This window comes from Salvelinus fontinalis, chromosome 9 (assembly GCF_029448725.1).
Source record: "Salvelinus fontinalis isolate EN_2023a chromosome 9, ASM2944872v1, whole genome shotgun sequence".
Lineage (NCBI taxonomy): Eukaryota > Metazoa > Chordata > Actinopteri > Salmoniformes > Salmonidae > Salvelinus > Salvelinus fontinalis.
Window position 1 is genome coordinate 43,795,678 of NC_074673.1, and position 144,179 is coordinate 43,939,856.

At 42.8% G+C, this 144,179-nt stretch overlaps 4 protein-coding genes across 11 annotated transcripts in view; 1 reads left to right on the forward strand and 3 right to left on the reverse strand.

The window, feature by feature from the left end:
* The first annotated feature begins 31,251 nt into the window (after positions 1-31,251).
* shisal1b (shisa like 1b) lies at positions 31,252-92,783 on the forward strand. Its single transcript, XM_055934525.1, has 5 exons — positions 31,252-31,853; positions 68,377-68,574; positions 76,345-76,558; positions 86,113-86,420; positions 91,620-92,783. Exons 2-5 carry the CDS (start codon positions 68,508-68,510, stop codon positions 91,622-91,624), a joined length of 594 nt encoding a protein of 197 aa, XP_055790500.1. The 5' UTR covers positions 31,252-31,853; positions 68,377-68,507; the 3' UTR covers positions 91,625-92,783.
* Positions 92,784-107,242: 14,459 nt separating this feature from the next.
* Positions 107,243-119,036, reverse strand: parvg (parvin, gamma). Of its 4 annotated transcripts, none has more exons than XM_055934526.1 (13): positions 118,570-119,036; positions 117,974-118,039; positions 117,795-117,859; positions 116,692-116,794; positions 116,470-116,613; positions 116,009-116,124; positions 115,862-115,917; positions 115,710-115,744; positions 115,551-115,612; positions 112,405-112,473; positions 112,139-112,240; positions 111,380-111,452; positions 107,243-108,082 (listed from the first exon to the last, which is right to left on the reverse strand). In XM_055934526.1, the coding sequence occupies exons 2-13, from the start codon at positions 118,032-118,034 to the stop codon at positions 108,009-108,011; spliced, it is 960 nt and encodes a 319-aa protein (XP_055790501.1). In that variant the 5' UTR covers positions 118,035-118,039; positions 118,570-119,036; the 3' UTR covers positions 107,243-108,008. The 4 variants fall into 4 exon arrangements, with proteins under 4 accessions (XP_055790501.1, XP_055790503.1, XP_055790505.1 ...); XM_055934528.1 differs by having other exon boundaries at positions 117,974-118,067; XM_055934530.1 differs by having other exon boundaries at positions 117,974-118,070.
* A 433-nt stretch (positions 119,037-119,469) lies between these two features.
* parvb (parvin, beta) lies at positions 119,470-135,489 on the reverse strand. 3 transcript variants are annotated; one of them, XM_055934534.1, is made up of 13 exons: positions 134,666-135,489; positions 124,056-124,145; positions 123,194-123,264; positions 122,987-123,089; positions 122,674-122,814; positions 121,866-121,981; positions 121,726-121,784; positions 121,606-121,625; positions 121,455-121,516; positions 121,298-121,366; positions 121,065-121,166; positions 120,873-120,945; positions 119,470-120,432 (listed from the first exon to the last, which is right to left on the reverse strand). In XM_055934534.1, the coding sequence occupies exons 1-13, from the start codon at positions 134,778-134,780 to the stop codon at positions 120,356-120,358; spliced, it is 1,098 nt and encodes a 365-aa protein (XP_055790509.1). In that variant the 5' UTR covers positions 134,781-135,489; the 3' UTR covers positions 119,470-120,355. The 3 variants fall into 3 exon arrangements, with proteins under 3 accessions (XP_055790509.1, XP_055790510.1, XP_055790511.1); XM_055934535.1 differs by lacking the exon at positions 134,666-135,489 and adding an exon at positions 132,908-133,026; XM_055934536.1 differs by lacking the exon at positions 134,666-135,489 and adding an exon at positions 126,258-126,378.
* A 107-nt stretch (positions 135,490-135,596) lies between these two features.
* The window catches only part of hdac10 (histone deacetylase 10), a 10,183-nt gene continuing 1,600 nt past the window's right edge, over positions 135,597-144,179 (reverse strand). For all 3 annotated transcript variants that reach the window (XM_055934531.1, XM_055934533.1, XM_055934532.1), the window contains 19 exons: positions 140,659-140,793; positions 140,466-140,562; positions 140,192-140,289; positions 139,934-140,038; positions 139,752-139,820; positions 139,527-139,653; positions 139,331-139,396; positions 139,157-139,216; positions 138,962-139,051; positions 138,725-138,831; positions 138,549-138,616; positions 138,154-138,418; positions 137,438-137,528; positions 136,967-137,052; positions 136,797-136,853; positions 136,622-136,703; positions 136,215-136,403; positions 135,900-136,059; positions 135,597-135,751 (listed from right to left, as the gene is read on the reverse strand). In XM_055934531.1, the coding sequence (XP_055790506.1) occupies positions 135,705-135,751; positions 135,900-136,059; positions 136,215-136,403; positions 136,622-136,703; positions 136,797-136,853; positions 136,967-137,052; positions 137,438-137,528; positions 138,154-138,418; positions 138,549-138,616; positions 138,725-138,831; positions 138,962-139,051; positions 139,157-139,216; positions 139,331-139,396; positions 139,527-139,653; positions 139,752-139,820; positions 139,934-140,038; positions 140,192-140,289; positions 140,466-140,562; positions 140,659-140,793 (1,999 nt within the window). In that variant the 3' untranslated portion in view covers positions 135,597-135,704. The remainder of the gene's footprint in view (positions 135,752-135,899; positions 136,060-136,214; positions 136,404-136,621; positions 136,704-136,796; positions 136,854-136,966; positions 137,053-137,437; positions 137,529-138,153; positions 138,419-138,548; positions 138,617-138,724; positions 138,832-138,961; positions 139,052-139,156; positions 139,217-139,330; positions 139,397-139,526; positions 139,654-139,751; positions 139,821-139,933; positions 140,039-140,191; positions 140,290-140,465; positions 140,563-140,658; positions 140,794-144,179) is intronic.

The window sequence follows — 144,179 nt, forward strand, 5'->3', positions numbered from 1 at the left end:
AGCCTCGTCAGTTTTCTCCGGGTGACCAGGTTCTTGCTCTGCTGCCAATTGTTGGTTCTCCTTTTCGGACTAAGTTTCAAGGTCCATATACAGTGGTGCGTCAGTACACTGAGCAAAATTACCTAGTTGCCACTCCAGAACGGAGAAAAGCACACCAGCTGTGCTATGTAACTTTGTTAAAACCCTATCATGCACGTTCCTCTGAGATTGAACAGTGGGAGTCTACGGAGGACGGTAAAACCTGTTCTTTTGGCTGATACCGTAGTTTCCTTGGGTTCTTATCATGCTAGATTTGTGCATGAGGAGGAAGATGTGCCTGGTCCTGACGATGGTATATTGCAGGGTAGATTGAAATGAGTAGTCTGTTACGTTGGGAAGTGGCTATGAATCGTTGGGAATTGTTAAAAAATTAAGGACCTTGTTCTTTCCGTTGGAGTTTGTAGCTGATGTGGTCTCGTGCGCCCTGTTCTTGAATGGTTGTATTGTCTGGTTCTGTCTTTACTGTCTGTTCCCTCCTGGTCTTGTATTCTTCTTTCCTCTTAAAAGTTGCTCCCTAGGCACTAAGGTTGCTGAGGTCTTGGGAGTCTTTCCTCTTAAATAGTGCTTCCCATGCGCAAAGGTTGCTGAGGTCTGAGGAGGTTGGCTGGGGTAAATTGGAAGTGTGCACGTAATCCCTCATCAATTTGGGACGCAGAGGCTGGTATGTTGTTCCGGGGTCCTTGTTGGTCCCCGGTTTTATGGGGGGGAATGTGACGACCCTCCCACTCTGTCTGCCGTATTCTCTCTTTGCTCTTGTTTCCTTGTTAGGATGTCGGTGGGCGGAGTTGGGAGGGTCATCAGATACATGGGAAACACCTGGGCCCGGTGTCTTCCAGGATAAATGCACCACTTCCCCGTTCATGGAGGAGACTCTCTCCATGCAGACACCTTTATATATTTTGTTGTGTTTTTTTGTGACTTTTTGGTTGTTTGCTTTAACACCTTTCAACACACCGCATTATCACATTCATGCATGCCAAAACCCTCACTTACACTACTGATTACTGATTACACACACCATTGTTACTTGCATTTAGGTTACTTTATTTAATAAATATATTTTGTTACTCCTTATCTCCACGTTGTCTCCCTTTTGTTACGGGCTCTGAGCCGGTTCGTGACACATGTCACCATGCCATTGGATTTAAGTGAAAATATGGGTGAAAAAAAATATGAAAATCCCTTACGTTGATGACTTTTTGCAAATTTAACCAGTTTTCCACGTTGATTCAATGTCATCACATGACATTTTTGTGTTGGAATGATGTGGAAAGAACATTGATTCAACCAGTTTTTGCCCAGTGGGTTGTTTGTTTTTGAGAAAGTATCATTTCAATATTAGATGGCTGAGCAGTTAATGATTCAATCTTGTAATTGCTTATGTTTAGAGACACCCCATTGCTTTCAAGATGAGGTTTACGGCTTTGTAAGAAGCAACAATGTCTTCCAGGCAATTAACAAGATGCACTTCCCGGAGCGGGGAGAGAAGTTCTGAAACCAACCCATCAGGGGAGCGGCTGATGGAGGTGATGACGATGTTGTAAACGACTTTCCCAAAACGGGGCCAGCACCTGTGCCTAGCTAAATGACTACCAAGGGATTTTTGTGGAGGGCCCCTTTATGGAGGGCCACCCACAAACTGTACTTACTCAGGACTCAACCTATTGACCTGCACAGATCAGAGATCGGCTTAAGGTTCAACAAAGGAGGAAGGAAGTAAACTGTTGTCAGTTGTTTAACCCCAGCTCAGTAGAGCTTGTTCTGTCATGTCTGTATAGATACAGTAAGTCTTCACACATCTCTTCATGCTCCCCTCTGACCTCCACCTTATCCCCCTTACCAATGCCCCTGAAAGGTGCTTGACAAGAAAATTCACTCTCATCCATGTCACTGGATGACTTTGGGCCATCGGGGGTAGGTTGGTCAGTGATTCATGGTCAGGCCATTGCCTCCAGAGGGATGATGATTCTTTTGAAAAACCCACCCTGGAACCTATATGGCCAGAATTGAAGGCACAACACAACTCATATGTGTTATGATCGCTGTTTCTCCGAAAGTAAATACCATAAAACACTGAGTTTCAAATAGCCGCCTGTCCCTTTTAATAACTGGGCAACAGCACACAAAAACAGCTGTTTAAAATAAATGCTGGGTCTAAATTAATTGTTTACAACGTTTCCTTTAATTATCAGGAATTATTTACAAGGTTTAATGTTTGATTTGTTACATTAAATAATTCAGTAATGAAATTATGGTAATCATCCATTTTTTCAGCAGAAAGAAGCTGCTAGCTATTGGCTGCTAACAGTTGAGAACTGCTAGCTAACTGACAAGCACAAAAACAGTCAATAACCTTGGGAGTACAGAACCCTAGAAATCGTCCGAAAGTAAGAACCGCTGAAAATGCACTGTCTAAGAAGATCCTTTATTTTGTCAATTACATTTTTTTTTAAACAAAGGAAACATGATAACGTGTGTAATGATAACACATTAGTGCAGGAAGTAAGAAAATTTAAATAATTCTGCAAGTGAATGCTGGAATTAAACAATTAACTATGCAAATTACTACTTCCGCATTCAACAACCCGGTCGCATTCCGCTTCGCTCCACAGGTAGTATCACATTTCACTTCATTTCATTACAGTACAACGGTTTGATTTGTTTGATCTTAGCTAGCTACATAGCCGTCTTTGTATCAAAGATAATTGTGTAGTTTAGAGCGATTTTCTAGGTTAGCTAGCCAGCTATTTTCGTCCTTTTAACATAACGTAACGTAATCAACACTGCTAGCTAGCCAGCTAGCCACCGAATAGCAGCACTGTAGAATCTATTACATTCAACGGAACAACGGAACGACTTGATTAGTGTAGTGTTAACTAGCTACACAGTTGTCTTTGCTATCCTTGCATCTAAGATAACTGTGGAGTCTAGAGTAATTTCCGGTTAGCTAGCCAGCTATTTTCGTCCGCCGCGCTGCTGTTCTCCTACCTAGTCAATACTGCTAGTCAACACTGCTAACACTGCTAACACTGCTAGCTAGCCAACTTCTACCGAATAGCAGCACTGTAGAAACTATTACATTACAACGGAACGATTTGATTAGTGTAGTGTTAGCTAGCTAGTGTTAGCTAGCTACATAGTTGTCTTTGCTGTCCTTGTATCTAAGACAATTGTGTAGTTAGACTACTTATCTGGCCAGTTACTGAGGTTACCTAGCCAGCTATCGAGGTTACCTAGCCAGCTACACTTTCAAACAAAGTCAACAACGCAGCCACTGCTAGCCAGCCTACTTCAGCCGTACTGTATCATTTTAATCATTTTAGTCAATAAGATTTTTGCAACGTAAGCTTAACTTTCTGAACATTCGAGACGTGTAGTCCATTTGTCATTCCAATCTCCTTTGCATTAGCGTAGCCTCTTCTGTAGCCTGTCAACTATGTGTCTGTCTATCCCTGTTCTCTCCTCTCTGCACAGACCATACAAACGCTTCACACCGCGTGGCCGCGGCCACCCTAACCTGGTGGTCCCAGCCCGCACGACCCACGTGGAGTTCCAGGTCTCCGGTAGCCTCTGGAACTGCCGATCTGCGGCCAACAAAGCAGAGTTCATCTCAGCCTATGCTTCCCTCCAGTCCCTCAACTTCTTGGCACTGACGGAAACATGGATCACCACAGATAACACTGCTACTCCTACTGCTCTCTCTTCGTCTGCCCACGTGTTCTCGCACACCCCGAGAGCTTCTGGTCAGCGGGGTGGTGGCACCGGGATCCTCATCTCTCCCAAGTGGTCATTCTCTCTTTCTCCCCTTACCCATCTGTCTATCGCCTCCTTTGAATTCCATGCTGTCACAGTTACCAGCCCTTTCAAGCGTAACATCCTTATCGGTTATCGCCCTCCAGGTTCCCTCGGAGAGTTCATCAATGAGCTTGATGCCTTGATAAGCTCCTTTCCTGAGGACGGCTCACCTCTCACAGTTCTGGGTGACTTTAACCTCCCCACGTCTACCTTTGACTCATTCCTCTCTGCCTCCTTCTTTCCACTCCTCTCCTCTTTTGACCTCACCCTCTCACCTTCCCCCCCTACTCACAAGGCAGGCAATACGCTTGACCTCATCTTTACTAGATGCTGTTCTTCCACTAACCTCATTGCAACTCCCCTCCAAGTCTCCGACCACTACCTTGTATCCTTTTCCCTCTCGCTCTCATCCAACACTTCCCACACTGCCCCTACTCGGATGGTATCGCGCCGTCCCAACCTTCGCTCTCTCTCCCCCGCTACTCTCTCCTCTTCCATCCTATCATCTCTTCCCTCTGCTCAAACCTTCTCCAACCTATCTCCTGATTCTGCCTCCTCAACCCTCCTCTCCTCCTCCCTTTCTGCATCCTTTGACTCTCTATGTCCCCTATCCTCCAGGCCGGCTCGGTCCTCCCCTCCCGCTCCGTGGCTCGACGACTCATTGCGAGCTCACAGAACAGGGCTCCGGGCAGCCGAGCGGAAATGGAGGAAAACTCGCCTCCCTGCGGACCTGGCATCCTTTCACTCCCTCCTCTCTACATTTTCCTCTTCAGGCTCTGCTGCTAAAGCCACTTTCTACCACTCTAAATTCCAAGCATCTGCCTCTAACACTAGGAAGCTCTTTGCCACCTTCTCCTCCCTCCTGAATCCTCCCCCCCCCCTCCTCCCTCTCTGCAGATGACTTCGTCAACCATTTTGAAAAGAAGGTCGACGACATCCGATCCTCGTTTGCTAAGTCAAACGACACCGCTGGTTCTGCTCACACTGCCCTACCCTGTGCTCTGACCTCTTTCTCCCCTCACTCTCCAGATGAAATCTCGCGTCTTGTGACGGCCGGCCGCCCAACAACCTGCTCGCTTGACCCTATCCCCTCCTCTCTTCTCCAGACCATTTCCGGAGACCTTCTCCCTTACCTCACCTCGCTCATCAACTCATCCTTGACCGCTGGCTACGTCCCTTCCGTCTTCAAGAGAGCGAGAGTTGCACCCCTTCTGAAAAAACCTACACTCGATCCCTCCGATGTCAACAACTACAGACCAGTATCCCTTCTTTCTTTTCTCTCCAAAACTCTTGAACGTGCCGTCCTTGGCCAGCTCTCCTGCTATCTCTCTCAGAATGACCTTCTTGATCCAAATCAGTCAGGTTTCAAGACTAGTCATTCAACTGAGACTGCTCTTCTCTGTATCACGGAGACGCTCCGCACTGCTAAAGCTAACTCTCTCTCCTCTGCTCTCATCCTTCTAAACCTAACGGCTGCCTTCGATACTGTGAACCATCAGATCCTCCTCTCCACCCTCTCCGAGTTGGGCATCTCCGGCGCGGCCCACGCTTGGATTGCGTCCTACCTGACAGGTACTCCTACCAGGTGGCGTGGCGAGAATCTGTCTCCTCACCACGCGCTCTCACCACTGGTGTCCCCCAGGGCTCTGTTCTAGGCCCTCTCCTATTCTCGCTATACACCAAGTCACTTGGCTCTGTCATAACCTCACATGGTCTCTCCTATCATTGCTATGCAGACGACACACAATTAATCTTCTCCTTTCCCCCTTCTGATGACCAGGTGGCGAATCGCATCTCTGCATGTCTGGCAGACATATCAGTGTGGATGACGGATCACCACCTCAAGCTGAACCTCGGCAAGACGGAGCTGCTCTTCCTCCCGGGGAAGGACTGCCCGTTCCATGATCTCGCCATCACGGTTGACAACTCCATTGTGTCCTCCTCCCAGAGCGCTAAGAACCTTGGCGTGATCCTGGACAACACCCTGTCGTTCTCAACTAACATCAAGGCGGTGGCCCGTTCCTGTAGGTTCATGCTCTACAACATCCGCAGAGTACGACCCTGCCTCACACAGGAAGCGGCGCAGGTCCTAATCCAGGCACTTGTCATCTCCCGTCTGGATTACTGCAACTCGCTGTTGGCTGGGCTCCCTGCCTGTGCCATTAAACCCCTACAACTCATCCAGAACGCCGCAGCCCGTCTGGTGTTCAACCTTCCCAAGTTCTCTCACGTCACCCCGCTCCTCCGCTCTCTCCACTGGCTTCCAGTTGAAGCTCGCATCCGCTACAAGACCATGGTGCTTGCCTACGGAGCTGTGAGGGGAACGGCACCTCAGTACCTTCAGGCTCTGATCAGGCCCTACACCCAAACAAGGGCACTGCGTTCATCCACCTCTGGCCTGCTCGCCTCCCTACCACTGAGGAAGTACAGGTCCCGCTCAGCCCAGTCAAAACTGTTTGCTGCTCTGGCACCCCAATGGTGGAACAAACTCCCTCACGACGCCAGGTCAGCGGAGTCAATCACCACCTTCCGGAGACACCTGAAACCCCACCTCTTTAAGGAATACCTAGGATAGGATAAAGCAATCCTTCTGACCCCCCCCCCCCTTACAAGATTTAGATGCACTATTGTAAAGTGGCTGTTCCACTGGATGTCATAAGGTGAATGCACCAATTTGTAAGTCGCTCTGGATAAGAGCGTCTGCTAAATGACTAAAATGTAAATGTAATGTAAATGCAAATTAGCAAATTAGCAAAAGCTGTGTGCATTAAGGAAACACACACAATCTTCTTAAAAATAAATTTCCTTTCCACACTGACCATATAATGTGGAGAGCTGAAATCTCTTCATTTTTATTGGAAGTCACATCTGTATCAAATACCCTCCTGGTTTAATGGCTGGCTGTGTAAGCTGATCCTCTACATTTACGGTCTCTCCTAAAAGGATTCAAAGAAATTTCCTTGATCCAGGCTAAAGCAGGGAAGGTCACACTGCAGAAAATACACCACATAAGCTGGACCTCTCCTCTCGCAGAGGGATGGAGGGATTTACAGACTAAGGCAAGGAAAATTGACAAAATGTACCTTTTCAGTACAACGTTGCTCCTGAACCGTCATTATAAATGATTGATGGAAATTGTTGTACAAACACACAGCATTGAATTAGGAAAAAATTCAGCAGCATGTCCGACCAAAAAAGGACAGGGCATTACATATTCCACCCACACACTGTGCCAGTGGGAAACTCACTACGCTGGGCATCTCCCCTGTTAAGAAGATACACTATGATGAAACTCTCTCTCGCCAGTGTCGAACATTAGTAATCAAAGAGCCACTAACCAACTGCTTCAGCACTATCTATGGATATCAGTGTGAGAAGCTTGTCAAGGGTCTATTTCAGCTTGTAAGTGTAGGGAATAATCCAGAAGCGTCTATGTTTTCACTCATGACCTGATTTTCCCACCACATTTCAAAACAGTCAATATTTCATGAAGTTGTAAGAGAGGATGCAGAGAGCAATATTTACAATATGGTAGTAACTACCCACATAAAACATACTACACTGTACAATATAATTATATAGAATTCTGTAGTAAACTGTAGTAAACTGTAGTATACTGTAGAATCCTATACTACTCACTGTAGTATCCCTCAATCATGTAGTGCTTACTATAGAATTTTGTAGTATACTGGAGAATTCTATACTACACACTGTAGTATCCCTCGATCGTGTAGTGCATACTATAGAATGTTGTAGTATACAGTGTAGAATACCATACTACGCACTGTAGTATCCCTCGATCACATGGTGTTTACTGTAGAATTTTTAAATTGATTGGATTGCTAGCAAACTTCACTGCTAACTACTAGCTTTGCCGATGCTGTTTTGATATGAGCGTGCTGTCTTTGGGGATCTCATGCCAGGGATTTCCTCTGAGGTTCCCCATTGATTGTATAGTGCTTACTATAGAACTTTGTAGTATACTGTAAAATACTATACTCCACATTGATTGATTGACCACTGCTACTTTAACTCCCTTCGGCAAATCTGACCATGACTCCATCTTGTTGCTCCCATCCATAGGCAGAAACTAAAACAGGTTACGCCCGTGCTTAGGTCGATCCAACGCTGGTCTGACCAATCGGATTCCACGCTTCAAGATTGCTTCAGTCACGTGGACTTGGATATGTTCCGGGTAACCTCAGACAATAACATCGACTTATACGCTGACTCGGTGAGTGAGTTTATTAGGAAGTGCATTGGAGATGTTGTACCCACTGTGACTATTAAAACCTTCCCTAACCGGAAACCGTGGATTGATGGCAGCATTCGCGCAAAACTGAAAGCGGGAACCACCACATTTAATCATGTCAAGGCGACTGGAAACATGACCAAATACAAACAGTGTAGCTATTCTCTCTGCAAGGCAATCAAACAAGCAAGGAGTCAGTATAGAGACAAAGTAGAGTTGCAATTCAACAGCTCAAACACGACACATATGTGGCAGGGACTACAGACAATCACAGATTACAAAATGAAAACCAGCTCCATCGTGGACATCGACGTCTCGCTCCCAGACAAATTAAACAACTTCTTTACGCGCTTTGAGAACAATACAGCGCCACCGACACAACCTGCTACCAAAGACTGTGGGCTCCTTCAACGTGGCTGACGTGAGTAAAAGATTTAAACCTGTTAACCCTCGCAAGGCTGTCCCAGATGGCATCCCTAGCCGAGTCCTCAGAGCATGCGCAGACCAGTTTGCTGGTGTGTTTAAGGACTTATTCAATCAATCCCTTTCCCAGTCTGCTGTCCCCACAAGCTTCAAGTTGGCCACCATTGTTCCTGTTCCCAAGAAAGATAAGGTAACTGAACTAAATGGCTATCGCACCGTAGCACTCACTTCTGTCATCATGAAGTGCTTTGAGAGACTAGCCAAGGATCATATCACCTCCACCCTACCTGATAGCCTAGACCTACTCCAATTTTCTTAACGCCCCAATAGGTCCACAGACGATGCAAACGCCATCACACTGCACACTGCCCTATCCCATCTGGACAAGAGGAATACCTATGTGAATGCTGTTCATTGACTACAGCTCAGCATTCAACACCATAGTACCCTATAACTCATCATTAAGCTTGAGACCCTGGGTCTCGACCCCGCCCTGTGCAGCTGGGTCCTGGACTTTCTGACAGGCCGCCCCCAGGTGGTGTAGGTAGGAAACAACATCTCCACCCAGCTGATCCTCAACACTGGGGCCCCTCCTGTACTCCCTGTTCACCCATGACTGCGTGGCCTCCAACTCAATCATCAAGTTTCCAGACGACACAACAGTGGTAGGCTTGATTACCAACAACAACGAGACAGCCAACAGGGAGGAGGTGAGGGCCCTCGGAGTGTGGTGTCAGGAAAATAACCTCTCACTCAACATCAACAAAACAAATGAGATGATCATGAACTTCAGGAAACAGCAGAGGGAGCACCCCCCTATCCACATTGACGGGACAGAAGTGGAGGAAGGTGGATATTTTTAAGTTCCTCGGCGTACACATCACAGACAGACTGAAACGGTCCACCCACACAGACAGCATGGTGAAGAATGGCGCAACAGCGCCTCTTCAACCTCAGGTGGCTGAAGAAATTTGGCTTGTCACCTAAAACCCTCACAAACGTCTACAGATGCACAATCGAGAGCATCCTGTCGAGCTGTATCACCGCCTGGTAAGGCAACGGCACCGCCCTCAACCACAAGGCTCTCCAGAGGGTAGTGCGGTCTGCACAACGCATCACAGAGCACAAACTACCTGCCCTTCAGGACACCTACAGCACCCGATGTCACAGGAAGGCCAAAAAGATCATCAAGGACAACAACCACCCGAGCCAATGCCTGTTCACCCCGCTAGCATCCAGAAGGCGAGGTCAGTAAAGGTTCATCAAAGCAGGGACCGAGAGACTGAAAAACAGCTTCTATCTCAAGGCCATCAGACTGTTAAACAGCCATCACTAACATAGAGAGGCTGCTGCCAACATACAGACTCAAATCACTGGCCACTTTAATAAATGGATGTAATAATGGTATCACTAGTCACTTTAAATAATGCCACTAATTATGTTTACATATCCTACATTACTCATCTCATATGCATATACTGTATTTCATACCATCTATTGCATCTTGCCTATGCCGCACGGCCATTGCACATCCATATATTTATATGTACATATTCTTATTCCATCCCCTTACATTGTGTGTATAAGGTAGTCGTTGTGAATTTGTTATATTACTTGTTAGATATTACTGCATTGTCGTACTAGAAGCACAAGTATTTCACTACACTCGCATTAACATCTGTTAACCATGTGTATGTGACTAATACAATTTGATTTGATTTGACTATATAAAAACAACCACATCCACAAATGTGGATACAATGTGTTTAGAATTTTGTTGAGAATAACACCAAAAAAGTTGAAAATCTGTTTGCGTTGTGGTATTGGTTCAAACGTGTAACACATTTACAGTTAACCCACATGAAAAAATACTATAGTATACTATGGTCGACATACTGTAGTATTATTATATATATAAACTATAGTATTCACTGAAGTTTTTTTTCTTCAGATTTCACGGTAGTATTCACTGTAGTGTTTTCACAGACCTGACTGCAGTATACTTTAGAATCTACTATAGTGTTTTTGCGGGCGTGGCTGTAGTATACTATAGTATTCATTGTAGTGTTTTTACAGGCTTTACTCGAGTTTCTACTGTAGTGTTTTTGCAGACACGACTGTAGTATATTGTAGTATTTACTGTAGTGTTTTTGTGGACTTGACTGTAGTATATTGTAGTAACACCTATAGACTAGGGTTAGCTAAAATGGCACAACCAACAGACTACGCCAGTTATTGTTAGATGAGAGGATCACCTCAAACAGAACATAAGACACACAGGCTTGTGACAGGTCACTTATTGAGTTGGGTCAACAGTTCTGAGCAATGCAACGGACCAGACAAAACCTTAGTAAAAATATAACAATGTCATTACAATTGTAACATCTAACAGTAGACAGCTTTGTTTCTAGGCCCATTAAAGGGAAACATTACAGAGGAAGATATAAAGAACAAGCTAAATTTATTAAAGCTTAGAAGATTAGGTTTGCTGGTTTGACACAGATAATAGGGTATACTGTGTGGGAATGAATGAGAAAGTTGATGGATGGATGGGAATAAGTGTGTCTGAGAGGGAGGGAGGGTGGGAAAAGATGGGAGGTTGGGACAAGCTTCTGTTGGGTGTGGAAACGGGGGGATAAACTGGCAGGTGGAGGTGGAGAGACATAAGTTTGGCTTGGGAGAGAGAGAATGAAGGATTGTAGAGTGGTTGTAGAGGGTGCAGCAGGTCAGCACTTCAGGAGTAAGAGGGCGAGACGGCAAGTGTGGTAGAGCGAGTGAGAGAGGGGGGGGGGGGAGAGTCAAAAACAGCAGGTCCTGAACAAGGTAGCACGGCAGAACAGTTGAGACTGGAGCAGCTGCACGACCAGGTGGACGGGGGACAGCCAGGAGTCATCGGGCCAGTCAGTTCTGAGTCATGGTCCTAGCTCTGGGAGGGGAGGGAGAGAGAGAGAATTAGAGGGAGAATACTTAAGTTCACACAGGACACCAGGTAAGACAGGAGAATTACACCAGATATAACAGACTGACCCCAGGCCCCCAGCACATAGACTATTGCAGCATATATACTGGAGACTGAGAAGTGGGGGTCGGGGGACACAGTGACGATATCCCCGGACAGGGAAAAAGAACTGGCAAGACGTACTCACCCCTCCTAGGGACTGCATGGAAGAGCACTAGTAAGCCAGTAAGCTAGAAAACCAGTGACTCAGCCCCTGAGGTAACTACAACGTTGTTGATCCATTCTCAGTTTTTCTCCTATCACAGCCATTCAACTCTGTAACTATTTTAAAGTCACCATTGACCTCATGGTGAAATCCCTAAGCAGTTTCCTTCCTCTCCGGCAACTAAGTTAGGAAGGCCGTCTGTATCTTTGTAGTGACTGGGTGTATTGATACACCATCAAAAGTGTAATTAATAACTTCACCATGCTCAAAGGGATATTCAATAGCTGCTTTTTGTTTTACCTATCTACCAATAGGTGCCCTTCATTGCGAGGCATGAGAAAATCTCCCTGGTCTTTGTGGTTGAATCTGTTTGAAATTCATTGCTCAACTGAAGGAACTTATAGATAACTGTATGTGTGGGGTACAGAGATGAGGTAGTCATTCAAAAATCATGTTAAACAAAATTATTGCGGCACTTCCCGAGTGGCTCAGTGGTCTAGCTGTGCCACTAGAGATCCTGCTTTGAATCCAGGCTCTTTCGCAGCCAACTGCGACCGGGAAACCCATGCGGTGGCGCACAATTGGCCCAGTGTCGTCCGGGTTAGGGGAGGGTTTTGCCGGCAGGGATGTCTTTGTCCCATTGCACTCTAGTGACTCCTGTGGCGTGCCGGGCGCATGCACACTGGCTTCTGGGTTAAGCGGGCATTGTGTCAAGAAGCAGTGCGGCTTGGTTGGGTTGTGTTTCGGAGGACGCACGCCTCTTGACTTTCACCTCTCCCGAGTCCGTACTGGAGTTGTGGCGATGAGACAAGACTGTAACTATCAATTGGATACCATGAAATTGGGGAGAAAAAGGGGTATGTATTCATACTATGACTTTCCCATTCCATGGAATGTCCACCGCCCTCATATGACATGTCTGCTAAACTGTTTTATCTGGTTCTTCAATGATTGACAAAACAAACAAAGTTAACCTTGATTCTCTACAAGTAAAGACCAATAAAATTCTACTTATTACATGGAATGTGCATGGGTTCCATGATGGCAAAAAAAAACATAAAGCTATTGATCACTTTAAGAGATTGTCATCAGATGTGGTTGTCCTCTAAGAGCTACTTTAAAAAAAGGCCACATTAATATTTAAAGAGGAGCTGGGTTGGAGAGGTGTAGTTATCCTAATAAATAAGAATAAAATGTTTTCCCTTATATCCCAGCACACGGATCAAGAAGGCCATTTTCTAATGTTGAATTGTACCGACATTTTTATTTCCAAAATACACTCAACAATTTACTGGGTAATTTACTGGTAAATCCATGCCATAGTGTTATTGGATCATTGACCTGTATCATGCTTTGTTACCTCAACAGAAAAAACACTTAGCGATAGAATATGGAGAATGAACATAGCACATCTTCAAGACCAGAAATGTATTAAATAAGTAATTGAAAAAATAAAACCTTTACCATTACAAATGTAGACAAATGTAGACAAAAAATAAAGAACTATTTTTTAAAAATCCCATAAAAAAATATTTACAAGGAAAATAAGAAATTAAATTAATTTAAGAAGCAGAAATATGATGTTTTACTTTAGAAGAGAGCCAACAACTACAAGTTAAACTCAAATAAAGCATACTGTACTACTTAATGGCAAACAAACCAAATAACCACCTCACATCCCTCACAAAACAAATACACGCCAAACCAGTTATAATTTGAAAGGATAAAGATACAAGAACGTGATTAACAATAATTTTAAAAACATATATGAAAATCGGAATAAATCTGAATTAAACAACTGTTGGACTGATCCTACAGCCTTCTTAGACTCAACAACCCTAAAGCAACTACCAGCAGACACAAAATAATCACTTAAAACAGAGATCACCCAAAAATAAATTTTAGACATTGGCATGGGGAAAAGCACCAGGTATGGACAGCTTTCCTATAAAATTCTATTTAACATTTTTGGACATAGTGCCCCTATTTACACAAATGACAACACACATGCCACTCAATTCAGTACTTCCTAGTTCCATGTATCAAACAGTTATTTCAGTTATATCAAAATCAGGAAAATCTGGAGAGTCCCCTGCTGATTACAGATCCATGAGCTGAATAAATTCCGACAACACAATGATAACAAAGCTCATATAATAGAAAAAGTCTTACCAGACATGGTACTTACAACGAATTCAGAAAGAATTTAGACCCCTTCACTTTTTCTACATTTATTTAAAAATGTATTAAATAAATGTTTTCGCTCATCAATCTACACACAATGCCCCGTAATGACAAAGCGAAAACAGGTTTTTAGCAAATGTATAAAAAAATCTAAAAAAGCAATACCTTATTTGCATATTTATTCAGACCCTTTGCTATGAGACTTGGAATTTCCATTGATCATCATTGAGCTGTTTCTACAACTTGATTGGTCCACCTGTGGTAAATTCATTTGATTGGATATGATTTGGAAAGGCACACACCTGTCTATATAAGGTCCCACAGTTGACAGTGGATGTCAGAGCAAAAACCAAGCCATGAGGATGAAGGAATTGTCCGTAGAGCTCAGAGAAAGGATTGTGTCTTCCATCAGTGGCCTCCATCAGTCTTAAATGGAAGAAGTTTGGAACCACCAAGACTCCTAGAGCAATCGGGGGAGAAGGGCCTTGGTCAGGAAGGTGACCAAGAACCCAATGGTCACTCTGACAGAGCTCCAAGTTCCTCTGTGGAGATGTGAGAACCTTCCAGAAGGATTACCATCTGCAGCACTCCACCAATCAGGCCTTTATGGTAGAGGGGCAAGACGGAAGCCACTCCTCAGTAAAAGGCACATGACACCCACTTGGAGTTTGCTAAAAGGCACCTAAAGGACTCTCAGACCATGAGCAACAAGATTCACGTCTGGAGGAAACCAGGCACCGATCAAACATCTCTGGAGAGACCTGAATATAGCTGTGCAGTTACGCTCCCCATCCAACCTGACAGAGCTTGAGAGGATCTGCAGATGTGCCAAGTTTGTAGTGTCATACCCAAGAAGACTCGAGGCTGTGATCGCTGCCAAAGGTGCTTCAACAAAGTACTTATGTAAATGTGATGTTTTATTTATTTATTTTTAATAAATTTGCAAACATTTCTAAAAACCTGCTTTTGCTTTGTCATTATGGGGTATTGTGCGTATGTAGCGTGGTTCGTTCTGCGTTGTGTAATTCTTAATGAAGACGCTGCCACAACTGATGGTCTGCTCGTTGAAATCTTTTTATTTGCCCTGCACACGAAGAGACAACACACACGTTACCCTTGGTGCAGTCTCAGCTATCCGGCACCTTGCTAGCCGAGGGTCAGGCAAAAGAGCGCCAAAAGGAATTAACAGGTGCTGCGTGCACACACTCGCTGCACAACAGCATATACAAGTAAAACTATACAGAACATAATTCTGACAAAATAAAAGACATACCTGCACACGAAGAGACAACACACACGTTACCCTTGGTGCAGTCTCAGCTCTCCGGCACCTGTGCGAGCACATGTACACTCACTCAACCACTGTCACAAGTACTTAGAAGTTACAACAGATACCCCAGTCAGTGAGCTCTGTGAAACTTGTTAACATAAATTCCTACACTGTCCACACTATAACAAACGTATGGTTGCAAAACAGTACATTGTATAACCTTATGACGGTTTTATATTAAACAGTTTCGGAGCCAAGGACAACATACCTTGCTAGCCGAGGGTCAAGCAAAAGAGAACGATAAAGTGGTATGGGGATACAGATAACCCGCGATGGGCCAAACCAAAATATACAAAACTTTTACAATCACTTGTATGTACAATATTGGTATGAAAAAGTGTTTGTACACCAAATAAAAACATTAGCTATGCAGCTGTAATTAAATAAAAAAATACACTGAATTATTATTATTATTATCAGATTATTAACATCCCCTCTTGACCTGGCCTATTTGAATTGGTCCTTGTGTGCAATTTGGTGCGTAATCTAGGGGAACAACATCACACTGCTACATTCACCCCCACTGTTTTACACTAGATTATAGGCCCAAAACAAAACACATTACCTCAAAGGTAACAAAGCAAAGAAAGAAAAAAAATTCACACCCACAGGGCGACAGAGTAACCCAGTGTAGTCCCTTAATTCTAGACCCACAAATGGTCGATCAGCTGAAAAGCTATCCCGCGAAGGATTAGGAAAAATAAGGGGTAGCTAATCCCTTATTCAACCGTATACGAAAAATGCCATATACATTTTATGCCGATGGACTACACACAAAGTTACATGAATTGTCAAATATATTAGACAAACCCACAAATCATTCTAAGACATGCTTAGATTTCCTACATTCCTACAAAAGAAAAGGTAGGCAATATCCTACCGTCACTGAGAAACCAAGAACTGTTTCATTTCCTGTGTAGACATAGTTTGGATTAACCTATCCACTGGCTTAATAAGTCTACCCAGTCTAGTCCGAACACCCTCACCCACAAACCTAGCAGGAATGTCACAGACAGCACTAACCCTGCTCAGAGGTCTAACCTCAGGATGGGGAGTACTACAGATCCGCATCTCCGGAGCCAGCACACTTTCAGTTACCGACTCAACACTAGTAGTGTCAGACGACTGATCAGAATCCTGGTAGATTGTCACAGACCACACTGACGAAGCATCTTCAACCAAGGTAACATCATCCACACTGAATGGAGTTTCGCAATCAGAACTCTTGTAGGCTTCGGGGATATCTCTCTGGTCCACTTCTGCTGAGCACACCTCACTTAAGGGGACTTCATACGGTTGTTCCACCTCACTTCCATCAGCCGGGACTTCACCATCCTCTTGGAGTATCCTCCCAGAAGACTCAGGAAGGCCTGCTACCCAGTGGACAGTCCTGGCGTCACTCCCATCCATTTGGCTGGACATTGCAGACATCTCAGAGATCACGTCACCACTCGATAGAGATCCGTGACCCTCAGGTTCCTCCCACGAAGGTAAAGGCAGAAAGTTGACTGGCATAATCAGGTTCCTATGCACAGTTTTGATGCGTCCAGTGGTAGGGTGTTGGATACGATATGTGTTCAGTGAGCTGTTCTTTGCAACCACTATGTACACCACACTCTCCCAGCGATCAGCCAGTTTCTTCTTGCCCCTCTCCCCCTTGTTAGCAAGTAGAACTCTATCTCCCTTCTGCACCGAGTGACCCTTAGACCGTCTGTTGTAGACCTCGGCTTGTCTCTTTTGTTGCTTACTGGCATGCTGCTGGGTCAATGTCATGGCCTCTCTCAGATCCTCACCCAGAGACTGGACATACTTATCCACATCTACTGTGTCCCCATCCAACAGCACACTTTCAAACATAACATCTACCGGCAACCTAGGGGTGCGTCCGAACATCAAGAAGAAGGGTGGAAACCCAGTAGTCTCATGAACAGTGCAGTTATAGGAGAATGTCAATGTGTTCAACATCTGAGGCCATTTAGCCTTAGACCTAGCTGGCAGAGCTCTAATCATCCCACCCAGTGTGCGATTCAGACGTTCTGCTTGACTGTTACCCATGGGATGATAAGGTGTGGTGTGGGACTTTTCAACACCAGATAACTGAAGTAATTCTGCAATAAGTAAACTCTCGAAGTTTGCACCCCTGTCAGAATGGATGCAATCAGCGAACCCATAAATGCAGAAGAAATTATTCCAGAGAACACGAGCAACAGTCTTAGCAGACTGGTTTGGACATGGATACGCACAGGCCAGCTTAGTAAAGTGATCAGTCACTACTAACACATCAATAGACTTGTTGTTTGAATCTTCGGCAGTCCAGAAATCAATACACACAAGTTCTAAAGGTGCCGTTGTCACAATGGAGACAAGTGGAGCTCTTGCTTCAGGCTCAGGTGCTTTACTCAACACACATCTCTTACAGTGGGCCACAATTCCTTGACATCCTTCTCCATAGATTCCCAGTAAAACCGCTGTCTCGTGAGCCACAATGTGCGCTGCTGACCCTGATGACCAGCATCATCATGAACTCCCTTCAACACAAGGCCTCTCAAAGACACAGGTACGACATACTGGAATATTTTCTTCTTACTCACTGGGTGTTTTGAGACACGATACAGAATCCCTAACCGCGTGGTGAGTTTCCCCCACTGTCTTAGAGTATAAACTGTTTCTTTAGCTTCAAAGACTCGCTCTCTCCTAGATGGGCGCCGGCCTCTATCTACAAAGAACATTACTCTGCTGATGATAGGATCCAGTGACTGGTTATCATACAGCTCCTTGTGTGTAAGGACAGGTAAAGGGCTCTGACCCATGGACATCAACTTCTCAAGGTGCTGCACATGTGAAACGGACCTCACTGTGGCACCATCATCCCATCGGCGATGGGCTTGGAGGACAGCAGACACCTCTTCACAGGAAACCAACCCACTGACATCGTCTCCAGCTCTACTCAACTCACTCCCAGGAGCCATAGACGTTCCACAGCCAGCCTCGGGCTGCTCACAGGAGAGACGGAACATGTCTTGTACATCATCCAGTCGAAGACCTCTGGCTTCCTCCAGCAGGACATCATATGGAATTCTTGTCAGTCGGTGCAGAACTTTGGGGCGGACAAATGGCTCTCTGCTCAAAGCATCAGCAACGACATTCTTGGGCCCTGGTATGTACTGGATATCAAAATCAAAAGGTGCCAGCTTTGCAACCCATCTCTGCTCACATGCATCAAGTCTCGGCTTTGTAAGAATATATTTGAGTGGATTGTTGTCGGTCCACACCGTAAACTTATGCCCTCGCAGCCAATGGCTGAACTTATCATGAATGGCCCATTTCATGGCTAGAAATTCCAGCCGGTGAGCAGGATACTTGGATTGTGCATGATTAAGAGATTTACTAGCAAAAGCTATTGGCCTGGCTATGGCCTTCCCCTCTTGCACTTGGGATAGTACAGCTCCCAAACCACTAGTAGATGCATCAACAGAAAGCAAAAATGGCTGAGAAAAATCTGGATGAGCCAGCAGTGCCTGGTCAACTAGTGCTGCTTTCAAAGCTTCAAAAGCGAGTTGACACTCGGCAGTCCAGTCTGCAGCAGTGAGCCTGCGAGAGGGACCAGGCCTCTTTCTGCCCTTGCCTCTCCTAGGCTTCTTCTGACCTGTAGTCAGCTGAAACAATGGCCTAGCAACCATGGAACAATTCTCAATGTAGTGTTGATAGTATACTACCATACCAAGGAAAGAACGGATTTTGCTAGGAGACGGAGTGACACCATCAGCTTCCATCATCTCACTCTCAGTCACATTCAAAATGGTTTGAATCTTAGCAGGATCAGTGGCTACGCCCTCCTGAGAAATGATGTGGCCCAAAAACTTAACAGACCTCCTCAAAAACTTGCACTTAGACGGAGACAGTTTAAGATTGTGCTCCTGCAACCGCTGGAAAACCATCTCAAGTCTCTGCAGACTCTCTTCCTCCGTCTTAGCAAAAACCATCAGATCATCCAAATAGCAAAGGAGACTTAGAAAGTTTTGGTCCCCAAAGATGGTCAGCATCATTCTCATAAACGTAGCCGGGCTGTTGCAAAGGCCCTGAGGCAAACGATTGTACTCGTGCAGACCTAAAGGAGAGGAAAAGGCAGTGTATTTCTTATCCTCTTCATGCAGTGGCACATTGTAGTACCCTGATGTCAAGTCCATTGTGCTGAAGAAGGCATTACCTCCCAGCGCCGCCAGTACATCAGCCTGATGAGGCAGTGGATGAGCATCCTTCACTGTGCGGGCGTTTAACCACCTAAAGTCAGTACATAGACGCAAGTCCCCATTCTTTTTCCATACCAGCACCAATGGTGAGGCATACTCGCTGCTGGATTTTCTGACGATTTCCTTTTCCTCCATATCATCCAGTGTTTCCCTGAGTTTTTGGTAATCAGCTGGAGAAAGCCTACGATAAGGTAATCGAAATGGGCGGTCATCAGTCAGCCGTATGCGATGGCAGAACTCTTTTGCCTCTCCACAATCCAGGCTATGTCTAGAGAACACCGTGTCATACTTCTCAATTAAACCGACAAGTTTGTCTTTCCAGAACTGTGAGACTGGACACTCCTCAACAGACAGGCCTTGAAGTCCAAGATTGCTCAGTGTACTGTTTCCATTAACTACACTGCCATCAACTGAACTCTTGGCTGTAAGACTGCCATGTGAGCTGTCACATTGTGCTTTTGCCACGTTCTGGTAAGCAGCTTTCTGCTTGACATCATCAAAATCCTCCAATGCAATACAAGGGTACACATCTGCCACTTTAGCATTTCGTCTCAGGGTAACTGGCGAAGTTGTTGGATTCACAATCTTCACAGGGAGCCATCCATCCCCCCACAGAGGCGTAACTACTCTCCCTACTAGTATGTGTCGATTCACACAACGAGACGTGCTGGGTTCGACAACAACAGTACTGCCCACAGAGAGTTTTGTCTTTGGGGGTAAGCGGCCCCACACAAGATGCTCACTCATGGGTTGGAGCGTTACTGCCCTCTTCAACTTAATGGTGCCCACTTTATCTGGGATGGAGTCTCCTCTCCATCTCTCCAGATTTGATAGGAGACGCAGGAACTGGCTGTCCTCACACTGTCCAGAGGGACCTGGCATACCCACCACCTGCCAGTAGCTGTCATTTGATTTGAACTGTCTAATCAGAGACTTCAACACGTTAGTGCCAACAATGAGTTCATCAACCTGCCCATCTACAATCAGCACTGGGACTACATAACTGAAGCCATAAAGCTGTAGTTTCAAGTCACACATGCCCACTGGGCTAGTTTGCGTCCCACCACAACCCACCAGTATGATGTCTGAAGGAGCTAGAAAGTTCCCCTCTACCACTCCTGCCTCCCTCAACCGAGGTACAATATCTGCGCGCAGAGTAGTAGCCATGGACCCACTATCTAACATCCCCTTCAGCTCAACTTTATCCTGTACTAACACGGTGGTGTAAAACAAACTGTCATTCTGAGAAATTCTCATTGTGTTCTGAAAAATTACTGTGTTGTTCTTGGGTACTGACTCACAAAAATAAGAATAAACAGATTGGATATCATCATCAGTGGAGGAAAAATTAGACTGCCTCACATTGCCCTCCTCAGAATGGAGACTTTCTAGTTTTCCTGAGACCTGCCAGTCTGCCCACATACAGGGCTCTTTCGCTTCCCAGTCTCACTACAGTCAAAGCTCATGTGGCCAGGAGAGAAGCACTTGAAACACAGCTGGTGCATCTGACAGTGAGCTTTGGTCCAGTGATTAGTGCTTCCACAGACAGCGCACTCACGCTCACGTTTGGGGAACTGTTTACGGGGCCCTCTGTTCACAGACTGAGTATTGCTGACAAGAGCCTTTCTCTAGCATACTCAAAACCTTCTCTAATGTCCCACCCTCAGATACAGATTGGGCCTGTTCTGGTTCACGGCCACATCGAGAAAAAGATGACACATTAGGTTTGCTCTCAGGATCCACTTCCTCCTGGGGGGAGTCGAAGACAGCAGCCACCTGCTGTGAAAGTTGTGTTCTACATGCTTTACGCTCCCTTAACAGTTCATCCAAACGATCCTGTACCTCACTGGCTGTCCAGTCACGAAGGGGTTTGCATTTGAACACTTGGGCCAACTCTTTATCAGGACAGTTACGTACAAACATGACTGCCAACTCTGAGCACTGATTGGGCAAGGTTCTACCCTCACTTACAAGGTACTGTTCAGCTGCCTCTGCAGCTTTGTTAAGCCTAATCCAGAAATCTAGTGGACCCTCATTAGCATATGGTCTCATTGAATAGAAGTCAGCTAATGGCATACCTGAGTAGACAGTATCCCCAAAGTGTTGCTTGAGAACACTGAACACTGCCTTAACATCTGTGACAACAGGGTTGTTACGCATCCAGACTTTGGTCACATCCCGTGCCCTCCCCATGAGCCTAGACATCACCTCCCCAACATTCTCAGACCCAGTGTAACCCCTCTTCTCTAGGTAGACTCCCATTAGCTCCTCCCACTCCAGGACAGAGTACTTATCTGAGCCATCACCCCTGAAGAAAGGTGGAGCACTAACCTCTGACTTCACAACCAGATTCAGCTTGGACGCATCAATTAAAGTTGACCCACATTGTTCAGGCAGGGGAAACTGCTGGGATTGGTCAGGGGAATGGGCAGGAGAAAGACTTGAAGCCCCAGGCTGCAGTAAACTCGCTCTGATAGATTCTCCTATCTCTGAACCAATCTGCTTAATAAGGTCACTAAGCTGACTCGGTGTCCCATTATTACTGAGGACTGGGGACAATGGTACATCAAGAGACAGAGGTGGGATACCCTGGTCAGGTGGAGTAAACAGCCTACCCCTCCCAGTGCTTGTAAACTCAGGACTAGCAGCCACTCTACTCCCAGGAGCTGACTGTACCAATGGTGTAAATGCATGGACACCCCTCCCTCTACCCACACTAACCACACCAAAATCCCCAGCATAACTCATCTTATGGACTTGAGAGTCTTCCATGGCTCAATAGAGAACTAAACTACAATGTAATTTACTGCATACAAATACAAAAAAAAAATGCAATAAACAAATTCCCTCAAAACATGCAAATAAACGCTAATACAATTATCTAGTGAATATGCTACATTCACCTTCACTATTTACAGTATACATTCACTTATAGCAAACCATCAACAAGTGCGCATGCGCGGGTCGCGCATCTCCTCCACATGCACAGCTCCGGTGGTCAGCTTGAGCTAACTAGTCGGCAGGTCGCGGCACCAGTTTGTAGCGTGGTTCGTTCTGCGTTGTGTAATTCTTAATGAAGACGCTGCCACAACTGATGGTCTGCTCGTTGAAATCTTTTTATTTGCCCTGCACACGAAGAGACAACACACACGTTACCCTTGGTGCAGTCTCAGCTCTCCGGCACCTTGCTAGCCGAGGGTCAGGCAAAAGAGCGCCAAAAGGAATTAACAGGTGCTGCGTGCACACACTCGCTGCACAACAGCATATACAAGTAAAACTATACAGAACATAATTCTGACAAAATAAAAGACATACCTGCACACGAAGAGACAACACACACGTTACCCTTGGTGCAGTCTCAGCTCTCCGGCACCTGCGCGAGCACATGTACACTCACTCAACCACTGTCACAAGTACTTAGAAGTTACAACAGATACCCCAGTCAGTGAGCTCTGTGAAACTTGTTAACATAAATTCCTACACTGTCCACACTATAACAAACGTATGGTTGCAAAACAGTACATTGTATAACCTTATGACGGTTTTATATTAAACAGTTTCGGAGCCAAGGAGAACATACCTTGCTAGCCGAGGGTCAAGCAAAAGAGAACGATAAAGTGGTATGGGGATACAGATAACCCGCGATGGGCCAAACCAAAATATACAAAACTTTTACAATCACTTGTATGTACAATATTGGTATGAAAAAGTGTTTGTACACCAAATAAAAACATTAGCTATGCAGCTGTAATTAAATAAAAAAATACACTGAATTATTATTATTATCAGATTATTAACATCCCCTCTTGACCTGGCCTATTTGAATTGGTCCTTGTGTGCAATTTGGTGCGTAATCTAGGGGAACAACATCACACTGCTACACGTACAGTAGATTGATGAGGAATAAAAACTATTTAATAAATTTTAGAGTAAGGCTGTAACATAAAAAAAGTGAAAAAGGTGAAGGGGTCTGAATAGTTTCCAAATGCACTGTATCAATCAAACAGGGTTTATTAAAAACAGAAACAAACACATACAATAACATGTTTCAGTATAATAACATAACGCAATAAAAACAAGATATAGATTTATCAATATTGGGTGTTGATGCCAAAAAGGCTTTCAACCATCTTGAATGGCATTTTCCAGACAATACTTTGGAAGCCTTCAACTTTCCAGCTGAAATAATAAATGTAATCCAAATAATATATAAATATTCTAAAGCAAAAATATACACAAATAGTACATTATCTCATGAAACTGCTTTAGAAAGGGGCACAAGACAGGAATGTCTTCTCTACCCTCTCCTGTTTGCACTGGCAATTGAACCGTTTGCAGAAAGAATTAGGCAGGACCCACTGGGCAGGTGTGATGTTGATGTTTGTGTTTGTCTGTATGTTTTCTTTTGTATGTTTTGTATTATTTAAAAATAAATACAAATAGAACTTGCAAGAAAAAGAAACCATGATCTGTCTATAGCCTTTTTCTTGCTCACAAATATCTTAATTTGTTTTCCAGAATATGTTACATTTTCATCCCATAACTATTGAAGGTACAGCTAACTATTGAATGTTACAGCTATCTTTAGACAAATAGTGTGTACCCACCACTGAGGTATATAATTATAACCTACCCAAACTAGGCCTATCTGAAATTTGAGAACGATCAATGATATCACCAGGTAGCCTAATAGTATTGTTCTGGCAAAGATGTGTCCGTAATAGATTGCTAAACTTAATATGGATAATATGAACGTAGGTAGGCTACTGTTTTTGCAACGCAAAACCTGAGAAAATTAAACCAGCGCTTTCTGGTCACTGGATATGTACACCTGCGCCAATGCTGATGACTGGTCATTGGTCAACAGTCAAGACACGCAACTTTTTTGTTCTGAAGCATAGATTACACCTAAATGTTTTTTAAATAAGAACTTGGTGCAATGCCGTAGGCCTGTGTAAGTTACCAGATCGAATAAGCAAAGCTATACAGTACATATAAAATCCAAAGTTGAGTTGCATTTTGTGTTTGCGGTTTTGTGTTAACCTGTTGGGGATGGGGGCGCTGTTTAGACTATTTATGCTAATTTGGCTAATTTTTTAAACGGCTTCCCACAAAATCCTTGATCGTACAATATGCATATTATTATTATTATTGGATAGAAAACAGTCTATAGTTTCTATAGGAGTTGAAATTTTGTCTCTAAGTGGAACAGAGCCCATTCTACAGCAATTTCCCTGACATGGAGTCAGATTTGAGAAATGTTGGCCACTCTTCTGAAGTCAGTTAAAAGGGCACTGTCGTTGCTATGACTATACGGACACTTCTTACGTCTTCCCCTGGATGCCTTTACGTGATGACGATTCCAACGGGGTCGATTGCGCGTTCACAGGCCCTACAAATGAAAAAACCCTGAAGCTAGTCATTCTTTGGGAGCTGCGTCATGAGCCTAGAGGACACCGGCGCGCACCTGTTCCAAGCGTTAGTTTAGCCTGTTATATTTCTCCGGTCATCTTTTCACTCGTTATAGGAGTTAAAAACATCATAAGGTAGTTAATTTAAAGCGTTTTATAGCAATTTATATCCGTTTAGTGCGATTTTGGGACATTTATTTTTGCAACGATGTGAAAAGTTGGGCACGCTTTTCAGTTCATCCCGAACGCAGTTGACATTTCCACATGGCAAGAGGACAGCTTTCCACCAAAAGACGATTTCTCCCAAGAAAGGATCCTTTGCCCAAGATACTGATGGAAGAACAGCTCAAGGTAGGACATTTTTATTATGATAAATCGTGTTTCTGTCTAAACATTTTAGTGGCTTAGGACGCCATGTTTTTTGACGTAGCTTCGCTTGGCGCAAACTGTATTGAAAAGTAAGGATAAATTAAAAAATGTAATAACGCAATTGTATTAAGAATTAAATTGTCTATCAATCCCTGTCCACCCTATATTTTTTAGTCACGTTTATGAGTATTTATGTATAAGAGTAGATCACTGTCTAAGTGGCGCAAGGACTTTTTCTTTACCAGCTTGTCTACATTTCACATTGTCTAACCATGATTTTGGTGGCTAAATATAAACATTTTCGATCAAACTGTATATGCATGTTGTAATGTGATGTTACAGGAGTGTCATCGGAAGAATTCTGAGAAGGTTAGTGAAAAAATTAATATCTTTTGGCGATGTTGACTTTTATCGCTCACTTTGGCTAGAATCAATGCTGGGCTGCTAATTGCTATGTGCTATGCTAATATAACGATTTATTGTGTTTTCGCTGTAAGACACTTAGAAAATCTGAAATATTGTCTGTATTCACAGGATCTGTGTCTTTCGATTCGTGTATGCTGTGTATTTTTACGAAATGTTTGATGATTAGTAGTTAGGTAAACACGTTGCTCATTGTAATTATTCTAGTCCATTTGTGATGGTGGGTGCAATTGTAAACTATGCCATCTACCTGAAATATGCACTTTTTTCTAACAAAACCTATCCCATACCATAAATATGTTATCAGACTGTCATCTAATGAGTTTTTTTGTTGGTTAGGGGCTATAAATATCTTAGTTTAGCCGAATTGGTGATGGCTACTGGTGTTGGTGGACAAATAAAAGATGGTGGATTATGCTAATGTGTTTTTAGGTAATAGATGTACATCTTTACATATTGTGTCTTCCCTGTAAAACATTTTAAAAATCGGAAATGTTGACTGGATTCACAAGATCTGTGTCTTTCATTAGCTGTATTGGACTTTAATGTGTGAAAGTTAAATATTTTAAAAAAATATTTTTTTTGAATTTCGCGGCACTGGTTTTTCAGTGGGGGGGGGGGGGGGGGGGGTGTGCCGCTAGCGCCACGCTGATCCTAGACAGGTTAAGAGTTTTGGGAAAACGGGCCAAGGATTCAGCAAACGTGTGGAAAACTGTAACAGCTGATTAATTATGTATATTCATTGCTTTTATTGTCCGTTATTATTTGTACCTTTCTATCTCCTTTTAGAATAACTATAGTCCACACAAAGCAAATCAAGTCTCAATTCAAGACAAATGTCATGTCAATAACTGTCTCTCATTCCCTGCCCTGTATCATTTCCATTACCTGAATCTAAAGACTCTTAAATTGAACTGCACCTCTGCCTACGCCTGCTATTGCCCATCCCACAGTAGATGGGCATCACCATAACCCTCACCTAAACCTCAATCAGTTTCAATCTTGTAACTCAATAATATTGCGTGACAGGTTATGAACCAAGCCTGGAAGGTCCTTTGGTTGTGTGTATAGACTGTACAGGCTGTACGGCATCATTTCTGTTTGTTTATTTCAGTGAGCAACCATTTTGTGACCATGCTGCCTTTGAAGAAATGTTTGGGGTGTGGTCGATTGTTCTCAATGCTATGTGTTGAGTTTGACCATCATTGACTTTATTCATGTGTGACAATATATAAGATGTTCATTATTTAAAGCCACTGCATAAATGTCCTTCTGTTGTCACTTGGTTTGTTTTGTTTGTTAGGAGAAGCTTTGCTGGTTGGAATTCCAGGCAGTTATTGGCAGCGCGCTCCAAGAAGGTGACTGTCTTTAAGTCTTTTAAATAAATAAATGTGTATTTTTTTATGTAAATGCAGTGGTAACCGTTTATTTTTTACCATCAGAAGAACAGCATTGTTTGTCACTGTTTTGGTCATCTTGTGAACTTGGACTGAATCTGAGAAAGCACTGTTGGATTTCAGAAAGCTATCAAGTGGAAGTAACAGATCCAAGAAGTCATTTTGATGTACTCTTGTTAATGTGTGTTATTTATCTATCAAACAAGCTTTGACAAACAATCTTTGACAAACAAGAACATAGCTTGTTCTTTATATATCTGCCTCTGTGCTGTTTCCCTTTAATGGGCCTAGAACCTGTCTAATTTTTAGAATATGCAGTGTTTGGTTTTCGCCAGACATAATGGGACCCATCTAGTTCAAAAAGTAGACTCAAGTTTGCCAAAAAGCACCTGGAGGTACCTGGTAGATCATCAAGATTCTTGGAATAATGTTCTATGTACAGATGAGTCAAAAGTATAACATTCTGGACAACATAGAACCCATTATGCCTGGTGAAAATTAAACACTGCATTCCACAGAAAGAATCTTATAACAACGGTCAAGAATGGTTGTGGTGGTGTGATGGTTTGGGGATGCATGGCTGCCTCAGGACATGGAAGACTTGCCTTAATAGAAGGAACCATGAATATTGCTCTGTATCAGATAATTCTACAGGAGAATGTCAGGCCATCCATCCGCTAGCTGAAGCTGGAGCGCAGCTCGGTCATGCACCAAGAGGATCCAAAACACACATTCAAGTCTACATGAAAATGTCTAGAAAACAAAAAATCTGAAGTTTTGGAATGGCCTAGTCAAAGTCCAGACGTAATCTCAATTGAGATGTTGTGGCAGGACTTGAAACGAGCAGTTCATGCTTGAAAACCTACAAAGGTTGCTGAGTTAAAGCAGTTCTGCATGGAAGAGTGGGTCAAAATTCCACCACAGCAACGTGAGAGACTGATCAACAACTACAGGAAGCGTTTGGTTGGAGTCATTGCATCTAAAAGTGGCACAACCAATTATTGAGTGTAAGGGGGCAAATACTTTTTCACACAGGGGCAGTTTGTGAAATAAATAAATAAGTATGTCATTGTTGTGTTATTTGTTCACTCAGGTTCTCTTTATCTAATATTAGGTTTTGATTTAAGATAGGGCTGTGGTGGTCATGAAATTTTATCAATCAATGATTGTCAAGCAAATAACTGCCGGTCTCATGGTAATTAACATAAACACGTTTAGCATCTCCTGGCTTCCACGCACAGCCTACAAGCCACTGATGCAGACCTTTGGAACATCTACATTTTAAAAAGTCTAATAAATCCATGTAATAGAGCCTACACCATCACAATAAATCATTATAGATTTTAGACAGGTCTAATGACACATGATAGGAAGAAAATGTAGTCTATATTCCCATATGTTGTCCTTATGTTAGGCCCTGATCTTGCTATGCCATATGGCTGTGAGCTACACTAGTTCATTTAGCAGACAAGATTTGCTTAGAATTCCATGGCATTATTTTATATTATCCCTTCTCCCGGCTGCATGCCAAAGCGCCTCTCAATCACATGGCTCTCAGTCACATGATTGGGTCTTTCTCACAGGCTACAAGTGAAGACCACCACATCCGGGACGCAACTGCACGTGTCCTTATCCAATTCCGAGGCGCATATTGAAGATATTGGAAGAACTGTCCACATTTACTTTTCATCAGCCAACAATATGAGTAGGCGTAACAAACAGCAAAAGCACTATATCTACTATCCCACATAGTACAAAAACGTACCTATTCTATTCTGTGCGAGAAATAACATTCTAAACATAGCCTGGGACAGTTGTGGGATGCGATAGATCCCAAATAAATACAACCACTAGCATAAAATATTTATATTTTTTAAGCAATGAGCTTGACGCAACAGATGAAAACGTTTAGCTTAAAATGTTGAGAAAGTATAAGGCTATTTCTTCACATTGTAAGCACAGCAATGCGCACATGGCAGTAGGCTATAAGGTGTGCAACTATGATTTGAAAAAGTCACCCAAAAAAAAGCATGCCTGTTTGCCTTAAGCTGGGCTTGTTGTGATCCAAAGCTTATCAAAACACATAGGCCTATTGGTCAGGCTGCATGAGGTGTGCAACTACTAAAAGTAGCAAAAAAATGCATTGTTTCTTGCCTTACGCTGAGCATCATTCACAAGTGATAATATATCATTCACAAGTGATGGGCTAATATTGTCACCTATCACACTATTCTTGATTTAATCTTGTCTTTACATATACTAAATAATAGATGTGTGAAATTTGTTTTGAATTAGAATGGACCATTATCATGCACCTGTCTCGAAACAGGGGCAGAAAAAAATAATCATACATGTCATCTATGCACTTAAATAGCGAAGGGACGACGCTTTTCCGTGGTTCATTTTCATGCCAGAGAGGTAGGCTATATTCCTATTTTAAAGAGAAGTGCTTAATATTAGGAAAGATGAGAAATAAATGTAGTAGGCCTCACCTATAGAAAGCTGATGGGAACCTCCTCTTTTTAATAGAAGCCATCACTCTGTTTTCTCACGCAATTGCATAGCCTATAGAAATGTTGTGCAACATGAGCTCATGGGCTCTCATGAAGTGTTTGATAAGATTTTCAATTACATTTGCATTGATGTCAGAGTGATTAGAGGGACAATACAGTGTGGGGTACAATACAGTACAGTCCTTATTAAAAATATGCAAAAGTAGAGAATATTAAAAAGGAGGCAAATACTTTTTCACAGAAATGTATCACGTAGCACCAGACTGTGTTACTACACTCTTTGTTGCTGGAGGGTTCAGACTGTGTAGTTGTGTCTCACTCTTAGGCGGCACAAATACTTCCCAGCAATGAAAAAAGACCGGTTATGACCGATGAGAAATACTTTCTCTCTCATGGCTGAGCAACAATACACCAGCAACAATATACTATAACTTTTGCTCAAAACATCCCCAGTGTTTCCCCTCCAGTATTTCCTGTTGGCTGGACAGCATACTGCACAATACAGTAGCATCCACTCCCTGAGTCAGCTACAGGGCTCCCTATAGGCAGTTCTGGTCTGGTCTTGCCTCTCACCTGTCTCTGACTGACACTTATTACTTATTTGTAAACCTCTGATGCACATTTTCAGGTCTGCTGGAGCGTCAACAGCAGCCAAGACAGGACAATATCCATGATCCTCGCTGGCTCCATGGGAGCGTTTCATCTCTCAGTCAGCGTGCCGATGCCGCCCACACACCAAACCGTTATGCACACATCAAGTCGACAGCAACGCCATATGTTCCCATCTTTCCTTTTTTCCATTTGAAAAGGTCCCCTTTCACTTCATCTTCAGGTGCTGTGTGTGTGGCAAAAGGGGAATTATGACAGTTAATCAACATACTGTATATTTACAAGCATGACTGTTGGGTGCCATCTAAAGCACCTTCCACTAATATGATTGGCAGGGGGCTTTCTGTGCATTCTGTAACATGGTGCTGAGCTTTACAGTATTGTATTTTATTTTGTATTTTATTTAACTTTAACTAGGCAAGTCAGTTAAGAACAAATTCTAATATACAATGACGGCCTACCCCAGCCAAACCCGGACGACGCTGGGCCAAACGGGCGGATGTGATACAGCCTGGACAGTAGTAACTCTACTGGGGAGAGAAGCACTTAACGCCCCTATACTGTTACAGGGCACATGCGTCACATCATGAATCACAGACCTGTAGGAGAAATGACAGAGTGCTATTTACACTGACCCTGTCCTTTGCCTAGTTACTCACACAGCAAGGTCCTTTCAAGTTGAGGACTGCAGAGATCCATCACTTTCTTTTGTGTTTTATGTGTGCTTGTGTACACGTGTGTGCATGCGTGTGTGTGTGTGTGTGCGCATGTACATACACGCGTGTGATAGCACGTTTGCATGATTCAATTCTCAGATCCTAATAAATACATTTCAATACGACATTTCCATCTTCATGATCATGCATTGACCCCTGGACAGACAGTGAGGGTGGTGATAGGGGCGGAGATTAGATTATAACTCTCTGGGATGCAAATTAACTGAGGGAGGATGGAGGAGAAGGAGGAGTAAAGAGAGAGAGAGAGAGAGAGAGAGATGTTAAGGAGAAAGAGAAGGAGAAGGTCATATTCACACAAAGAGATCTTCAGCAAAGTTACTGAGCAGAAGTCTTTCCCCCGAAGAGCAGAGAATCCCTTGTTCGTGTAACAGCAGCTGATCCTGTGGCTTCTGCTTCAGACAACATATGAGGAATGCACCCATAGCACACACTGAAACACACAGAAACACACACTGAAACACACACTCTAGTGCACACTAGTGTGTACACACTAGCTACCCTCCTCTCCCTCTCACTCCCTCACTCGCTTCAACTCTCTGGCTCTCTCCTTCTCTCTCTCTCTCACTCCCTCACTCGCTTCAACTGTCTGGCTCTCTCCTTCTCTCTCTCTCTCACTCCCTCACTCGCTTCAACTCTCTGGCTCTCTCATTCTGTCTCTCTCTCACTCCCTCACTCGCTTCAACTCTCTAGCTCTCTCCTTCACTCTCTCACTCACACTCTCGCTGAGCTCGAACTGCTTGGATACAGTGCAGAGGACTTGGGGAGAGTGCTCTTTTCTTCTTCTGCGTTTCCTTCCCTCCTCTCTCCCTCGTGAGCTGTTGATTTAGATCAATTCATTGGGATGAGGATGCGTTTGTGTTAAGCTGCAACAAAGGAAGAGTGCACAAGAAGCAACAGGGGAGTAATTGACTGCACGGAGAAACAGGAGACCTCCCCTCCTTTACAGGCTCAACAAGGGTGAGTAGAGATCGCTGGTCTTAATCACTAGGAGTTCCCTCTTTCTTTCTCTCTTTTTGCTCTGTATGGACTTGTTTTTGTGGACCTTAGCAAGGCGTTTCAAAGTTTGTATTTACATCCTTACATTGTCCTTTTCATAGTCCTGCAGGAGGACACAGACAGAGGCGTAACTTGTATGGCTTTGTTCGATACAGTTATGAAGCCAAACAATACACTGGTTTCATGTCATTGAGGGATGCCTGCCTCTTTTGTTGGGAGGAGTGAAGTTTCACTCTGGGTTGGGTACATGGTGTGCTCTCTGTTTCTCTCTCATTCTCTGATATCCAAGTGGAGTGTTTTCTCTTCCATGGTAGCAGAGTAAGCTCAGTGTAAGAGACGCGAAGGCGGCTAGCTAGCTCTGTGTCTCTCAGCTCTCCCTTTAAATGTGAGGCAATTAAGGCCGATTGGCAGTGGCTGTTGGTGGGTAACTTGGAAACAGGCGCGTGGGGGAGCTTGGAGGCACATGAGAGGATTTAGAGAGGAGAGGGAGAATCCATTTGTACATCACATAAAGCCGTCTTCTCACTGACTAATGATTCGAATTCACACTCGTGTGTGGCGAAATGACTTAAAAAGCTTATGGGCTTCCATTGCCAGTTTTTGTTGGAGTTATTAAACGTGGCCAGAGGCATCTTGTGTGAGTCTGCGTGTGTATGCATGTGTGCCGGCGTCTGCGTATGTGGGTGACACTGTGTCCCTTTGGAGTGTTTTAAGGTAATGAGTCCATTAGAGCTAATGCACATCAACACACAGTGTTGAGCCTTCACTTCGAAAGACTGCAAAGTAGGAAAGGATTCAGGCAGGGCACTGAGAGCATGTAGCATATTCTCTCTTCCAACAATGCATTTGAGGAATGCATTTTACGCATGCTTGCAGAGTGGCTTTACACTGCAGCTCGCCTGTGGGTCCTTCTCTGACAACATTGTTCTCTGACTTAGGGAAAGTGAGTCAATTAACAGGTCTGCGTTATTATGAATGTACTCATTTCATTCAAACAAGGGACAGGATATACAGGATCACACACACTCAAGTTGGAACACGGGACAGTATTTATTAGTGGGTGGAGGTGCAACAGCACAGTCATTCTAGACTCCTAGTGTACATAGTTTATTCTCTCTTATTGTCAACACACCTTTCCCACCATGTGTGCGTACATACAGACGTTTTGGACTGCTAATGGCAGTCATCTCCAAGTGATTAAACCAATTCTGACCATTAGCCATTATCTCCGCAACTAAAGTACCATATGTGACCTTGTCACTCTGTCAGACACACACTGTTCTGTTCTGCAGGGCCCTGTAAGAGGACAGCCCTGAGGACTTTATCTGAGGGGGTATTCAGCCCAGAGGAGGCTGGTGGGACGAGCTATAGGAGAACGGGCTCGTTGTAATGGCTGGAATGGAATTAATGGAATGCATAATGCATACCTAACGGCAGTCAAGACATTTCTGGCAGTCATTCATACGTCATCGGAGTGCGCAGCTGAACGTTGTACGCAGGAAAACACTTGGTGTGTTATTTTTTTTATTAAAAGAAAACCGCTAATCATTAAATACAAATACCGAATACTGAATTCCGTGGCGCGGTTAGCTTTTAACAGCTAGGACCGCTATTTCTTGCCCTATTTCTTTTAACAGCTAGTCCCGCTTAACAGACAGGTTGAAGCCTGCTTGACTGAGACACTAAGCTGCTAGCCATCAAGCTAACAAAGTTGGTGCCAGATGAGTTTTGCAATGGAGCCCTCTTTGTCTGGAGAAACGGTTCCAGCGCTGTAGGAGCTGTATTTACTACGCTTTGTTCAGGGACAAACCGGATCACTCGGAGTTCCAATGCGGCAATTGTTTACTTGCAGAGGATTATAGGCTTGAGGTGGCTTACTTCATCACGCAGGTCGCCAGCCTACTTAAGAAACTGGGTAAAACGCAGAGTGGAATGTTTTACATTTTATACTCTGGTGGCTGGACTGCGTTCGTTCTTGTTGGATGCATCTCCGCCTTGTCATTTGTCTTATCCGACTGGCCGGTGTTGCCCGGAGCTCCCCCATCTGATAGCGTAATCGAAGGAGCACAGCAAGAGAATTAACAATGGTTGCATGTCACGAGCCGTGGAAGCCAAAGACAGCGGCCTCCCATAAAGCAATCTACACTCCCAACAAGTAGCCCGGAGTGGATACAAACAACAAATAGTTTCGCCGTCCTGGAGCCTGATCTGTCTGCACCTTCGTCGCTGAGGGTGCCTGTGTCTGCGGCCGCAGTGCCTACTACTACGATTTCTAAGTCAACATCGGCAACCTTCCGTCCCTGCTCTGGCTCGAGAGGAGCTTTTCCATCTGTCAGAGGCCTTCACCGGGCGTCGGGAGCAATGGGCTCAAGTTATTCTGCCTCTCACTCATCCATAAAGGGTTCTCCGAATCCTGTGAAGCATGAGCGTGGGCGGATTTCCTTGTCATTCTCACCAGCCGTGATTTTGGGCAGCTCCATGGTAAGAAATGTGACCGTTCCTGGAGCAAAAACAATGTCCTATCCTGGAGCTTGAGTAAATGATATTACAAAACTGCTCCCAAATGTACTATGTCAGGACATGGAAATTGATTCTATCGTAGTCCATGTGGGTTTTAATGATGTTATGAAGGGCAGCTCTGAACAGTTGAAATTGGATTTTAAAGAGCCGCTAACAAAAGACCCATCATATCTGGCCCTGTGCCCTCTCTGAATCGTGGCATTGAACGCTTTAGCAGGATTCTTTCTCTTCACAACTGGCTACGTGATTGTTGCAGCTCAATGGGTGTAACTTTTGTTGACAATTTCGATACTTTTTGGAAACAAAACACACTTTATAAGGAGGGTGGGATCCACTGAAATCATTTGGGTTTTGAGTGGATCCTGCGTTGAGTGCTGCGTTGAATGCTGCGTTGAGAAACTGGCTTATCAATGACTCAAGCGCAGCTCAGCTAATCCCTTCCATTGTGACGCAGTGTTGACAAATGTACATTACACCAGAGGCAATGGTAGACAAAATGTAAGTAACCTAATTTATGTCCCTCTAACTGTCCTGAATGACTCTGCTGATCCTACAACTATTGTATGCATAAATCATGTGCCTATGAACCAGATTTATACTGTTCACTGTGTGCAGCTCACCCTGCACTAACATAAATAACATGAGCATATCTACTTCTGCTAAGCTTCCCAGTAAAGCAATAAAAATAAGTAAGCATCTCTGTAGAAAAGTGCTCAAAATATCCCACGTTAATATATGAAACAACGGTCAGGAAATCAATAATTTGCTAGTAACAGATGACATTCATATTCTGACTATCTCTGAAACTCACTTAGATAATACATTTGATAGGTAGCAATTGGTATTGGTAGCAATACAAGGTTATAACATTTACAGAAAATATAGAAATGCCAATGATGGAGGTGTTGCTGTTTATATTCAGAACCACATTCCTGTAAAGATTAGAGAGGATCTCATGTTAAATACTGTTGAAGTCATATGGCTACAGGTTCATTTCCCTTACCTAAAGCCCATTCTGGTGGGAAGCTGCTATAGACCACCAAAAGCTAACAGTCAGTATCTAGATAACATGTGAAATGCAACAGAGATGTATATTTTCTGGGTGATTTAAATATTGACTGGCTTGCATCAAGCTGCCCACTCAAGAAAAAGCTTCAAACTGTAAGCAGTGCCTGCATCCTGGTTCAGGTTATCAGTCAACCTACCAGGGTAGTTAAAACAGCACAGGAATAAAATCATCACCTTGTACTGATCACACCTTCACTATTGCTGCAGAAATTTGCTGGAAAGCAGTATCCAGATCCATCAGATATAGTGATCACAATATAGTAGCCATATCTAGGAAAACTTAACTTCTAAATCTGGTTCTAATATTATGTAGAAGAGGTCCTATAATAAGTTTTATAGTGATTCCTATGTTGTTTATGTACAGTTGAAGTCGGAAGTTTACATACACCTTAGCCAAATACATTTAAACTCAGTTTTTCACAATTCCTGACATTTAATCCTAGTAAAAATTCCCTGATTTAGATCAGTTAGGATCACCACTTTATTTTAAGAATGTGAAATGTCAGAATAATAGTAGAGAGAAGGATTCATTTCAGCTTTTATTTCTTTCATCACATTCCCAGTGGGTCAGAAGTTTACATATACTCAATTAGTATTTGGTAGCATTGCCTTTAAATTGTTTAACTTGGGTCAAATGTTTTGGGTAGCCTTCCACAAGCTTCCCACAATAAGTTGGGTGAATTTTGGCCCATTCCTCCTGACAGAGCTGGTGTAACTGAGTCAGTTTTGTAGGCCTCCTTGCTCGCACACGCTTTTTCAGTTCTACCCACAAATTGTCTATAGGATTGAGGTCAGGGCTTTGTTATGGCCACTCCAATACCTTGACTTTGTTGTCCTTAAGCCATTTTGCCACAACTTTGGAAGTATGCTTGGGGTCATTGTCCATTTTGGAAGACCCATTTGCGACCAAGCTTTAACTTCCTGACTGATGACTTGAGATGTTGCTTCAATATATCCACATTTCCCTACCTCAAGATAAAAATAGCCACTAACCAAGAAACAACCTCATCAGATGACAATCTGATAACATATTTATTGTATAGCATATGTTTTTTTTTTTAAATTTGCATATTTCAGGTATAATTCATAGTTTACATTTCAGCTACAATCAGAAATTGCACCGAAAGCAGCCATAATATTTACAGACACCAACGTCAAATACCTAATTACTCATCATAAAACATTTCTGAAAAATACATAGTGTACAGCAATTGAAAGACAGGCATCTTGTGATTCTAGACAATATTTCCGATTTATTAAATGTTTTACAGCGCAAACAAAATGTAGCGTGATATTAGCATAGCAGCAATAGCAAGAAAAACTTGGGCGCCCACGACCAGTCAACATGCACGACAGATATATGAAATAACATCATAAATTGGCTCTTACTTTTGCTGATCTTTCATCAGAATGTTGAACAAGGTGTCCTCTGTCCAGATGAGTCGTTGTTTGGATTCAGAATGGCAAATTTCCCTCTTCACTTAGCATTGGCACTAGCCGAGTGGCACAAATCTCTCCGACGTAAACACAGTCAGAGGACGGAACACGGCAAAACTCCCGAAAAAAATTCAATAATCTGATTAAACTATATTGAAAAAACATACATTACGATGATATGTTCACATGTATCAAAACAATTCCGAGCCGGGGATAGTTGTCTTCTATTACGGCAGCAAAACAGAAGGCAATGGCACTTCCTTGTCGCGCGTTTCAGAGTACCGGAAGTGGACGGTCACGTCAAAGAAATAGCTTTTATTCCACCCCTGACCAAGATGAACACAACATTTCTTCTCTCACATCCTCTTGAGACCAAGAGGAAGGCGTATGGAGTGTAAGTAGACTCCTAAGTGTCATGACCATATATAGGCATCAAGTTGAACAGAACACATATTTCTGACATTTCACTTCCTGGTCAGGGAAAGTGCTGCCAAATGAATTCTGTTTCACTCAGAGAAACAATTCCAACGGTCTTAGAAACTAGAGAGTGTTTTCTATCCAATATCAATAATAATATCCATATTGTACAAGCAAGAATTGAGTAGGAGGCCGTTTGAAATGGGCACGATTTCACTGGCTACTCAACACTTTCCCTTAACTGCCTTGTTCAGGGGCAGAACGACAGATTTTTACTTGTCAGCTCTGGGATTCGATCTAGCAACCTTTCGGCTACTGGCCCAACGCTTTAACCTTTCCCCAAATTTAGGAGTTAGTACCCAGAATCCATCACTTCTAAGAGTGCATGTTGTTGGTTTTAAGTCATTCCCTGTCTTTTCTTAGCTAATTATCTCAATGGTTTCTTTATAGACTTCGTGCTATCTGTGTTTATGTAGTGGTAGACTTGTGGTGTTGATAACCTGTCTGTGTTGATATAACCCTATTAAATTGTAGAGGTGGCCTGTCATATCGGAGGCATGGCTTTTCAGAGAGTTCGTTTTTGGTCACCCTTTAGCGTAAATGTCATTCCTGTTCATTTTAAGTTTGTACACTGCAATATTTAATATTTACTTTGCTGATTATATACCTTAATAAAGTGGTAACTATTTAAACTTTGGGATTTGCATTGGCTCTTGAGGGGTTTATACACCTTTGTTAGCCTCATTGAAGGTACAAAACTGTCAGTGATCAACCAAAATATGTGATGACAATAAAACAGAACAGATGAACAGGAATAACATTTAATCTAACGGGTGGCCAAAAAATATCTATCTTAAAGCCACGCCCCTACTAAGCCACACATCCACTCCAGGTTTCCTCCAGGAACCTGTTGCCACATTAAAACCTGTTGGGGATGGGGGCGCTGTTTAGACTACTTATGCTAATTTGGCTAATTTTTTAAACGGCTTCCCACAAAATCCTTGATCGTACAATATGCATATTATTATTATTATTGGATAGAAAACAGTCTATAGTTTCTATAGGAGTTGAAATTTTGTCTCTAAGTGGAACAGAGCCCATTCTACAGCAATTTCCCTGACATGGAGTCAGATTTGAGAAATGTTGGCCACTCTTCTGAAGTCATTTAAAAGGGCACTGTCGTTGCTATGACTATACGGACACTTCTTACGTCTTCCCCTGGATGCCTTTACGTGATGACGATTCCAACGGGGTCGATTGCGCGTTCACAGGCCCTACAAATGAAAAAACCCTGAAGCTAGTCATTCTTTGGGAGCTGCGTCATGAGCCTAGAGGACACCGGCGCGCACCTGTTCCAAGCGTTAGTTTAGCCTGTTATATTTCTCCGGTCATCTTTTCACTCGTTTTAGGAGTTAAAAACATCATAAGGTAGTTAATTTAAGGCGTTTTATAGCAATTTATATCCGTTTAGTGCGATTTTGGGACATTTATTTTTGCAACGATGTGAAAAGTTGGGCACGCTTTTTAGTTCATCCCGAACGCAGTTGACATTTCCACATGGCAAGAGGACAGCTTTCCACCAAAAGACGATTTCTCCCAAGAAAGGATCCTTTGCCCAAGATACTGATGGAAGAACAGCTCAAGGTAGGACATTTTTATTATGATAAATCGTGTTTCTGTCGAAACATTTTAGTGGCTTAGGACGCCATGTTTTTTGACGTAGCTTCGCTTGGCGCAAACTGTATTGAAAAGTAAGGATAAATTAAAAAATGTAATAACGCAATTGTATTAAGAATTAAATTGTCTATCAATCCCTGTCCACCCTATATTTTTTAGTCACGTTTATGAGTATTTATGTATAAGAGTAGATCACTGTCTAAGTGGCGCAAGGACATTTTCTGACCAGCTGAGCTACATTTCACATTGTCTAACCATGATTTTGGTGGCTAAATATAAACATTTTCGATCAAACTCTATATGGATTGTGTAATATGATGTTACAGGAGTGTCATCTGAAGAATTCTGAGAAGGTTAGTGAAAAAATTAATATATTTTTGGCGATGTTGACGTTATCGCCCACTTTGGCTAGAATCAATGCTGGGCTGCTATGTGCTATGTGCTATGCTAATATAACGATTTATTGTGTTTTCGCTGTAAGACACTTAGAAAATCTGAAATATTGTCTGTATTCACAGGATCTGTGTCTTTCGATTCGTGTATGCTGTGTATTTTTACGAAATGTTTGATGATTAGTAGTTAGGTAAACACGTTGCTCATTGTAATTATTCTAGTCCATTTGTGATGGTGGGTGCAATTGTAAACTATGCCATCTACCTGAAATATGCACTTTTTTCTAACAAAACCTATCCCATACCATAAATATGTTATCAGACTGTCATCTAATGAGTTTTTTTGTTGGTTAGGGGCTATAAATATCTTAGTTTAGCCGAATTGGTGATGGCTAATGGTGTTGGTGGACAAATAAAAGATGGTGGATTATGCTAATGTGTTTTTAGGTAATAGATGTACATCTTTACATATTGTGTCTTCCCTGTAAAACATTTTAAAAATCGGAAATGTTGACTGGATTCACAAGATCTGTGTCTTTCATTAGCTGTATTGGACTTTAATGTGTGAAAGTTAAATATTTAAAAAAAATATTTTTTTTGAATTTCGCGGCACTGGTTTTTCAGTGGGGGGGGGGGGGGGGTGCCGCTAGCGCCACGCTGATCCTAGACAGGTTAAACCATTAAAGGTTCCCCCAAGAACCCCTCAACTAACCAAAGGTGCAAATTTGAACCATTGACTAGGAACTCCAGGGTTCTATGAGTCACCACTAATTCTAGGAATGCACAGCGGCTTTAAAGGGTTTGTACATGCAGATGTCTGTTTCTAAACTCATTGAACTCATCGTGGTTTTTAATATACTGAATATTCATCAGCCTTATCTAGTTATAAAGTTATCTATTTCTGCATTGAGTTCATATGGAGTTCCCCATCTCTAGGCTGAGTCTCTCTCTCTCTTTCACTCTGACTGACAGAGGCAGGCAGACAGCCTCAGTCTCATACAGTCAGCAGCCGGTTGGTTCCTTGATAAGGCTCTGGCTTTGCTTTTGATGCTCTCCCTTATCCAATTCCACTCAACAGATTAATATCTCTAGCAGGAGCCTAACAGGAGTTCATGTGGAACATACTCTCATCTCAGCTGATCGCTCATCAGCTGTATTGTGTGTATCTGCTGGGGTTGTGGCCCCACAGGGCCCCATATTCAAAAGCTGTAATCATTAGACGCCAGAGGCACTATGCCAGCTGTTACACTGTCTAGTGTAATGTCTGATAGGACTACATGAAGCTTTATGCCCCCTGTTTACTGCACACCTGTGTCTGCTCAATGGATAAAACAAAGCACATTGGAAGCTGTTCTCTGTTGTTGTTCACTCCCAATAAAAGAACACTTCGTTCATTATACCGAAGTGTCAGAAGTGCTGTTTTGTTTGTACTCACCCTTTACAACAATGTCATTCCAGCAGTATTCACATTAACATTATTAGTGAATGGTGTTTTTTGGGATAAGTCAACCGACAGAAGGGCATTCTCTCTCTAGTGTTGTGTATCTAAACCTGAATTTAAAAGCAGGAATAATAAAATAAAGAACATGATGTTGAAATTCAGAGACATTTTTACCCACTGGCTGTTTTGAATACTAATGTGCTGTGTGCTTGTGTGCTGTCGCTCTGTGTATAGAAGTGCATCTTTGGGTCAGTATAAATGTGGGGAAACATCACATCGATTTGAAATGCAATATATACTACCTGGCTATGGAAGTATTGACCTATTGATAAACAATATTTCCATTGCAATAATGGCTGTACTTTGCTAGATGGCACATAATATTAGTACTATTGAAGCCTCTGCATAATAACACTACCAGACCGAGAGAGCAATTAGTCTGTGATTGGCATTGAATCAGCATGCCACTGATCATGCTCCTACCATTGGCAAAATGTCTTGATCCAAACTACACATAGTTATATGGCTCTACAGGAGCAGGAGAACATGAGCTACATTTTCTGAAAAGCCTGATGTCTGAATCTTACTGTAATTAATGTCTCAGCTCCCCATCAATACTCATTACTTGCTCTCTCTGCCTGTGACCAAATGCTGGACTAGTGGATTTGACCTTTGACCTATCTGTTTTACCTTTGATAGACCAGTGTCACAGTGCACCAGTGTTCAATTCGTCAGCAATTACTCTGACGATAAATATTCATCAACAAACTTTTTTCCCGATGAAAACTAATGACGATAACGAGAAGAGATGCCATGAAAAAAAACAATAACTGTAACAAGAATGAATTTTCATTTTGGTTGACTAAAATGTGACGAGAATTCAGCGTGAGACTAAAGGACATTCAATTTGACAATTAATCTGTTTTGTCCAATCATAAGCATGAATGCCTTTGAAGAAAATGTAATCCAATCCTCTCATTGGCAGAATGAATGTCTTTCAGTTGCGTGGTCTGATTGAGCTGATCTGCCCTGCTCTCCCACACAGCTCCAGGGCGGTCACTTTAGTCACTCGTCAATCTTTTGAAACGATGTCCAGCGAGCGTGGACACCTCAACTACTGTAGAAACAATAATCTTTCCTCTCTGTCACACCTTGATCTGTTTCACCTGTCTTTGTGATTGTCTCCACCCCCCTCCAGGTGTCGCCCATCTTCCCCATTATCCCCTGTGTATTTATACCGGTGTTCTCTGTTTGACTGTTGCCAGTTCGTCTTGTTTGTCAAGTCAACCAGCGGTTTTTGTATCAGCTCCTGCTTTTCCCCAGTCTCTCTTTTCTCATCCTCCTGGTTTTGACCCTTGCATGTCCTGACCCTGAGCCCGCCCGCCCGCCTGACCACTCTGCCTGCCCCTGAGCCTGCCTGCTGTCCTGTACCTTTGCCCCATCTCTGGATTATCGACCTCTGCCTGACCTGAGCCTGCCTGCCATCCTGTACCATTGCCCTTGTTGCTGTAATAAACATTGTTACTTCGACACGGTCTGCATCTGAGTCTTACCTTTATCCTGATACTCTCTCTTACTTTCTTGTAGCAATTTTTAGCGTTGATCACATCAGTTTAGAAGCTCTATTTTCCCATGTGCGCTGTTATCATCTGTGTTGCCAATCTCGGGGTCGGCAAATGCGAGTGCAGTTGTTTTTTTCCGATTGCAGGTGGACTTGGTAACATTATGGTATGAACCCTCCCCTCCCCGAAATGTCTGTTCAAACAGCTAACACACAGATCAGACACCCATACTGTAACAATGTTTCTTCCGAGGAAGAAGGAGAGGACCAATGTGCAGCGTGGTACATGTTCATGATTTTTAATAACACTGAACACTAGAACAAAAAAATAAAATAACAAAGCGGAACAAACGAAACAGTCCTGTCTGGTACAGACACAGAGACAGAAAACAACTACCCACAAACACAGGTGGGAAAAGGCTACCTAAGTATGGTTCTCAATCAGAGACAACGATAGACAGCTGCCTCTGATTGAGAACCACACCCGGCCAAACACACAGAAATAGAAACCTAGAACACAAAAACATAGAATGCCCACCCCAACTCACGCCCTGACCAAACCAAAATAGAGACAAAAAAGAATCTCTAAGGTCAGGGCGTGACACATACATACCCCACAAGACATGCCACCAGGGGTCTTTTCAAAGTCCCCAAGTCCAGAACAGACTCTGGGAAATACACAGTACTACATAGAGCCAAGATTAAATGAAACTCTTCCACGTCAAGTAGCTCAGGCGAGCAGTAATATTGGATAACCCCCCCGCCAGATAAAACACCTCATAGCACAACGTAGACTGTGAAGAGCCAAACACATTGACACACACACATTGTAATATTGTTGTATTGTAGATTTTAAATTGTACATTCCTAGTGTATCACCAAACATTTCTGTAAAAAAATCCAATGATAAAGCCTTGCGTTCCTATTTTTTGTATTTGGTTTGCTCTGTTGACAGTAGGTGCACTTCATTCAGCAGCCCTAGTGCCAGGAAGGCAAAGTGTTCCAATTTTGAACCATTTCATGTGTCTGAAGGTAGAACTCCTGGTCTCACTCAAGGTGTCATAAAAAAATGCACCCCCGTCCCCTTGTACTGTCAAATAAATGGAGCACCCTCCCCCTCATAGAATTATCTCAAAATAATGTTTACGACCACATATAACAATAACAACTGTAGCGACCCTGTGTTTATAAACATGGACATTGACTTTGCCACTTTTGTGGCACAGTCGATGCCACGCAGGGCTATGAGCCAGAAGGTTGAGGGTTCACCAACCACCACAGATGAGCTCAGTCTTCCTGCCTGTTTCATTACACTACAATCAGAGCTGGCTGCAGACAATGATCAGCTAGGGGGAAATCAAATTTTCAACATTATGATGCCATATTTATAATTATATAAAATATATGCAACAAATGTTCCACCAACAGGTTTCTGTGTCTATGTACCGCACAACCAATACACAAAGCATACCGACATCGAGCACTTCAATATCATGGTTTGGGTTTTCAACACCACAATAAATAGTCTATGTCAATCTCAACAAAAAGAAAATACACCCCTCCCTACCTTATAGGCTTACCCAGTATCAAAGGCTTGGCTTGACAATCTCCGGATGTTATTCAACTTTTTTGTGTTTTGTAACAGATGTCTCTTTCCAGTTGTCACGCCCTGACCTTAGAGATCCCTGTTTATTCTCTATATGTTGGTTAGGTCAGGGTGTGAATAGGGTGGGTACTCTAGTTTTTGTATATCTATGTTTTTCCCCCTTTGTTGACCTAGTATGGTTCCCAATCAGAGGCAGCTGTCTATTGTTGTCTCTGATTGGGGATCATACTTAGGCAGCACTTTTTCCCACCTTCAGTTGTGGGATCTTGTCTTTGTTTGGTTACATGTTTTGCATGACAAAGCTTTTCATTCGTTGTATTGTTTATTGTTTTTTTTGCTGGTTCACATTGTAATAAAATATGATGAACCCAAATCACGCTGCGCCTTGGTCTACCCTTAACGACGAACGTTACACCAGTCATCAATTGGCCGCTGCACAGTTTGGATTGATTAATTGATTTTATTTTTCAGTAAAAAAAATATATATACAGTATATACACCCCAAAAAATTAAGTGACCGGGATTGAGCAATAAAGTTGGGTACTTGTTTCCATTGTGGTCCCTATTTTTTTTTAACATAAATAAATACAATTACATAGATACAGACACATCACAGATACAGAGATATAAAAAATGCTCAACCTCCAGATGAGTATGAGGGGAGTGTTAAAGTACAATTCTTACAAGCTGTTTGGCTAATAACTTCTTCTTTAGATGTTTGGGGCTGCTGGTGAACCATGATGTGCAGGCATCATCAAAGTGATACTGGACTAGCACACTTGCCAGAGTCTTTAAGGTGTCTGTAGTTACGTTTCCATTCAATTGGAGAAAGATTTTCATGTGAATATTCTAAAATCTTCATTAAAACATCATTCCATTTCAAAGTTTCCTTTGGGCACTGGACATGACAGGGAATATTTTAATTTACCGCACATTTGAGAAATTGAATGGACATCCATATGCATTCAGATCCTACCTGCTGCAGCCAGCGCCATCAATAAACGTGGGATGTTGGCCAAGTGAGCCACTGTAACGGCGGTCCTCCTCCTCTTCGCCCGAAAAGGAGGAGTATTGATCGAACCAAGGCGCAGTGGAGTTTGAACACATATTTATTTAACGAAAACACGAACTTGACTAAACTAACAAAAACAACAAACGGTGTAGACAGACCTATACGACGAACTTACATAAAACAAGAAGAACGCACGAATAGGACAATTAGACTACACAAACCGAACAAACCGTAAACAGTCCCGTATGGTGCAAACAATTACACAGACACGGAAGACAATCACCCACAACGAACACTGTGACAACGCCTACCTAAATATGACTCTTAGAGGAACGCCAAACACCTGCCTCTAATTAAGAGCCATACCAGGCAACCCAAAACCAACACAGAAACAGAAAACATAGAATGCCCACCCAAACTCACGTCCTGACCAACTAACACATATAACAAATGAACAGAAATAGGTCAGGAACGTGACATAACCCCCCCCCATAAGGTGCGAACTCTGGGCGCACCAGCACAAAGTCTAGGGGAGGGTCTGGGTGGGCATCTGACCACGGTGGTGGCTCAGGCTCCGGGCGAGGTCCCCACCCCACCATAATCAATCCTAACCTCCCTCTCCCCCTAAAAATGTCCACCCTCAATTTACCCCCACAAAATCCTTTTAGTAACATCAATGACATGGACAGCACCGGGACAGAGAGATAAATCAACACAGAGGGATAGCACCAGACAGAGGGATAGATCAGAAAATAGAGGTAGATCAAGATAGAGAGGGAGATCACGATAGAGGGGCAGTTCTGGGTATATAGCCGTTTCAGGCTGAAGGGCAGCTCATGGCTGACTGACAATCTGGACGCTCATGGCAGGCTGACGGCTCTCGACGCTCATGGCTGGCTAACGGCTCTCGACGCTCATGGCTGGCTGACGGCTCTCGACGCTCATGGCTGGCTGACGGCTCTCGACGCTCATGGCTGGCTGACGGCTCTCGACGCTCATGGCTGGCTGACGGCTCTCGACGCTCATGGCTGGCTGACGGCTCTCGACGCTCATGGCTGGCTGACGGCTCTCGACGCTCATGGCTGGCTGACGGCTCTCGACGCTCATGGCTGGCTGACGGCTCTCGACGCTCATGGCTGGCTGACGGCTCTGGCAGATCCTGTCTGGTTGGCGGCTCTGGCAGATCCTGTCTGGTTGGCGGCTCTGGCAGATCCTGTCTGGTTGGCGGCTCTGGCAGATCCTGTCTGGTTGGCGGCTCTGGCAGATCCTGTCTGACGGGCGGCTCTAGCGGCTCCTGTCTGGCGGGCGGCTCTAGCGGCTCCTGTCTGGCGGACGGCTCTGTAGGCTCATGGCAGACGGGCGGCTTTGCAGGCTCATGGCAGACGGGCGGCTTTGCAGGCTCATTGCAGACGGATGGCTCAGACGGCGCTGGGGAGACGGATGGCTCAGATGGCGCTGGGGAGACGGATGGCTCAGATGGCGCTGGGGAGACGGATGGCTCAGATGGCGTTGGTGAGACGGATGGCTCAGATGGCGCTGGTGAGACGGATGGCTCTGGCCGGATAAGGCGCACTGTAGACCTGGTGCGTGGTGCCGGAACTGGAGGCACCGGGCTAAGGGCACGCACCTTCATACTAGTGCGGGGAGCAGGGACAGGACACACTGTACTCTCAAAGCCCACTCTATACCTGGTGCGTGGTACCGGCACTGGTGACACCGGGCTGAGGACAAGCACATCAGGATTAGTAGGGGGAGAAGAAACAGTGTGTACAGGGCTCTGGAGACGCACAGGAGGCTTAGTGCGTGGTGCCGGAACTGGAGGCACCGAACTGGATACACGCACTACAGGGAGAGTGCGTGGAGGAGGAACTGGGCTCAGGAGACGCACTGGTAGCCTAGTGCGTAGTGTAGGCACTGTAGGTACTAGGCTGGGGCGGGGAGGTGGCGCCGGAAATACCGGACCGTGGAGGCGTACTGGCACTCTTGAGCATTGAGCCTGCCCAACCTTACCTGGTTGAATGCTCCCGGTCGCCCGACCAGTGCGGGGAGGTGGAATAACCCGCACCGGCCTATGTAGGCGAACCGGGGAAACCATGCGTAAGGCAGGTGCCATGTATGCCGGCCCGAGGAGACGCACTGGAGACCAGACGCGTTGAGCCGGCCTCATGACACCTGGCTCAATACCCAATCTAGCCCTACCAGTGCGGGGAGGTGGAATAACCCGCACTGGGCTATGCACTCGTACAGGAGACACCGTGTGCTCTACTGCGTAACACGGCGCCTGCCCGTACTCCCGCTCTCCACGGTAAGCCTGGGAAGTGGGCGCAGGTCTCCTACCTGCCCTTGGCCCACTACCTCTTAGCCCCCCCCAAGAAATTTTTGGGTGTTACTCACGGGCTTTTTGGGCTTCCGTGCAAGACGCGTTCCCTCATAACTCCGGTTCCTCTCTCCGGTAGCCTCTGCTCTCCTCAGTGCCTCCAGCTGTTCCCATGGGAGGCGATCCCTACCAGCCAGGATCTCCTCCCATGTGTAGCAACCTTTCCCGTCCAATATATCGTCCCAAGTCCATTCCTCCTTCTTTTCCTGTCCCTTACTCCGTTTACTCCGCTGCTTGGTTCTGGAGATTTGGTGGGTGATTCTGTAACGGCAGTCCTCCTCCTCTTCATCTGACGAGGAGGAGTATTGAGGGAACCAAGGCGCAGCGTAGTGAAAAGACATATTTATTTAACAAAACACGAACTTGACTAAACTAACAAAAACAACAAACGGTGTAGACAGACCTAGACGACGAACTTACACAAAACAAGAAGAACGCACGAATAGGACAATTAGACTACACAAACCGAACAAACCGTAAACAGTCCCGTATGGTGCAAACAATTACACAGACACGGAAGACAATCACCCACAACGAACACTGTGACAACGCCTACCTAAATATGACTCTTAATTAGAGGAACGCCAAACACCTGCCTCTAATTAAGAGCCATACCAGGCAACCCAAAACCAACACAGAAACAGAAAACATAGAATGCCCACCCAAACTCACGTCCTGACCAACTAACACATATAACAAATTAACAGAAATAGGTCAGGAACGTGACAGCCACATTTACGTGTCCTTAAAAATAGCCTGTAACAAAATACAAAAACACTATTCCTTCTTTTTCGATGTGTAGCATGTGACAAACTTTATAGGCAACTTTCCTTAAACAATAATTGTTCAGCGGTCAGAGATTTGAACACTAAATGTATCATTTAGTGAAGACATCAATACTAGGAAATAACACATATGGAATCATGTAGTAACCAAAAAAGTGTTAATAATATCAAAATATGCTTTATATTGAGCTTCTTCAAAGTAGCCACCCTTTGTCTTGATGACAGCTTTGCACAGTCTTGGCATTCTCTCAACCAGGTTTAGGAGGTAGTCACCTGGAATGCATTTCAATTAGTGTGCCTTATTAAAAGTTCATTTGTGGAATTGTTTTCCTTCTTAATGCGTTTGGGCCAATCAGTTGTGTTGTGACAAAGTAAGTGTGGTATACAGAAGATAGCCCTATTTGGTAAAATACCAAGACCAGTACATCATTACTTTAAGATATAAAGGTCAGTCAATACGGAACATTTAAAGAACTTTGAAAGTTTTTTCAAGTGCAGTCACAAAAACCATCAAGCGCTATAATGAAACTGGCTCTCATAAGGACCGCCACAGGAAAGGAAGACCCAGAGTCACCTCTGCTGCAGAGGATAAGTTAATTAGAGTTACCAGCCTCAGAAATTGTAGCCCAAATAAATGCTTCACAGAGTTCAAGTAACAGACACATCTCAACATCAACTGTTCAGAGGAGACTGCGTGAATCAGGCCTTCATGGTCGAATTGCTGCAAAGAAACCACTACTAAAGGACACCAATAAGAAGAAAAGACTTGCTTGGGCCAAGAAACACGAGCAATGGACATTAGACCGATGAAAATCTGTCTTTGGTCTGTTGAATCCAAATTTGAGAATTTGGGTTCTGACCGCCGTGTCTTTGTGAGATGCAGAGTAGGTGAACAGATGATCCCAGCATGTGTGGCTCCCACTGTGAAGCATGGAGGATGAAGTGTGATGGTGTGGGGGTGCTTTGCTGGTGACACTGTCAGTGATTTATTTAGAACTTAGGTCACACTTAACCAGCATGGCTACCAAAGCATTCTGCAGCAATGCGCCATCCCATCTGGTTTGCGCTTAGTGGGACTATCATTTGTTTTTCAACAGGACAATGACCCTACACACCTCCAGATTGTGTAAAGGGTATTTGACCAAGAAGGAGTGTGATGGAGTGCTGCATCAGATGACCTGGCCTCCACAATCACCCGCCCTCAACCCAATTGAGATGGTTTAGATGAGTTGGACTGCAAAGTAAAGGAAAAACAGCCAACAAATGCTCAGCATATGTGGGAACTCCTTCAAGACTGTTGGACAGGTATTCCAGGTGAAGCTGGTTGAGAGAATGCCAAGAGTGTGCAAAACTGTCATCAAGGCAAAGGGTGGCTACATTGAAGACTCTAAAATCTTAAATTGATTTTGATTTGTTTCACACTTTTTTTGTAAAAATAAAGAAAAACCTTTGAATGAGTAGGCGTGTCTAAACTTTTTACAGGTACAGTATATATATACAAAGTTATGTGGACACCCCTTCAAATTAGTGGATTTGGCTATTTCAGCCACATTCGTTTCTACTAGTGTAGAAAATTGATCACACAGCCATGCAATCTCCAGAGACAAACATTGGCAGTAGAATGGTCTTACTGAAGAGCTCAGGGATTTTCATCATGGCACCGTCATAGGATGCCACCTTTCCAACAAGTAAGTTCGTCAAATTTCTGCCCTGCTAGACCTGCCCCAGTCAACTGTAAGTGCTGTTGTTTTGAAGTGGAAACATCTAGGAGTAACAACGGCTCAGCCACGAAGTGGTAGGCCACACAAGCTCACAGAACAGGACTGCCGAGTGGTTGCAACATTCAGTACCGAGTTCCAAACTGCCTCTGGAAGCAAAATCAGCACTCTTCATCGGGAGCTTCATAAAAGGATTTCCATGACAGAGCAGCCACACAAAAGCCTAAGATCAACTTGCGCAATGCCAAGTGTTGGCTGGAGTGGTGTAAAGCTCACCACCATTGGGCTCTGGAGCAGTGGAAACTTGTTTTCTGGAATGATGAATCACGCCTCACCATCTGGCCGTTATCTGGATTAATCTGGGTTTGGCGGATGCCAGAGAGAACCCTTCCTGCCCCAATGTATAGTGCCAACTGTAAAGTTTGCTGGAGGAGGAATAATGGTCTGGGGCCCCTTAGTTCCAGTGAAGGGAAATCTTAGCACTAGAGCATACAATGACATTCTAGACAATTCTGCGCTTCTAACTTTGTGGCAACAGTTTGGGGAAGGCCATTTCCTGTTTCAACATGACAATGCCCCCATGCACAAAGCAATGTCCCCACAGAAATGGTTTGTCGAGATCGGTGTGGACGAACTTGACTGGACGAGAAGGGGGCCGGCCTAATCGCCCAACATCAGTGCCCGACCTCACTGATGCGCTTGTGGCTGAATGGAAGCAAGTCCCAGCAGCAATGTTCCAGCATCTAGTAGAAAGCCTTCCCAGAAGAGTGAAGGCAGTTGTAACAACAAAGGGGGGACGAACTCCATATTAATGCCCATGATTTTGGAATAAGATGTGCAGGTGTCCACATACCTTTGGTAACGTAACAAAATGTGGAAAAAGTCAAAGGGGTCTGAATACTTTCCGTATGCATTGCATATGGCACATACGGTATTTTCCATGTATTGCACCTTGATTGCCATCTGGGTTTGGTTTTGTTCCAACAACATCCATTGCACCTTTCTTGTCAGGGACAGGGCTATATATACTGCATCAAACAGGACCAGGTATGAGCAGAATGACAGAAATCAGAGTGGCAGAGACCAACAATCTCAGCAGACCAACCTGGACTCAGGAATAGACGTAAGATAGTAAATGAAAATCCAGGACACTCAAATCAGCATGATATGCTACGTTTGGTATGGAATGTATTAATTTGTGGATGTCCATCATCCATTTTGTATGATACCAATTACAATTCATATGAAATGCTATGAATTACAATTAGTATGATATGCTACTAATTGCAATTCTTACGATATGTTACCAATTTTAAATATGTATGTTACGAATTCCAATTTGTTGTTGCTAACTTTGGCAGGGTGGCTAGCTAGGCTAAGGGTTAAGGTTAGGGTTAAGGGTAGGACTTAGGTTAATAGGCTAAAGTTACGGTTAGGGGAAGTGTTAGCTAACATGCAAAGTAGTTGCAAAGTTGGTAAAAAGTAGTAAGTAGTTGAAAAGTTGCTAATTAGATCAACTTCTAAAGTTGTCCATGATAAAATTTGATCACGCAACCTTTGGATTGCTAGATGTTTGCGATATACACCTACCCATCCACCCCGATTAACCACCCTCCTTTGATTTTATCCTGAAGTAAACTTCTGTCTTAACCATACCAAACATAACATACCATACTAATTTGAGTGTGTTGGATTTCATATACTATACTTCTAGTCTGTGAGACAAGGCTGAGCAGACAGACATCCACATATTCTCTCTTGAACTCAAGTCAATATTATGAAGCAGGAAGCAGCCTCACTAGGCTGTTTCCTCTCCCCCCTGCAAAAATTCTAAAAACCTGCTTTTGTTTGTCATTATCGGGAATTGTGTGTAGATTGATGAGGAAAAAATACAATTTAATCAATTTTAGAATAAGGCTATAACTTAATAAAATGTGGAAAAAGTCAAGGGGTCTGAATCCTTTCCGAATGCACTGCATATAAAGGAAGAGAAGCTTAGGCCTAACCCCAGAGATATAGAGATATGCAGGTGTCATGCTACGACACCAACATGAATTTCTTTATGTCAGAATGCTACTGCGTCTGCTATACACGTATAGATTTATAGAATGAGGGTAATTCATACATTTTCCAAATATTTTTTCTAAAGATAAGCATTATATTGTTAGATTATAGAAGTAACTCTGGTAGACCTGAAACAGTTTTCCTCACTTTAAGTTCAAATGTTGTGGTCAGTTGGAGCGCCGGGGCGCACTGCTTTTCATTTCATAGGTCTGCAGTAGCTAAAGCTTAATAATAGCCACACCATACCAAACCTTCACAAATGTTTCTAAACTTTATCAGGGTAATATCAAAAGTAAGACAAGCCATTGTTTATTGTGAAAATACAAGCAGAAGATCAAATGTAAACCAGGGAAAAAAACATACTACCCTCCCCTGTGCCCCCCCCAAAAAATACAAAACCCTCCCCAAAGTAAAATAAAAAGTTTGACAACCCTCCCCTATTTTGGAACACCCCTTCCCCAGTAAATTTAGATCTGTCCCTGTTATTATTTGCAGCTTGTATCTTTTCTTCATATTGAGAAATATTTCCCTTTCTCTGGTCATAGGAGTAACAATATGAATTGTTGCATGAGGCAGAAGTAATGCAGTGCGACTTAATACGTTTCACCATCAGCTGGAAGACTGTGTCCCTTTTCTAGGCATAGGGAGAGAGGAGGGACGGTGAGGCGGGTGAGGGGCAGCCTCACCGCTGTTCCCTCCCCTAAGACTGACCATCAGATTCAGGCCATCAGTCCAGTAAAAAAATCGGCAAATGTTTATGCTTACTCAGCTGTGCGGCACAAGTAATACAATGAATAATCTATTACCAGTGTGATCATGTACCTAAAATGTTGAAATATAATTTCTAAATGGTCTGAGAAGAACAACATTGGCAGGTCAATTCAAGAGTAGCCAATATGCAGTGATAATGTATTGGGCCTATAGCCTGAACCTCATTGCTACAGAACTGTTTATAATTGGTTAATGTTACATATGATTCTTTTTCTAAGTCATGTTTTTTTTAAATGTGAGGGGTATTCTTATCTCTTACTTTTTGGGGGGGATATTTTCTTAAAAGCTGCATTGTTGGTTATGTATTAAGTATTTCACTTTAAGCTACACCTGTTGTATTCGGCTTGCGTTTTGACTCAGAAAGTGATCGAATCAGAAAAGGTTGGTGACAACTGATGTAGGCTGTTGTTGGGTTTTGTTGTGATGTAATATTGTTTAGTCCTGTCTGGACCACAGGAAGAGTGGTTGCTACCTTGGCAGCAGCTAATGGGGATCCTAATATATACAAAAAAATACCAAATACTGGTGTCTGTTCACAAGAAGTGGAACAGCCAGATGATCGAAGGGAAGATGTGACTTCACCTCCACTCTCATCATCAAAGGTTTCAGATCTCTCCCAAGAATGCCATTATCTATTGAAGGAAAGGGACTGTTCTCTAAGTCAAGATCACGCAGAACACAAGTAGTATTATCCACAGTGATTAGGTTTAAACAAAGGACTGAAAAAGCATGAGCGAGTGGATAAAATGATCATCCATAATTTTGTAATCCATGCTCAGAGGGACATTATTTTCTCATTATCTGTTTGTTGATGTTCAGTGTGTAACATAATCTTTTTACCAACGTTGTTTATTTTCTCCAGATTAGATTTCAATGCATGAGGCATATTCAGGACTTCCCCCCCCTATTGTGTTCTTCAGTTCTTTGACAATGTTCTCTTCTCTCTCCCTTTACACCAGACCATGTGGTTTAAAAGAGAACCCTCACTGACAGACAGGATGGCACAGGGACAGCAGGAACCACAGATAAAAGAGGAGTGTCTGTGAGAGAGTAGGTTTCTGTCTCTTTGTGATCCAGATCCACTGATGTGCCTGGCAGCTGCTTTTGATAATCAAATGATATTCACGGAAAAACTGCACAAAATGACAGACTGAGACGACTAGTGTACATAAAACAGAACGTCATATTTCTGCTGTAGTAGTGACTGTAGTTGTGTGTTTGGATAATGATCAAGAGAATGTGATTCATTATAAGATATGTTATTTATGACTCATTTTGATATCTGGAACAGATATTGTATTATAATGAGCCATCTTCACCACCGTTATCATCCATACTTGTTGGAAAAACATTGTGTGAAATCCTGCAAAAAGTAATCACAATGGAATTCAGCCAATATCTATGAGCCGGTATATGTACAGAAACAATTTGAAGGGACATTTAGAGCATGCAATAATGGAGTGCTTCATCGCAGTACATAACTTTTATTGTTTGTGTAAAGTTCCATCACCTCACCCTGACTTAGAAGGTAAGCTAGCTGTGTTTCGGGTCATTAAGAGGACAAACAGACAAGCTCAGTAATGAGGTGTGATTCCTCAGTAAAGGCCCAGTCACCCAACACTTCACTTAACAATCTCTCTGGAAAACGGGCTCTGGCTGGAAGAGGTCTCCTTTCCGCTTTGGTTTTCTAACAGTCCATATAAATCTCCTGCCAAAATGCCATTAGTGTTTGGAACCCAGAGTAAAGTGATAGAATGTGGATATTACCTTCTGTCAGAGTAAGAGTGAGTTCCAGAAGCAGTGTTTTTTGAGGCATGTTTGTGACCTTTGCCCTCCCAGTGACCTCTGTGACCTGGTGGTGGTGTGAGCTGTCTGGGACTATCTATTGTGATGGCTCTGTGTCTGGGTTATCTGCTGTGCCAAAACCAACACTCCTATACATAGACCTCTGATAACAGGGTGTAGTACCCTTTTTAGGCCTGTTAGGGACTTGAAACCAAGAGGAATTTGAGGTATGAATATCTTGTTAGAATGATATATCATTAAAATTAAAGTTTTCACTGAGCATCAAAAGATGTTGTAGACTAGCATTACCCACACTAAGCCATTCTCATAACATCATGTTGGTCTATGTGACTCGAGAATGTTGATGCAATAAACCATTGGGGAATAACTAAGATTATCTAGACGTTAGGGGACGATTTCAATTTGAATTAATGTTGCATTCATTTCTGTCTCTATGACATTGGATTCCATATTTAAAATTCCTATCAGGCTATTTGTCCATGGGTTAGGAGTATATTTAGAGGCTAGGGTCAGAGGATGATGTGGTGGAGGCAGGCCAAAATAAATTAATTCAGCCCAAAGCACGGTGTCAGAGAGAATCCAAACAAACGTAGACTGGTTGTGTCTGGGAGATACTGTACTTCCCCGTCTGCGCCTATCAAAGTCCACATACAGGGATAGGACATCTCTCTGGAGGACATTTTTCTGGGTACCCATAGCCAAAGTCCTGCTTCTGCAGTTGAGTCCGGCTACTTGCCCAAACTATAAATACTGTAACTGAATTTAATTTACATACTGACTGAGATTAATTACTTGATATCAATCTCCCCTAAAGCTCCATTTCTTCCTAGAAGAACATTTTCAGAAGAACATTTTCAGCAGAGAACATTTTCAGAAGAACATTTTCAGCGGAGAACATTTTAAGAAGAACATTTTCAGCGGAGAACATTTTAAGAAGAACATTTTCAGAAGAACATTTTCAGCGGAGAACATTTTCAGAAGAACATTTTCAGCGGAGAACATTTTCAGAAGAACATTTTCAGAAGAACATCTTCAGCGGAGAACATTTTCAGAAGAACATTGTCAGAGGAGAACATTTTCAGAAGAGAGCAATGCACATCTTAAATTGCACTCAAAGGGATTCCTAGAACTTGCTAGAAGTGTAGATTCATAGCCTTCGATGTGACTCACAACAACAATACAATGCTGCCCCTCACCAGTCAGCTAGTCAACACTCTTATCTGGCTGCCTCACGCTCACATGATCAAAGCACAAAATATCATAACCAGTGAAATCTATCCATGCTTTTCAGTGAGGTCAAGAGGCAGCACTGAAAGAGAATTTCAGTCAGCAGCTGCTTCCTTTGTGTTTATCATACTCCACTTCCATTTGCTTCATTTACTTTGCCTGCCTTTTGACAGGGATCTCTAATAATAGCCCAGAGAATTCCTCACTCTCTCCCAGGTACTGTACATAGCTACACAAAGTATAAAGAAGTGAACCATAGTATTTTATATCCTGTGGGAGGCATGGGCTTTAGTAGATAGTAGGGAGTAAAGAAGTACAGCTTGCATTATGATAGGGGCTCTAATACATTCCAATCCCCAACCTACTTTAAAGCCTTGATTATATAATTAATTCAAGTTGTTAGACTCCAGTAGCTGGCTCATTACAAAATCTCTCAGCTGCTTGCATATTTTTGTCACTGAGTGAGAAGGGCACCAAAAGGAAATCATATGCAATTGAATTCTCAGTTGGCCCAGAAAGAATTAAGAGCAGGTCAGCTCAAATCCTCTGGGTGGCTTTTACACATTACTTTTATATCATTTTTAATGTTTCACGCATATGGATATGTCAATTAATTAAAAACATAGTCAAGTCAAGTCAAGCTTTAGTCAAGATTTGAGCAAACTTCATATTGCTACTGGAGCAGGAATCTGCCAATAAGATATTGAGCTATTCTAAGACATAGAAAATATTCATTAGCGATGTGACAATATTATTTCTCATATGTAATTAAGCTCAGAATAGTTGGTTTGCCATAATTCCCAACTTCCAGCCTTTCCAAACAAACAGAAACCCACTTTTCATATCTACCCTTGAGGATTCTGATAGATGAAGCGAGAAGAATGAGCGGTGTGTGGGATGTGGGAGGGACAGCGTATTCTCTCCACAGACACATCTCAGCAGGTAGGAAAACAACAGGCCTCCAGCTGAATTGATTTGGATTACAGGGCTGCTTCTTCTGATTGTGTCAACTTTATAAAGTGCTACATGCCGAAAACAAGCCTACCATGCAGGCACACAATTCAGCAGCCCATTAAAGTAGGGTGGGCCACATTCACCTCGAAAACAACATACTCCCTGCCATGGAAACCCCGCCGTGTTGTTCCATTGTGGCTGTTCTTTTTTTAGGCAACAATTTTTTTTCATTTCCTGTTCACTACCACAGATAATTACTCACTAGACAGAGCAATAACCACTCTCCCCCCCGTCTCTTTTGTGAGAGGTTTCCCAGGCAACCTCAAGCTGCTAGTCCACTTGCATTTGCACCCTAATGTCTTTTATGTTTTATTTTGAGGTTTTGATTTTTTTTGAAAACAGAGCGATCTACGTCAGAGCTGTCACTATGGGAACAGCAGGCGTGGTGTACACAAGCCCCTCAGACCATTTTTCAAACAATCAACCCAATACCCTTTAACCAAAGGATGCCTTCATCCAATCAATGCTTCGTAGACAACAGGTGTAGACTAACAGTGAAATGCTTGCTTCCCAACAAAGCAGAGAGAAAAATCTGAGAGAAAAATCGATAACTTGGCTAAATACACATGTTACCGGTACAAAGTCGATGTGCAGGGAGGGGTACGAGGTAATTGAGGTAGATATGTACATATAGGTAGGGATAAAGTGACTAGGCAACAGGATAGATAATAAGCAGTTGCAACAGCATATGTTATGAGTATAAAATAGTTTGTGCAAAGGGGGGTCAATCTACACAGTCCAGGTAGCTATTTGGTTAACTATTTAGCTGTCTTATGGCTTGGGGTTAGAAGCTGTTCAGGGTCCTGTTGGCTCCAGACTTGGTGCATCGGTACCGCTTGCCGTGCGGTAGGAAGGAGAACAGTCTATGACTTGGGTGGCTGGAGTCTTTGACCATTTTTAGGGCCTTCCTCTGACACCACCTGGTATAGAGTTCCTGGATGGCAGGGAGCTCGTCCACAGTGATGTATTGGGCGGTACGCAGTACCCTCTGTAGCACATTCCATTTGTGTGCAAATGAGGTAAGATTAGGGAGGTAAGGAAGTAAATAGGCCGTAGTGGCGAAGTAATTACAATTTAGCAATTAAACACTAGAGTGATAGATGTGCAGAAGATGAATGTGCAAGTAGAGATACTGGTGTGTAAAGGAGCAAAAGAAACAAAAACAATATGGGGATGAGGTAGTTGGATGGGCTATTTACAGATGGGCTATGTACAGGTGCAATGATCTGTGAGCTGCTCTGACAGCTGATGCTTAAAGTTAGTGAGGGAGATATGAGTCTCCAGCTTCTGTGATTATTGCAATTCGTTCCAGTCATTGGCATCAGAGAACTGGAAGAAAAGGTGGCCAAACGTGGAATAGGCTTTGGGGGTAACCAGTGAAATATACCTGCTGGAGCGCGTGCTACGGATGGGTGCTGCTATGGTGACCAGTGAGCTGAGATAAAGTGGAGCTTTACCTAGCAAAGACTTATAGATGACCTGGAGCCAGAGGGTTTGGTGACAAATATGAGAAATATGAAGCGATGGCCAGCCAACAAGAGCATACAGGTTGCAGTGTTGGGTAGTATATGGGGCCTTGGTGACAAAACGTATGGCACTGTGATAGACTGCATCCAATTTGCTAAGTATTGTGTTGGAGGCTATTTTGTAAATGACATCGCCAAATTCAAGGATCAGTAGGATAATCAGTATTACGAGCGTATGTTTGGCAGCATGAGTGAAGGATGCTTTCTTGCGAAATCGGAAGCCGATTCTAGATTTAATTTTGGATTGAAGATGCCCTTCTCTAGGGTAGGGGGCAGCATTCGGAATTTTGGATGAAAAGCGTGCCCAAATTAAACTGCTTGCTACTCAGGCCCAGAAGATAGGATATGCATATAATTGGTAGATTTGAATAGAACACACTCTAAAGTTTCCAGAATTGTTAAAATAGTGTCTCTGAGTATAACAGAACTGATTTGGAAGGCGAAAACCTGAGAAAAATCCATCCAGGAAGTAGGATTTTTATTTTTTTGTAGTTTTCTATTCAATGCCATTACAGTATCCTTTGACTTAGGACTCAAATTGCAGTTCCTATGCCTTCCACTAGATGTCAACAGTCTATAGAAATTGTTTCAGGCTTGCATTCTGAAAAATGAGGGAGTAAGAGCAGTCTGAATGAGTGGAACCTGCAGTGTCACAGAGCTTTTTCATGCGCACGACCGAGAGAGTGCCTGTCTTGTTTACCTTATATATTGACGGCGTTATTGTCCGGTTGAAATATTATCGATTGTTTAGGCTAAAAACAACCTGAGGATTGAATATAAACATCGTTTGACATGTTTCTATGAACTTTAAGGATACAATTTTGTTGTTTTGTCTGCCTGTTGTGACTGTGTTTGTGGATTACATGTGGATTACTGAAGAAAACACGCGAACAAACCAGAGGTTTTTGGATATAAAGAGAGACTTTATTGAACAAAACAAACATTTATTAAGTAAATGAATGTCTTCTGAGTGCAACCATATGAAGATCATCAAAGGTAAGGGATTAATTTTATCTCTATTTCTGACTTGTGTAACTCTTCTACTTGGCTGGTTACTGTTTGTAATGATTTGTCTGCTGGGCGATGTTCTCAAATAATCGTAAGGTATGCTTTTGCCGTAAAGTCTTTTTGAAATCTGACACCGTGGTTGGATTCACAAGAAGTTCATCTTTAACAAACAGATCACCGACCATTTCGAATCCCACCGTACCTTCTCCACTATGTAATCTGGTTTCCGAGCTGGTCATGGGTGCACCTCAGACACGCTCAAGGTCCTAAACGATATCATAACAGCCATCGATAAAAGACAATACTGTGCAGCCGCATTCATCGACCTGGCCAAGGCTTTCGACTCTGTAATTCACCACATTCTTATTGGTAGACTCAACAGCCTTGATTTCTCAAATTACTGCCTCGCCTGGTTCACCAACTACTTCTCAGACAGAGTTCAGTGTGTCAAATTGGAGGACCTGTTGTCCGGACCTCTGGCAGTCTCTATGGGGGTGACACAGTGTTCAATTCTCGGGCCGACTCTTTTCTCTGTATACATCAATGATGTCACTCTTGCTGTTGGTGATTCTCTGATCCACCTCTACGCAGACGACACCATTCTGTATACTTCTGACCCTTCTTTGGACACTGTGTTAACAACCCTCCAGACGAGCTTCAATGCCATACAACTCTCCTTCAGTGGCCTCCAACTGCTCTTAAATGCAAGTAAAACTAAATGCAAGCTCTTCAACCGATCTCTGCCTGCAGTTCTGACTTAGAATATGTGGACAATTACAAATACCTAGGTGTCTCATTAGACTGTAAACTCTCCTTCCAGACTCATATTAATTAAAACCTCACTAGGGTATGTGGGACGCTAGCGTCCAGTGAAATTGCAGAGTGCCCAATTCAAATACAGAAATACTCATTATAAAAATTCAGAAAACATACAAGTATTTTACATAGGTTTAACTTGGCTTTCGAAGACCTTAGAAAGGCAGGGTAGGATAGATATAGATCTGCAACAGTTTGGGTCTAGAGTGTCTCCCCCTTTGAAGAGGGGGATGACTGCGGCAGCTTTCCAATCTTTGGGGATCTCAGACGATACCAAAGAGAGGTTGAACAGACTAGTAATAGGGGTTGCAACAATTGCGGCGTGAATGCTCAGTTTCCTGTGTGCAGGCAGCTAACCTTATTTCCCCACAAACTCACTCCTCTTGTGTCTCATTATTTAAGCAATAAGGCCCGGGGGGGTTGTGCTATATGGCTATTATACCACGGCTAAGGGCTGTTCTTATGCACAACGCAACGCAGAGCTGCCTGGACGCAGCCCTTAGCCGTGGTATATTGGCCATATATCACAACCCCCCGAGGTGCCTTATTGCTATTATAAACTAGTTACCAACATAAGTAGAGCAGTTAAAATAAATGTTTTGTCGTACCAGTGGTATATGGTCTGATATACCACGGCTGTCAGCAAATCAGCATTCAGGGCTCGAACCACCCATTTTATAATTCATTGTATGACATCATACATAGTTGCCTAGGATGTAGCGTAACAATTGAACCGCTAATCAACAGCAAATCAAATAGAAGTCTCTATGCAGAATGCAATATTCTTTCTAGCCCTCAAAAATATATTAACTTATGAGATGAACAATACTCAAGAGCACAATGTGTTACTGGCTGGAAGCAAATGTTTGATCAAAAACAAGACAAGAAAAAAAAATTGAAAAACACTAAAGAGTGTCTCTTTCTCTGAATTTTTTTGCAATCCGCTAACAGCAGAAAACTGTTGTTTTTTCTTATCAACCAACTGACATGTCTGGGTCTGTCTGGTAGTAATCTAGACTTCATAGTGGATGCTGGAGTAATTGGTAACATATCCTGCTTCTGTTTGATTATCTGCCCAGCCCTGAAAAAATAGCAATTGCATAATTCTGTAATAGGTTTATATAATTGATAATGGTGTGCTGGTCCTTAATTTGTGCTGCTCCTCAGCAAGTGATGCTGACATTTCAATCAGATTTATTCAGTTGTTGTTTAGATAAAATAGCTAGAATATTCTGTCAGTTTGCGTTACATCTCAGGACTGTGTTCAGCATGATGCAAACAGTCTCCACACTGCCTCTCCATCTGTAGCATGTATGTGCACTATGTGTGTTCAGCAACAGAGATGTCAGTCTCTCGCTCTGTGGATGTGTGGCCACATTTGATAGATGTAGTAAAGCTGGGATCTAATGACTGTCATTGACACACAAGCCATGTGTGTGTGTGTGTGTGTGTGTGTGTGTGTGTGTGTGTGTGTGTGTGTGTGTGTGTGTGTGTGTGTGTGTGTGTGTGTGTGTGTGTGTGTGTGTGTGTGTGTGTGTGTGTGTGTGTGTGTGTGTGTGTGTGTGTGTGTGTATTTCGTATTTATTAAGATCCCCAATTATCTGCTGCCGAGGCAGCGGCTACTCTTCCTGGGGACCAAATAGGAAACAACACAACAAATAAAATACATAATATACATAAATATACACAGCACTACATTTACATTACAATTTAACTATTCAGCAGACACTCCCATCCAGAGCGACCCACAGCTAGTGCATTCATGTTAAGATAGCCAGGTGAGAAAACCACATTTCACAGTCGTATACCAACCACATATCACACACATAATAGAATGCAAAATACAATACAAAATACAATGCAAAATTCAATACAAAATACAATGCAAAATACAATGCAAAATACAATACAAAATACAGTGCAAAATACAATGCAAAATACAATACAAAATACAATGCAAAATGCCTAAATTCTGTGTCTCTCCACAGTCCCCGTCGTGTCGAAAAGTGTTTTTTAAATTTAATACTGTATTTAATACTGTGTGTTTTCCAGCCCCTGTTCTGGACCTGGGGACCGTGAAGAGACTTTTGGCTGCATGTCTTGTGTTGTACCGATGAGTGTTCTCAACTTTGTGTGTGTGCGTGTGTGTGCGTGTGTGTGTGTGTGTGTGTGTGTGTGTGTGTGTGTGTGTGTGTGTGTGTGTGTGTGTGTGTGTGTGTGTGTGTGTGTGTGTGTGTGTGTGTGTGTGTGTGTGTGTGTGTGTGTGTGAAGTAATTTTTAAAAATATATTTCACGTGCACAAGTACAGTGAAATGCATTTCTTGCATGTATGTGTGTGTATGTGTGCCTTTCTTTTTCTTGCATGTGGATGTGTGTGCGTTGCCTGAGCGCTTGTGGGTGCGTATGTGCACATGCATGTGTGTGTATGTGTGTCGGGAAGAGGGGTTCTTCTTGACTTACATTAAGCTAGTTATGTAAACCTCCTTTATCCACATGTGATTCTTTGTTGATAAGAAATACAACACCGGGGGATTAAAATACCATATCTGTTTGTACCGTGTAGACAAATAAGACAGCATTAGAGACAAAGGGGGTGATTCCACAGGACAATATGAAAAAATGCAGAATCCATGTAAATCCAAAACGAAGGAGGATCTTCAAAGGAGGGTAATCCCTGGTCATGTTGTTGTCTGACAGAACACGATAACTCTCTCTCTCTCTCTCTCTCTCTCTCTCTCTCTCTCTCTCTCTCTCTCTCTCTCTCTCTCTCTCTCTCTCTCTCTCTCTCTCTCTCTCTCTCTCTCTCTCTCTCTCTCTCTCTCTCTCTCTCTCTCTCTCTCTCTCTCTCTCTCTCTCTCTCTCTCTCTCTCTCTCTCTCTCTCTCTCTCTCTCTCTCTCCAGAGTCTCTCTGACTGTCCCTCTGAGGAGGAGGAACAGCCTAAAGTAAACAAGCATTCGGAAAGTATTCAGACCCCTTGACTTGTTCCACATTTTGTTACGTACTAGCCTTATTCTAAAATGGATTAAATAAATGTTTTTCCTCATTAATCTACACACAATACCTCATAATGACAAAACAAAAACAGGTTATTATAAATGTTTGCACATTTATAAAACATAAAATAAATATTTACATACAGTGGCAAGAAAAAGTATGTGAACCCTTTGGAATTATTGAAATCTCTGCATAAACATCCTAACATCTCTGATGACGAGTCTACGATACGTAAAACAATAAACAAGAATGGTGTTTATGGGGGGACACAACAGAAGAAGCCACTGCTGTCCAAAAAAACCATTGCTGCACGTCTGAAGTTCACAAAAGAGCATCTGGATGTTCCACAGCGCTACTGCCAAAATATTCTGTGGAGAGATGAAACTAAAGTTGAGTTGTTTGGAAGGAACACACACTATGTGTGTAGAAAAAAAGGCACAGCACACTAACATCTAAACCTCATCCCAACTGTAAAGTATGGTGGAGGGAGCATCATGGTTTGGAGCTGCTTTGCTGCCTCAGGGCCTGGACAGCTTGCTATCTTCGACGGAAATTAATTCTCAAGTTTAAGAAGACATTTAGCAGGAGAATGTAATACTATCTGTCTGCCAATTGAAGCTCAACAAAAGTTGGGTGATGCAACAGGACAACGACCCAAAACACAGAAGTATAACAAAAACAGAATGGCTTCAACAGAAGAAGTTCTGGAGTGGCCCAGTCAGAGACCTGACCTCAACGCAATTGAGATGCTGTGGCATGACCTCAAGAGAGCGGTTCCCACCAGACATCTCAAGAATATTGCTGAACTGAAACAATTTTGTAAAGAGGAATGGTCCAAAATTCCTCCTGACCGCAGGTCTGATCCGCAACTACAGAAAACATTTGGTTGAGGTTATTGCTGCCAAAGGAGGGTCAACCAGTTATTAAATCCAATGGATTTTTTTTTTCACATACTTCTCCACCCTGCACTGTGAATGTTTACACATGTTTACACATGTTCAATAAAGACATGAAAACGTATAATTGTTATTATTATTATTATACATTTCAGCAGACTGTGTTTGTCTATTGTTGTGATTAAGATGAAGATCAGATAAAATAGACTCTTTGCTATGAGACTCGACATTGAGCTCAGGTGCATCCTGTTTCCATTGATCATCCTTGAAGTGTTTCTACCTGTGGTAAATTCAATTGATTGGACATGATTTGGAAAGGCACACACCTGTCTATATAAGGTCCCACAGTTGACAGTTGGGGGAGAAGGGTCTTGGTCAGGGAGGTGACCAAGAAACCAATGATCACTCTGACAGAGCTCCAGAGTTCCTCTGTAGAGATGGGAGAACCTTCCAGAAGGACAACCATTCCTGCAGCACTCCACTAATCAGGCCTTTATGGTAGTGGCCAGACGGAAACCACTCCTCAGTAAAAGGCACATGACAGCCCGCTTAGAGTTTGCCAAAAGGCACATAAAGGACTCTCAGACCATGAGAAACAAGATTCTTTGGTCTGATGAAACCAAGATTGAACTGTTTGGCCTGAATGCCAGCATCACATCTGGAGGAAACCTGGCACCATCCCTATGGTGAAGCATGGTGGTGGCAGAATCATGCTGTGGGGAAGTTTTTCAGCGGCAGGGACTGGCAGACTAGTCAGAATCGAGAGAAAGATGAATGGAGCAAAGTACAGAGAGATCCTTGATGAAAACCTGCCCCGGAGTGCTCAAGATCTCAGACTGGGGTGAATGTTCACCTTTCAACAGGACAACAACCCTAACCACACAGCAAAGACAACGCAGCAGTTGCTTTGGGACAAGTCTCTGAATGTACTTGAGTGGCCCAGCCAGAGCACAGACTTGAATCTGATCAAACATCAGAGACTTGAAAATAGCTGTGCAGCAACGCTCCCCATCCAACCTGACAGAGCTTGAGAGGATCTGCAGAGAACAATGGGAGAAACTCCCCCAAATACAGGTGTGCCAAGCTTGTAGCATCATACCCAAGAAGACTCGAGGCTGTAATCGCTGCCAAAGGTGCTTCAACAAAGTACTGAGTAAAGGATCTGAATACTTATGTAAATGTGATATTTTAGTTTTTGCTTTGTCATTATGGGGTGTTGTGTGTAGTATGATCAGGGTTGGGTAGGTTACTTTCTAAATGTAATCCTTTACAGTTACTAGTTACCTGTCCAAAATTGTAATCAGTAACGTAACCTTTTGATTACCTAAACTCAGTAATGTAATTTAGAGGTATTAGAAGAAGACAAAAATATATGTTACCAATTGAATGACATCTATTGCAGGATAAATCAATGTTAATGTTTACATAGCTGGCCATATATGGATGGATGTTAAATTGTACTTTATGGGTTGCTTATGTATACTTCTTCTAACCCATGACTTTCTACTACATTAAATTATACCTTTACATTAATATATATAATTTAAAGTTCAAACATTAATGTAGCAACTACAGATTGCCCCTTTAAGTCTATCAAACGTGTGCGAGTTTGAGCAAGTGTCCATTAGGCCTATGGATTTAAAAAGATTATCAGCATGAATTAGATTGAGCAATAAAAGCCCCATTTTTATTCCATAGGCTGGGATCAACACACTAGGCAGCTGTTGCAAGAGTGCATTTTTCACTGGCTGTCCCTGGTTTCAAAAACAATGATTGATAGGTAGCTTAAACTTCTTGAATTCAACCATTATTGGGTTCAAATACACATTTAGATTTGTGAACAGCCATCCACAACAACCACAATCCGTAAGGCGCAAATAGCTAAATCAGAGAGTAGAAGTGTGATTTACATCGATGTGCTATGTAGATATCAGTAATAAATGCTATCCGTACTGCTGTAGACTACACCACTGCTGTCATCCTTACCTCCAAGCGTTTATTCAAATTGGATAATCTTTGGATGCCGAAAGCAGTTTCACCATTGGAAGACATAGCTTGGACTGTAGCCTTCAAAAACCTATTCCTGCTCTTTTCCCGCGATCCATCAAACACATTTGGTGTGTCATCATAGTGGTCTTTGACTTGTGGTCAGACTCGCTCAGGTGGAACAAACTTAAACATACACCTTTTTTCAATGCTGATTTGAATGTCATTGAGAAAACAGGGAACTGTCAAAGATGTTTTCCTGCAAACATCCTTTCTGAATTTCAAAATAATCCTCGAAAGTATCTGTAGTCCGATTACAATGTTTTTGCGAGTAACATAACAGATTACAGTTTTTGTAATCCCTTACATGTAATGTAATCCGTTACTCCCCAACCCTGAGTATGATGAGGGGGAAAAAACAATTGAATCCATTTTAGAAGAAGACTGTAACGTAACAAAATGTGGAAAAAGTCAAAGGGGTCTGAATACTTTCCGTATGCATTGCATATGGCACATACAGTATTTTCCATGTATTGCACTGTGATGGCCATCTGGGTTTGGTTTTGTTCCAACAACATACATTGCACCTTTCTTGTCAGGGACAGGGCTATATATACTGCATCAAACAGGACCAGGTATGAGCAGAATGACAGAAATCAGAGTGGCAGAGACCAACAATCTCAGCAGACCAACCTGGACTCATGGGTAGATGTAACATAGTAAATGAAAATCCAGGACACTCAAATTAGCATGATATGTTATGTTTGGTATGGAATGTATTAATTTGTGGATGTCCATCATCCATTTTGATTGATACGAATTACAATTCATATGAAATTAATTACAATTAGTATGATATGCTACTAATTGCAATTCTTATAACATGTTACGAATTTGAAATATGTATGTTACGAATTCCAATTTGTTGTTGCTAACGTTAGCTAGTTGGCCAGGTTGCTAGCTAGGCTAAGGGTTAAGGTTAGGGTTGAGGTTATGACTTAGGTTAATGTGTTAAGGTTACGGTTAGGGGAAGTGTTAGCTAACATGCTAAATAGTTGCAATGTAGCTAACAAGTAGTAAGTAGTAGCAAAGTTGCTAATCAGCTAAAATTCTGAAGTTGTCCGTGATGAGACTTGAACACGCAACCGTTGGATTGCTAGACGTTTGTGATATACAGTTACCCATCCACCCCGCTCAACCACCCTCTTTTTGTTTTATCCTGAAGTAACCTTCTGTCTTATGAAACATACCATACTAATTTGAGTGTGTTGGATTTCATTTACTATGTTATGCCTAGTCTGTGAGACCAGGCTGAGCAGACAGACATCCAGATATTCTGTCTCTTGAACTCAAGTCAATATTATGAAGCAGGAAGCATCCTCACTAGGCTTTCTCCTCTTCCCCGTGATAGATGTAGAATCCTCCTAGCATGAACACAGGTGTACACTGCTAGATAAGTGTTTCCTAGCTCAGATGAGCAGGATGATATTGTCACACTAACTTTGCGCAATCTAAAACCCTTCATGCTTATTCAGAGTGTTTGATGACAAAGTCTGTGACGCGCTCCACAATCAACTCAAATTAGCATACATTTTACATTTGGCAATCTCAGATGAACATAAAATCAACAGGAACACACAGTGACCATTTGTTCAAGAGCAGAAAATAACAGTCCTCAACCTCACTAAGATAAAACAGTTTCTCCTAAGCCATTTATCTAATTTAGCCACATTGTACGGACGTCGGACGGGTATGATAGAGTGGTGCGATGCGAATGCTAGCCTCCACGTGCCTCGCGGGGACACTCAGAATTGAAAATCTCTCTTCTTCAATTCTGTGTGCCCCAGCCAGGCCTGTGGAGGCTCCCATTAGCATCGCACCAGTTCACGGGTATGATAGAGTGGTGCGATGCTAATGGGAGCCTCCATAGGCCTGGATGGGGCACACAGAATTGAAGAAGAGAGACTTTGACCTGGTGCATGAACTGGTGCGATGCATCATCACCAACAGGCTCATCTCGAACAGCTCTGTAGCCAAACGGGGTCCTCTTCTAACAGAGAGAGCACTTTATGTGATTTATCACAAGCACTCCCATTGATCGGAACTATTAGAGGGCTGGAAAAAAGAGCCAACTCATTTTGGTGCATGGTGAGTGCTGCAAGGCACAATTGTCTAATCAGAGCAAATAACCTGTGGCAAGATTTATGTTATTTGATCAAAAGCTTATTTTCTCTCCTTAGTTACTGTAGCCCTTAGTTACTGTAGCCCTTAGTTACTGTAGCTCACAATAGGCTTTATACGTAATAATCATGATCATTAATTTAATTGAATTAATTGATTGATTGGTTTTCTTTCTCTGTCCAGGTGTCCGGTTGGACAACAGCAGCCATGTGATCGGGGGTGGCAGAGAGCAAAGAATGTCCAGGAGGTTCAGCTAAAGCAGCCCTGCAGTGAGAATCTCCCCCTCTGGCGCCTGTTTTCATGAGGACCCGAAGATGACTGTCACCAGCCGGCAGTCCTTGAATGTCCTGACAGTCATCTTTCTCCTGCTGTCCACTGCAGGTCAGTGCGGTTTAATACACCTTTTTGCTATGGTGTGTGTGTGTGTGTGTGTGTGTGTGTGTGTGTGTGTGTGTGTGTGTGTGTGTGTGTGTGTGTGTGTGTGTGTGTGTGTGTGTGTGTGTGTGTGTGTGTGTGTGTGTGTGTGTGTGTGTGTGTGTGTGTGTGTGTGTGTGTGTTAAAGTATATAGTCTCTTCGCACAGTTGCCTGTGAGCCTGGCAAGTGAGATTGGTGTATGACTGTCACGGAACAGTATTCTGCATGGTAAAACATCGATGTTGATTACTGTAACTAATCTGCATTTGTGAAACTGTATGTCGGTAACTGTAATGCACATTATAAAACAACGTGAGGTTTTATAGTATGCAAAGAACTTTATTTTGGTTTATAGGTTCAGCTCACAGGTTGAGGTTTTTTTCAGCTCACAGGTTGAGGTTGTAAACGGAACATAAGAGCCAACCTGTTTACTGTAGAATCCTAAAACTGGGTAGGTGTTAATGTAACTAACAACATGGTAATATTTACGACAGAGTCCTAACCAGATCCAGCTGTTTTCCCTCTAGTAAGGCTCAGACTGCCTTCCCCCTGGCCTGCTTCTCCTTTAAGTCTTGCGTCATTAGAGGACGTTATGGTCCACTTCCAATGCTTAGGTGCTCTGCTTCCTTATTGCCAATTCACCCGCTTTATAACCGCAGACCCCTCCTTTATACCCCTCCTTTAAATAAAGGTTAAATAAATAAAATAACAAATATATCCTGTGGTTTATGAGATCAGCTATAGGATCAGAATACCAGAAATGGATTTTGATGACATGATTTTGGCATAAATTAACTTTTACTTCATCACAATCCCGGATCCGGGAGCACCCCCATCAGTAAAAAAGCTGACTAGCATAGCCTAGCATAGCGTCACAAGTAAATACTAGCATCTAAATATCATTAAATCACAAGTCCAAGACACCAGATGAAAGATACACATCTTGTGAATCCAGCCATCATTTCTGATTTTTAAAATGTTTTACAGGGAAGACACAATATGTATTTCTATTAGCTAACCACGATAGCAAAAGACACAACTTTTTTTCCCACCAATTTTTTCCTGCATAGGTAGCTATCACAATTTCGACCAAATAAAGATATAAATAGCCACTAACCAAGAAACAACTTCATCAGATGACAGTCTGATAACATATTTATTGTATAGCATATGTTTTGTTAGAAAAATTTGCATATTTCAGGTATAAATCATTGTTTACCATTGCAGCCACCATCACAACTCTCACCAAAGCAACTAGAATAACTACAGAGACCAACGTGAATTCCCTAAATACTCATCATAAAACATTTATGAAAAATACACAGCGTACAGCAAATGAAAGACAAAGATCTTGTGAATCCAGCCAATATTTCAGATTTTTTTAAGTGTTTTACAGCGAAAACACAATATAGCATTATATTAGCTTACTACAATAGCCAACCACACAACAGCATTGATTCAAGCCAACAATAGTGATAACGAATAAACCAGCAAAAGATATTAATTTTTTCACTAACCTTCTCAAACTTCTTCAGATGACAGTCCTATAACATCATATTACACAATACATATAGAGTTTGTTCGAAAATGTCCATAATTAGCAGCACAAATCGTGGTTATACAATGAGAATAGTAGCCAAGCTGCCAACAATATGTCGGGAGAAATCTTGGGAGAGGCACCTAATCTAATCAGTAACTAAATTTAAACTTGACTAAAAAATACAGGTTGGACAGCAAATGAAAGATACATTAGTTCTTAATGCAATCGCTGTGTTAGATTTTTAAAATTAACGTTACTACAACATACAGCGTTCGTTAAAGCGAGACCGCACCGAAATTAATGGCGGAATATGAGTTTTACATTTTTCAACAGAACAACGAATTAACATCATAAATAGTTCTTACTTTTTGATGAGCTCCCATCAGAATCTTGGGCAAGTTGTCCTTTTTCCAAAAGAATCGTTGCTCGGTTGTAGATTGTCGTCTTCAACTTTGGAATTAGCAGTAAACATTAGCCATGTGGGCCAGACGTGCCCAACTCACTAGAACGCAGCACAAATAAATACCCGAAAATCGCAATATACTGATATAAACTGATATAACTCTGTTTAAAATAACAACATTATGATGTCTTTAACACCTATATCGAATAAAATCAGAGCCGGATATATCTAAGGGCTATAACGGGAGCTTTCTAGAACGCCATCCTGAGGTCTGTCTTGCGTCATTGCGAAGGAAAGAAAGAGAGGACCCCACGTTGCCAGCCCATTTATAAGGCCTCAGATCTGCCTAGCAACTCCATTTCAATTCTCACTATTTGCTGACATCCAGGGGAAGGTGTATGCAGTGCATCTCAACCAATAGAAGACATGCAAATTAATAAACCGACCTCAGAACAGCCTGCAGATTTCAGATTTCTCACTTCCTCATAGGAAAATTGCTCCAACTCGAGTTCTGTTTTACTCACAGATATAATTCAAACAGTTTTAGAAACTAGAGAGTGTTTTCTATCCAATAGTAATAATAATATGCATATTGTACGAGCAAGAATTGAGTACGAGGCAGTTTAATTTGGGAACGAAATTATTACAAAGTGCAAACAGCACCCCCTATTGAGAAAAGGTTTTTAAACTGTCTTTTAAATGTCCTTTTGGGATTTATATGTGACCTTTATGAGTGACTGATTTGATTTGTATATGTCTTACATAACTAGGATTTTGATATAGTTTTGATATGCTTTTAGAAAATGTACATGAACATATTGTTTTTTTGTGAAATGAGAAGTGTATTTCTGATTTGAGTGCTGGCAAAAGTGCTATTTCAGAAACTTGAGAGACCTACGTCTAGTTGTGAGAGATTAGTTAACAGATAAAGAAGGGTAATAAAATGAGACCGAAGAAAATGTACTGTTATCAAATCAAATCGGGGGGTAGAAGTAATTTGTCCAGCGGCAATTTTTATAAATTGTTCAGCAGTCTAATGGCTTGGGGGTAGAAGCTGTTGAGGAGCCTTTTGGTCCTAGACTTGATGCTCCAGTACCGCTTGCCGTGCGGGAGCAGAGAAAACAGACTATAACTGGAGTGACTGGAGTCTCTAACAATTTTATGGGCCTTCCTCTGACACCGCATATTATATAGGTCCTGGATTGCAGGAAGCTTGGCCCCAGTGATGTGCTGGGCCGTTCGCACCTCCCTCTTTAGCGCCTTACGGTCAGATGCCAAACAGTTGCCATACCAGGCGGTGATGCAACCGGTCAGGATGCTCTCGATGGTGCAGCTGTAGAACCTTTAGAGGATCTGGGGACTTATGCGAAATCTTATCAGTCTCCTGAGGGGGAAAAGGTTTTGTCGTGCGCTCTTCACAACCGTCTTGGTATGTTTGGACCATGATAGTAAATTGGTGATGTGGACACCGAGGAACTTGAAACTCTCGACCCACTCCACTACAGCCCCGTCAATGTTAATGGGGGCCTGTTGGGTCCGCCTATTCCTGTAGTCCACTATCAGCTCCTTTGTCTTGGTCACATTGAAGGAGAGGTTTTTGTTCTGGCACCACACTGCCAGTTCTCTGACCACCTCCCTATAGGCTGTCTCATCGTTGTCGGTGATCAGGCCTACCACTGTCGTGTCGTCAGCAAACTTAATGATGGTGTTGAAGTCGTGTTGGGCCATGCAGTCGTGGGTAAACAGGGAATACAGGAGGGGACTAAGTACACACTCCTGAGGGGCCCCAGTGTTAAGGATCAGTGTGGCAGATGTGTTGTTGCCTACTTTTACCACCTGGGAGTGGCCCGTCAGGAAGTCAAGGATCCAGTTGCAGAGGGAGGTGTTCAGTCCCAGAGTCCTTAGCTTAGTGATGAGCTTCGTGGGCACTATGGACTTGAACGCTGAGTTATAGTCAATGATCAGCCTTCTCACATAGGTGTTCCTCTTGTCCAGGTGAGAAAGGGCAGTGTGGTGTGCGATTGAGATTGCGTCATCTGTGGATCTGTTGAGGCGGTATGAGAATTGAAGTAGGTCTAGGGTGTCCGGGAGGATGCTGTTAATGTGAGCCATGACCAGCCTTTCAAAGCACTTCATGGCTACCGACATGAGCGCCATGGGGCGGTAATCATTTAGGCAGGTTACCATCACTTCCTTGGACACAGGGACTATGGTGGTCTGCTTGAAACATGTAGTAATTACAGACTCGGTCAGGGAGAGGTTGAAAATATCAGTGAAGACACTTGACAGTTGGTCCGCACATTCTTTGAGTACACGTCCTGGTAATCCGTTTGGCCCAGCGGCTTTGTGAATTTTGACCTGTTTAAAGGTTTTGTTCACATCAGCTACCGAGAGCATTATCACACAGTCATCCAGAACAGCTGGTGCTCTCGTGCGTGCTTCAGTGTTGCTTCCCTCTAAGCGAGCATACAAGGCATTTAGCTCATCTGGTAGGCTCGCATCACTGGGCAGCTCGCGTCTGGGTTTCCTTTTGTACTCTGTAAAAGTTTTCAAGCCCTGCCACATCCGACGAGCATCAGAGCTGGTGTAGTAGGATTCATTCTTAATCCTGTATTGACACTTTACTTGTTTGTTCGTTCGTCTGAGGGCATAGCGGGATTTCTTATAAGCGTCCTGATTAGTCTCCCGCTCCTTGAAAGCGGAAGCTCTAGCCTTTAGCTCGATGCGGATGTTGCCTGTAATCCATGGCTTCTGGTTGGGATATGTACGTACAGTCACTGTGGGGACGACATCATCGATGCACTTATTGATGAAGCCGATGACTGAGGTGGTGGATTCCTCATTGCCATTGGATGAATCCCGGAACATATTCCAGTCTGTGCTAGCGAAACAGTCCTGTAGTGTAGCATCCGTGTCATCTGACCACTTCCGTATTGACCGAGTCACTGGTACTTTCTGCTTTAGTTTTTGCTTGTAAGCAGGAATCAGGAGGATAGAATTAGGGTCAGATTTGCCAAATGGAGGGTGAGGGAGAGCTTTGTATGCATCTCTGTGTGTGGAGTAAAGGTGGTCTAGGATTTTACCCCCCTGGATGCACATGTGACATGCTGGTAAAAATTTGGTAAAACTGATTTAAGTTTGCCTGCAATAACGTCCCCAGCCACTAGGAGTGCCACTTCTGGGTGAGCATTTTCTTCTTTGCTTATGGCCTTATAGAGTTGGTTGAGAGCGGTCTTAGTGCCAGCTTCATTCTGTGGTGGTAAATAGACAGCCACGAATAATACAGATGAGAACTCTCTTGGTAGATAGTGTGGTCTACAGCTTCTCATAAGGTACTCTACCTCATGCGAGAATTACCTTGAGACTTCTGTAATATTAGACATTGCGCACCAGCTGTTATTGACAAAAAGACACGTCTTATTCGTCTTATCAGAGGTAGCATCTCTGTTCTGCCAGTGCATGGAAAATCCCACTAGCTCTATAATGTCCGTATCTTCGCTCAGCCACGTCTCGGTGAAACATAAGATGTTACAGTTTTTAATATCTCGTTGGTAGGATAATCTTAGGAGTAGGTCATCAATTTTATTTTCCAATGATTGCACGTTAGCAAGAAGAATGGAAGGCATTGGGAGTTTACTCGTTTGCCTCAGGATTCTCAGAAGGATCCTCGATCTGCGTCCCCTTTTTCTTTTCTTTTTTTTCCCTTTTTCGGCGTCTTTTCTTCACGCAAAAGGCGTTGATCTGGGCCTGTTCCAGTGAAAGCGGGATATCCTTCTCATCGGACTCGTTAAAGGAAAAAGTTTCTTCCAGTCCGCTGTGAGTAATTGCTTTTCTGATGTCCAGAAGTTATTTACGGTCACAAGAGACAGTAGCAGCAACATTATGTACACAATAAGTTAAATAATAAGTTACACAAAATGCAAAAAAATAACATCAGCCATGTTCTTTGGCGCCATCTTAACTACTGTTATGAATGTTTACCAGCGTGCATCCATCTGAGTGAGAGCGTCTCTCCATACTATTAAACCTCAAGCTTCCTCACTCCTCATTCTACTTCCCTGTTCAGCATGGACACAGAAGCCTGAAAATTTGGGAGAGTCGGAGGGACGCCAATTCAAGCTATTTAGCCAATAAGCCAGCCAGTCAGCCAGTCATTCAGACGGCCCTGAGTGAAGCACTGTCCCAAGCTCATTAGACCTGAGAGTGTTCTCCTCTTTCAAATGGCCAATATGTCCCTGATTGGCCTGCTCGGTCTACATGGGATTAGAAAATACTTTTACCATCATTGGCAGAAATATATAATAACCCCCTCCCTCCCCTTCCCCCCTCTAACTAAATCCCAGAAGGAACATTATTTTCCTTCTTAGCAGTGCAATTGTCTTGGCTCCATCGTGGAGAGGAAGAGCTCATAGTCTTAATACAGAGACATCACCTTGTTCCAGTTCTAGTCCTCTGTCATTGTTTCTACAGGCAACACTCATTCCATATTGCTAGAAGGGCAATCTATCCCCAGCTATGGTATGGCGGACGTTTTTACCTCATGTTATCAACGGTAATAAAATGCGAAAGGATGCCAAATTGCCAGACCTGATTGGTTTTGATGGTGTCTGTCTAACAAGTAGTTTTGTTTTGGTCCACAGTGACATATGAGACAACTGTGATGAGCCCTGTAAATCTACACTCATTATCTCTGCTCTGTTGCTCTGACATATAGGTAATTGGTGATCAGCTACAATGAGTCCAGGCTACCAAATGATGTTTCCATGACTCCCATCACAGAGAAACCCCTCTCTGGTTGCCAGATTCAGAGATTTTGCATAATTTGCACCACAATAGAAATCACAAGCTAAATAATCTTCGATATATATAATTTTAATTATTATTATAGAATTTTCCTTTTTTCAGGTCAACATCATAAACAAATTGTAGATATGTGCATACATTTGAATTCTAAAATGAAACAAGGTAGCATGAAATATGGCCAACAAACACCAAAACAAAACAAAAACATGCAAAACAATAAGGATGATAACATTCCCTTTCAGTTCTCTGCTCTTAATTTTTCATTACTTAATTTTTTTTTTAAATTAAATTAAATAACCTTACTATTTTTCTTACATGCCTTTAATAATTTGACTGTCGCAAAATGTGTGGCTGTAGTATGTAAAATATCAATACTACCAGAGTATAGAGGCCATACAACACCATTATTATTTTATACAAGAAAGCGACCAGGGTCCGGTTGACCCGTAGATTCATTTAATTATTGTATTGAGACGTCTTAGGGTATCTGCAAGATTAGGGGAAGAGATAGCAAAAAGAGCTCCCATATTGTATAGAAATCGCCTTCCTTGTTCCTAAATATAGCACAATTTTTTTTCTCCAGTGGAAAAGTTTTAAAGGTCCCACAATACCACTGATTTATTGTTGATGGCTGGTCTTTTATCCAGTTAAGGAGAAGGCATTTGCTTGTCACAAAGAGTAATTTTTTAAGAAGTATTGAGCTGTGCTAAGGTAAGTGAGGGCCTGTTCCCGACAACACCCAAAACAAATAGCCATGGGTCCATTCTTATAGAATACATGAACATGTCCTCCAGCTCCATTTTGAAATTTGCCCAGAACATTTTAATGAATGGGCAAGTCCAAAACAGGCAAGCTGAATCATGATGGTCTCAATCACTATAATCCATTTATCAGATTTGTAAAGTAATTCTTGAAAATATTTTACCTCACAGGAGTGCTTGCCAAGAAGACAGTACCTTCATCCTCCGACTGTCTTTCTCTTCTCCACAGCTCTATCAGCTCATTTCAGAGTGTGTGAACCATACTCCGACCACAAGGGGCGCTATCACTTTGGTTTCCACTGCCCTCGCCTTTCTGACAACAAGACCTACATGTTCTGCTGTCACCACAACAACACAGCCTTCAAGTACTGCTGCAACGAGACTGAGTTCCAGACGGTCATGCAGGTCAACCTGACTACCGCCACAGACGGCTTCAAACACAAGTGAGTCATATTCAGGTTTTAGTAGTAAATATATAAAGTAGTACTTTTCCTTATCTGTTAGTAAGCTAATTATTGTGATTCTATGATACGGTTTAATGTTATTATAAAATGGTACTGACACTAGCTTGAGTGAATATCTAAAGAACATGTCAAAAGTTTATCTGTAAGGAAACGACCAACAGTTTCATACTCAAGATTTAGACATTTCAAAGACTTTTGCACAGAGAATAAAAAAGAGAATAAAAGCCCTGGCCTTTAAATGTTAGTGATTGATAAGCTGTTGGCTCCCTCGACAATATCCCACTCATTGACACCATTTGCCTGGTGCTCAAAGGGCACGTTGACATTGATCTTCTCCTACTGTATAGAGAGAATCACAACCAAAGTAAAAGAGCTGAAGCTTTGTTACTGAGTGTGTGAGTGGGCTGCAGGCGGATGCCATCTCTCAGCAGAGATGGATATTGTACTTGAGTGTATTGTCTTATACTATACTATTAAAAACAAAACATATTTTTTAAGTGAGAGGTAGGCATTGGTCAGAAGCCAAAAAAAGTGAATTCACATGAGCACCACAATAAGTACTTCACCCATGCTCTACCAAGGTTTTCCAACACACAGCTTTGACCTACTACAGTAGCTCTGTTGGTCTATTGTATTTCCAACAATTTGCTTAGGATTCAAACCTTCTCAAAAAGTCCTACTCTTAGAGGAGGTGCTCCCATAATAATGTTATTTGTACTGCATACAAGGTAATGTATTGCATTCTTCCCACCCCAAACAAAACATTATCCACTTCCACTAGCTTTTCAAGCTTTTTTATTATATGAAAGCGAGCTTTGCTTTTATACTTACAACCACCAGGCTTGATTGATTGAGCTGTTTTGTTTTGTAGTAATGTGGTGCTTGCCTGTATTTCCTTGAACTTTTATTTTAGCAATACATTCAATGAAAAATAAATATATTTTTTGACAAATCTAAAAACAGTAGGTGTTGTGTTCAACACAGGCACTCGTATAGATACTGTATAGAGAGTATCTATAGGTCTATAGGTCTGCATTCCTGATTTCTGTAACCGTTAGCTTACCTGTGTAATATTAACATAAACCCAGTTGATTTGTAAACATGGTCCTGTTTTATCAATTGATGTTCTGAACAGTTCATTACCTCTGTCAAATTACTGTGTAGTTCAAATATATGCATGGATTTGTATTTATTTTAGCAATAAAGATGATGACGCTTCAATAATACACATTTACAATAGGCCTATATCTAAAGATACTTATAGCCCAATGTATGTACCTTACCAGTCAAAAGTTTGGACACACCTACTCATTCAATGGTTTTTCTTTATTTTTTATATTTTCTACATTGTAGAATAATAGTGAAGACATCAAAACTATGAAAAAAACATATATGGAATCATGTAGTAACCAAAAAAGTGTTAAACAAATCAAAATCTATTTTAAATTTTAGATTCTTCAGTAGCCATCCTTTGCCTTGATGACAGCTTTGCACAAACTTTTGACTGGTACTGTATATATACATAATAGCAGGACATTTAATAGCAGGACACTGTAAAATCCATTATCCCTCTGAAGAGTATGAATTAAGCTGTTTGAATCAACCTGTCTACACATTATTGGAAGTACAAAAGACCAAAAATAGCTACTGTAGTAGGTCAAAGCTGTGTGCTGGAAAACATTGGTAGAGTGGAGTACGCATTGTGGTGCTCATGTACATTTCCTTTCTTTTTCTGCTTCAGACCAATGCCTACTTCTCACTTAAAACATGTTTTTTTACACTGGACGCTGACTATACATTATAATACAGTAAAACACAGCAATGAAAGTCAAGTAAAAGTACACAATAATGACAAATGGCAACAGGAATAATGTAGATATTAGTTTTTATTTAATATTAACAGGTGATTTTCCAGAGGGAACTGAAAAAACAGAACCCTGTATAAACCAACATGGAGTAAACTGGAGAAAATCCCTGATCTCCTGTAACAAGACACAAAATAACCAACATGGAGTAAACTGGGGAAAAATCCCTGATCTCCTGTAACAAGACACAAAATAACCAACATGGAGTAAACTGGGGAAAAATCCCTGATCTCCTGTAACAAGACACAAAATAACCAACATGGAGTAAACTGGGGAAAAATCCCTGATCTCCTGAACAAGACACAAAATAACCAACATGGAGTAAACTGGGGTAAAATCCCTGATCTCCTGTAACAAGACACAAAATAACCAACATGGAGTAAACTGGGGAAAAATCCCTGATCTCCTGTAACAAGACACAAAATAACCAACATGGAGTAAACTGGGAAAAAATCCCCGATCTCCTGTAACAAGACAATCAAGAAATCTCCTTGAAAATACACAAAATAATCAACATGTACACAATAACTATTTACATGAATATGTACTTTAAAGATTACTGAAGAAGTACTACATTACCTGTAAACAATAGTGAGTTATTACAAAATATACAATTTACAATCAAACAAACATTAATCAGATATAGTAAACTTTATACATACAATTTATGGATGGCCACAATTGCTCTTGAAGATGTATTGGGCTATGCAGACTTTCTTGTTCAAGCCCAGTTCTACCACAACTGATTCAACTATTCAAGGTCTCGATGAACAGCTGAAGTCTTGATGAACAGCTGAGTAGTAGAATCAAGTGTGGTAGCACCGGGATTGAACAAAAATGCCTGCATAACCCTGTGGCTCTTCAATAGCAATTTTGTTAACTCCTGATACACAAACTGTGACAAATTAGACAAATACAAAACACTTTTAAGAATACATATTTATAAATATGACATTAGATAGGTGCTCTAAATCCTTTAGCTACAAATGTTCTGAGTAATGATGTACACGGCTGTCCAGCTCCAGTAAAAGAGCACACATTCCCAGATGTATAAATGGCAGTATAAATATGAAAACATTTGGGAGTACTCACAGATTTGGAACAGAACATACATAAGTGCTACTGACAGTGTTGGATGTCCTGTAGCATAAATTGTTTGTCAGCGTCTCAAATGACAGAAAGTGGCACCTGAAAAGGAGAAAACGTTTCAACTTGTGCTACTTATCGCATGCATTTGTACCGTAGGGATGGCGTGCATCTGATGGATGAGGGCAACAGATGCTTTCCTAGAGAGTTGGTTCTCTCCTCCGTAGTACCAAGACCCGCGCACTAATACTAGTGCACGCCACACTCCCTGTTCCTTGCCACTCAGCGATGCCCAACAAACCCAAAGGCTCTTTTAAGACAGACCTAATCAATTAAAATACGCACACACCGTGCACGCGTGTGTGCGTGCGCCAGTGTGTGTGCCGGGAAAGGGAGGGGGGTGTCAAACTACAGTATACACGAAAGAGAATGGTCAAAATATCCCCTCTAGTAGGCAAATCCAGGATCTTAAAATCGCAGGGCAGTGACGCTAAAAGTTATGATACCAACCCTGTTATAGATACATCAACTAGACACTCTATTTAAATGGACAGTCTGGTGATGACAGCACCTGTTATAGATACGTCAACTAGACACTCTATTTAAATGGACAGTCTGGTGATGACAGCACCTGTTATAGATACGTCAACTAGACACTCTATTTAAATGGACAGTCTGGTGATGACAGCACCTGTTATAGATACGTCAACTAGACACTCTATTTAAATGGACAGTCTGGTGATGACAGCACCTGTTATAGATACGTCAACTAGACACTCTATTTAAATGGACAGTCTGGTGATGACAGCACCTGTTATAGATACGTCAACTAGACACTCTATTTAAATGGACAGTCTGGTGATGACAGCACCTGTTTGTTCCAAAAAGTTTTTGTTCATTCTGTACTGATTTATTTATTTCTCTTGCTTGGTCTTTAAGAGTCTATTGACGCACCCGTGCTTCAATCTAAGTAACTTAATAAAAGAATCCCCAGCAAAATCCATCATTTTAAACTAGAGATATCTGTTTTTTTTCATGGGCTGCATCTCAATCAACCACATCTGCATGTGTCGGCCTTACCTATCTGCGGTGGAAGGTGGCCAAGCTACAGTGATGTTTGTCAAACCATGAGACAGAAAATCTGTCTTCACGGGAAAACGTCTGTAGTGTCCGAACGGTTTTGAACTATAAAATAACATAACCACTCTATGGAAAAATGTGATGTTTTGCTCTACGACCCCCACAAGTGTCATGGGACTCATCTGAAGCGAACCCATACAAATGAATGGGACTATGGAGGTAGTTTTGTGCCAACAAAAATAAGGGGTTAAATAATTGACCAAAAAAACTAAACTATATCCTGAGCTTTCTTATATCTCCTAGATATAGGACAGACCATAGCTGCAAGAAGTAGTTTGGGGGTGGGGGTGCTGCAGAATTGTTTTTGCCCCCACTGAAGGAGGCAGTAACGGCTAATACAGGACTAGTAAAGGCCCAGTGAAAAGAAATGTCACAAAATGTATTTGAGCGTTTACCAGCGTTTGTAACTTGAGTCTGATATTTTTCTGTACAAAACAGTTAATATGATAATAATTGTGGAATATAAATATACTTGTTTGATACAGTTGAGGTTGGAAGTTTACATACACCTTAGCCAAATACATTTAAACTCAGTTTTCACAATTCCTGACATTTTATCAGAGTAAAAATGTCCTGTCTTAGGTCAGTTAGGATCACCACTTTATTTTAAGAATGTGAAATGTAAGAATAATAGTAGAGAGAATTATTTATTTCAGCTTTTATTTCTTTCATCACGTTCCCAGTGGGTCAGAAGTTTACATATACTCAATTAGTATTTGGTAGCATTGCCTTTAAATTGTTTAACTTGGGTCAAACGTTTCGGGTAGCCTTCCACAAGCTTTCCACAATAAGTTGGGTGAATTTTGGCCCATTCCTCCTGACAGAGCTGTTGTAACTGAGTCAGGTTTGTAGGCCTCCTTGCTCACACATGCTTTTCAGTTCTTCCCACACATTTTCTACAGGATTGAGGTCAGGGCTTTGTGATGGCCACTCCAATACCTTGACTTTGTTGTCCTTAAGCCATTTTGCCACAACTTTGGAAGTATGCTTGGGGTCATTGTCCATTTAGAAGACCCATTTGCAACCAAGATTTAACTTCCTGACTGATGTCTTGAGATGTTTCTTCAATATATCCACATAATTTTGCACCAGTGCACCAGTCCCTCCTGCAGCAAAGCACCCCCACAACATGATGCTGCCACCCACGTGCTTCATGGTTGGGATGGTGTTCTTTGGCTTGCAAGCCTCCCCCTTTTTCCTCCAAACATAACGATGGTCATTATGACCAAACAGTTCTATTTTTGTTTCATCAGACCAGAGGACATTTCTCCAAAAAGTACAGTCTTTGTCCCCATGTGCAGTTGCAAACCGTAGTCTGGCTTTTTTATGGCGGTTTTGGATCAGTGGCTTCTTCCTTGCTGAGCGTCCTTTCAGGTTATGTCGATATAGGACTCGTTTTACTGTGACTATAGATACTTTTGTACCTGTTTCCTCCAGCATCTTCACAAGGTCCTTTGCTGTTGTTCTGGGATTGATTTGCACTTTTTGCACCAAAGTACGTTCATCAACGCGTCTCCTTCCTGAGCGGTATGGCGCCTGCGTGGTCCCATGGTGTTTATACTTGCGTACTATTGTTTGTACAGATGAACGTGGTACCTCCAGGCGTTTGGAAATTGCTCCCAAGGATGAACCAGAAAATTCAATTATTTTTCTGAGGTCTTGGCTGATTTCTTTTGATTTTCCTATGATGTTAAGCAAAGAGGCACTGAGTTTGAAGGTAGGCCTTTAAATACATCCACAGGTACACCTCCAATTGACCCAAATTATGTCAATTAGCCTGTCAGAAGCTTCTAAAGCATGACATCATTTTCTGGAATTTTCCAAGCTGTTTAAAGGCACAGTCAACTTGGTGTATGTAAACACCTGACCCACTGGAATTGTGATACAGTGAATTATAAGTTAAATAATCTGTCTATAAACAATTGTTGGAAAAATTGCTTGTGTCATGCACAAAGTAGATGTCCTAACCGACTTGCCAAAACTATAGTTTGTTAACAAGAAATTTGTGGAGTGGTTGAAAAATGAGTTTTAATGACTACAACCTAAGTGTATGTAAACTTCCGACTTCAACTGTATATGTTTTAAAGTTTCTTGAAATAATTTGTAAATGCAACTTATTTCTATGTGAAAACTGAAATGGTCTATTCGTTCCTTTTCCATTTTAGTAGACATTCTTATCTAGAGCAACTTACAGGAGTGAGTGAATACATTTTCATACTTTTTTATACTGGTCCCCTGTGGGAATCGAACGCACAACCGTAGCATTGCAGTAGTAAAGGCCAAATTCAATATTTTATCCCAAAATAATTCAATTTGTTAGCTTAGTCGACCCCACCTCCCAACGGCTTAGACCTTTAGAGGTAAAAAAAAAGAACGTCTAAAACCGGTCGCGCAAGCAAATGATCATTATGATGTTGTTTTACCTGGATGCTTCATGTACAACCTGCACCCCTGCTACATTTTACTGGCAGATGGCGACTTCAGGTTTTCGGGAACACATTGAAAAGTAACTTGACACTGTGTTGATCAGTCAGCGCAAATTTGGATTATAATGACCAGAAGAAAAGTGCATTGACAGGGGAAGGAGCAAACTGAATTAATGCGTAAGGTAAGGGCTAGAATTAGCACTGGATCTCTGGTGTGTGCATGTATTAGAAATTAGCAGCGTGGCAGTTTTTCTAAAGTTCCCAAAGTTTGGTGTATCTAACTACCTATAATAGAAGCCAAGGACATTCGCTAGTTACATTTTTTTGTGCTCTGATTACACGTAAGTGTCCAGGTCAGCAGTTTATTTCAGTTTACTTCAGGTTGCTTCAGTTTACTTCAGGTTGCTTCAGTTTACTTCAGCCGTATGAAAAACCTTCAATAGCTAGCTACCTACCTTTCGCTTCTCATCCAACTGGTGTAAGTTAGCTAACTACAGCTGCTAGCCTTCTACTAGCTAGCGATTTATGTTGAGTAAGAACCACGGTTCGGCTAAAAATATGTTAGCATTTGTAGCACATCGCTGGCTTTTATTGGCCAGAAATGTGCACATGAGAGCAGTAAATTGTGAATTGAATTTAAAAACGGATGCGCCTACAAACGTATTCAGTCCAAATGGATCTAAGTCTAATGGTCCTGGCCTCCCGAGTGGTGCAGTGATCTAAGGCAGTGCTTGAGGCGTCACTACAGCCCTGGGTTCGATCCCAGGCTGTGTTACAGCCGACCGTGACTGGGGGACCGATGAGGCAGTGCACAATTGGCCCAGCATCATCCAGGTTAGGGGAGGGTTTGGCCGGCCAGGATTTCCATGTCCCATGGCGCTCTATCGACTCCTTGTTGCGGGCCTAGCGCCTGCAAGATGACTTCGGTCGCCAGTTGTATGGTGTTTCCTCCAACACATTGGTGCAGCTGGCTTCCGGGCTAAGCGAGCAGTGTGTCAAGAAGCAGAGCGGCTTGGCAGCGTCGTGTTTCGGAGGACGCATGGCTCTTGACTTTCGCCTCTCCCGATTCCATATGAAAAAGGGGTAAAAGTACACAAAAAAAAAAAATAATAATAAGGTCACCTTATGTGCGATGTAGCCTCGTTTTAATTGGACGTCTGGAATTTGAGCTAGGTTTAGGAAAAAATGTGTTTAACGACCATAATGCTAATGACACATCAAACATCCGGTATAGTGGTTCTTGGTAACCGCTGGATGAATCATGACGATAAGCGGGGAGGGTGTTGTGTACCTCCGATCAAGTTGATTTGACGGTAGAGATACTTGGTTTACATATGATGGTAGGGCGATATGAATTTAACATTGAGCTTCAACCAATGCACACTATATATAATATACTACAACACACTACACTAATATAAGTAGATACACTAATATAGATAGACTTGAAGACACATCTCTATGGAGACCGACAGCTCTGTCTCCAGCAATCGAGTGGAACTCAGGAAGAGAAGAGACATCCCATAGTGTGTATAGGAGCACCGTATGAGGACACTGACAGACAGAAACACAGACTCTGTCAGAGCTCTCGCTCTTATTCTGTCTGTCTCTCTCCTCTAATACCCTGTCAGCGGGGTGCTCTCTCAGACCAGTTACACATGCCCTTCGGCAGGCCAGGATATTTCATCTAGTGGCTGATGGGAGGCCATTTCCTCCTCCTCCCCTCTGGACTGCAGAGTTGAAGTGGTGATATTTACCACTGGCCTCAGATTCAACTGGCCATAGCTCTGTGTCTGGGACTCTGAGCATCATGGCTAAAGTTTGACGGGCATGAGAGTGTTAATAGGCTATTCTATTACTGCGGGCAGTGATTGGACCAGTCACTGGCATTAGCAAATTATTACTTTATGTGTATCTGTTAGGAAATTCTTTGTGTCTGTGTCATGATCAGTCTCAGCTATTTGTCCTTTCATTTTGGCTTGTTTAACATTGTCTAACGTTTGTTTCTGACGGCTGTCCAAACAGTTGGGTTTGCTTACTCTAAGGTTAAATCAAACGCACTGCTGGAAGGGTGCCCTGCTGCTCTTAAATAGACAAATGTACACATCACCACAGACTAAACCATGCAAACAGCTATATGTCAGCTATATGTCACACAGGCACAGGGGAGGTGAGGAGAGGTAAACAGGGTTTTCATATGGGTTTGAGTGCAGTTATTATGTGAGTGCAGTAGTTATTTCTCTAATGCACAGCTCTGTTCCATTAAAAAAAAAGAAATCAGCATATAAAGACATTTATTACAAGTGTCATTCATAACGCTGTTCAGCGAGGTATTATCACGCTTTAAGGTATGACCGAGGTGCAGACAGTGTTGAAGAAACTAAAGTGTATTCTTTAAAACAGGGGCAGGCAAACAGGTCAAGGCAGGTAGGGGTCAATGTAAGGCTCCGGAACAGCATGCAGGCTCAGGTCAGGCAGGAAAGGTAAAAACCGGGAAACTAGAAAACAGGGACTATAGGAAAGACAGGAGCCAGGGAAAACGCTGGTAGGTTTGAACAAACAAAACGAATTGGCAGAAAACACAGGTAAAAGTACCCGGGGGAAGATGGGTGACACCTGGAGGGGGGTGGAGACGAGCACAAGGACAGGTGAAACAGATCAGGGCGTGACAGGTTACTGTAATTGGAAACTATTTGCAGACATTTACCGTACAGGTGATTTATGGAGCGGAGCGTGAATCTGAAGAAGGTGCTAATGGGGACCACATAAATCCTTATGGAGTGTGAAATGCATTAATAAATGTGTTGGGATGAAAAACTGGGACCAACGTTTGAAGAGCGAGATATATTAAGATGGATAGGCAATTAGAATCACCCTTTACATCTCAGTAACACTTTCTTAAACATAATATATGTTTACCAAAAATATGCTTAAAATGCATACAAAAAGGTGAATAGATATAATTATATATTATGCCATTCTCACTTTCTCTATTTCCCCTATCGCTCCCACACAGTAACTATACAGCCCTGGTAGGAGTGTGGATCTATGGCTTCTTCGTCATGGTGCTGCTAGCCTTGGACTTCCTCTACTACTCGGCCATGAACTATGAGCTGTGCAGAGTATACCTGGAGAAGTGGGGTCTGGGTGGGCGCTGGCTGAAGAAAGCCAGGAGCCAGTGGCACCAGCCAGTCCCAGGAGAGGAGACTGAGACCCAAGCACAGACCCAGGGTCACCCCATGGCCCTCAGCCACCAGCACCCCAGACACAGCCTCAGAGGAGAGGACCAGAGCCCCACGAACCCTAGCACGCCCCCACCGTCTGGTGAGTCACTCTGTCGCCAGCATTCAGTGGATGTCCACTCAGACTCATTGTGTATTATATACATGGCTACACTATTACATTGTACTGTAAGGACATAGAGTTGTCAGGGTCAGGACACTAACACATTCAAGTGCCAAATGTTTCTGCGTTATTTTGCTGGAAGGCATAGATGGGGCAGAGAGGACAATTGCTGATGATCTCATTCTGAACAGCAAAAGCACAAGGGAGCCTATCGTATTCTCCCTCGGGGTTCATCACCTTACGTTGTCTCATCCTCATTACGTCTTGTAGAACGGTACGATGTTGCTAAGGGAAAGTTACCATAGCAGTCCATCAGAGCAACATGTCTCCAAAAGGAGAGGTTTGGTATCTCCAGCAGCAGTCCTTCCTCCCCCATCAGCTGCGTAGGCTGACAGGGAATCTGAACCACTGAGCCTCCCCACACACTCACGTACTCACCTGCTGTAACCTTTCCCGCAAACACACACGCGTATGTAGATGTACACACACACACACACACACACACACACACACACACACACACACACACACACACACACACACACACACACACACACACACACACACACACACACACACACACACCTACCTGTCCCCCCCACTCACACAGACACACACACACGTTTGTGCCATCTCTTCCCACACACACTCCTATGCTCTCTCCATTTCTCCCCCCACACACACGCAAGGACCTGCTCGATACCGTACACTCGCACCACATGACCCTTCAGTCACTCGCACCACTCGGAGAGAGGAGGAAAGTGAGAGACACCCTAAATACTGTAGTAGCTATGGGACACACATCAAGCCTTGACACACATATCTAGCATCAAAGCATTCAAAGAACAGCTGGATCAAACACCGTCAGAACAACCTAAATCTTTGGCTAAAAACTTAAATTATTCAAATCGATCTCTGTCTCAGATGTTCTCTAGAGGTCCAGGAGATGGCTTATACTCAGACAGTCAGACAGACAGTCAGACAGACAGTCAGACAGACAGACAGACAGTCAGACAGACAGACAGACAGACCTCTGGGCCAAGCCATCTCTCTGACTGTCTATGATAACTTAATGAGGGCAGAGATATGACAAATGGGTTTGTGGCCGTGCCAGACCATGACAGCCAGATTTTGACAAAGACAGAGGAGCTTGGCAGTGGAAGGGGATCCTGGGGCTGTTTTAGTGGTGAATACATGCCTAACTACCACTGGGACATGTCCACAGAGACACATGTCCATAGCACTTGTCCTACTGATGAATATATGCCTAATTAGAACCTGCCATGATCGAGGAGCTCAGATACTATCTGTCCTAGTGGTGAATACATGCTTTAAAGTCCCCATGCAGTCTTTTTAATTGTATTTTTTAAATAATCACTGTATGTCTAATAAATCACTGTGTGTTTATTTCATGAAAATAACTCCAAAATATATTTTTTTCAAATTTATTCCTGAGCCTTTTTTGGCCATTGAAATGCTCAGTCTGATCAAGTGGGCGTTATGAGACAAATGTGAAGACATTTACATACACAGCCCTGATTGGTTGATAGGATGGTCTAATGCCCACCCCCATACCCTGATGAAGGTTCAAACAGCTCTTACTCAGAAATGGCATTATCATAATTTTCACAATTTCAGAGTGTTATATCAACTTCATGGTGTGGAAATATAAAAACAAATAAAACAGGCAAATCAAGTTTAACAGCACTGCCCCTTTAACTACAACATTAGTTCGAGACGTCAGTTCAGTCTGAGAAGTCTCATCAACTTCAGCCAGGGCTACTTGACCCCTACAGGCAACAGCCCAACTTCAGACAAAACATGGGGTCTTTGAAAGTAGATCAGAATTGGGTCAGGAATAAGGTGTTGTAATGGATGATTGATAGTCAGTGCTTTGCATTGTGACTCCATAAGGTTGGTATAGATTGCGTTGAGTTCTTTAACTTCACTATGAGCTTGTTCTGAAAATAAAGACGTATGTCTATTTTATTTAGACATTTGGGCTCCCGAGTGGCGCAGCGGTCTAAGGCACTGCATCTCAGTGCTAGAGGTTTCATTACAGACTCTGGTTCGATTCCAGGCTGTATCACAACCGGCTGTGATTGGGAGTCCCATAAGGCGGCGCACAATTGGCCCAGCGTCGTCCAGGTTAGGGTTTGGTCGGGGTAGGTGTCATAATAAATAAGAATTGGTTCTTATCTGACTTGCCTAGTTAAATAAAATAAAAAATGGAGACTAGACTTACTCTGGCTTAGTCAGCTCGTAGCATGTATGCTTTCTGTAAACATTCATTAGTATGATATTTTCATAATAATGTACAAAGTTTTGAATAAAAAATTATGCTCTCTTCCAAATGACAAAAAACATTGAGATGACAGAGAACAAAGGGTCCGTTTAATCAAAAGCTGTTTTTCTGGGATGAGGTTAAAATAACATTGCTATTGTCTTACACTTTAAACTCTATAACCAGTTGTAACTGAATAGCTTCCAGAATTTGTTGCCCAAACAACACGTCATCATCAGATGGCCTTGAGTTTAGTTGCGAGGGACAGAGCTGTATCACCAGGGTCAGGGAGGATGATGGGTAATGGCTGAGAATTAGACTTGTACTTAGACATATGTTTGTTGGTTGGAGTCTCAGAACTGGGGCATCTCCAATACTTTTTAAAGTAGAAGTATCAGATAATTTCGCTGTATCTACTTCCTCTTGTGGAGGAATTGCAGCCTGGCAAGTGAATGTGTGGGAACACTGTTTGCCATAAGGCTACTTGAGAAGGCTGGTATGTGTGCACAGCCTTAGATCTGTTACGGGCTCTGTGTAGGCGGCCTGGGAATCTGATATTACTTTCTCTCCGTGGATAGATAAATGCCCTTTATAAAACAAATCTGCTTAAACAAATACAGACGGCTTAACCAGGTACTGTGTGTTCTGGCTAAAAAGAAAAGACAACACGCATTGATCAGGAAAAGGAAAAAACAGCCATGTATCTACAGTAATCCGGTGGGTCCAATATAGATAACAGACAAAAAATCCCCTTGTTTAAGTATAACAAAGAATATGAACAGTGGGATCATGGCAGTATCAAGTACGCTCCGAGCACCACGCGATAAAAACACTCGTTGCACAGTAATGAAACGGGATGTCCTACTGACGGTTACAAAGTCTCAGATCGAGTTAAAACGTTTGATTTATTAAGGCCATCTCTCTCTGCCCAGGGGTGGGGTGATACCTCCTAACTCTCTTGATACCCTCTTCACCCCATATCGGATGGACGCCGGACCAGAGAGAGGTCCTGGATTCAGTTTTTTGATGTAGGCAGCCTTCTCTTCTCTATTATTACTGGTGCACTTCACATTCCTCATGTGCCCGTTCTAATACAAACTTAGTATGATGCTTCAGAGCATCATAAAAAAAGAGCTGAAATCCAATATCGTTTAATTCAGGTTTGACAACACAGTAAGGGACGATATGAATGCTCAGGGGTTGGTGTGTAATGTGTCATAAAAAAAAGCGAAAAATCCATTCCCTCTCTACAGTATGTTTGTTGGTGGAATTAACAATACATGAGTGTATGCTGATTTGATGAGTGAGGATATGCCAGCTACAAGAGCATTGACAGTGTGAAAACAGAGTAGGCAGCCAGCAACATTCCATATCATATTAATACTGCATGGTGAAGATCTATCTCTACGGTGATCAACGCCAGGACAACTTGGCATCAGATCACAGCAACCTGGCCAAGCGCTATATACTACACCACCCACCTCCTGGGTGGTGCCTGCCTGCCTACCTGGCTGCTTCAAGAGGCCTGCACAGGTCAGCCAACCAGAGTGGTCCAAACAAGGTGGCATCTGTCATCACATTTACAGGCCCTGACTCAGAGCTGAGCCATCTGCTTGGTTGTCACCTAACAGTCATTTCCAGTCAGGCCTCTGTGACTGAGATATCATATTGGCAAGTCTGTCGCCTGGCAAATGGAGACTGGTTTATGATTCATCAGATGGTCAATGTCTGGTACATTGCTTTGATTGTACTTGACCATATGGCAGAATACACACCTACACCCACAGTACCCGTCTGCTTGCCAGTCTGCCAGAGCAGTGAGTGACACAATAATATCACACAGATACCACTCGCTCATGCCAGATTCTTCCAGAAATATGCTTGATAGCTTCAAACAGCTTTCATATCATTTTCTTTGTCCACAAGTGGCGTGATCAATGCTTGTGTCTATTTCCTGCATATTCACACATTATCTTTGAACCACAACTTTAGCTGAAGTGTTTTGTGTGGTAATGACTGAGTGGTAAATAATTAAATCAAGTGAGGCTGTCCTGTGTTTGCAGGGTTGGGGAGTAACTGATTAAATGTAATTAGTTACATGTAATCTGATTACAAAAAACTATGTAATCAGTTACGTTAACAGCAAAAATGTTGTAATCAGATTACAGATACTTTTGAAAACTAGATTATTACTTCTTGGATTACTTTTAAATTCAGAAAGGATGTTTGCGGGGAATGAATGCATAATGACACCTTTCTGTTTACCCAGTGACATTCAATTCAGCATTGAAAAAAAGCATACGTTTAATAGTTTGTTCCACCTGAGCGAGTCTGACCACAAGACACAGACCACTTTTTGTCTTCTCTAATGCCTCTTAAGGGGTAAGTAATCCAAAAGCAACTGAAAGTAATCAGATTATTTGAGTTGTGTTACTGATGACAATTTTGGGCAGGTAACTGTGACTATAACTATAATGGATTATATTTAGAAGGTAACCTACCTTTCCCTGTGTGTGTGCGCGTGTGTGTGTGTGTGTGTGTGTGTGTGTGTGTAGAGCAGCATGTCCAGGCCCTGTCCAATTAGAGAGTATCACTCTCCATATGGTGGCCTAATTTACATTTAAAAATGCACAACACAACACAGCCTGGTAGAGAGGAATCATCAGGGAGGGGAATGGTTGTTGATTTTTCTTCCTTTCTTCACTTCACTGCAATTAAAAATAGATCACAACAATAACGATGTCATGCCTTTTTCCCCACTGGCCTTGTGCAATACAAACAAGGAGAAGGCTGAGACTACAGTATATGTGGCTGGTTAATTTAGCTGGGTGATGGGTTCCATACTCCTGTTCCAAGGGTTTTAATACTATGTCACTTTCCTTTTTTCCATTCAGACTGAAGCTGCGAGAGGATGAATGGATAGAGCAGCGATGCTGAGCAGAGCACGCCGCAGAAGATAGCACGGCTCCGACACCTGTCTCTGTCTGGCTGGATTATTTACACAGTAACATACCACAGGGTGGCTGTCCCTGCCGGAGCTAGCAGTTAGCTAGCAGGAGCTGCTCACCTCCATTCCTCTAAACACCTCCACCACTGAACCAGCAGAACCAGGCCAAAGGTCAACACTAGACTACTATGAAAGGTCCTGGCGAATGGAGCTGCTGCTACCCAAACACTGTTAAGGAACAGGTCACAGGCACTGAAAGTGATCATGAAGAACCCCTGCATGGGCTGGGGCTGTTCTAAGAGGACGCCAATGGAAACTGAAACCGCAACTGAACAACTGAACAAGGGGGGCTTTGTTTAATGTGTGTGTTTGAGTGTTGACTGTACTTTGTTGCTGTGTGGGGTTAAATTCAGTAGTAGTCAGAAGAGGTAGTGGGTGTATCTCTTGGTGATTTATTTAATGTAGACTAGTCAGGGACTTTTTACGAGTGGTAGACATTCTACACAATTCACCATGATGCTTAGCATCTCTTTGGAGCTAAAATTAGGACATAGACTGGCTCAATCGCTGAGGATAGATTTAATGGGACGGTGAAGTCTATGGAACAGACATACACTGCTCAAAAAAATAAAGGGAACACTTAAACAACACAATGTAACTCCAAGTCAATCACACTTCTGTGAAATCAGACTGTCCACTTAGGAAGCAACACTGATTGACAATAAATTTCACATGCTGTTGTGCAAATGGAATAGACAAAAGGTGGAAATTATAGGCAATTAACAAGACACCCCCAAAAAAGGAGTGATTCTGCAGGTGGTGATCACAGACCACTTCTCAGTTCCTATGCTTCCTGCCTGATGTTTTGGTCACTTTTGAATGCTGGCGGTGCTCTCACTCTAGTGGTAGCATGAGACGGAGTCTACAACCCACACAAGTGGCTCAGGTAGAGCAGTTCATCCAGGATGGCACATCAATGCGAGCTGTGGCAAAAAGGTTTGCTGTGTCTGTCAGCGTAGTGTCCAGAGCATGGAGGCGCTACCAGGAGACAGGCCAGTACATCAGGAGACGTGGAGGAGGCCGTAGGAGGGCAACAACCCAGCAGCAGGACCGCTACCTCCGCCTTTGTGCAAAGAGGTGCACTGCCAGAGCCCTGCAAAATGACCTCCAGCAGGCCACAGATGTGCATGTGTCAGCATATGGTCTCACAAGGGCTCTGAGGATCTCATCTTGGTACCTAATGGCAGTCAGGCTACCTCTGGTGAGCACATGGAGGGCTGTGCGGCCCCACAAAGAAATGCCACCCCACACCATGACTGACCCATCGCCAAACCGGTCATGCTGGAGGATGTTGCAGGCAGCAGAACGTTCTCCACGGCGTCTCCAGACTCTGTCACGTCTGTCACGTGCTCATGTGCTCAGTGTGAACCTGCTTTCATCTGTGAAGAGCACAGGGCACCAGTGGCGAATTTGCCAATCTTGGTGTTCTCTGGCAAATGCCAAACGTCCTGCACGGTGTTGGGCTGTAAGCACAACCCCCACCTGTGGACGTCGGGCCCTCATACCACCATCATGGAGTGTGTTTCTGACCGTTTGAGCAGACACATGCACATTTGTGGCCTGCTGGAGGTCATTTTGCAGGGCGCTGGCAGTGCACCTCCTTGCACGAAGGCGGAGGTAGCGGTCCTGCTGCTGGGTTGTTGCCCTCCTACGGCCTCCTCCACATCTCCTGATGGACTGGCCTGTCTCCTGGTAGCGCCTCCATGCTCTGGACACTACGCTGACAGACACAGCAAACCTTTTTGCCACAGCTCGCATTGATGTGCCATCCTGGTTGAACTGCACTACCTGAGCCACTTGTGTGGGTTGTAGACTCCGTCTCATGCTACCACTAGAGTGAGAGCACCCACGCATTCAAAAGTGACCAAAACATCAGCCAGGAAGCATAGGAACTGAGAAGTGGTCTGTGGTCACCACCTGCAGAATCACTCCTTTATTGAGGGTGTCTTGCTAATTGCCTATAATTTCCACCTTTTGTCAATTTCATTTGTACAATAGCATGTGAAATGTATTGTCAATCAGTGTTGCTTCCTAAGTGGACAGTTTGATTTCACAGATGTGTGATTCACTTGGAGTTACATTGTGTTGTTTAAGTGTTCCCTTTATTTTTTTGAGCAGTGTATTTCAGCATAATGAACCTTTATTGAATACGGTGGCCCCTCCCCTTCAAGTCACCCTGTCAGCCCAGCAATCAGGGAGAGTGGAGTGCTGACAAAATAATCACTTCAGTGGTTCCCACTGAAAGGTGTTACATTGCAAAAAACGTGAAATCTAAGCAAGTCTAAATATCTTCAATTTTTCTTGTTTTTTCAAACCAAGCTAAATGATCTAACGTCGGTGGCAGATCATTTTATTTAGGCTTGCTTAGATTTCACTTTTTGCAGCGTAGTGCACCCACAGGGAGGGGATAAAGCTCAACACTTCACTCATTTCTGACATGAACTTTCTTATTGATCCATAAAGTGCAGTCTTTGTGGTGTTGGGAGGGGTGAGAGAATAAAGCATCTGTTCAGGTCAGCAGACTGGGAGGGGGATGGAGTGTGATGGGGGGAAGACCAGGCGGTATATAGTACTGTACCGGGTTCTGTCTCTACTCACTCTCCTCACTCTACCCCAATTCTGAAGCTGTAACCTGCGATCTGGCAGCAGCTTAGCCAGTACATTTTGTGCAGAGAATTCCTGGACTGTACGCACCGTGCAGCAGGCAATACACCACAGTGTCGTTGGTAGGGGCCAACCAAGAGGGCAGACCCATAAATGGTTCTCTGGGAGTTACTGGAAATACCACCAATACTCCTGAACAGCCACTAGGCAGGAAGAGCAGGACAACTATCCCCAATATACTAGAATGGCAAACTGAACCTGCCAATTTAGACTGAAGCTGCTTCTCTGAAGTGTGCAGAGGCCCCAAAAAAGAAAATGTTACAATTTTCTGTTACAACAATGACCATGGCTGGCAATACACACTGAGTGTACAAAACATGAAGAACACTTTCCATGACATAGACTGACCAGGTGAATCCTGGTGAAAGCTATGATCCCTTCTTGATGTCACTTAAATCCACTTCAATCAGTGTAGATGAAGGGGAGGAGACGGGTTAAAGAAGGATTTTTAAGCCTTGAGACAATTGAGACATGCATTGTGTATGTGTGCCATTCAGAAGGTGACAAATGATTTGAAGTGCCTTTGAACGGGGTATGGTAGGAGGTGCCAGGCGCACCAGTTTGTGTCAAGAACTGCAATGCTGCTGAGTTTTTCACGTTCAACAACTTCCTGTGTGCATCAAGGATGGTCCACCATCCAAAGGACATCCAGACAACTTGACACAACTGTGGGAAGCATTGGAGTCAACATGGGCCACCATCCCTGTGTAACCCTTTTGACACCTTGTAGAGTCCATGCCAAGACGAATTGAGGCTGTTCTGAGGGCAAAAGGGGGCCGTGCAACTCAATAATAGGAAGGTGTTCCTAATGTTTGGTATAGTCAGTGTGATCTCTTATGATTAGCAATAACGTTCAGATTTGGCCAGTTTGAGATAGTTAACTTCCGTATAGTCTAATTGCATGTTTGCTCCAGCAAACTTGTACCTTGTGCTGAGACACGATGCGCCCAACTGAAATAATTGGCCTGGACTGGAGAGCTGTGGAGGTGCTAATTGCGCTCTCTCTTCGTCCTGCTTTTCTTCCTTCCTTCCTCTCTCTCTCTCTTACCTCCCTTCCCCCCCCCCCCCCAGAAAGTGAGGCATCATCAGCAGCAAGGAAGCCCGGAGGAGCAGGAATTTTAAACAGCTTCTGCAGTACAAAGGGGATTTAATTGGGCCTCAAAACAGGGGAAATGGCAGAGATCAGACATGCTAGGGAACACACGTCTCCTCCGGAACCCCAGTGCTGTGCTGCTGTAACAAGGAAAAACTGTGAGCAGGGAATTCCCTTCCCATCGACAATATGTAGTGGGGATAACTAGGGTAATGCCCCTACCCTAGCAGGCAGTGTCAACAGACATGTTATGTAGGCTACAGCCCAGCAGTTACCCCTCTTATCATAGCAATGCTAATGGGGAGCCTAACTGCAGCCCTCCCCAAACTGGAAGCCCAAACAAGGTCTGTGGTGTTATCTGACTTTCTGTTTTGTTTTCTTAACATGGACTTGACGTGACATAGTCGATATTGTAATCATTGCTGTAAGGATGGCAGAGCACTTATCTTTTAGTCTTGAGGTTGCTGTAGTAACAGTTGCCTTACAGTGAATCTCCACTTGTGCACAGAAGCTTTGTAGTGATTGGTCGGTACCTGAGAGTGGGTGTGGTGATGATGACCTGCATCACGCTCTGTCTATGTATTACCCACTAGAATGTACAGTTAGAAGCTGAATTGTTTCTGCACTTGTTAACTTTGTATTGTTACACCAGGGAGAAATAAAGATGTATCTTTTCCAGTGTGTTTAAACATTCCTGAGTGTGTTCTGCTCTTTATCAAATGCAGAATCTCAGCACAAGTTGGGAGCCAAAAACATAAAAGTTGAATCAAGTTTCAGAGGTTGTGTTTGGCCAGAACATCCTGTCTGAGTCAAAGCAGTGGCCTGTAGCTGACACTCCCAGCCTGGTGAATCACACGACCCAGGCAGCCAGGCCAGAGGCACAGACATCATTAAGGCTAGAAGATGACAGGCCAGACAGGGACAGACACAGACAGAGACACCTTGTTCTAAATTACAAAACCTGTCTGCCACAGCTGGGGGAGCGTGTGAGAGGCCAGAGCATCACAGGAGTTGTCAAGGTTTGTTAGCAGGAAGTCCTTTGAACTTTTTCATTAATCAGCTTTCTCTCACTCTCTCTCCAAACTTCTCACCTCTGTACCTCTGCTTCTGTTCAATATGCCTTTTCTGTTCTCTCCTCCCACTAGTCGGTCCCTCACACTCTGCCTTTTCTATTCTCTCCTCCCACTAGTCTGTCCCTCACACTCTTCTTTCCTTCCCCTAAACACATCATTCTCTTTGCTCCCCATCACCTCCACATTCTCCCTCCTCCCTCTCCCCTCTCTGTGTCATTGCTGTGATAGCATTATTATGAAAAGACCATAGAGACATGGACATGTGTGAACTAATTCATCCCATTAATCACTATGAAAAACAAAACATTGCCTGGATCTCCTTATCCCACTGTTCCAGAGAAGCGGGGCAAAGCATCGGCTTCCGGCATTCATCTATTAAAACCACATTAGACCGTCTCATCACTCCCATCTACCCCCCCTGCTCACTCAGCCTTCTCCGAGACAGGGCAGAGAGCACTTCTGTGGCGCTGAGCCCACGTTAAGTGGATCTTGATGTGGCCATTTTGTGCCATTTGTCTAAATGCAATGTGATAAACACCATTTGGATGCCCCTATCAGATTATCATTATAGTGCCATTTGTCAGTCAAAGATCAGATGTCAGTCAAAGATAGAGACACGCAAAGGGGGGGGGGGTAAGCTGAGAGGGGATGGGAGGGGAGAGGTAAGGTGGAGAGGGGAGAGGTAAGGTGGAGAGGGGAGGGGAGAGGTAAGGTGGGAGGTGATGGGAGGGGAGAGGTAAGGAGGGGATGGGAGGGGAGAGGTAAGGAGGAGAGGGGATGGGAGGGGAGAGGTAAGGAGGAGGGGATGGGAGGGGAGAGGTAAGGTGAGGGGATGGGAGAAGAATAGAGCTGAAGTGCATAACTGATTGTGAACTTCAGTAAACTAGTTACATTTCCTCCCTTACTCAGAACGTTCATGTGTAGATTTCTATCTGTACAGGAGCACCAAACATAAGCAGTACCAATATTGCATCAGTCTTTGCACTTCCTCCACACTCAGCCCTGTTTTCCCCTCAACTGAACCCAGCCTTCAACAAGACTGACAGCCCTTATTCAGTAGTCTATTTATTGTAATTGCAGACCTTTATATCCGACACTAAGTGTCCAGAATCCTCTGAGATCTGACCTCAGATCAGAAAATCAGACTGCTATCCCTGTCTTAAATGTCTTAAATGTCCACCATTTTCATCGGGCAAATCTGACTGGCAAGTTCAAGGGCAGTAAATTGGAAGGCTGGCCCCAAAACATTAAGTGAAGAGAAACTGTTCAGATGACCTGACAGAATATTTAAACTGTCTGCTGAAATGGGCTAGTTACATGATGAAGAGGAGGAACACAACCCTCGCCAGGTCTCTCTCTGTCTGCCCCTGTAGTGTGACATTGAGCTGAAATGAAAGTGAGCAACCACTGTCAGCCTCAAAACATCATCCTGTGACATTTTTGCAAAAAGAGAAGAGTCACATCATATGAGGCTAATGTCAATACATCGCAGTCAATGGGGAAAGATGGTGATAAAGATGCAAAGGTTAAATTGGTGGAAGACAGACAGAGAGACGTCTCTCTATCTCTAATCCCCTCTCTCCCTTCTCTCTCCATCTCCTTGCCTCCCTCTGTCTGTCTCTCTACCTCCTCTTTATACCAGTGGAGGCTTCAGAGCTGAGGACGGCTCATAATAATGGTTGTAACGGAGTGAATGGAATGGCATCAAACACATGCAAACCAAGTGTTTGATGTATTTGATACCATTCCACTAATTCCACTCCAGCCATTCTCACAAGCCTGTTCTCCCCAATTCAGGTGACACCAACCTCCTGTGCTTTATACCCCCTCCTTTTCTCTCTCCATCCCCCTTTTTTCACCACCTCCACTCTCTCCCCCTCCCTCTCCTTCCTTTCTCCCTCCCTATCTTTGCCTCCCTCTGTTTCTCTCACTACCTGCTCTTTATCCCTCCTCCTTTTCTATCTCCCTCCCTCCCCCTTCACCACCTCCACCCTCTCCCTCCTTTTCTTTATCAATTCAAGGGGCTTTATTGGCATGGGAAACATGTGTTAACATTGCCAAAGCAAGTGAGGTAGATAATATACAAAAGTGAAATAAACAATACAAATTAACAGTAAACATAACACATACAGAAGTTTCAGAAGTTTCTCTCTCTCTCCCTTTCCCCCTCTCCCTCCTTTTCTCTCCTCCTCTATATCTCTCTTATTCACTCATATCTCCCTCCCTCCATCTCCTCCCCCTCCATTCCCTCTCGCTCCTTCTTCCATCCCTCCCCCTCATCTCTCTCTCCTTCCTTTCTCTTCCTCCTCTCTCCCACCTTCACAGACAGGGCATTGACGCATGAGTCAATACATTGCTTTCAAGGCGAAAAGGTTGGTGATACAGCTGCAATGGGTAAATTGGTGAAAGACTCAGTCTGACAGACAGACAGACTAACAGACACTCAAAGAAAGACATACCGAGAGACAGACAGACACATATGCACTCAAAGATAGACAGGCAGACAAGCAGGCAGAGAGCTGTAGGCGGGCAGAAAGGCAGACAGCAAGACATGCACAGGCAGACCGTTTCAAGTAAATAAATAAAAATGTTACCAACATGCTCTTGAGAATTCATTCTAACAAGTTTTAAGCCTGATGACTCACACTAAATGATTCGTTTGCTACATTCGTTAGTCTGAGACTGCCATCATTGAAGTCGTTTGTGGTGACGAGGGGCGTTGTACAAAACAAAGTGATTAGCGATTAGATCGTCTCTAACCAATCAGAGTACCAAAGCCAATGACAAATTTTCAAACCGGCACTTTACGCATGTGCTCTGGCTCTGGCCCAACCCATCTGTTTCTGGACCAATCAGACTGCCCGAATGTGTTCGCATTAGTTAAAGGGTCGGGGAGGTACTCAGATCCAGACTCATTGCAGAGAAGAAACTAACATCCGTGGGCGTTTGGCCGGAGTGAGGAGTCTGGGTTGCCAGGTAATTTTATTTTCTTGAACTGCAAGACCATTATGTCCAATTGAGGTCAAAAATGCTTTTGGGTCGATTTACTTCAAAATGTCATATGCCGGGTCATGACAGTCCTCCGGTCATAAATAGAAAAGATTCAACTCTTATAATCCTTCGAAACGGCCTCTATGACCCCCAATTAGGACACTTCCTGTAATCGCAGGAAGCTGAAAGTCAATGTACGGCCTCCTGGGGACACTAACAATTCAGATGATGGAAATCTGTTTTTGCAGGGAGAGAATGAAGCACCATGTTGAGGATGAATTAAGTCACTCCTGCCAAATTAAGCTGAACCTCGACACAGGGCTTTCTTAAAAGGTAGTGGCAAAAAAAAAAGGTGGTTAAACTATAAACTCCACTGGACGATCGAGATAAGACGAACAAACACCAACATAAACCAAAACATTACATTTTTAGAACTGTATTGTTTGATTGGATTTATGGAAGTATATAGGGAAGGCCCAATGTCATTTTCTGTGGTTAAAAATGACACAAAATGCACATCAGGTTGCCCTCCCAAAAGAGTTCATTGGGACTGGACACTAAAAAGTTCAGCGAAATAGCATGTGGAGATGTTTATATTGAAATGTGGTATCTTTTTAATTCCGTTCATGTTCTTAGCATCTCATTTGAGCTGCAATTCAGTTTTCTGTATTGTAAACTGCCAAAGTGCACCCTTAGCTGACTAGAATGTTGTATTTTTTACCCATTCGAAAAGAAACAAGTTATTCATGTGTTTGATTAGATTACAGATTCTCTCAGGGATCATATTTCAGGGGACAGCTGTACTACTAACCTCTCTCTCTGTCTCCTCCACCTCCTCCTAAATTGCAGCCTGCCTCAGCCTCATCACTGTCTGTCTCACTACTCTCTGTAAAGCAGCTTTAAAAATAGATTTTCATATACATGAGAATAATAATAAATTGTATTTTTAATGTATTACATTTTAGGTCCCACAGGCTGTCCCAACACAATGACAAGGAAGTCCATTCTACCATTGTAAAAGGACCTTAGTTGACAAATAAATGTTGTATTCTGTCTCCCGAGTGGTGCAGCGGTCTAAGGCACTGCATCTCAGTGCTAGAGGTGTCACTACAGACACCCTGGTTCAAATCCAGGCTTTCACAACCGGCTGTGATAGGGAGTCCCATAGACCGGCGCACAATTGGCCCAGTGTCGTCGGATTTGGCTGGTGTAGGCCGTCATTGTAAATAAAAATGTGTTTTAAACTGACTTGCCTAGTTGAATTAAAATATATATATTCTAAACCCATTTGATGATAAACAATGTGTTTGATAAGATTAAACATTCTCAATTTCAGGGGACCCCAATCTCTCTGCTTGCTATCTCTGTCTGCGTGTCTGCATTGCGGTCTGCCTCACTGCTCTCTGTAAAGCAAAGTTATTTTATGAGAACTTATAGCACATCTTTAGTTAAGATTATAGCTAGTTTAATTTGTTGACTGCTCCTGCTGAGGTTAGGCTCTGTTTAACTTTAACTTCTGACTTCATCCTTCTAGCCAGCTAGTTATAGCTAGCTATCTGGCTAACAGTAGCCAGAGCCCTTGAGCTAGAGGTCTGCACAGGACTGATTTCTTCATCCCGCTCCCACCCAACCACACAAACAGCTTTTCATACCGCACCAGCCCCCACTGGTTTTTTGTCAGACTCCCAACCGCAGTCCTGCAAGAACTGGTCCCGAACCCAACCGCAGTCCTGCAAGAACTGGTCCCGAACCCAACCGCAGTCCTGCAAGAACTGGTCCCGAACCCAACCGCAGTCCTGCAAGAACTGGTCCCGAACCCAACCGCAGTCCTGCAAGAACTGGTCCCGAACCCAACCGCAGTCCTGCAAGAACTGGTCCCGAACCCAACCGCAGTCCTGCAAGAACTGGTCCCGAACCCAACCGCAGTCCTGCAAGAACTGGTCCCGAACCCAACCGCAGTCCTGCAAGAACTGGTCCCGAACCCAACCGCAGTCCTGCAAGAACTGGTCCCGAACCCAACCGCAGTCCTGCAAGAACTGGTCCCGAACCCAACCGCAGTCCCGCAATGTTATTTTAAGTGTAAGTGAGAGTGGGGTAAGTTGAGGGGTAAGTTTTTTTAAATTTTACATTCAGCATTTCTCCAAGCAAAATATAGTATTCTTTCTAACAAAGATTTACATATTTTTCAGAATGTTGTGTATCCCTGGAAATAATCTGAATGAATGTAAACATTACAGTTTTCAAAACATATCTTGTCCCAAAAAAGTGGTCTCTCGGCACAACTTACCCCAGGTATGTGAACATGAAGTTGGGTTAGGTTTAGGGTTTGTCTGTCTGCCTGTTGGACTGCCTGCCTGTATGTGATTTTATATGTCTGTCTGCCTGGCTGGCCGTCTTTCTAGACGAGAGAGGGAGGAAGAGAGTATTGTCCTCCTTATGGACTCAAATGGGAAAAATATTAAAGAAAAAATACTTTTTCCCAAACACAGTGTGTCAAAACTCTGGTGTCCAAACACCCAGCGCACCCTAGACCTTCTGTCTGAGGACCAACTAGGTTCACCTAGCCACATAATACACACAAGCACAAACAACCTGAGAACATAGCAGGAAAGGGTTGCCACAGCACTGAAGGGAGTGATTGAAAAAGCGGTTATCTCCACCCTGCTAACACGAAAAGACTTCACCCTGATACCATACAGCAGGTAAACGCTAGTATTTCCTGTGACTTTGCCTCAAAACCAAATGTTTTCCTGGCCCACCACTCCACCCTGGACAGCCTCTATGACCAGGTCCACCCATACAAGGCAGCAGTGCCCACCTTCACCCGGGTTCTAAAAGACATCGCTCTCAAACGCAGCCCCAGCACTTCACACAGGAGCAACAGACAGCCTGCCCAGACCAGCGAGACACTCTCCCAGACCTGCAGGACCCCCCCCACCCCAAGACCTACACAGAGGACCTACATCCAGACCACAACACCACCAGGTACATACACACCCCCACCCCAAACTATCAACACCCCCCCCAAGTCAACCATGCCCACATCCCATTTACACCCCCTCAGATCAGACCTATGCCCCTCCTGCACACCCCATGCACCCCGCCCCTGCAAAGAGGGTCTCAACATGGAAGTAACACATACGCCCAGGCCATGAGCAGTCAAACAAGCCCAACCCCCACTCTTACACTAGCCCAAGCCAATGGCATGTAGCAGATGCTCAGCGGGCTCTGCTCACACTTACTGGCCTGAGGCCAAACAACCAACAACATTGGACACTTTATGGAACAGAGTCTTAAGTATCTCATCCTGGAATGTCCAAGGCCTGAGGTCTTCTGCCTTTGGCCTAAAGAGCAGGAACCTGGACTTCATCAAAGAAATCGGATATACAGACATTGTCATCCTACAAGAAACCTGGTATAGTGGAGACGGACCCACTTGTTGCCCTCTAGGTTACAGAGAGCTGGTAGTCCCATCCACCAAACTGCCAGGTGTGAAACAGGGAAGGGACTCAGGGGGAATGCTAATTTGGTATAGAGCAGACCTAACTCACTCCATTAAATTAATCAAAACAGGAGCATTTTACATTTGACTAGAAATTGAAAAGGAAAATATCTTAACAGGGAAAAATGTCCTCCTGTGTGCTACCTATATCCCCTCACTAGAATCCCCATACCTAAATTAAGACAGCTTCTCCATCCTGGAGGGGGAAATCAATCATTTCCAGGCCCAGGGACATGTCCTAGTCTGTGACAACCTAAATGCCAGAACCGGACAAGAGCCTGACACCCTCAGCACACAGGGCGACAAACACATGCCTGGAGGTGACAGCATGCCCCCCCCTAGGCACAATGATGACAACATAACCAACAAAAACGGGTCACAACTCCTGCAGCTCTGTCGCACGCTGGGTATGTACATAGTCAATGGTAGGCGTCGAGGGGACTCCTATTGTAGGTACACCTATAGCTCATCTCTTGGCAGTAGTACTGTAGACTACTTTATCACTGACCTCAACACAGTCTCTCACAGCGTTCACAGTCAGCCAACTGACACCCTTATCAGACCACAGCAAAATCACAGTTTACTTGAAGAGAGCTATACTCAATCATGAGGCATCAAAGCAACTGAGTAATTTTAAGAAATGCTATAGATGGAAGGAATGTAGTTTGGAAACCTACCAAAAAACAATTAGGGAACAACAAATTCAATCCCTTTCAGACAACTTCCTGGACAAAACATTCTACTGTAATAGTGAAGGTGTAAACTTGGCAGTAGAAAATCTTAACAGTATATTTGACCTCTCAGCTTCCCTATCAAATCTAAAAATCTCAAATAGAAAACCAAAGAAAATGAACAACAATGTTGTTTGTGTTACGCAAGCCTCTGAGAAGAGGGAACGCAACACCCTGCTGCAACTCAACTCCCCGTGAAGTGAAATAGGTATGGGACTGTAGGTGTGAGAAAGGACGACAAAAGGCAGAATTGACCGTTTACTAGGATTTTATTCCCTTACACGGTAATATGGGGAAAAGGGGCTGGACAGAACCAAAGCAAAGAAAGTAAATGTCAAAGCTCCCCCTCTATCTAACCTGCCTATCCACTACTTTAGAAGCCTATCCACTACTTTAGAACCACCCGGTGCGCTAACCAAAATACAGGGGGTGGGCCGCCCAGGTCTTTCCTAGTGTGCCTAGACAGTGAATATACTACAGGTATATGTATGCCCGCGGGCCTCTTGCCTAAGCACTCCCTAGGTGCCTTCCCCTTCGGGAACAAATGACACAGAATATCAAACAATTACTCAAACAAACTAAGAAACAAAAGGACATCAAATAAGCTCTGAGTAACAATCTCACACAGTACATACCAACTGATCCCAGCAACAACTAACACAGTACATACCAACGGCCAACATGCCATAACCCTCAGCCATCAACCTCCTCTCTCAGCAATGATCTATATCACAATTAATCTTTCTGCAATCTCCTCAGCCTGCAATCTCCTCAGCCTGCAATCTCCTCAGCCTGCAATCTCCTCAGCCTGCAATCTCCTCAGCCTGCAATCTCCTCAGCCTGCAATCTCCTCAGCCTGCAATCTCCTCAGCCTGCAATCTCCTCAGCCTGCAATCTCCTCAGCCTGCAATCTCCTCAGCCTGCAATCTCCTCAGCCTGCAATCTCCTCAGCCTGCAATGATCTCTCTCCTGAACAACAGAACACTGGCTTTTATAGCTTCAGAAGGCATTGTTAATTGGAGACAGCTGCGTCTTGACGAGGGGGCGGGGTCAGCTCTCCAATCATCAATTGTGGCCGACCAATCAGTTGCTTGGGGAGAATTTCAGGAAGCCATCTCCTGAAACACACACACTCAAATACAAACTACAACACAGAAACTGGGGAATGTACAGTTTGATGAAGAATGCAAAAATCTAAGAAGGAAATTGAGAAACCTTCACTATGGTGAATCACTAAAACAATACAGAAATACACTACAGAAAAAGAAGGAACCAGCACGTCAAAAATCAGCTCAATGTAATTGAAGAATCCATAGACTCTAACCACTTCTGGGAAAATTGGAAAACACTAAACAAACAACGAACAACACAAATAATTATCTATCCAAAATGGAGATGTATGGGTAAACCACTTCTCCAATCTTTTTGGCTCTATAACAAAGAACAAACAGCAAAAACATATACATGATCAAATACAAATCTTAGAATCAACTATTAAAGACTACCAGAACCCACTGGATTCTCCAATTACCTTGAATGAACTACAGGATAAAATACAAACCCTTCAACCCAAAAAGCCCTGTGGTGTTGATGGAATCCTCAATGAAATGATCAAATATACAGACAACAAATTCCAATTCCAACTCTTTTACATCATCCTTAGCTCTGGCATCTTCCCCAACATTTGGAACCAAGGACTGATCACCCCAATCCACAAAAGTGGAGACAAATTTGACCTCAATTACTACCGTGGGATATGCAACAACAGCAACCTTGGGAAAATCCTTTGCATTATCATTATCAGCAGACTTGTACATTTCTTCAGTGAAAATAATTAACAATTACCAAATTATCGTACGACAGACCACGTATTCACCCTGCACACCCTAATTGACAAACAAGCAAACCAAAATGAAGGCAATGTCTTCTAATGCTTTGTTGATTTCAAAAATGCCTTCGACTCAATTTGGCATTAAGGTCTGATATACAAATTGATGGAAAGTGGTGTTGGGGGAAAAACATACGACATTATAAAATCCTTGTACACAAACAACAAGTGTGCGGTTAAAATAGGCAAAAAACACACACATCTCTTCCCACAAGGCTGTGGGGTGAGACAGGGATGCAGCTTAAGCCCCACCCTCTTCAACATATATATCAAAGAATTGGAGAGGGCACTAGAAAAGTCTGCAGCACCCGGCCTCATCCTACTAGAATCTGAAGTCAAATGTCTACTGTTTGCTGATGATCTGGTGCTTCTGTCACCAACCAAGGAGGGCCTACAGCAGCACCTAGATCTTCTGCACAGATTCTGCCAGACCTGGGCCCTGACAGTAAATCTCAGTAAGACCAAAATAATGGTTTTCCAAAAAAGGTCCAGTCGCCAGGACCACAAATACAAATTCCATCTAGACACCGTTGTCCTAGAGATCACAAAAAGCTATACATACCTTGGCATAAACATCAGCACCACAGGTAACTTCCACAAAGCTGTGAACGATCTGAGAGACAAGGCAAGAAGGGCATTCTATGCCATCAAAAGGAACATAAAATGTAACATACCAATTAGGATCTGGCTAAAAATACTTGAATCAGTTATAGAACCCATTGCACTTTATGGTTGTGAGGTCTGGGGTCCGCTCACCAACCAAGAATTCACAAAATGGGACAAACACCAAATTGAGACTGCATGCAGAATTCTGCAAAAAATATCCTCTGTGTACAACGTAGAACACCAGTTAATACACGCACAGCAAAAATTAGGCCGATACCCGATAATGAACTAAATCCAGAAAAGAGCTGTTAAATTCTACAACCACCTAAAAGGAAGCGATTCCCAAACCTTCCATAACAAAGCCATCACCTACAGAGAGATGAACCTGGAGAAGAGTCCTCTAAGCAAGCTGGTCCTGGGGCTCTGTTCACAAACACAACACACCCCACAGAGCCCCAGGACAGCAACACAAATAGACCCAATGAAATCATGAGAAAACAAAAAGAAAATTACTATTAACAAAAAAACAGCAAACTAGAATGCTATTTGTCCCTAAACAGAGAGTACACAGTGGCAGAATATCTGACCACAGTGACTGACCCAAACTTAAGGAAAGCTTTGACTATGTACAGACTCTGTGAGCATAGCCTTGCTAGTGAAAGGCCGCCATAGGCAGACCTGGCTCTCAAGAGAAGACAGGGTATGTGCACACTGTCCACAAAATGAGGTGGAAACTGAGCTGCACTTCCTACCCTCCTGCCCAATGTATGACCATATTAGAGACACATTTGTCCCTCAGATTACACAGATCCACAAAGAAGTCGAAAACAAACCCGATTTTGATAAACTCCCATATCTACTGGGTGAAATACCACAGTGTGCAATCACAGCAGCAAGATTTGTGACCTGTTGCCACAAGAAAAGGTCAACCAGTGAAGAACAAACACCAATGTAAATACAACCCATGTGTATGCTTATTTATTTTCCCTTTTGTACTTTTAGCATTTGCACATCGTTACAAGACTGTATATATACATCATTTGTAATGACTTTATTCTTTTGTAACTCTGTGAGTGTAATGTTTACTGTTAATTTTTATTGTTTATTTCACTTTTGTATATTATCTACTTCACTTGCTTTGGCAATGTTAACATACTGTATGTTTCCCATGCCAATAAAGCCCATTGAATTGAATTGAATTGAGAGAGAACAAGGGTGTCATGTCCAAAGGCGTCCACATTGTGTCAATAATCTTCCCCTATTAAATGCAATGTATTCACTTAGGCATCAACCCTGTGAAGTTCATATTTTTCCATTGACTGCAATGTATTGACATAAGCCTCAGACGTTGTGATGCTTATCGATTTGTAAAAACGTCACAAGATGCCGTTTTCCTATGATATCTTGTTGCAGCGAGCAGCAGCGTCAGAGTCATAGAACACAATAGGATACTCACAATTTCAGACTACTTTGAGATTACTTGGATCTTCAAAGTTGAATGTGATCGGGAATTCGTTTCCCATGCTATTCAAACTATGGCACATAGAGAACAATTTTATTGACACAAAGTACACAAAGCTTTACATAGAATCGATATATGATTTTTCTGTAAACATTTCACAGAGGGAATCGGCCTATGATTCTGGACTTGCCAGGGGAAAAACACCCCAGGAAAAGGACTTCTGGCATCTTCACCTCCTAAGATCCTCGTCCGTGTTCTTCCCACTCTCATCCGCTTTTGTGCTTCTTGAACAGGGCATATAGGACCTTCAAGGTAGCTGTCACATCCTGAGAGACTATATCTAGGAGAGATGCCGTCAGAGACACATTAAGTGATCAGGGTCATCTATTTATGCATCGTCACCCCCTCACCATCACTGAAGCATTGATAATGGAGGTCAATAGTGTGCATTTACTGACGCTGCCACAAAACTGAACCAGAAACAACCTTGCATACAATCTAATCAATATCTAAACGGTAAGATTAGATCCAACAATATCACTCTTCCCTTTATGATGCATAATTAAAGGGATACTTCCTGATTTTGGCAATGAGGACCTTTATCTACTTCCCCAGAGTCAGATGAACTTGTATTTGTGTTTGTATTTACTTTGGATGCCCATTAGCTGCTGCCAACGCAGCAGCTACTCTTCCTGGGGTCCAGCAAAATGAAGGCAGTTTATACAATTTTAAAAACATTACAATACATTCACAGATTTCACCACACACTGTGTGCCCTCAGGCCCCTACTCCACCACTACCACATATCTACAGTACAGAATCCATGTGTATGTATAGTGCGTATGTTATTGTGTGTGTGTGTGTGTGTGTGTGTGTGTGTGTGTGTGTGTGTGTGTGTGTGTGTGTGTGTGTGTGTGTGTGTGTGTGTGTGTGTGTGTGTGTGTGTGTGTGTGTGTATGCATATGTCTGTGGCTATGTTTGTGATGCTTCACAGTCCTCGCTGTTCCATAAAGTGTTTTTTTAATCCGTTTTTTAAAATCTAATTTTACTGCTTGCATTAGTTACTTGATGTGGAATAGAGTTCCATGTAGTCATGGCTCTATGTAGCACTGTGTGCCTCCCATAGTCTGTTCTGGACTTGGGGATTGTGAAGAGACCTCTTGTGGCATGTCTTGTGGGGTATGCATGGGTGTCCGAGCTGTGTGCCAGTAGTTTAGACAGACAGCTCGGTGCATTCAACATGTCAATACCTCTCAGAAATAAAATAAGTGAGGAAGTCAATCTCTCCTCCACTTTGAGCCAGGAGAGATTGACATGCACATTATTAATATTAGCTCTCTGTGTACATCCAAGGGCCAGCCGTGCTGCCCTGTTCTGAGCCAGTTGCAATTTTCCTAAATCCTTTTCTGTGGCACCTGACCACACGACTGAACAGTAGTCAAGGTGTGACAAAACTAGGGCCTGTAGGACCTGCCTTGTTGAAAGTGTTTTAAAGAAGGCAGAGCATCGCTTTATTATAGACAGACTTCTCCCCATCTTAGCTACTAGTTTAGACTAATGTTCTGACCATTACAATCTAGGGTTACTCCTATCAGTTTAGTCATCTCAACTTGCTAAATTTCCACATTATTTATTACAAGATTTAGTTGAGATTTGGGGTTTAGTGAGTGTTTTGTTCCAAATACAATGCTTTTAGTTTTAGAAATATTTAGGGCTAACTTATTCCTTGTCACCCACTCTAAACTAACTGCAGCTCTTTGTTGAGTGTTGCAGTCATTTCAGTCGCTGTAGTAGCTGATGTGTATAGTGTTCAGTCATCCGCATACATAGACACTCTGGCTTTACTCAAATTCAGTGGCATGTCGTTAGTAAAAATTCTAAAAAGCAAGGGGCCTAAACAGCTACCCTGGGGAATTCCTAATTCTAACTGGATTATATTTGAGAGGCTTCCATTAAATAACACCTTCTGTATTCTGTGAGGCAAGTAACTCTTTATCCACATTATAGCAGGAGGTGTAAAGCCATAACACATACATTTTTCCAGCACCAGACTACGATCAAAAATGTCTAAAGCTGCACTGAAGTCTAACTAGACAGCCCTCAAAAAATTGTGGATACCATTTGTATGTCACTGTGCCCAGTATGAAAGAAGTTAGAGGTAGTTTCGCGAGCCCATGCTAACCAGCGTTAGCGCAATAACTGGAAGTCTATGAATATATGCTAGCATGTTAGTAGATACCCATAGACTTCCAGTCATTGTGCTGATGCTACTTAGTATTGGCTCACAAAACTACCTCTAACTTCCTTTTTACTGGACACAGACATACAAATTGTATCTACAAGTTCATCCGACTTTGGGAGGTAGATAAAAGAATTCACTGCCAAAATCCCTAAGAATCCCTTTAAATGAACTATTTAGATCGGCTAGAGCCCTTGCTAGCCTAATTAATGCACACAGTGGTGTGTGCTGTAGACCTGGAGCAGTGGGATTCCTTATTCCATCACAGAAATGTGCCCGTAATTAAAAGTACGCTAAAGAATCTATTAAATCTGTCTTTTGCTTCTGGGTTAAATGACTTGTACCGGCCTAACCATTAACATTTATCAACTCAAAGCTTTACTTTCAAATTACAGGTTATGCTGCCAGGCAAATTAACCAGCTTCTTTTATAATAATTTACAATAAAAGTAAATGCTTAGCGCTTCTTTATTAACAGTGTACAGTATGTACACACACGCACACTTCTAGCCTCTTGTCAGTTTGGCATTGCATGATATTTGTCTATCAACAACTAATAAATAGAGGTTTCCTCCCTGAGAGAGCCTCTAAATAAATTATTATGACCTCAGAGTGGGCCTGAGTCCCAATAGAACTCAAAACTAGTGATCTACAGATGTAGGATCTTAATTTGAGCCAGTTTTCTACAGCAGGAAAATAATCCTGCAGCAACAGGAAATGTGAATTATTATGTGGATTTTAATCAAAGGATATTTTTGTAAGGGTTGGTGCATTTTCCTTAAAGGAAAATCAAGTCTGAAAATTTGTGGAAATTACAAACTTCAGAAGCCTTATTAAATCTCAAATACACTTAAAGTGTTACATTTCCTGCAACAGGGAGATCAAGATCCTACATCTGTATATAGGGAATAGGTTGCCATTTGGGACAAACCCTCGGCCAATCATCCAGGGCGATAATCATCATATTCATCATATTCATGAAAATTCCAACGGAATCCCAGCTATCCCTTTATATCCCCGTGCGTAGTGATGCGGCTTAACTCAAACTATCAACACAAATCCTGGCTTCCACTCGACATATGAACAGTGGCATACCGCTATTGCCCAGATAAATGGCTATGATACAGGAAATCTTTTGATTTAGTTTAACAATTCTGTCTCACAGCGCCATTACTGTGATGTGAAAATTACAGCCCAGAGCAATCTTGGTCAAACTTCCTATTACAAAGATATATTCACTTACAGTAGGATACATGTGGATGTGATATTTTTAGATAGTCTCCTCAAGCCCCTCTATCTCCTACTCTAAGTGCACTATTACAAGACCCATTTGGCTCCAAGTTGGTGAGACAATATACGTAGGTCAACTATGGGTGCCACAGAAAATGAGCACACTTACCTTGGGGCTCAATGTTGGTCATGGGCAGCCCTGTGTCATTCAGGAGGTCCAGGGCCACGGTCACATTCTGCAGCTAGACCAGAGAGAGTGAGGTGAGAGACATAGCAGGCCATGACACATGCAGATGACTGAGACACCGGGGCAACGTTATCTCAATCTCACACAGGAGTACAGTGAATAACATAATACACTAGTCACTTTAAACAATGCCACTTCATATAATGTTTACATACCCTACATTACTCATCTTATATGTATATACTGTACTCTATACCATCTACTGCATCTTGCCTATGCCGTTCGGCCATCGCTGATCCATATATTTATATGTACATATTCTTATTCATTCCTTTACACTTGTGTGTATAAGGTAGTTGTTGTGGTATTGTTAGATTAATTGTTAGATATTACTGCACGGTCGGAACTAGAAACACAAGCATTTCGCTACACTCGCATTAACATCTGCTAACCATGTGTATGTGACCAATAAAATTAGATTTTATTTGATTTTATTTGATTATACTATACCCTTATCTGTTTCGATTTCAAATTATTAACACATTGGATCTAATTGTTCCGCTGCTGTCAGAATATCATTGTAGGCCAAAATGTGATATTTGTTCCATTCACTGTATCATACGTAAGCTCCTCCCTTACCATTGAGCCATACAATCACATACATTCTTCCTTTTAGGCAGAGCTGCCTCCAGAACCTGATTCCTCCCAAAGAAGGAGTCCTGGGACACAGGAGATCCTTACCATCTCAGTAGTGTTGACTGGGGTGATGTTGAAGTCATAGAGAGGAACAAAGAAGCCCTCCAACTGTCCAATCAGCAGCAGGAGAATAACACCATCTGAAAACTACATGAATAAAGAACACCGTCAGTTGGTTCTTACCCAAATGGGTGTGGTGTGATGTAACTGAAAGGAAACAGATCAATCACCTTTCAATTCACAACACTGGTAGTGCTCAATTAATACCCATCCAAACAGAATGGCCAAACCCTTTCTACAGTAAAACAAACCTGTTTCTCCATGTCTGTCACCTGTAGTCCCAAGGTTGACATCTTCTTGTTGACAAAGTGCATGATGGCCTATGATAGAAAGATATTGGATTACAGACCTACCACTTTAGAAAGGTGTTGACATTTTAACCTCTGAAGCCGTGTCGCTTTGAATAAAAGTGTCTGCTAAATGGTATATACAGTGGGTATCATAAGTATTCACCCCACTGGGATTTTTTCCCATTTTGTTGTTCTACAAAGTGGGATTGAAATAGATTTAATTGTTTGTTTTTTTGTCATTGATCTACACAAAATAATCCATAGTGTCAAAGTGAAAAGAAAAGTATGTATAAAACTTCAATAACTAGAATATAGTCGTTTGCATAAGTATTCACCCCCTTTGTTTAGGCAAGCCAAACTTAGTTCAGAAGTAAAATGTGGCTTAACCAATCACATAAGAAGTTACATGGACTCGCTCTGTGTGAAATAATATGGGTTGACATGATTTGTTTATGACTATCCCTTCCTCTGTCCCCCATATATACAATATCTGTAAGGTCCCTCAGTCAAGAATTGATTCCATATGTTAATTCCATAATTTTGATGTCTTCACTAGTATTCTTCAATTAAGAAAAAGCAACAACGGCTCAGCCGCGAAGTGGTAGGCCACCAAAGCTCACAAAACGGGAACGCCGAGGGCTGAGCGTGTAAAAATCATCTGTCCTCGGTTGCAACACTCAACACTCAACTCCCAAGTTCAAACTACCTCTGGAAGCAATGAAGAACTGTTCGCCCGGGGTTTCCATGGCAGAGCAGCCACACACACGCATAAGATCACCATATACGATGCAAAGCATCGCCTGGACTGGTGTAAAGCTCACTGCCATTGGACTCTGGAGTAGTGGAAACGTGTTCTCTGGAGTGATGAATCACGCTTCACCATCTGGCAATCCGATGGACGAATCTGGGTTTGGTGGATGCCAGGAGAAAGCTACCTGCCCGAATGCATAGTGCCAACAGTAAAATTTGGTGGAGGAGGAATAATGTTCTGAGCTGTTTTTCATGGTTCGTGGAAAGGCCCTTTAGTTCGCGTGAAGGCAAATCTTAACGCTACAGCATAAAATGGCATTCTGACGATTCTGTGCTTCCAACTTTGTGGCAACAGTTTGGGGAAGGCCCTTTCCTGTTTCAGCATAACAATGCCCCCGTGCACAAAGCGAGGTCCATACAGATAGGGTTTGTTGAGATTGGTGAGGAAGAAATTGACTGGCCTGCACAGAGCCCTGACCTCAACCCCATCGAACAACTTTGAGATAAATTGGAACGCTGACCGCGAGCCATGCTTAATCGCCCAACATCAATGTCCGACCTCACTAATGCTCTTGTGGCTCCCCACAGCAATGTTTCAACATCTAGTGGAAAGCTTTCCCAGACCAGAAGAGTGGAGGCTGTCATAGCAGCAAAGTGGGGAACAACTCAATATTAATGCCCATGATTTTGGAAGTAGATGTTCGACAAACAGGTGTCCATATACTTATATCCATATACTTGATCATGTAGTATATACAGCGCATTCAGAAAGTATTCAGACCTCTTCCCTTTTCCCACATTTTGTTATTTTACAGCCTTAATCTAAAATTAATGAAATTGCTTTTTTTCCCTCATCAATCTACACACAATACCCCATAATGACATCACAATACCCCATAATGACATCACAATACCCCATAATGACAAAGTGAAAACAGGTTTTTAGAAAGTTCTGCAGCATTGAAGGTCCCCAAGAACACAATGGCATTCATCGTTCTTAAATGGAAGAAGTTTGGAATCACCAAGACTCTTCTTAGCGCTGGCCGCCCGGCCAAACTGAGCAAATGGGGGAGAAGGGCCTTGGTCAGGGAGGTGAACAAGACAGAGCTCCTGAGTTCCTCTGTGGAGATGGGAGAACCTTCCAGAAGGACAACCAGCTCTGCAGCACTCCACAAATCAGGCCTTTATGGTAGAGTGGCTAGATGGAAGCCACTCCTCAGGAGAAGGCACATGACGCCCTCTTGGAGTTTGCCAAAAGGCACCTAAGGACTCTCAGACCGTGAGAAACAAGATTCTCTGGTCTGATGAAACCAATATTGAACTCTTTGGCCTGAATGCCAAGCATCACGTCCGGAGGTAATCTGGCACCATCCCTACGGTGAAGCATGGTGGTGGCAGCATCATGCTGTGGGGATGTTTCTCGGCGGAAGGGACTGTGAGACCAGTCAGGATCGAGGGAAAGATGAACGGAGCAAAGTACAGAGAGATTCTTGATGAAAACCTGCTCCAGAGCACCCAGGACCTCAGCCTGGGGTGAAGGTTCACCTTTCAACAGGATAACGACCCTAAGCACACAACCCAGACAACGCAGGAGTGGCTTTGGGACAAGTCTGACTGTCCTTGAGTGGGCCCAACCAGAGTCCAGACTTGAACCCGATCGAACATCTCTGGAGAGACCGGAAAATAGCTGTGCAACGCGCTCCCCATCCAACCTGACAGAGCTTGAGAGGATCTGCAGAGAAGAATGGGAGAAACTCCCCAAATACAGGTGTGCCAAGGTTGTAGCGTCATACCCAAGAAGACGCAAGGCTGTAATCTCTGTCAAAGGTGCTTTAGGGGAGTAAAGGGTCTGAATACTTATATAAATGTGATATTTCAGTTGTTGTTTTTAGTACATTAGCAAACATTTCTAAAACCTGTTTTTGCTTTGTCAATATGGAGTATTGTGTGCAGATTGATGAGGGGAATAATTAGAATAAGAATATTCTAATAGAATAAGAATAAGGCTGTAAAATAAGGCTGTAAAAGAATAAGGCTGTAAAACAATCAAATGTTAAGGGGTCTGAATACTTTCCAAATACACTGCATATATACCGTATATAACAACAACATTCAATGTCACTGTGTTGACATATTCTAATGAGACCATATTACAGTTGTATAGGGTCGGTGCAATGTTCATTCAATCATACACAGTATGAGCAATCAGAGGCATTACTCACACAAATCAGCCTCTCCCTGAATCAGGACCAGTGATATATACTCTAGTCCTAAAATCAATCCTCTGTCTAATAATGCAATGGTTAAGACTACAGAACAGATCAGCAGGGATGGAAGACCCATATTTTGTTATTTACCCGCTTTACTGTGTTGATCTTGTGGGGTTCCAGCTTCAGCAGCTGCTCAATGGGATCCTCACCTGGATGAAGAGACAGGAAGGAGAGGGTTTATCTCTGCAATGTCCTGGATAAACAACAGCACAGTACTGCAAAGGTGACCCTGCATATCTTACTCACTGTCTGAACTGCTCAGGGAGTCTGTAGTTGAATCACTGTTGAAGTAGACAGCAAATTAAGTGAATATTCTATCTTCTGAAACAGAATCCCTTCTCTGAAGAACATGCAACTGTAATTGGACACAACAACATAATCGGAAATAATTTACCAACCTTTCATCTGTAAGAATCTCTATTTCCTTTTCTGATTTGATTCCACTTCTGTTGACCTGAAGTGAGAGCACAACTTTATTGAACAGGGAAGTCTTTTTTTTTAGGTTGATTTAGGGTAAAGTACCATTCATTTGACACCAAACTCACCTCCAACAGGACAACTTCCACTCGGACATTTAGGGGAAGCTCCAGATTAGGCTGGAAGCACCTCACCATGGCAACCAGAAGATGGAGAGTGGCCAGCAAGTCTTTGTTGTGGATGACTGACAGAGAAGGAAGGGAATGAAGGGAGAGTCAACCTGCTTGAACACCATACCAAAGCCCCGTGCAGTCAATCTTGTTGGCAACACAACACCAACTAATCTCCAGCCCCACTGATGATTAACACTGCACCCCGTGGGGCTGCCTTTTCCCCTACAATAATCCCTCTCAGTAGGTGTCAGCAGACTGGGGTTATACTGTAGCTTCACCATCAAATTCCATTGAAGAGTCCCTTAGCCAAACATGGCTCTGAGGGGAACAGCAGTGTTGTGTAGCTTTCCCAGCCAACAGTGGACGTCCAAAGGACTTGGTTTTGTTTGCGAGGTTGTATTGTGAATGTGACTCACGTTTGACACTCCACCTGCTGAGAGAGCTGTCCTGTAGCCCCAGTTTCTCATTCAGGGCCTCCAGGATGACCTCCAGCTTGCGTGTCTGAGCAGCACTGGTCACCGCTATCTCCTCCACAGACAGAAGCACTCCAGCTAACCTCCCTGTGAAGAGCACAGGTAAAGGCCAAGCACATACGGAGAGCGAGAGAGAGAGAGAGTGTGTGTGTGCGTGTGTCTCACCAAGGAGGTGATGGAGTATTAGGCCATCAAAGATATCTTCTTCTAGACTCTGCACTACGATGTGTTCCTCTTTCAAAGTACTGTTGATCCAGTTAACCAAAACCTGTGAAGACCAAGGTTCATGATAACAGTAAGGTATAATCAATGATATTAATTGCCTGCTATAGTACTGTATTAGTCTCTTTTGACGTAGCTACTGTTACAGAAATGTACCAAATGTACCAACAACGATATTTGGTTCTGGGTGCAGAGATCAGTACCGTACTATCTACTGCAGTGGAGGCTGCTGAGGGGAGGGCGGCTCATAATAATGTCGGGAATGGAGTGTAATAGAGTGAATGGAATGGTATGAAACAAACGAAAACCCTGTTTTTGATACCATATACCATTCCATTTACTCCCTTCCAGCCATTATTATGAGCCGTTCTCCCCTCAGCAGCCTCCACTGATCTACTGTGGTAAATCTTTGTATACATGACCTTTACTGGTCTATTCAGAGCAGACTCTGATGTTATGATATCAAAGGATTCCTATTGCAATTTCCACCTATGTCTCTATTCAATCATTCATGAGTAAGAGACTGGTTGGTGTGTTACTGAGGTGTTAAAGAGAGCAGATGTGGGATTACAAGGGCCAGAAAGACTCTGTGGTTTTCTCTTTCCAACACTTTTATGCCTACACTGTTGCACGCTCATCTAATTGATGAAGACAATTATTTCATTTTACTTGAATTTATTCCATAAGCATCTTTTCTATTTCAAATCCTCTCTGAGGGCTAAGGGAGAAGGTGCCCTGGCAACATCTATCTGGGCCTAGCAACAACTCCGTGACCTGTCTACCATCATCTCTAATAAAGACGTACTGGTCGACCCACCTCTCACACAAGAGGGTTTAGTGGTTCAGCATACCCTAATGAATATGCAATCAGAGGCTTTCTTTGTAATGACTTTTCTGCCCATACGACCCTGGGGTAACATGGCCCTAGAGTATAGTAGTATAATGTATTAATGGTGTTATTATGGGCTTTGCTGATAGATAATACATTTAGGATAATGTTGTGGCTGGTGTTGGAACATGAATTCTAAAATAGAGATCAATCGTACCGATTTCAGCTTTTCAAGTTTGGGATCTTTCAAAGATGTCGGCTGAATGATCTTCCTCCTCTCACCTGTTTCAACGTGCAAACTGTTCAGTTGAGGCTACTGCTTGACAACCATTTTGGAAAGAAAATATAAAATCAAACAGTTTGCCTGAGCTTGAGTACAGTTGAATGTAGACTTACCCTGGAAAGATTCAATGTCCTCAGGGTCTTTCCCCTGGTACATATCAGGAAAGTCCTCCATATCCCCTATAGGGAGCAAAATATGAACACAGTGCTTCTGGTATCAGTGAAGCAGACAGTGTCAATGATAGTTCAAATTCAATTCATGTAAGGGACCATTTCAAACCTCCGATGTGAAGACTGAAACAATTCTGGTATTTGATTTGGTTACTTCCTTCTCGGTGAGTTCACTTCTGCCTAAGCTGAGCCCACACAAGTGAACAAACGGGCAAATGGATATATACCCCATAACTTCCTGTGAAGTCCCACTACCATGCTGCATGCAATCGTCTCTCTGGATATTTTATTTGGATTCTGGGCCCCAAAACAACACAGAACAGAAACAAGTTAAGAGGAAGGCCTTCTGACAGTAGACTAACCTGACTGGGATGCACTGTGACCAACAATATGTCAAAGTGTCTCCCTGAGACTAGAGTGTAGCTTCACTGTGCCGTCTGTGTGTGTAGTCCACTCCTCTCCTAGAGATTCTCTGCCTGAAGTTGACACAAACTTTCCCCCGGAGGCACACCAAAAATGTTTTATCCTGTAAACCTTACCTTCAGAGCAGTAGCAGCAAGCAGACAGAATAGGGGAACTTGTGTGTACAGCTTCCTGACTGACGTCAACACTGAATCAATCCAAATAGCCGTGCTACAAAAAGAAGTACACCCAATCTGACAAGCAGTTCTCCAGAAACATGCCACGGGATAACAGCACAAACAAACTTCGTCCAATTCAGGACCAATTAAACATTTCTATGAGAAACAAAAAGGAAGAATGAAGGAATAAACGGGTGAAAATAAAAATGAGAGGATGCGGAAGGAAGTAAGTAGTGAGCACTTCCTCTTTTGTAACTGTGGTTTTGCTACACACAGTTCAGAGTGCGTTCTGAGGAAAGGTCTTGTATATGACGCTTAGTGGTCAAGACTTATAGTTTAGAGCATTAGGATAGAGCGCAGACCGGTAAAAGTGAGGTCACTTCACCTCATAGAAGTGAAAGCGTTCTCTTAGCAAACACACAGGAGGCCCAAACGAACAGGACAGCTCTACTGTATGGCTCACTGACAACCCTATCACACATTCCCTTTGGAAGCTGGCTGTATCAGTTGGTTGTTGTCTGTCCTCCAGCACTCCACAATCATCGACAGAGAGAGACAGAGACAACACACTGCATGTGCTCCATCTCCACGTCAGAGGAGCAGAGAAAAACACAGACGCCATCACCTAGAGAGGAAAGGGAGATTTAGGAAAGGGGAGGTCGCCATGGTAACCAAGGAAATAGACAAGAAAATAAAGACAGGGTCCTAAAATAACCCCCTAATACCTTTGCTATAGCGGATCCAGAGGGTTTGTGATGCGAGTTCTAATCTACACCCCACTTCTGACTCACTTTGAAGGCAAACTAAGAAAGCTAACGTACATGTATGAAGTGTATAATTAAAGCAACATACGCTGTCTGAGTTGAAACATTTATTTTGGGATAGACAGACATCAAGGCAGATACATACAAGCAGTGAGACAAGTTGTTCTCCTGGCGATCAGACTTGACTCATCCCTCTTAATAATTTACCATCAGTCTAAAATGCATGAGTGGACTCCTGTAGGCCACATGCAGCTCTCTGGTCTCTCACTCTCTGCTACATCGCGGTGGAGAGCCTCGCTAGCTGTTCTCCGGACGGTCTACTGGGAATCGTCTGAAGGGCAGGTTAATACCACAATGCTTTGTGGCTCTCTCGGGTACAGTAGGAAGAGAATAACATGGCACTTAAGGCGAAAGGCAACAGGGTCAGCATCGGGTAAGAAATATGGCTTGAACCTGTCCATATAAACAATCGGAGAAATCTAAAAGTACTGTTCGAATTCATTCATATCATACTTTGGAATGGCAACATACAATAGAACAATATATGTAGTAATAATACCATAATAATGATATGGGAATAATGTACAAAGCTTTCTGAGATATGATATACAGCAAGTCTTAGCAATTGCAACAGTGGATCATAAATATTATCTTATAAAGCAGTAGTGGCTTTTTTGCATAAAATACAAACCCATATTTTCCAGTTGCATGAACCTAAAACGTGTACTAAAACATGAAACATACGTGTGCTTGGGTAGGGTTAGCATAAAGGAGGATTTAAATACTGTCATTGGGGAGATTAAATACAAACATTCCGAGTCTCTTCAGGCCATCCCACTGATACAAGGGTGGGCCTTTGGTTTAGTCCCAGTGGATTCCTCAGGGGTTCAGACATCAGCCAGTGTGAAGGTAGCACAAACACGGTGCCTTCATTCTCCTCACACTGTACTGTGGCTGTGACTGTGCGTGGCAGGTAGACATCACTCAGAGTTCTTATAGTTGGTGAACAGGTTGTACAACACCCTCAAGGTAGACTTCAGGTTCAAGTTCACAACGTCTAGAACCAAACAAGACAACACAAAATAAGTCAAAAGTTATTCAAAACAAATAAACAAACTGCTCCCAGAGGAAAGATCACACACACAAAAAAATAGGCAAGTCAAGGTAGTTCATGCTGCTTGACTGATTCTGGGTAATATTAGTATGCAAAAATAAAAAATGAAAACACCCACACATCTTGTGAGACTTTATATTCAGAATGATAAGAGCTGGCGGGGTTAGGTTGGGTGTCTGGGTCAAAGGCTGGCTTAGACATACACCAATGTTCAAGTATCTAAAGTGAGGCAACAGCTACACCTATTGGACATCTATGGCATTACAGCTGCTTATGTGTCATAAGCTCTCCGATGCACAGTCTACCTAAATCAAGCGTCCCTTTCCAACTGAATTCACACTACCTGCATTCCCCCACCATGTGTTACTGGCTTTCTACTATACCTTCTGGCCTGGCTTTGGGTTTCTTCAGGCCTCCGTCCTGCATCAGTTCAAAGGCAAATGCCACGTTGTGAACCTGAGGGGAACCAGGGGAGAGGATCAACCGGAGGAAACTGCTAACAGTCGACTAAAGAATGACCACATCTACAAGTCCACCACTTACAGAGAAACACCACTTCTAATAATCCTACCTACCTTCTGCTCAAAGTTCTCTGGTGTGAGGAAGAAGTTGTAGAGGGGGACAAAGTAGTTCTCCAGCAGTCCCATCAGCAGCACCAGGTACACACCATCAGCAAACTGGACACAAGAATATAAAAACCACATGACGATATGGAGAAAAACTCACTGTATCTTATGCCCAGTAGCTACAGTATGTTATATTGATTGGGCTGTTGTGTATTTAAATAAAGCATCATCAGATTTCTAACCTGTGACTCCAACTCTGTGACCTCCAGGTTCAGCTTGTTCAGGTGTTTGTTCACAAAGGTGATGAGGGACTGAGAGGGATAAAAAATTAAGCGTAAAGTATGACGGAACCAAACACAATGCATTCTGCAAGTTTGAATCTCTCTTCAAATATTTTACCTTCTTTACAACATTGAGCTTGTCCGGTGCATGATCCAGGAGGGTGTCAAATGCATCCCTTTCTGAGAAACAGGAGATAACAATAATTAAAAAAAATCCACCATAATCACATTTTACAACTGACCTCAATGTTCAACCAACAAGTACTCACCAAATCTACCCATCATCATCCTAGAAAGAAGATAAAGAAAAGCGGAATTGTTACACCTGTATACTGTAAGGACTTCCACGGAAACTGAAAACATACAACCGATATAACGGTAGTACATACTCTGTAGTGCTCGTCAGCTCCTTAGTCACATGAGACGTCTGCAGTATGCCTTCTCTTTTCTAAAACAATCAAAACCACCAACACAGGTCAACATCACGACGTGTAATAGATAATAGTAAATGTGTGCTGTGTCTCCTTACCTTGACCACCACCACCTGTACCGAGACGTGCTCTGGCAGTCTGATGGGGGCCAGGTAGTGCATGGCCAGAGCCACCAGCAGGTACACTATGGCCACCAGGTTCTTAGCATGGATAGCTGTCGACGGCAGAGGAGACCAGAAGAGGGCGTTGTGAGCCGTGACATCACTTTGAATTACCATGGCTAGAATGACTTTACCATGGTTGAATGGTGTGCTATATTCACTTCCGTACTACTGTAATTCAGGTGAAATAAGGTGAAATACAGTTCAGTACTACTGTAAATCAGGTGAAATACAGGTCAGTACTACTGTAAATCAAGTGAAATACAGTTCAGTACTACTGTAAATCAGGTGAAATACAGTTCAGTACTACTATAAATCAAGTGAAATACAGTTCAGTACTACTGTAAATCAAGTGAAATACAGTTCAGTACTACTGTAAATCAGGTGAAATACAGTTTAGTACTACTGTAAATCAAATGGAATACAGTTCAGTACTACTATAAATCAAGTGAAATACAGTTCAGTACTACTGTAAATCAGGTGAAATACAGTTCAGTACTACTGTAAATCAAGTGAAATACAGTTCAGTACTACTATAAATCAGGTTAAATACAGTGCCTATGGTAATATTCAACGAGAAGATAATGTATCTCTTTAAAGACTTTAAAGATGCCATAACAGAACTGATCTGTAGTAGCGATTGTGTAAAAGTATGTGTCTGATGGTCTGTGAACCCTTACGTTAGTCCTGTGTGTCAAACTGGATATTGAATTACTGTATTTTCAGGGCTTAGTGGACAACTCACAGTCGACGCTCCACTCGATGGACCAGCCGTGAGGCCGGAGCAGCTCGTTGACGGCCTCCAGTACCGTCTGGAGCTTCTGTTTCTGTCCTATCTCTGACTGGGTCACCTCAGCCACGTTCAGCTTACGCCCAGACAGCTTCTCTGTCACCGGGAGAGAGGAGTTACACGGTTATGCAAATCTGTATACTACAACATTCATCCAAATACTGTGTACTGCAAAGTTACTTCTTCAACTCTATAATTTGATGTACAAACGATCAAACACAAGTTCAGCCACAGACACTACACAAAGTCCAAACTAATTCTTCCTTACCAAATAATTTCTGAAGCACCTGTCCATCATAGCAATCCTCCTCCAAGCCTTTGACGATGATCCTGTCCTCTTCCAGCTCATTGTTGATCCAGTCTATCAATACCTAGGAACAAGAACATACAGTTGAAGTTTCAGGTTTGGATCTGTTACCGGTGTTTGATCTACAGTATACAGAAAGAAATACTAAGCTTTGCATAAGACACCTACCCTCTGAAGATCTTTGAATTTTGGATTCTCCCTTGAGGTCGGATCCAGCATGTTCCTCTCAGCATTCTCTTCTAAGAAAGGCATGATTGGAGAAAGACACTCAGCTGTGAAGCCAGAGGGATCCAACTAATACATGGTGGAAGTGAACACATATTCTGACACATTCGAAGACTTCAACATGCCGCCCCCCCCCCCCCCCCCCCCCACACACACACACACACACACTCAGTCCTCTTCTCCTTTAGAGAGCACAGTTATCTTAAATCATAGAGTGAATCAGATTGGTGATGAGCGGAATTATTAAGACACAGGGTGTTGTGCTAACTCCACCCCTGCACATTGCTCTTTCATTTCCTCTTCCACCAAAGGTCACTCACAGACAAAATTAGTTCCCAGAGTGCCCAGAAGTCACCTCCAATCAACTTCAGTAAGGTCTCCAGACATAACCTCATAACCCTCAGGCACCAACGAGTACAATTGTCACCAAAGGCCAAAAGTGTCATCAACAGTCCACCAAAGACATCAGAAGTCAGTGACCAATACACCTACAAGACTGAAGTGGAATGACAACAAATGGCACAACAGTTTTGGATACATAAGATTCTGTAGATGAGAGAGCCTGTGGTTTGTCCAGGAGGCCTACAAAGACATTCCAAGTAGAATCCTTTCCCCCAGAGGGTTCTACATGGAACCCAAAAGGGTTCTACCAGGAACCAAAAAGGGTTCTCCTATGGGAGTGTACTGTATGTATTGAGGTTAGCATTAGAAGTTTGAGTTGGTGTTACCGAGCAACACAGAAACATGTTGTGCGTATGAAGGTTAGTTTTCGGGTAAAGGTTTGAGTTTTAGGAGTTGTTGTTACCCAGCATGGTGTCCTCAGGGTGGATTTCAGTCCCAGAGGGCAGCATGGGAGTGTTGATGGCATTCTTCCCCTCCTCATGAAGGTCACTCACTGGGGACAGGGACAACAGAGAGGACCCAGCATTAGATAAACACGTTTAATCAATAGCATTAACCTCAGAGTGACCCCCACCACACACATACACACACCTTCAGTTCCAAATTGTATTAGTCGTATGTACGGGATATGCATGGTTTACATCATCCAATCGCCACGACAACAACATAACAAAAATAAGGAAAGACAAGAATACTAACATAAAGTAAATGGCTCTGTGGAGTAGAAGAAACAACAACGTACAGCTCAAGTTTCAGGTGTAGATCTGTTATCAGAGAGCCTAACACACACACACACACACACACACACACACACACACACACACACACACACACACACACACACACACACACACACACACACACACGTGAAGATATTTATATTTTCCATTCTATTAAAGCTCAGTGAGAGGACACACACACAGCACACCCCACAGCTGTCTAAGGGTGGCAGCGGTGGGCTCCTGTGTGTGTGTCTGTGCGTTCGTGCGTGTCTACCCAACTGTCTGGTGTGAGGGGGGGATTAACACACTGCCTGGAGCCTAAGACCGACGCCACACCTTCTCCATGGGTAGTTCTACACTAATACTAATCCAGAAATCTAATGACTCTATTAGTGAATTGATGATAACAAGCACTCAATAGGATGCATCGACATGAATTCGCTGATCACTGAGGATGTAAACAGTCTCTTGTGACTGTTAAGCGCATGTAATATTTGATCCTGGGTTCCCGAGACTAGGCTGTAAACAAACCACAAGATGAAGCCAAACCAATCTGTTGCTGAGCTGAGCTTTGATTCACCTTCACTGACACAGGCTGACGTTACCTCTGGGATGTGGCTAGTGTCTACATTTAGGCCTCCAACCCTAATGGCTACATTCCTTTCATCTTCCTCTGCGGCAGAAAACAGCAGACAGTGCATTTAAGGTATGCAGAAAACAGCAGACAGTGCATTTAAGGTATGCAGAAAACAGCAGACAGTGCATTTAAGGTATGCAGAAAACAGCAGACAGTGCATTTAAGGTATGCAAAAAACAGCAGACAGCGCATTTAAGGTATGCAAAAAACAGCAGACAGCGCATTTAAGGTATGCAGAAAACAGCAGACAGTGCATTTAAGGTATGCAGAAAACAGCAGACAGTGCATTTAAGGTATGCAGAAAACAGCAGACAGTGCATTTAAGGTATGCAGAAAACAGCAAACAGCGCATTTAAGGTATGCAGAAAACAGCAGACAGCGCATTTAAGGTATGCAGAAAACAGCAGGCAGCGCATTTAAGGTATGCAGAAAACAGCAGACAGTGCATTTAAGGTATGCAAAAAACAGCAGACAGCGCATTTAAGGTATGCAGAAAACAGCAGACAGCGCATTTAAGGTATGCAGAAAACAGCAGACAGTGCATTTAAGGTATGCAGAAAACAGCAGACAGCGCATTTAAGGTATGCAGAAAACAGCAGACAGCGCATTTAAGGTATGCAGAAAACAGCAGACAGCGCATTTAAGGTATGCAGAAAACAGCAGACAGTGCATTTAAGGTATGCAGAAAAGGGATGTTGTTGATGTTGGAGAGAGGAGTAGTCCTCTGTAGTTTGTAAAGATGTCCTATCTGATTTGCCCTGCTGTAGAGCTCAACCACAAGCCAGCGGGCCTGCCTGCATCACACACCAGATCAGCATTTCCTTGATAATTACAGTCCTGCATTTCATCATAATTGTGCCATTTCCTCCCACTGTGACTCTGTCCAGTACATCTGTGATACAATCGAATGAGTGAAAATTACTGTTAAGGATTTGACCAAAGCCCTCCCTAACAATAATATAATATAATATAGCCAAATAATACTGCCATAGAAATGTAATGTGTCAATAGATCACAACCGAAGCTGAATCTGGATTACTCCCCAGTTACTTGGAAACTGAAGAAAAAATATTCAGCATGCATTTCTCATATCAAAACACAAACACGAACAGGTGCCTAAACAGCAACATACCAGCAGCACTCACAAAATGTAAATACGGTACAGGGCATGCTTCCCCATTCATAAATCAGAGTTCCATAAGCAGCCAGCCCTTCCAGCCAATCCCACCATGTCAAACAGAACTACCTTGTTTCTTCCTCTTGGTCCCACATAGTAGGCCCGCCATGTCTCCAGAAATTAGCCCAGGGATCCCAGAGGTGCTCAGAGAGTAGCAGCGAAGTGAAGGTATAGTGGTAGAGAGAGTGTGTGTGTGAGAGTGTGTATGAGGTCCTGCCCGGTGGGACTAGGCAGTGGCCGAGGCGTCATCACGTGTTTATTTCTGTCACAACCCCCCCACCCTTGCGGTCCAGTTACAGGAGCAGAGGAGGGGTGGGTGTATGAGTATGTGTGTGTGTTGGTTCTTCTATCCTTGTGGGGACCTAAAATCCCCCAAAGTCCCCACAAGGATAGTAAAACTAGGTTACAACTAGGGTTAGGGTTAGAATTAGGGTCAAGGGTTAGGAGTTAGGTTTAGGGTTACGGGTTAGATAAAATAGGATGGGGGGGGATTACCAGGGCAGGAAAGGAACTGCAACCACAATAGCAGAACACTACCTAACTAACCCCTACAGACAACACAGGGCAGGACAGAGAGCATGGATACTACTACACTACACTACTGCACTGACGTGGACCATGTTCTGTTTGTGTACCCAATCTAGCAGCAGCAGTACTGCGTAGGAAGGTGCAGAGTAACACAATATGATTAAACTATCATAACATATAGGAGAACAGTCTAATGCTGAATAAACTCAGACAGCAGTGTGATGTTCCTGTTTTTTGTTTATATGATAATCAGAGGTAAGCTACATATGAAAAACCCAACAGGCTATTTTTCTTGGTTAGAGATGTTCTTTAGTGTACAACTTCGTCCTTATGCTATCAGCGTTGCTTTCAGGTCTTAAAGGTCCAGCTGTTTTTATCTCAATATCAAATCATTTCCTGGTAACAATTAAGTAACTTACTGTGATTGTTTTCAATTAAAATGATCAAAAAGAAACAAAAATAGCATCTTAGCAATTTCCCAATAAATAATTTTGCTAGGACTGCATGGGAGTTGTCTGGGTGGAAAACCAGCTGTTGTTGGCAGAGAGGTTTGGAACTCTCTTTCTTGTTGGTCTATTAAAGAATTTACCACCTGGTGATTTTACCAGGCAGGCCAAAACTCCATCCCACCACAACAGGCTGACATTTCCTACACTAAAAGGGCATTATCATAATTTTCTAAATGTCACAGTATTATTCTAACCTCATAGTGTGTAAATATACACTATATACAAAAGTATGTGGACAGCATTTCAAATTGTGGATTTGGCTATTTCAGTATATTCAGTATATATTTCAGTATAAAATCGAGCACACAGCCATGCAATCTCCATAGACAAACATTGGCAGTAGAATCTTGGCCATGTACTGTTATAATCTCAACCCGGCACAGCCAAAAGAGGACTGGCCACCCTCAGAGCCTGGTTCCTCTCTAGGTTTCTTCCTAGGTTCCTGCCTTTCTAGGGAGTTTTACCTAGCCACCATGCTCATACATCTGCATTGCTTGCTGTTTGGGGTTTTAGGCTGGGTTCCTGTATAGCACTTGTGACATCGGCTGATGTAAAAAGGGCTTTATTTATAAATGTGATTGATTGATTGAATGGCCTTACTGAAGAGCTCAGTGTCTTTCAACGTGGCACCGTTGAGCAGCCCCGGTCAACTGTACGTGCTCTTATTGTGAAGTGGAAATGTCTAGGAGCAACAACGGCTCAGCCGCAAAGTGGTAGGCCACACACGCTCACAGAACGGGACCACCGAGTGCTGAAGCGCGTAAAAATCGATTGTCCTCGGTTGCAACACGATTCCAAACTACCTCTGGTAAGCAACATCAGCACATTAACTGTTCATCAGGAGCTTCATGAAATGGGTTTCCATGGCCGAGCAGCCGCACACAAGCCTAGATCATTTTTGACTGCACTGGGCCTTTAATCTGTTTTGCTGCATTGAACAATGAATCGTGCGCTAAAAGTATTCGTCTTAATATAATTACACTAACTCAGTTCTACCCCCGGCCTTGCAGTGAAATAAATCACCAGCCAGCTTCTTTGCAGGCATTATATGAAACACCTGTCATGGTTAAGACCATTAAGAGAGTAGAGTAGGCAGAAGACTGCAGTCAATCGACAAAAACAACAACATACCACAAGCAATTTTGTTGTAAGCTGGAGGTAAAGTGTGTCAAATTCATGGTGTAAATATCATCTAAATATACCCATTCTATGAAGATGAAAAGCTTACATCTCCTTATATCTCAGTAGATTTTCAACATACAACAAGGTTCCCGTGCCCCCTGAGGGAACGTGATTTACTGTGACCCGGGGAAAGTTATTTATGCCTCAGTGAGACAGGCAAGGCCTTAAATTTAGCCCAGGTTATTTATGTCGGGCAGGCAGCATAGGCATGAGTGACTAAATGGACACAGAATCCATACACACCCACTGTCCAGAGCTGAGATGACCATGTCACAACCCTGGCCTGGGCTATTCAGAGCTTTCAGTTGACTATGATGACAGTCATGCTAACTCTACTACTGGTAAACCTTCACTGATTGATAACACTTATCAGGCTTCAGAAATAACATTACATAAAGGAACAGCATTTCAACTGAGAAAACTATCGCAATCACATATTTCTCTACATCTCTATATTTCTCTATAACTGCCAAGAGACAGTTAAAATATATATACTGTATATACACAGTGCCAGAAACTATTCATACCCCTTGGCTTATTCCACCATCTTGTTGTGTTACAGCCTGCATTCAAAATGTATTAAATAAAAAAAATGTCTCACTCATCTACACACAAATACCCATAATGACAATGTGAAAACGTGTTTTTATAAATGTTTGCAAATTTGTTGAAAATTAAATACAGAAATATGTAATTTACATACAGTGCCGTTGTCACGCCCTGGCCTTAGTTATCTTTGTTTTCTTTATTATTTTAGTTAGGTCAGGGTGTGACATGGGGGATGCATGTGTTTTGTATTGTCTGGGGGTTTGTATGTTTATGGGGCAGTGTCTGGTCTAGGTGTATGTATGTCTATGGTTGCCTAGATTGGTTCTGAATTAGAGACAGCTGTCTATTGTTGTCTCTGATTGGGAACCATATTTAGGCAGCCATATTCATTAGGTAGTTCGTGGGTGATTGTCTATGTCTATGTTGCATGTTAGCACATTGTTTATATAGCTTCACGGTCGTCGTTTATTTTTTTGATTAGTTTGTATAGTGTTCTTCGTTTTCGTCTTCAATAAATAGAAGAATGTATTCTAACCACGCTGCGCTTTGGTCCTCATCTCTTCCACCATAAGACGATCGTGACAGCCGTTCAAAAGTTTGGGGTCACTTAGAAATGTACTTGTTTTAGAAAGAAAAACAAAAAAAAAGTGTCCATTAAAATGACATTAAATTAATCAGAAATACAGTGTAGACAATGTTAATGTTGTAAATGATTATTATTATCATTAAATAGTACCCGCAAAACACCGGTCTCAACATCAACAGCGAAGAGGCGACTCCGGGATGCTGGTCTTCGAGGCAGAGTTCCTCTGTCCAGTCTCAACATCAACAGTGAAGAGGTGACTCCGGGCTGCTGGTCTTCTAGGCAGAGTTTCTCTGTCCAGTCTCAACATCAACAGTGAAGAGGCGACTCCGGGATGCTGGTCTTCTAGGCAGAGTTCCTCTGTCCAGTCTCAACATCAACAGTGAAGAGGCGACTCCGGGATGCTGGTCTTCTAGGCAGAGTTCATCTGTCCAGTCTCAACATCAACAGTGAAGAGGCGACTCCGGGATGCTGGTCTTCTAGGCAGAGTTCCTCTGTCCAGTCTCAACATCAACAGTGAAGAGGCGACTCCGGGATGCTGGTCTTCTAGGCAGAGTTCCTCTGTCCAGTCTCAACATCAACAGTGAAGAGGCGACTCCGGGATGCTGGTCTTCTAGGCAGAGTTCCTCTGTCCAGTCTCAACATCAACAGTGAAGAGGCGACTCCGGGATGCTGGTCTTCTAGGCAGAGTTCCTCTGTCCAGTCTCAACATCAACAGTGAAGAGGCGACTCCGGGATGCTGGTCTTCGAGACAGAGTTCCTCTGTCCGGTCTCAACATCAACAGTGAAGAGGCGACTCCGGGATGCTGGTCTTCGAGGCAGAGTTCCTCTGTCCGGTCTCAACATCAAGAGTGAAGAGGCGACTCCGGGATGCTGGTCTTCGAGGCAGAGTTCCTCTGTCCGGTCTCAACATCAACAGTGAAGAGGCGACTCCGGGATGCTGGTCTTCGAGGCAGAGTTCCTCTGTCCGGTCTCAACATCAACAGTGAAGAGGCGACTCCGGGATGCTGGTCTTCGAGGCAGAGTTCCTCTGTCCGGTCTCAACATCAACAGCGAAGAGGCGACTCCGGGATGCTGGTCTTCGAGGCAGAGTTCCTCTGTCCGGTCTCAACATCAACAGCGAAGAGGCGACTCCGGGATGCTGGTCTTCGAGGCAGAGTTCATCTGTCCGGTCTCAACATCAACAGCGAAGAGGCGACTCTGGGATGCTGGTCTTCGAGGCAGAGTTCCTCTGTCCAGTGTCTGTGTTCTTTCGCCCATCTTAATATTTTATTTTTATTGGCCAGTCTGAGATATTACTTTTTCTTTGCAATTCTGCCTAGAAAGCCAGCATCCCGGAGTCGCCTCTTCACTGTTGATGTTGAGACTGGTGTTTTGCGGGTACTATTTAATGAAGCTGCCAGTTGAGGACTTATGAGGCGTCTGTTTCTCAAACTATAGGTATTTCTGATCAATTTGATGTTATTTTAATGGACAAAAAACATGTTTTTCTTTCAAAAACAACGACATTTCTAAGTGACCCCAAACTTTTGAACGGTAGTGTAAGTATTCACACCTCTGAGTCAGTACTTTGTAGAAGCGCCTTTGGCAGCAATTACAGCTGTGAGTCTTTTTCGGTAATTCTCTAAGTGCATTGTATAATATTTTCCCATTACTCTTTTTAAATCATTCAAGTTCTGTCAAGTTGATTGTTGATCATTATTAGGCAGCCATTTTCAAGTCTTGCCATAGATTTATTTTCTAGCCGATTCAAGTCAAAACTGTAACTAGGCCACTCGGGAACATTCTATGTCATCTTGGTAAGCAACTCCAGTGTATATTTGGCCTTGTGTTTTACATTATTATCCTGCTGAAAGGTGAATTCCTCTCCCAGTGTCTGTTGGAAAGCAGACTGAACCAGGTTTTCCTCTAGGATTTTGCCTGTGCTTAGAGCTGTATGGCGTTTCTTTTTATCCCCCCAAAAAACTATAGTATTTGCCGATGACAACATACCAATAACATGATGCAGCCACCACCATGCTTGAAAATATGAAGAGTGGTAGTCAGTGATGTGATGTGTTGGATTTGCCCCAAACATAACGCTTTGTATTCAGGACAAAAAGTTAATTCATTTGACACATTTTTTTGTAGAATTATTATAGTGTTTCTTGTTGCAAACAGGATGCATGTTTTGGAATATTTTTTATTCTGTACAGGCTTCCTTCTTTTCACTCTGTCATTTAGGTTATTATTGTTGAGTAACTACAATGTTGATCCGTACTCAGTTTTCTCATATCCCAACCATTAAAAACTCTTTAACTGTTTAAAGTCACTATTGACCATGGTGAAATCCCTGAGCAGTTTACTTCCTCTCCGGTAACTGAGTCAGGAAGAACATCTGTATCTTTGTAGTGACTGGGTGTATTGATACACCATCCAAAGCCTAATTAATAACTTCACCACTCAAAGGGATATTCAGCATCTGCTTATTATTCATTTTTTTTACACATCTACCAATCGGTGCCTTCTTTTTGCGAGGTCTTTATGGTTGAATCCTTGCTTGAAATTCACTACTCGCTTGAGAGACCTTACAGATAATTGTATGTGTGGGGTACAGAGATGGGTTAGTCATTCAAAAATCATGTTAACCACTATAATTGAACATGGAATGAGTTCATCCAACTTATTATGCGATTTGTTAAGCACCTTTTTTACTCCTGAACTCATTTAGGCTTCCTATAACAAAGGGGTTGAACACTTATTGACTCAAGACATTTCAGATTTTAATTTTGTATACATTTCTAAACATGTCTACAAACAAAATTCCATTTTGACATTATGGGGTATTGTGTGTAAACACTTCTTTGGTTAGTACATGATTCCATATGTGTTATTTCAGTTTTGATGTCTTCACTATTATTCTAGAATGTAGAAAATAGTAAAAATAAAGAAAAACCCTGGAATGAGTAGGTGTGCCCAAACTTTTGACTGGAACTATATATCATTAAAAAAAATATATGTAAAAATATAAATAATTTAATGTTTAAATTGTCCTCTGTGTTATACAAATACTTTCCCTGTGAAAATGAGTGCTGGGGACATATCAAAAGCCCATTTATTCAGTGTAATTTGAGAAGTTAGTTAGGTGACTGACTGTATTATACAAACATTCATTTATTTTTTACATTTGCAGGGGAAATGCAGTCGGTCACCTAACTAACTTCTCAAATTACACTGAATAAATGGGCTTTTGATACTCATTTTCACAGGGAATGAATTTCTCTATAGCTTCTCCGGCAAATCATTTCTAGATTATATATTTACTACATAGACTAGAACGAAAAATATTATGCTGAAACTAAAATATGTGAAAACAAAAAATAACTTACTTGTGAGAGTACTTTCTGAGGTAGACATTGCTGTAACACTGAAATGATATTTCCCTCAGTCACACCCATTAACACATAATGGAGACAGTAAGGATACACTCTTCATTATAATACTTTTAAGGCCATGACTAGCACTTTTTACTGACTATTATCACTCTAAAGTCCAGTGCAGTGGTGATTGACACTAGCCTTAAAAGAACACATCAGGGAGAGAGATGCTTCCTTTCTGTTTATCTGCAGAAACAGTCACAAACACATGATATCTAGGTCCGGCACACACAGCAGGAATCTGAGTTCAACACATAGCAGTAATACAGCTATTATAACAGACATTTATTTTCTTCAGAAGGCGTTATAATGTGTATTTGGCCTTGATCACAAGCTGCTGTTCATAGTCTCAAACTGAGAGTTGCAACTTACACACTTATTGGGCAAATCATAGAGTACTGAATGTGTGGTTTTCATTTAGATTTTTTTTGTAGGCAACAAGCTCTCTCAGGTACCCCTTCAGGATACACAGAGATGAAAGGCAATTTCCCAAAGAGCAAAATTTAATATAGAAAGTGCCTAAAGTAATTACCCAGTGAATGTACAGTTAGGCCTATACCACTCAGCTAACTTGTTTTGTCTGGTTGTGATCTTTCTTAGTTAAAAAGACTACAACCAAACTGACCTGGCTACACCATTCAATCATTCACTGAATACATCTATTTTTATTTTTTTATTCTGCATTTATCACAGAGTGCTGTCTTGAAACTGTTCTTCCATCCCCCCAGGCCAGGGCTATCATCACTTTCACCAGTCACCACAAAGGGGCACTCTTTAGCTGTGGTATAAGTAACAAACAGGGAACATGAGCTTTACCTTCAGGAAATCTATTCCCCCTTAATAGAGCACGTGCCCAGAACACATATAGGAGGTACTGAGTGTTGATGACTGGAATTTACTGGGGTTCCACAGCAATTACAACCTAGCCTCCATTTTCCTGCCTTTAGAGTTTCTTATATAGAGAATGACAAACACATGGCCAGGCAGGGAGGGACTGACACACACACACACACACACACACAGGGGCCAAATCTTGCAGCTGTTCATACTAGACAGAGAGTTGGGAAGTGGGCTTCAAAATAGCTTGGTAAATAAATGAAAAAGTGAAACTGCACAACTAGGACAGACCAAACTTTTTCAAAAGAGAAGAGAAAGTAAACATCATGGGAAAGTAATCCTCTTACTCCTTATCTTAATAACCTTGCATTCTTGGCATAGGTGATGACCATCTGATCTATTTATGTTTATTACATCATGAGGAATGCCACTTGCCAGTCTACTTTCTTTGTGGCTTTGTTTTTACTTGCTTACATTGAGTATTCACTTTGAAACTTCCCAAGGTTGAGTTTTTTTTTTTATGTACACAAAGTTTAACAGTTAAAAGACTTGCCATGGCATGTATGATTTGTATTGAAGTCCAATGTTTTATAATAGTAGGCTACTTCTGATCATAGCCATTTCAATGGCTTGAAATAAAGATGAGAAATAATTGACAAAGATGTGGCTCATGCAACCCGGTTGTTGTTCTTTATTCCAACTAAAAAAGGTTTTAGGAAGTCATATCCTACATTTAGACCCTTGTCAATATAATGTATTGACGGAAAACGTAAATTGCAGCACCATGGACAGCGGGGAATAAAACGGATACACAAATGTGTGATATTATGACAATGTATAACGTCACGCTTTAGGGAATTAAGCATATGTTACCTTCTTTGGACTTCTTCTTTCTAACTAGCGTTCCTCCTAATTTTCCAAGGAAAGATTCGTCCTTTTTCATCTTGCCTGACTGCGAAGTCGCTGACCTAACAGGAGCTCCAGCCATCTTTGACGAACGGTCAACTAACTAACTGTTCGCTGCAGCTCAATTCTGTGAAACCTCAATCCCCGTGATTCATTGAACACCTGGAATTAAGTCCGCTGGCAGGAAAAAGGACGTGGCGCTTCAAACGAAGACAACACTTCGGGCCGGTAGCGGTAACAATAGGCAAAGAGGAGCGCCCGTTTGACTTCAATGGACCGGATGACTCAGTTAGCAGACAAGGCATCGCCTTTATTATTAGCTACCCGACAGCGCCGGTCAATGGCTGGATGTAGGTTGTCCCATGAGAGAAGAGGATGCGTCACACAATAGCCCACAGAGGGACGGACCCACTGCTTGATGCATAACAATTTGTCATAGGCTACTCAACATCTATACCAGTAGTCCTTATTCAGAATCATAACCAGATCTAATACATTGAGGAACTAATAAATAATTAACTAACACATTTATATTATGGATATTTTGGTATGTATTCCCATTTCCATGTATTTTGGCAGTAGTGTTTTACAGCAGTAATTCTATGGTATGCTCTAGTTTTCCATAGAAAATAGGTTTTGCTTTTGACACAGATCACAGCATTGTCTACATCTTTTCTGACCAACAGCTCGCCAACATCCTCTGTATTAATACTGAATGACCCTATGACTTAACTTAATTTGCGCAAACAGGAAGTTGTTTCTCAATTTCCATCACTCATGGACTGATGAAAACAGAGAGTAACCATGATATTCATATTTTGTTGTGTTGCAATATGGAGATTATGCAGTGCTGCAAGTTTCAGACATGTTCAATTACTAGATAGTGGAATGACCAACAGATGGTTTAATTGTTTTTAATTACCAAAATTACAAACAGTATAAAAATGGATGCCTGGGAGATGGATTTTCTCCCCTGGTCACAAACCCAATTGGTGTGGAGATTACTTCAGTCCTGGTTCTGTCCTTTTTCCTCGACTTCTTTCCCCTTTGCAGCTTTAGAAGGACAAAAATGTATTAACAATCTGAGGGGTCAGTATTTTCTTGAGGTGTCTATACTAATAACTATTTTGGTTTTCTAAGATGTTATTATCCATTTGAGTAACTGAATAGGTTTCCTTAGAGGCTGTGATCATTTGTTCACCTGCATTCTGCAGAAGTCCCCAGTGTGTCTGCAGCCTCTGTCTCAGTCTCTCCATGGCCTCCATGTCCTCAGGGAGAGGGGCCCCCAGGGGTCCCAGAGAGGGAGCAGGGTCCCCCAGCAGAGAGGCTGCTGTGGTCCCTACAGCCTCCTTCTCACCCTCCTGGGATGTGACAACAATATGTTAGAGGCTCATCCCTGCAACACTCATACGACATGAAAAATATATAGAGAAAAAACATAATTCAAAATACTTTAAAACTGCATAGCTAGGACCAAGTCAAAGTGGGGCCCTCACTCCCTCGGTGTCCCTCTCACCTGTATAAGGGCAAGTGTGTGGCCCTGTGCCAGGCCCTGGAGTAGGCTGGTGATCTGTGCCCAGGCTGCCTTCCCCACCTCACTGCCTGGCCCCTGCACCAGCAGCACCAGCCCAGGGTCATACTCATAGGCCAGAGGCAGGAGCAGGCACAGCACAGCCTGCATCAACCCCGCCACATCACTGCAGCCCTGTGGTGGGACGCAAACACACACACACACACACACACACACACACACACACACACACACACACACACACACACAGTAATAATACACTGTACACAACAGATGCTGTGCATTAAAATAAGGTAGAAAATAACATACATCTCTTACATAAAACCTTGGCAAGCGCAACAAGAGAATCATGTCGTAGGAGTACGTTTCCTTTTCCAAATAATTTGCTGTACCTTTTTCAGACACACAGAAACCTGATATCTGGATTTCTGCTCCTCTGGCTCCTTACTGCTGATCTGCACCACGAGTGCTTTCCTAAAAGAGAAAGGTGAAGGAGATGTTTATGGTTTAGAAGGGTATTTATGACTGTGTGGTTACTCTGTGTGGTTACTGTGCAAACATTCTCACCCGTCCTCAGTGATGTATGTCGGGATCTCCCCATCCCCCAGGTACACCAGCAATAACCTGTGAGGAGAAAAACACTCACCAACTGAGTGTTCGCCACCAGTTTTCTGCTGGCTTATGCATGTCCAGTATTGAGAATGTACTCAAGGTCAAAGGTCATAAACGGTGTATACCGGTTGGTGAGAGACATCCGAGCATGCTGCGCGGCACACAGCATCGCCACGGAGACATCAGGCACCAGCGCCAGACCGTTACGAATCTGACAGATAGTTAGCATCAAAGTGCCAGGTTAGCCAAAGCCAAATCACTGACCAAATATCAGAGGCCAAACCACACCATCTCTCTACAACGTGTGGTGCTGGGAATAATAGCCCCATAGTTCAGTTCATAAAACATTAACACACAATACCCTCTGTGTATTCATCATGTTCCAGCCCCAGGAATAGCAATGTGTTGCATTACTTCATCACAAGCAAACAAAGGCAACATAAAATGTACTGGAACTTAAGAAACACACAGGCAAAAGTTATGTGCAATTGATGCAGTGCAACAATTGAGGGCATTTGATGTATGTAATGACTCACAACGCAAATTACTTTTGATGAGTAAGATGAAATTACTCTTAGCTTCTAAACACAGCTCACCTCTTGTTTCTTCATCTTTTCAAAGAGCGCGATGACGCTGCAGAGAGACATGAGAGCTTCCTCCTCCGCCGACCCTTCAAAAAAGTTATCCCTGGTTATAAAATAAGACAGTATTATTGAAGCTTCACCAAAAACATTGGAGTCAAATAAATACGATGTGTATTCATGTTATCAAAGTAAAAGTACAAATTGATTAAACAGGAACTATGATCATACTTTAAAAGTTGCACTGTGCAGAAAACACACCGCCAATTCCTGGTTGCTAAAATTCGAATAGTTTACTTAATTTCCGTTTATGTGACAAAACAAGCAACCATAGTGTAGAGAATCATTGTACCATCTAAAACGCTGTAAAATATATTTTTTATAACCAAAAATATTGTATTTTCAGCTGTTTGAAGCTGGTATACAAAACCGAAAGTAAGAAGGCAAAAACAGGAAGCATAGAAATAGCGCACATAGAACAGATCACCACTTGTTAGACTTGATATTAATGAGGACAGATCTATAACACACATTTCTATGTGAATTTGATCAAGTTGGCTAAAAGATTACATATTGCAGCTTTAACATTCTTGTGGGTGAATGTATCTGTGGGTGGTAAATGTATCTGTGGGTGGTGAATGTATCTGTGGGTGGTGAATGTATCTGGGGACATTTGTTGGGGACAGACTTAAATCTCTGAGGTATCTCAGGAGTATAGGTTAGGGACAGACCTTAGTCTTTGCAGGATCTGAAGAGTTGGGGCCAGTGATGACCTCACACGGTCACATCTGTCAGGGACCTCCAGGTCAGCAGGGATTGCCACTTCAGTGTGGACCGGAGGAGCCAACCGGGACGGAGGCTTCATCCACACCACCTCCTCTTCCTCCGCTTTCTGACCATCCCCCCGTTCTTTCTGACCCTCCTCAGCCTGCACACCCTCTTCCTTCTCTGCCAGCTTACAGCGTTTAGTGCTGGGCTCAGACACGGGTGGGGCAACTGGAAGGGAAGTGAATGGAAGGAGGGAGGAAAGATAAGATTAATAGCTATATTAGGGTAAATCAGGGTGATATGTTGTAAATGAAGTGATGAGATCTGAGCGTGATCAGAGGGTGATGTTATATAGTACCTATGTGTTTGAGGCAGGCCCAGTACGGCTTCTGAGCTGATCTCACACACTGAATGGACTCCAGAGCACTGCAGGGACGGAGAGAACGTGGCAGACACAATGCAGTGTGTTATCTGACTGTACAAGCTATTTAGGTTATAGCCTTTTTTAAAGCTGAGACTGACACGTCAGCCCACCTCTCACATGGGCCGTTCAGTTCTGACGTTTGGGGGGCGGGATCTCCGAGTAAGGTCTGGACGGTCTGGCACACTGATTGGGACAGTGAGGTCAAGTTGTACCCTCCCTAAAATAGTTTTTTATAGAGTGAATCGAGGTACAAAAAAACAGCAAAAACAGTTCCTGTTTTGTTAATGTGACTTATTTCAGAAAAGAGTGACACAGTTAAATATCATAAGTCTATGAGTGACCGTCACCTCCAGGACAGCACACAGTTTCCCCCCAGCCAGGGACTTCAGGAGGTGGGTCAGGTGGGCAAAGATGTCTGGGGTGGCACACATGTGACCCTGGGACACAAGCATAAAAGAACGCTTGCTTATACTGTACAACCATAACAATAGTGTCTAGGCCTATATTAGTTGGTCATTCATTTAAGCAGTAGAATGCCTTACCTCTGGGTCTCCAATGGCGGAGTCAAAGCCTGCACACACAAAGACCAAATCTGGACTGAACTGGAACAAAGAGCATTCATTTCATTCAGTCATCATTTGAGGTTGATATGTAGAGAGAGAACGTCGCACACGTTTTGTGAGTGCTGCCGATTCTGACCTGGGAGAATGCCTCACCTCATATGCGATGGGTAGGAGAACATGGAAGAAGACAGAAAGGTAATCACTGTTCTCCATCCCCACCTGTAACCAGTCAAGAGATCAAATTGAGAACTGAAGGCATAATGCTACTGAGAAAGTAACAAGTACTGTATGGTAGGCAGGGCTCCTTGATTTAAAAGGACTTCTAGAATTCTACTTCTATGGAACTCACCTTGTTCCAGGGTACATTGATGTTGAAGCCAGCACCCTTCTCCTTGCCCACACTGTCATAGTCTGATTCCCTCAGGTTGGGCCAAAAGCCTTGGTGCTCATAGCGGTGCCAGGAAAAGTACAGCACACTGGGGGGGAAGAGGGGTGTCAGTCAGAGCAATCTGCAGATCAGACAGGATTGATTACCAGACAAAAGGTACAGTTAGGATCAAGAAAAGACACTCACCTTGGGTCATCCTCAAAAGCGAACTGCACCCCCTGTCCGTGATGCACGTCCCAGTCCACTATCAACACCCTGGGGAAACAAAAACATTCAGAGAAAAACTAACACACATTCGCCCACTCTTCTACTTTCAATGCCCTACAATGGAATCAGTTAAGAGTGGGTCCTATTCAGGCCCTGCTCACCTCTTGATACCGTACTGTTTCTTGGCATAGTGGGCAGCGATGGCCACGTTGTTGAACACACAGAAGCCGTTGGCAGCACTGCGCTGACTGTGGTGTCCTGGGGGTCTGATGGAAAAAAAAGAGGTGGGAGAGGGAGGTGAATCCTGAGTACCAGATACTGTAACTGTGCATACAGGAAGTCCATGACACCTTGCGCGGCATTGTAAATAAAACAGAACAAACCCATATGCATTCTGTTCCTCCGTGGTTAAAACTCACCTGACCAAGGCCATGCCGTTCCTTACTTTCCCCGTCATCACACTGTCCACCAGCTGGAGAGTGGCCCCGATGGCCAACTTGGCACAATGGTAGATGTTCTAGAGGCGAAAACACAAGCAGAGAACATGGGTTTCACAATGCTAACTCTGATTCGGTCAGCCTCATAGTCAGGTCCCATTCTGTGCTTTTCTATATTATGTGCACTATACTGTATCTTCTTCATTTGAGACAATGCAGCGATTAGTTGATTGATTGACTGTCCATGTCATCTCACCGGGTGGAAGTAGACATCCCCATACTGCTGGGTGAATGTCCTCAGCTCATCAAGGCTCATGTATGGTGTCTTCTTTACTGCTTCCAGGTACTCCTCACTGTAGGTACGACATAGAGCAGTGTGTGTGTGTGTGTGTGTGTGTGTGTGTGTGTGTGTGTGCGTGCGTGCGTATGTGTGTGCGTGATAGACTCACCTGTGAGCCAGTAGGATCTCTGCGTCGGTGGCCTGGCGTATAGGCACAGAGACACAGCGCTCAGCCAGACCCTCCTCCTGCAGAGCTGTGTGACTGACAGTCAGACGCTCAGGGACCTCAATTTTACAAGCCGGGCTGAAGAGAGGACATGCAAATGTAAGCCAAATAATTAGCCGGGTCATTCCTACTCTGCGGTGCCTTCCGGACCACATGTGAAAGAAAAAGTATAGATTTTCCATCTGTTTTGTATTCTATCAGAAAAGGGACAAGTTTGACTATCAGAAAAACATATTGGTCAAGCTCAGGCACTTAAATCCTAATAAATATAGGCATATGTTTCACACACGGAACATGACATATTTCCTCTACTTAATCACCCTCCCGGATCCGGGATCCTCCTCATCAGAAACGCTGACTAGCATAGCCTAGCCTAGCCTAGCGCCACAGGGATATCATATAATATAATTTCATGAAATCACAAGTCCAATACAGCAAATGAAAGATAAACATCTTGTGAATCCAGCCAACATTTCCGATTTTTAAAATGTTTTACAGCGAAAACACAATATATATTTATGTTAGCTCACCACAATAGCCAAACACACAACGCCATTTTTTCACCGCAAACATAGCTTTCACAAAACCCACAAATAGAGATAAAATTAAATCACTAACCTTTGAACAACTTCATCAGATGACAGTCTTATGACATCATATTATACAATACATTTATGTTTTGTTCGAAAATGTGCATATTTATAGCTACAAATCTGGGTTTTACAACGCAGCCATCGTCACAAATAAAACCAAAATGTCCGGAGAAATTTTAGACAGCGACGTAATCTAACAGAAAAACTCATAATCTTTGCTGAAAAATACATGTTGTACAGCAAATGAAAGATACACTGGTTCTTAATGCAACCGCTGTGTTAGATAAAAAATATATAACTTTAGTACAAAGCACAGCATGCAATAATCTGAGAAAGCGCTCAGCCATTCTCCGCCATGTTGGAGTCCAAAGAGTCCACAAAAATACGAAATAACATCATAAATATTCCCTTACCTTTGATGAACTTTCATCAGAATGCAGTGCCAGGAATCCTAGTTCGACAATAAATCGTTGTTTGGTTTTAGAATGTCCATTACGTCTGTCGAATTAGCAACTTTGGCTAGCATGGTGGAGCTCACGTTTCCACGAAGATTTTACGCATGAACGAAAAATTCAAAAAGTCAAAATAAAAGTTGAATAAACTGGTCAAACTCAGTTGAGAATCCATCTTTAGGATGTTTTTAAGAAATACATCCAATAACGTCCCAGACGGAGCATTTCCTTGTGTCTACCAAACGAATTGCAACCAACCATATGACAAATCCTCGTGCCTCACCAAGTACTACCGATTTGGCTGACCTCTCTCTCCAACGAGTCCCATCCGGTCCCAGAAAAGGCTAGAGACTTCATTCAACGTTCTACTGCCTGTTGAAATCTAGTGGAAGGCGTATGAAGTGCATACAGATCCATAAATAGAAGGCAATTGAATAGGCAAGGCCTTACACAGAGACCCATTTTCAGAATTTTCACTTCCTGTTTGGAAGTTTGCTGCCAAATGAGTTCTCTTTTACTCACAGATATAATTCAAACAGTTTTAGAAACTTCAGGGTGTTTTCTATCCAATAGTAATAATAATATGCATATCATATGATCTAGAACAGAGTACGAGGCCATTTCATTTGGGCACAATCTTTCCCCAAAGTGAAAACAGCGCCCCCTATTAAGAAGAAGTTACATATAACTCTCTGAAGGTGTTAACAATGCATGTAAATATCAAGATTTAGATTCCCTAAGTAATCAAATGTTCCTTACTCTAATACGTTGATTTATTTTCGCCAAATAATTATAAATCAATGATTATTGAGCGAAACGTGTGTTATTTTCCAAACCATTTGCACAAAAATGTTCCGAATAAGAGTGAATAACAACAGAATTTGGTCAACAGTTTTGCATATGTAGTTGACCCCTTCTATCTCGACAAGTTATCACAAAGATATACATAACATTTGATGTTATTGTCCAATTATTATTTTAAAAACACTGACCTATCCGGGTGGAATGAAGAGTGGGACTAATACCAATAATAAACAAAATATTTAAACAAAGATATATTATGCACTTTTAAATCTGTGAAATGGTCAAAAATAAAAAGATTACATTTATAATTAGAATCACTTTCAATTTATTACATTCTCTATTTACTTCTATTTATTTATCTTTTTAAAAACAGCAGATCTCAGAGACTCAGCAGATTCTAGAGTTGCTTCTTTTAACTCAAAGCAGGGACAGGCCGTGACCCCCCTCATCTCTTTGCCAGAGACAGGTTGTGTCTCTGTACTTGATGTGACCTGGCAACACACGTATCACTTGATGCATCTTCATTGAGTCTTTCGCTGCAGTATTTGGACGATAAAAGCCCACAGCTGTCAGCCATGAATTGGAGATTCTCGTGGGTTTAACATTGGCATGCCTCACAATCAGTTTCCGTTGGTGCCACAACTCAAAACGGCCTATAGGTGCAGAAGAAAGAGTAGGAGATTGAGTCTTGACTTTCTGACAGGAGTTTCCTGTGTAGATTCTTCATTGTCGGTCAGCAACCTTTTTTTGAATCTTCTGTATGTTTGGCGTGACAGCTTGTTTCCTCCCTGTAGTCGTGCGTCACACATCATCCCTTCTTGGATTCAGCAGTTCTTCGTACACACATCTCCAGCCAATCCAACCCTCTTCTTTGAAAGACCTAGTCTGGTTGAGCCTTTGGAGTTGGTACTTCTTCACTATGTTCCCAATAGTTACTCTTGCAATCTGCCTCTCCCTTTCTTTTCTGGTGTTGCGATATTTAGTTAAATTAAATGTCTTCAACCAATGATGAGTGCAACAGAAGGGTTCTTCTAATGGTTGGTTGGACAGGATGAGGTCTCAGCATGGCATTCACTTTTGAGCCAGGAGATTTGGAATTTCCCTTGATGCATTGGAATCTCTTGTTATTTTTCCTTTTCTCTGTTCCCTCTTTTCTGGTTACAACATGATTAATACCATCTGTTATTTCATAGTTTTGATGCCTTCACTATTATTCTACAAATGTAGAACATAGTAAAAAATAAAGAAAAACCCTGGAATGAGTAGGTGTGTCCAAACTTTTGACTGGTACTGTAGATAAAACCGAGTGTTAATACTTACTAGCGTTGCACTGTTGTTTTCCCTGCCCCAAAAAAGATTGACACTTCCTGAATGTGATGTCATTGTGGGAAGGGGCTGTTTTTCAAATGGGTATCACTACCAACTAACAGGGGAGAAAGTGAAATCAGGGAAAGGGGGATACCTAGTCAGTTGTACAACTGAATGCATTCAACTGAAATGTGTCTTCCGCATTTATGACACACGTAAATTCTTAAATACAGTAACAAATAAAATAATCATGAGAAGAGTAGTGATGACAGATATTTTAAGTAGGACTATAAAATAATGAATAAAT

What these genes read in the sequence shown, in the direction of transcription:
- parvg (XM_055934526.1), bottom strand. Translation starts at nt 118,034, where the DNA reads ATGGAGGACTTTCCTGATATGTACCAGGGGAAAGACCCTGAGGACATT. An exon ending in CAGCAGGTGGAGTGTCAAAC is followed by an intron (nt 116,125 to 116,469) that starts GTGAGTCACATT and finishes CTTCTCTGTCAG; the next exon opens with TCATCCACAACAAAGACTTG. An exon ending in CTCCCTGAGCAGTTCAGACA is followed by an intron (nt 115,613 to 115,709) that starts GTGAGTAAGATA and finishes CTCTTCATCCAG; the next exon opens with GTGAGGATCCCATTGAGCAG.
- shisal1b (XM_055934525.1), top strand. Translation starts at nt 68,508, where the DNA reads ATGACTGTCACCAGCCGGCAGTCCTTGAATGTCCTGACAGTCATCTTT. An exon ending in TCTCCTGCTGTCCACTGCAG is followed by an intron (nt 68,575 to 76,344) that starts GTCAGTGCGGTT and finishes TCTTCTCCACAG; the next exon opens with CTCTATCAGCTCATTTCAGA. An exon ending in ACAGACGGCTTCAAACACAA is followed by an intron (nt 76,559 to 86,112) that starts GTGAGTCATATT and finishes GCTCCCACACAG; the next exon opens with TAACTATACAGCCCTGGTAG.
- parvb (XM_055934534.1), bottom strand. Translation starts at nt 134,780, where the DNA reads ATGGCTGGAGCTCCTGTTAGGTCAGCGACTTCGCAGTCAGGCAAGATG. An exon ending in AAAGAAGAAGTCCAAAGAAG is followed by an intron (nt 124,146 to 134,665) that starts GTAACATATGCT and finishes CCCTGTCCCCAG; the next exon opens with TGAGTGACCTTCATGAGGAG. An exon ending in GAGCTGACGAGCACTACAGA is followed by an intron (nt 121,626 to 121,725) that starts GTATGTACTACC and finishes TCTTCTTTCTAG; the next exon opens with GATGATGATGGGTAGATTTG.